The 140,930-nt window shown below is 49.6% G+C and overlaps 6 protein-coding genes across 12 annotated transcripts in view; 3 read left to right on the top strand and 3 right to left on the bottom strand.

Moving 5' to 3' along the window:
- CSNK1G1 (casein kinase 1 gamma 1) overlaps positions 1 to 7,444 on the top strand; it is a 205,392-nt gene extending 197,948 nt beyond the window's left edge. For 4 of the 6 annotated variants that reach the window (XM_029065562.2, XM_029065567.2, XM_029065565.2 and 1 more), the window contains 2 exons: positions 2,714 to 2,737; positions 6,517 to 7,444. In XM_029065562.2, coding sequence (XP_028921395.1) covers positions 2,714 to 2,737; positions 6,517 to 6,571 — 79 coding nt within the window. In that variant the 3' untranslated portion in view covers positions 6,572 to 7,444. The remainder of the gene's footprint in view (positions 1 to 2,713; positions 2,738 to 6,516) is intronic. The other 2 variants (XM_029065566.2, XM_029065568.2) reach the window with 1 other exon arrangement.
- An 8,417-nt stretch (positions 7,445 to 15,861) lies between these two features.
- Positions 15,862 to 24,669, top strand: PPIB (peptidylprolyl isomerase B). The gene is made up of 5 exons (XM_001508925.6): positions 15,862 to 16,052; positions 18,000 to 18,113; positions 21,804 to 21,897; positions 24,082 to 24,266; positions 24,391 to 24,669. Exons 1-5 carry the CDS (start codon positions 15,918 to 15,920, stop codon positions 24,511 to 24,513), a joined length of 651 nt encoding a protein of 216 aa, XP_001508975.1. The 5' UTR covers positions 15,862 to 15,917; the 3' UTR covers positions 24,514 to 24,669.
- LOC100091759 (cyclin dependent kinase 2 interacting protein) lies at positions 24,646 to 32,655 on the bottom strand. Its single transcript, XM_029065569.2, has 5 exons — positions 32,568 to 32,655; positions 31,665 to 31,833; positions 30,758 to 30,884; positions 27,292 to 27,421; positions 24,646 to 26,069 (listed from the first exon to the last, which is right to left on the bottom strand). The coding sequence occupies exons 1-5, from the start codon at positions 32,572 to 32,574 to the stop codon at positions 25,870 to 25,872; spliced, it is 633 nt and encodes a 210-aa protein (XP_028921402.1). The 5' UTR covers positions 32,575 to 32,655; the 3' UTR covers positions 24,646 to 25,869.
- Positions 32,656 to 36,197: 3,542 nt separating this feature from the next.
- On the bottom strand, positions 36,198 to 47,319 carry SNX22 (sorting nexin 22). Of its 2 annotated transcripts, XM_001520507.4 has the most exons (7): positions 47,210 to 47,319; positions 44,644 to 44,727; positions 44,195 to 44,299; positions 43,832 to 43,926; positions 40,830 to 40,862; positions 40,254 to 40,321; positions 36,198 to 37,752 (listed from the first exon to the last, which is right to left on the bottom strand). In XM_001520507.4, exons 1-7 carry the CDS (start codon positions 47,303 to 47,305, stop codon positions 37,580 to 37,582), a joined length of 654 nt encoding a protein of 217 aa, XP_001520557.2. In that variant the 5' UTR covers positions 47,306 to 47,319; the 3' UTR covers positions 36,198 to 37,579. The 2 variants fall into 2 exon arrangements, with proteins under 2 accessions (XP_001520557.2, XP_007660391.2); XM_007662201.3 differs by lacking the exon at positions 44,195 to 44,299.
- Positions 47,320 to 63,933: 16,614 nt separating this feature from the next.
- Positions 63,934 to 109,144, bottom strand: SNX1 (sorting nexin 1). Its single transcript, XM_029065477.2, has 15 exons — positions 108,981 to 109,144; positions 85,737 to 85,845; positions 83,399 to 83,532; positions 82,128 to 82,194; positions 77,870 to 77,913; positions 75,688 to 75,829; positions 74,962 to 75,040; positions 74,119 to 74,194; positions 71,775 to 71,888; positions 71,489 to 71,582; positions 70,537 to 70,742; positions 66,693 to 66,836; positions 65,734 to 65,814; positions 65,100 to 65,171; positions 63,934 to 64,384 (listed from the first exon to the last, which is right to left on the bottom strand). Exons 1-15 carry the CDS (start codon positions 109,128 to 109,130, stop codon positions 64,334 to 64,336), a joined length of 1,563 nt encoding a protein of 520 aa, XP_028921310.1. The 5' UTR covers positions 109,131 to 109,144; the 3' UTR covers positions 63,934 to 64,333.
- A 12,060-nt stretch (positions 109,145 to 121,204) lies between these two features.
- Positions 121,205 to 139,675, top strand: CIAO2A (cytosolic iron-sulfur assembly component 2A). The gene is made up of 5 exons (XM_029066748.2): positions 121,205 to 121,373; positions 127,309 to 127,473; positions 134,737 to 134,786; positions 135,766 to 135,811; positions 139,202 to 139,675. Exons 1-5 carry the CDS (start codon positions 121,247 to 121,249, stop codon positions 139,297 to 139,299), a joined length of 486 nt encoding a protein of 161 aa, XP_028922581.1. The 5' UTR covers positions 121,205 to 121,246; the 3' UTR covers positions 139,300 to 139,675.
- Positions 139,676 to 140,930: the final 1,255 nt, after the last annotated feature.

The following is a 140,930-nucleotide window of genomic DNA, read 5'->3' on the forward strand; positions in this document are numbered from 1 at the left end:
GCACTGAACTTAAGTGCTGGGGTAGATAAAAATATAATCGGGTTCACGTGGGGCTCAAAGTCCAAGTGGGAGGGAGAACACAGCCTACCTGCTGTGTGACCTTGAACAAGTCACTTAACTTCTCTGTGCCTCAGTTACCCTATCAGTAAAATAGGGATTAAGACCGGGAGCCTCATGCCCTGCTAGAGAAGCAGCGTAGCTTAGTGGAAAGAGCCCGGGCTTGGGGGTCAGAGGTCGTGGGTTCTAATCCCGGCTCCGCCACTTGACTGCCGTGTGACCTTGGGCAAGTCACTTAACTTCTCTCTGCCTCAGTTACTTCACCTGTAAAAATGAGAACTAAAAAATATGAGCCCCACATGGGACAATCTGATTACCCTGTATCTACTCCAGCGCTTAGAACAGTGCTTAGCGCATAGTAAGCGCTTAACAAATGCCATAATTATTATTATTATGCCCTACGTGGGATAATCTGATTACCCTGTATCTACCCCAGCGCTCAGAACAGTGCTCAGCACATAGTAAGTGCTTAACAAATACCATTATTATTATCATTATTATTATTATGTGGGATGTGGACCGTGCCTATCCTGAGTAGCTTGTATCTATCCCACTGCTTAGTTCAGTGCCGGGCAGATAAGTGCTTAACAAATACCTTAAAAACAAAAAACCAAAAAGGTATCGGAACCCATTTTGCAGATGAGGGAGCTGAGGCATCGAAAAGTTAAAGTGACTTGCCCCAGCTCACACAGCAGGTACAAGGTGGAGCTGGGATTAGAACCCGGGTCACAGCTGGGCGTTCAAGGCTAGAAGTCCGGGAGTGAGGATAAGCTCACCCCCAAATGTATTAGTCCTCACCTTTTTTTTGGCAAAGTGCTTTCTGTGTGTTAGGCAATGTACTAAGCGCTGGAGTGGATACAAGCAGATCGGTTGGACACAGTCCCTGTCCCACCTGGGGCTCCCAGTCTCAATCCCCATTTTACAGATGAGGTAACTGAGGCCCAGAGAAGTGAAGTGACTTGCCCAAGACTACACAGCTGGCAAGCGGCAGAGCCCATGATCATCTGACTCCCAGGCCCGTGCTCTATCCACTACGCCATGCTGCTTCCCCACTGTGCTGCTTCACCTGATACCTTGAACCCAGGGAGAGAGAGAAATGACTATGCCTCGTCCTCTGATTTAGTGAGGAATCGTTTTTCTCTTTTTCTCTATTCCCAAGCAGATACTGTACTGAGTGTTCTCGTAGTGGGGTTTTGCCTCTCTGGGGGATGACAACACCTGGAAAATACAAGACTTCTGGGGCATATAGAGACTTTACCGTTAGCTGCTGCTGGGGGTTCCTTATTTAAAGGAAATGAGCCAGGAAGGGAGTTGTCTCCTTCCCTGATGACGACCGTTGTCGCGATCCTTCTAAATCACATAAATGTAAACGGGTTCCAAGGAATCCAGCAGTTGTCCAGTAGAAGGATAGATAGAAGTGAGTGCATCCGAAGCCTTTTTGACACCCTTAGTGGACAGAAGAGCGGCTAGCTGACCCGCTGACTTATTCGGGACCCCACTTTTGTTTCTGTGGCAAGGAGAAGAACCAGCTGCCTTGAGATACTCGTCCTTGGCTGCTGACGTCCCCGGCCGAATGAAGGGGGGACTTTCCGTCTTCTTCCCCTTGCTCCCTTCCCCAGCTAGGGCAAGGCAGCCAACCACGGGAGGAAGACAGATTCAAAACGAGGTAGAAGGAAGGATGAGGTGTTGGGCCCTGAGGACCAGATGAGGGTCTTAGAGGGAAGCCAACTAATGGCTTCCCGTGGGCACGATCGGGTCGAAACCTCAGGCGCTTCTCAAGTAGCCAACGCTTACCGTGTGCTACCCTGTGCGTAGCGCCGGAGTAGGTACGGGGCGGTCGGATCAGACACGGTCCCTATCCCACATGGGACTCGCAGAGAGCCACAGAGAGGATAAGCGACTTGCCCCAGGTCGGCGCAGCCGGCCGGGGGCAGAGCTGGAATTAGAGCCCGGGTCTCCCCAGCCTTTCCCGGGTTTGTTTCGTTACAGATCCAGATCGCAACGATCTGGTTTGGGAAAGAGCCCCTTTGGCTCTTGTGACTGGGAGGGCCAGGCTCAACCGCCGCACCCCAGCCATCTGTTGACACAAATCCCCTCCCCATCTTGGCCCCGTCACCCGACCCCAGGACATGTGCCGCCCTCCCTCCCTTTCTCCTTCTCGGCTTCCTCCCTCCCTCCCTCCCTCTCTCTATTTCCAGAGCCCCTGCTTCTGACAAAAGGTTTCAGTTTCAGATTAAGTTGGTCTTGTACTTTAAGGGTAAAGGAAACTCCATCCTTAACTTCCCGGGCATTTTCCTCGCTCCGAGCTACTGACATCTCCGTTGGCCTACTCTGGGCTTCTCAGTTCCCTCTCCTGTATCTGAGCCCTTGGCCGCGCCCCGTCCCGGGCAGCGGGCCGTCCTGGTACTTAGAGCGGTCGGCGGAAGTCGTCCCTCCTTAATTGGCTAGGGCTCCCGAGGCTGAGTCTTCCCCCTCCGCTCCAGAGCGGGTGGGCCGAAGACAGATGTGCCCTGCATGTTTGCATGGCTCGCAGTGACTCGCTTCCATCACACCTCTGTGAACTAATCTTGCTCTCTCTCTCTTTCTCTCTCTCTCTCTTTTTCTCTTTCTCTTTCTCTTCCTTTCTGTGTTTTTTCTCTTTACACCCTCTCTGTAGCTGCCTGAAAATGCTCAACTTGTGGTGAGTCCCTCTCTCCAGTCCACGTGCAAGGGGGAGCGGACCAGACTAGACTGGGATTGGCAAAAACGAACCAAAATATCCTAGGAAACCTGCACCGCTTACAAGCCCAGTGCCATTCCTAGCAAATTGGCGGTTGTCACATCCTCTAGGCGGGGCTGAGGGTGGAGAAGGCAGGCCTCCGGTCAGGAATTGAACTCTCCCTTCGATCCATTTGATGCCAAAAAAGACCCCCTCAAAGCGAGTCCTGAACGAATTCTGTTTGGCTCGGAATGCCCCTTCTCTCTGTCCCCGCCCCACCTCCCCTTCCCCCAAATTAAATTGGCCACATAATGTCAGAAGATGGACCAGGTTGCGGGGGGCACGACTGCTAAGTCTCCCTTGGGAATTATTCCTCACAACAAAGGAATTCCAATAGAGAGGATGGAAACACCTTCCTTCCCTCCCAAACCCAGGATCTCAGCGCTGTGGTTTGGTTTCGGACCCGAGCTTCGGCTTCTTTTAAAATGCAGAATCGAATCGCTCCCCCGGTTGGAGTTGGCAGACTGGGGGTGGGCTCCCTCGGCCGTTGGTGTGCTTGGGGCCCTGAGGCCCGTTGGTTGAGTGAACCCGCACCGCCCATTGAGCCTCTCTTCTCTGCAAGAGGTGCCGGAAGGGGGAGGGAGACTCAGTCCTATCATCCGTCTCCTCTCTGAGGCCACCAGAGCGGGTGGCCGGAGGGCCGCCTCCGGAGGGGTGAGCGGCTCGCCCTCTGTTGCGCCCCGGCCCTCCGGTGCCGGTGAGAATTGCCCAGCAAGGATTCCGGGACGCCCAACTCTATACCAGAGGGGAATCTCCGGTTAGCCACTTTAACACGCTAGAGAATCCGTGCGTGGTGAGGAATGTTCCTGCGAGAAATAGCGCGGCCCCCCGCCTCCCCGCCCCCCCTGCCGCCGGCTCTCTCCCGGGGCACTGCCTGCAGCCCCTCTGGCCTCTCCTGAGCTCGTCTGTCTGTCTTAGTCTGGGATTGTCCTCTTCCACATCGTCTGCATGCCCAGGGTCATATTCTGTACGACGACCGCAGCCTTTTACTGCCTTGTTTCTGCTTGCGTTAAATGAACGGTCTGGGAGTCCTTTCCTGAACCCTGACTGACTGAACCAACTTCAGCTCCGTGTTGGCCAGAGACCGTGGAGCCATTCCCAGGGGAAACGGGCCCGGAGAAGGAGGAAGAGCGGGCTTTCCCCTGTCAGGCCTCTGGAAGATAGGGGAGCGCAGAAGATCGGGGAGGGAAGCCGTCCCCTCGGTTTTCTTTCCCAAGCGGCTGTCCGTGTGTAATCTCACATCGCCATGTTCCATTCCTCCCTCTGTGATGTCACGCACCCCCTGGCTTCCGAGAGGAAAGGCTGTTCCGCGAGGAGCAGCCCAGGGCGCAGCTGGAGAGCTCGGAGGAGCGAGGAGAGCGGGTGATCCAGGGGCCCAGGATCCGAATGCCAAGCATTTGGGGCCCCGGGGATGGGAGGCCGGCCCAGCCCGGGCAGCCCGTCAAGCCTTCCCTCCCCCGGGAGTCAGGGATACCTCTACCAGGTGCCTCGACTGGGGCTCAGTGTAGTGCTCAAAACATAGGCCTTTCTCTCCTGTCCTAACTGGACTCGCTGCTACTGGCCCGTGGGCAGGCCAAGGATTGGAACGGACCGTGGAGCTGGGAGTCCCTTTTGGGAAGGGGAGATCCCGACTGCCTTTCCCCGGGCTGTTTTGAATAACTAGAGGCGATCAGAGTCTCAGATGGAAAACACTCGGCTCTTTCGAACTACAGGTTCCGCTTCCAATCCAATCCACACTTCCCATCTCCTCTGAGTAGGTGAATCCCGCGCCGTGACACACCAGTTACGATATGGGTGTCCTTCGACCGGGATTGGAAAAGCCAGGCCTCTGGCCCTGACTGCTCCCGAAAAATCCCAAGGCGCCGTGAGACTCGGGATCGGCCACCCATCTGAGAAACTGGGCTCTAAGCAGCTCGGCTTTTCCTCCTAGAGACCGGTCCCCTGGAAATTGAACCAGTCTTACGTGAATCTAATCTCATTTCATTCGGTCTAACAACAAAATCATCCCGAACCCGCCCGTTGGAAGAAAAGAATGGGAAACAATTACCTGAAATCGGCATCGGCCTCCAGAGGCCCATTGACGATAGAGCCCTAAGCGGCGGGCAGCAGTGAGGTCCTCCTCTTCTCTCCCCCGTCGGTTGAAAATTATTCCGATTAAAGAACCCCGAGTACCACTTGAAAATCCTTTTTGGAAGTACCTTAGAAACCTCTCGTGTTGGGTTAAATTTCCCTCGTTGGGACATTCGGACCTCTAGGGTCCACTTCCATCGTCCCTACGAAGTTTTCTCCCGTTGGTTTTTCCCGACTCGGGAGGAACTTGATCATTTTCAAGAAACACCTCTCGTACGGGAGTACCGGGAATGAAAACGGGTTCTCTGCTGCTGCCCTCCTTTTGGCCAGAGGAGCGTTAGGACTGGTAAGGCAGGGGTGGGTAGCCTCCCGTGACAAACCCCAAGCGACAGACCCGTGGGGAGCCCGGCCGAATTGTCTTAGGGGGCTTGGGCAGGTGTGGGAGTGACCTCTCCGACAGGCTTTCCAGGCAGCCGTGTGCGGACTTGAACTCTCTGCCCCCACGCCGCCATTTCCATACCCCGTGTGTTCTCTCCCCCGAAGAGGGGTTTTCCGGCACCAGCTTCTCCTCTGCCTGCACCGTCCTGCCCTCGACCTCACATTCGCTGGGCAGGAACGGCCTTACTTGCTCTTAGGGCCAGGGGAGCAAGGGCTCAGGACAGCGGGGTGGGGCTTTAAGTCCCTGATGTTTTGAGCCGGAGCTTTGGTTACCCACCAGTCAGCACGGCAGGGTTCAGTAAAGGAAACTGACCCCAAACTCAGCCCTAGCCCCGAACGGGACCGGTTCTTAAACACTGCCATAAAATCGGGGGTGTCGGTGGGAACGGTGAATTGGGGTTCATCCCGAGCTACCAGAGGCCTGCTTACTGCTAGGACTGTGGCACCATCCCTCTTTGGGAGTCGAAAGGGCAATGTCTGATCGTGGCCGGTCGGTTTCTAGGTGGTTTTTTTTTTGTGGGGGGGTGGGGGTTTAGTTGTTGGGTTTTGGTTTTTCAGTTTGGGGCTGGTAGGCGGCCCCCTAGTTTCTCCTTTGTTCCCAGCCACTGGGCAGTTGAAGATTTGGGCCATCTCCCACCCTCCCAGAAGGGCTGCCAGAGTGGACCTCCTTCTCTTAATCCTCCATTTCCAGCTGCTTTCCACAGGAACTATTCCTTTTCCCAGGGTGGCCGCCAGGCGAGGTGACCGTCGCTGTCTCTCCCAGTTGAGCAGGGCCTCGCGGCAGGTCTGGGAGTCCCGGGCGGAGGGGCTGGGGGGGGCGGGCGGGCCGCCCTCGCGCCGCCGTCCGCGGGGTTGCCAGCGCCGAGTTTAGCCCCGGGAGAAGGCGGCGGCCTGGAATGCCGGACTGAGGCCCGAGTCTTGCCCTTGGCTTTCCAGAAACGAGCCTCCCCACCCCGGCTCCCGCCGTTCAGCGGGGGCGACGGTCCGCGGATTGGAACGACGAAGTTCCTTGAGCTTCCGCTTCCCCGGCGGCCCCGCGGCCCGCTCCCTCCAGCATGCGCACTGTATATGGTGGGCTCGGGCTCCGGCCAGAGACGGGGCGAGACCCCACCACCTACAGCCGTGGAGGGAGTTTGGGGCCCGTCGGCGTGCCCAGCCCGCTGTACTGACTCGCCTTGTCCTTTGTGCCCCAGGTGCTGCTGTTTCTTTAAGAGAAAAAGGAAGAAGACCACCCAGCGCCACAAGTGACCAGTGCCTCCCAGGAGTCCCCCGGGGACTCCGCGATTCTGACTGCACCCGCAGCTCCTGCCATTTCTCATTGGAAGGGACGTCTCTTTGGGAGGAGGGAGGAGGAGGAGGAGGAAGAAGAGGAGGAGGAGGAGGAGGAGGAGAGTGGAGATCAGAAACCAAAAAGAGAAGAGAACAGATGCCCGGAAGGAAGCCGGCACGGGGTCGGCCAGCGCTGAATGGCTTCGATGCTTAATTCCAAGCCCGGGGCCTCTCTCGGGATCCGGAGTCCGAGGGGTTCCCGCGTCCACGGGGCACGGCGGCTTCTTGCACTTGGGGCTGGCTGCCTGGCTGACTCTCCTTCCCATTGTTTACAGTGAAGGTGTCATTCACAAAAACTTACGAACTTCAATCCTCTGTCCTCTCCTCCTCCATTTACTCCCGCCCTCCCACCCCACCCCGGTCCCCGCCTCCTCCCCCTCCAATGAAAAGACTGAGAAGTGAAGGCTTGATTGGCTAACTGTCGAGCGCGAGGCCCTTTTCCAGGCAAGTTATACAGCTGAAAAAGCGGGCGAGAGGTGAGCCCCGAGCCGGAGAAGGACTCCCTCCCCGCCTCCCACTCCCGCCTCTCAACGCAGAGTTCTTTTCCCGTGTCCGTCTCCGCTGCCGTGGCTCCACGGCCCGGCCCCCCCTCGGGCCCGGGCTCTTCCCCACTCCCCCCTCCCTCCTTGTGAAGTTACACTGTAGCACACAAGCTGTGAGAAATTTGCAATCTACTGTTCCCGCCTCTTTGGTGTTCTTGGCTTTCTTGGCAAGCTCTGGTCTCCGAACAGTTAGTTAGTAGGGCAGTGCAGATTGTTTGGGGAAAGGAAAAACAAAACAAAACAAAACTGACCTTGTTGCACTTTTTTTTTTAAAAAAAAAAAAAAACGAAAAAGAAACACGGCAGATGCGTATTGTGTCTGGTTGTTTGGGGGTTTGACTTTTTTCCGTGTGGAGGCAGAAGGGGCCAGGTCAGCCCCTCGGGAAAGAGCCTGGGGTGCAGAAAAGTACAGCTCCAGGGTTGGTTTGAGGCGCCAGGAAAGGAGGAAACCAGGCCCCCCGAACCCCTCCGCTCTGCCCGGCCCGGGGAGGCGAGGTCCGTAGGACCTTACTTGAATTTCCGGGCCGCCTTCTCAGCCGCCGAGGAAGGCTCCTGATGTGACCAGCCGGTAGTTAAAAGGTCTAGCCCGCTCCGAGTGCCCGCGACGAGGTCGGAAGCAGCAGCAGAGGAGCTCCGGCGGCACTGATCGTCTTGGACGGGCCGATGACAGAACCGTCAAAATATCGTTGCTCCCCACACTCTCCGGTCGGCCGTACACGTTCCTCGCGGGGAGACGATTCCCAAGAGAAGCACCCCCTTCTCGCCGTCCGCCTGGGAGAAGGGAAGGGACGGAAAGCAGGGAGAGGACGTAGCGTCGCCTCGGATCCCGGGATGAAATCCAGGTCCCCTGCCAGCCGTTGGACCGAGAACTGATGGGAGCCCACCGGAGCCCCTCCGAACTGCCGCCCGCACCGTGCCCCGCGTGAGGAGCCGAGGCAGCCGACTGGCCGTGGCGGGCCGGGGGTCGAGGGCCGCAGCACGGGGGAACGAGCCCGGGGCGAGTTTCCCGTGTCCCGGACAACGCCGCAGGCCGTGGGGCCGGTGGCTTCGCCCGGTCGTCGAGAAAGGAAAAAAAGAGCTAACGCGAGTGGGGACGGAGAGCCCGGATAAGGTCAGAAACCCGTCTCCCAAGGGTGGCGAGGAAATCACAGCTCAAGGGCCACGTCGCGGCCGCCGACCGGAGGGGAGGGTTCGGTTCTCCTTTTTCTCGCTTGGAAGAGGCATGATCCAGGCATGGTATTCCCGTTGTAGATTCTCATCTTAAGTAGTTCAGTGGATTGTCTGAAGAGTGGCGGAGAAGCGTGACGCTGGCCCGGGGCGGCGAGAGGCCGAGGGAAAGGTCTTGGATTTTAGGCAAGCTGGTAGGGGAGCTATATCTGCTCCCCGTATTGCCATTTAGAGAGAGAGAGTTGTCCTTTTCTGGAGAAACCAGTGCCCCATTGGCCTTTGGATTTGGGAATCTGGAAATTCTGGAGCTCCCAGGCTTGGAGATGATTCTCGGGAGCTCACCATTTTCTGCTACCAGGTCCCTTGGTGCCTTACGTGAATGGAGCGGAAGTAGCACCTGCTAGAAGCCCAGCAGGCATGGTCTTCCCGGGGTCGGGGGGTCGGGGGGAGGGTGGTTGGGTGGGGAGGGGGAACGGGCACGAGGGAGGGGGCAGGGCTGGGAGTTGAGCTGTGCCGGCTGCTCATTTGCTCAGCGTGGGACCGGGCGGGATGGGGCTAATTGTGATTTTTCTTTCGTTTTTATTTTGCAAGAAATTTTCCCATAGAATAGGGAACAATGGTGGAAGGTCCTTGCATTCCTTCCTATCTCCCCCCCACCCCCACATACACCCCCGCCCACCCCTCATCCCGCCCCCCCCAAAAAAGGGAGGATTTTGAATGTTTGGGATTTTGCTTTCTTCGCCAGCACCTGGCAGACGAGTCCCATCAGTGAGCCTCTGGTTGCCCGTAGCTGTCGATCCTGGTTTTAGCGGGTACGATTGGATTCCTGTCCCGTCCCCTCCCCGGTGGGTCCTCAGCTCCACGGGGGCGGTCAAGTCAATAGGCCGCTGGGAGAGATAGACTCGCGGGTCCTGGCCACCGGACGCCCCGCTGTCCTCCCCCCGCCCAACTAAGTGCCTGTCACCGGATGAAGCGAAGGGCGGCCGCAGCCCGCAACCTGGGGCCGCCCGCGGGCGGTTGGGTGGGCAGCAGGCTGGCGTCCTTCCGCCTTTCGGGAAGCGGTGGGTCCTGACAAACCCAGCCGGAGTTTGCCGGCGCTTCCTCCCCGGGGACCTGCTCGGCCCTCCCTGCCTTGCTCTGGAAATCTAGCCTCGGAGGAGGAGGATTTTGTGTAAACAGAGGAGCCAGCCCCGGTAGTACCCGCTAGTGTTTACTCCCCCCGGGCCCTCTGGCATGATGGGCTCGCGGCAGGCTCCCACGTCCAGGGAATTTGCGGCCACGGCCGCCCTCCTCCCCTCGAAAGAGGATCGAGCGCGAGGGTCCCTGCAACGAGCCAACAGACCGGTGAAGTCTCCGCTGACCCAGCAGGTTCCCGGGGCTTCCTTTGGGGCTCCCCGCCCCCCTCCCGGGACCACCCTGCGGGAAGAAGCCAGGACTCAAGGGCCGGGCCTCCGCCACCCCCTGCCATCTGCAGGGCGTTCTCACACTCTGCCACACTGGGCTGGGGAGCGAGCCACCGCTCGACCCACAAGTTGACCCGCGAGTCAGCGGGCCTGCAGTCCGCTCACAACTCTTAGGTTCTCGTAGGCCCCCGCTCAGCCGGCCTCCCGCTCCGGGTAACGGAACGACGGGCTCTCGCTCGCCGGCGTTGTCAGAGCCCTCCGCCCACCGGGCCGAGTGACCCTTCGGCCTCCTTCCCAAACTAGGCTTTTCCCGCGGCTGCTTTGGCGGTTTAGAAGACCGGAGCGGAGCGGGGACTACTCGTGCTCACCGAGAACCCGTCGAGCGGACCCGCGGAGGGTGGGTTAAAGCCTCGTCCCGTCAGGGGTCAGAGCCTTCGCTCCGGGACGTGACTAGGGTCCCAGCGGCAGCCGAAGCACTTGGGGATGATTCTGCTGCGGGCCCCCCCCGGCATCAGCCCCGTCCCGGGCCTTCCCAGAGAGCCGGCGGCGATCGTTTCGAACGCCGTCCGGGCTGGGAGGTTTTGCACTGGGGCCCCTGAGCCCGGCCAGCTCCTCCCCAGACCCGTTAGCGGCACCCGTGACTCTAGGAACCTTCTCCGGCCGCTTTGACGGCGCCGTGGGGAAAGGAAAGAAAAGAGGGGGCGGAGAAGGGAAGATCCGGCCGCGGCCAGGTGTCTCCAAGTTGCAGACGCCGGGCACCCTCCCAGTCCACCCGCTACGACTTCTCTGGGGCCGAGGCGGAGAGCTGGCAGAGGAGCAGGTGAACCGACCCCACCAGTATAGACAGCCGTGTCCCGGAGGTTTCCGGCATGTGAGTAACAATTGCTTATTTATTCTCCGGTCCACTTGAAAATGCATAAAAGCAGCTGCTGCCTTTTTGCCAAAAGAGGTCTCTCCTAAAGCTTCCAGTGTAGTTAGACAGAGAAGTACATATAGCGCTTGTTCAATGTCGGTTCTTAACGTTAGTAACTGCTTTCTATGCCAGAATTACGCAGCGACGGTAAATGACTTCGAAGCGGTCACCGAGGCTCACGGCTTTAAAAAGATAAAAATAAAACCCCCCCAAAAATCCAGAACTCCCTCCCGCGCCCCCCGGCCCCCAAGCCGCCCGTAAGCATGGCATGCGTTTCCCCAAAGCACTGCCGTCGCGGCAATCCTCAGAGCGTTTCGCGAGAAAGACTTGCTTTTTTCCCCTCCGTGCTCCTTCCCCTGGGCTCGCTCGCCGTCCCTCCCTTCCCCGGGGCTCTCCCATTTCGGGATTTAAGGCAGTTTTCCATCCCCCGCTAGCCAGTCAGTACCCAGGGCCCGGAGAGGGAGATTGGCGCCACGTCAGCGGGTCCCAGAGGGTGGGCCGGACCCCGGTCGGGTTCTGCGCCCGCGCCAGCGCGGCCTCCGCCAAGTTGCTGCTGTTTTCTGGGTCTCCCTCTAAGGGAGAATCCTACCCATCCTCCAAGCGAACGGCCTCAGACTCGGGCCCGCGGAGAGCCGGGCCTCTATTTACAGCCGGGCCTCTATTTACTGTCCCGCGGGGCCGAGGGGAGGCTACCCCGCCGGGTACGGGAACGGGGAGGAAGCCCGCGGAAGAGCTCGCCGGCTCCCGCCTCCCCCAGGCCTCGTCCCCGAGGCGCCGTCGGAATCAGAGACTTTTGTGGGGAGGCGGCTGTCCTGTGTGTTATTTTATTTTATTTTTAAGGAGACGAAACCGTGTCCCCCGCTTTGGGGACCTGAAGTTTCGAGCAGTGTTTTAGCCAGAGTGCAACCGAACTGGTTTCTCCAATGTATTCAAAAGAGCAGAGAGACACAAATAGACTCAAAATCCCACCTTGGTAAGGACCCTGGAAAGCCTATTCCTACCCCTCTCCCCGCCCCCCCTCCCCACTGCAAAACCAGGAAATCAGATCCACTCCAGTATTTATGTCGGAAATCAGCCTTTGGAGGAGAAAGCGAACGTTTCCATTCCCTCGATTTCCGTCTAGTTTTGCGTACCGAACTTGACGTAATCAAGACGCCTCGGTTCCGTAAATAGATCCTTCTCCCCCTCACTCCCCGAAGCAAGTTCGCGGTGCCGTCTTCGCCTCTGAGGTGTCACCGAGGGGAGAGTAGATGGGAGTGGAGTCGGGTGACCCACTTTACAGATGCGGGGCGGACGGCGAGGAGCTCCTGACTCCGGGCTGCGCACGAGGCCGTTTTCGGCCTTCCTCCGGGACACGAGCTCCTGCCCGAATCCCCAGGCCGGCCCTCATACGGAAGAACCTGCGAACGGGCCCGGCCAGGGCCGTCGCTCTACTGGGGATGGCTGAGGAAAACCGATCCGTTTCTTTGGGGTGGGAGCCGTGATTCCACCCGCGGTAACTCGCAGCTCGAGCTAGGGAGGGCACCGGGGGTTTCCGAGGATTCTCGGAACGAAACAGACGTCAGGTTCCCTTCCCGGATCAGAACCAGCCAGTGCCCGGGACGGTTCTCATCTTCTCAGACAAAGAGAGCAACAGCAGAAAACATCTAGATGATACCAAATAATATTCTGACCCTTGGTGGAAAATAATATCGTCACAAGTCCCCACTGGATATATTGCAAGCTATAATTTATTACGTTATTTTGTCTGTTTCTTTAACTTTTCTTTGCCCTTTGTACTTTCAAGAGGAGATGTTGGGATATCGATTGCAACTTTTTTTTTTTTACTGTAAAATGTATAAATCAGCTGTGGAAATCATTTTTTTTAATTGATAATGCGTGGATGTGTCTGATTCTTGTTAAATGCCATTTGAGGTTTTTTTTTTTTAATCTTTTATTTTAAAGATGTAATGCGATGTTTTATTCATAAAATCCTGGCACTGGTCTCCAAGCTCAGCTGTGAAAATGAAACTTGTCGTATTTTTTAAACATGAATGTCCATTTAAAATGTATATGAAACGGCTCCACCGGGAGGATGGCCGACGTCCCGTCGGAAAAGACTTCTCTGCCCTTCCTGGGAGAAAATGGGTCCCGATACCATGATCTCTTTCTGAATTGCCCAGTTCCTGGGGCACCATGAGAAACACAAATGTGATCTTTCGATACACCTCTTCCCCGCTTTGGGGGTCAAGGTGGGGGGAGACTCAAGTTTGCACCCTTTTTGTATGTACAATAAAATGTCTTACCTTTCCTGCCGGGTCTGGCTCCGTTTGCATTCTTTTACTCCTGGCCTGGGACTGCAGAGCCCTCGATCTTCCCAGTCGCCTCCGCCGAGAGGGGGGCGAGGAAGTCACGGCCCCGTGGCCGGGAGGTCCGGGAGGGAGAGCCAGGCGATGACGTGCCCGAGCCGGCTCCCCGTCACAGACCGTGAGCTCGTCGGGGGCGGGAATGTACCCGTCCCTCCATCGTGTTCTCCTGAGCGTTTAGCACCCAGTAAGCGCCCGGTCGGTACGATCGAACGAGTGAACGGAAGCCACGTCCAGGATGGGCCCCGTCGAGCCTCTGCCTCCCTCCCGTGAGAGACCGGATCGGTCCGTGTCGCGGGGAGACAGACGCCGAAGTCTCGCCTGCACCCACCCCGGTAGCTCATCGTGGGTGGGGAGCGTGTCCGCCGTCTCAGAGCGTTCTCTCCCAAGCGCTCAGTAGAGCGCTCCGAACACAGTAGGCGCTCAATACGTACGATGGAGCGAGCGGCCGTGGGGCCGAGCAGGGCCTGGGTAAGGGGGAAAGGACCGTGACCGTTGGACGCCCAGCCGTGAGGAAGCCCAAAGACTCCATTTCTCTATCCGCAGCGTTCCGTCCCTCTTGTATATATCGTCGTCATTGTCTAATTTGTTGTTTTTGTGGGTTTATTGTTTAATTCCCCCCCCTTGGGTCTGTCACCCATCTTCTATCCTCTCCCATATCGTCGAGTTAGAGACTCTCTCTAATTTTCACCTCTGTATTTTTTCCCCCCAGTGCTTTATTGCAGTGGTCTGCCCACGTAAGCACTTAACTAAATTCCATTACAACTGCTCCCTGTTTTACTTTGGAAACAGTTTAGCGTGGGCTCTGGTCGTAATGGTATGGATTAAGCACCTCCTGAGTGCAGTGCACTGTGCTAAGTGCTTGGGCAAGGACAACAGCAGCACCGGATATCTTCCCCACCAGCGATGGTAATGACAGCCCGGAGAGGGAAAAGGAGAGGCCCCGGAATCTCTTCCATTAAAAAGCGATCATCGATCGGCGGTCGACATCATCAATGGCATTTATTGAGCAGTTACCGGGCGCAGAGCACTGTACTAAGCACTCGGGAGAGCACGCCGCAACAGATTTGGCAGAAAGGCTCCCTGCTTCTGATGAGCGTAGAGTGTAGAGGGGGAGAGGGATGTGACGGAAAATAACTATGAGACAACTTTCCCTCCTATTAAGACCGTGAGCCCCATGTGGGACCTGACCATCTCGTACCTACCCCAGCGCTCAGTACAGCCCTTGATGCACACCATTTTCCTCATCTGGAAAATGGGGATGAAGACTGAGAGCCCCGCGTGGGACAACCTGCTTACCTCGCATCCCCGCCCAGCGCTTGGAACAGTGCTGGGCACAGGGTAAACGCTTAACATGTACCATTATTAAGAAATACTCTTATTATCACCATTCTTATATCAGGCTGGATCTTGGATTATTATTATAATGACAAAAATGATAATCCCAGATTCAGCCCGAGTAAAGGACAGCGCTTAGAACAGTGCTTGGCACGTAACGCTGAAATACCATCCTTATTATTACTGGAGGGGCAGAAGAGAGGGTTTTGAAGCAGCATGACAAGTGAGCAGTGAGAAGCAGCGTGGCTTAGAGGAACGAGCCCGGGCTTGGGAGTCAGAGGTCACGGGTTCTAATCCCGGCTCCGCCACTGGTCAGCCGTGTGACTTGGGGCAAGTCACTTCACTTCTCTGGGCCTCAGTGACCTCATCTGCAAAATGGGGATGAACACAGCTGACAAGCGGCGGAGCCAGGATTAGAACCCGTGACATCTGAGTCCCAAGCCCGGGCTCTTTCCACTGAGCCACGCTGCTTCTCCAGTCCCAGCTCCGCCACTCGTCTGCTGGGTGACCTCGGTCCAGTCACCTCGGTTTTCTGTGCCTCGGTTCCCTCATCTGTAAAAATGGGGCTGAAGCCTCTGTGGCTCGGTGAAAAGAGCCTGGGCTTGGGACTCCGAGGTCACGGGTTCGAATCCCGGCCCTGCCACTTGTCAGCTGTGTGACCATGGGCAAGTCCCTTCGCTTCTCTGGGTCTCAGTTCCCTCATCTGTCAAATGGGGATGCAGACGGTGAGCCTCACGGGGGACCACCTGATGACCCTGTATCTCCCCCGGCGCTTGGAACAGTGCTCTGCACATAGGAAGCGCTCCATGAATACTATTGAAGGAACATTATTATGATTGGTGCCGATTTGTCCATTCCAAGCGCTTAGTAGAGTGCTCTGCACATAGTAAGCGCTCAATAAATACGAATGAATGAACATTATTATGATTGTTGCCGATTTGTCCATTCCAAGCGCTTAGTAGAGTGCTCTGCACACAGTAAGCGCTCAATAAATACGAATGAATGAATGAATGAATGAATGAATGAATGAAGATTATCCCTGTGTTTAGGACGGGTGCTCGGCACACGTAAGCGCTTAACGAAGACCACCATCCTCCTCACAACCTCTAGGGGCCAAAGGGCAATAAAATCGGGCGGAGGCTGTGGAAATAACCGTGAGGCGGCGGCCCGGCCCTCTCCGTTTCCGGCCCGTCCCCCTCGGCGGACTACAACCCCCGGCGTGCAGTTCGGCCGCGGGGCAGGCCGGGAGGAGCCCTCCCGGGCCCCGATTGGTCCGCGCCGGATCACGTGCCCCCTCCCCAATGAGGCGGCGGGAACGTGGCAGCCCCCGAGGAAGGCTCGGGCTCCGCGCGCATGCGTGGGGTCCGCGGCCTCCCCCTCCCTCCTCCGGCCGGGCGGCGCTTACCAAGTGACGAGGGGGGGGGGGACGGGGCGGCCGCTCCCATGGCGGGCGGCGCTAGGCCGGGCGGGCGGAGGGCCGATCCCCCCTCCGGGCCGGGTTGGGCCGGTCCGCTGCCTCCTGGCGCGGCGCGGCGGGTCGGTCCCGTGGCGGCTTTGGATGCGCGGCCCGTGGGAGCGGAAGATGAAGGTGGCGCTGGCGGCGGTGCTGTTGGCGGGCGCCCTGCTCTTCCTGCTGCTGCCCGGGCCCTCCGCCGCCGACGACAAGAAGAAGGGACCCAAAGTCACCGCCAAGGTGCCGCCCCGACGGGAGGTTGGGGGGGAGGGGAGGCCGCGCCCTCGGGGCCGCCGCTCCTTTACTGTCTCTTTGAGACGGCCGGGCGGGGCGGGGCGGGGGGGGGGGGGGGGGGGTCTCCATAACGGTGGCCTATGATCCATTCCAAGCGCTTAGCACAGTGCTCTGCACCCAGGAAGCGCCCACTAAATCCCCCTGAATGACTCTGGGATCCTAGTTCTCTCTCTGTGGCCCACTTGTCCATTCCAGGCGCTTAGTCCAGTGCTCTGCAAAGAGTAATAGAATTATTAATTATTATTAGAATTACTTGGACGGCATTAATACCTCATTCTTGCTTTTATTTGTCTGTCCCGTCCCCGTCCCCCCCCCCACTCTGAGACTGCGAGCCCGCTGGGGGGCAGGGATAGTCTCCATGAGGTTGGCCTATTGTCCATTCCAAGCGCTTAGCACAGTGCCCTGCACCCAGGAAGCGCCCACTAAATCCCGTTGAATGACTCTATCTAGGATTCTAGTTCTCGATTTGGACGGCATTGATGCCCGACTCCTTGTTTTTGTTTTTCTGACCGTCTCCCCCTTTGAGATTGCGAGCCCGCTGTGGGGCAGGGATGGCGTCTATAATGTTCCTCTATTGCCCATTCCAAGCGCTTAGCGCAGTGCTGTGTACCCAGGAAGCGCCCACTAAATCCCATTGAATGACTAGGATTCTATTTCTCTATTTGGACGGAATGAACGCCCGATTCTTGGTTTTGTTTGACTCTCTCTCCCTTTGAGATTGCAAGCCCGCTCTGGGGCAGGGCTGGCCTCTATAACATTGCCCTATTGTCCATTCCAAGCGCTTAGTGCAGTGCTCTGCACCCAGGAAGCGCTCAATAAGTCCCATTGAATGATTCTATCTATAATTCTATTGCTCTGTTTCGATGGCATTGATGCCTCACTCCGTTTTTTGCCGTCTGTCTCTCCCTTTGAGACCCGGAGCCCGTCGTTGAGCAGGGATGGTCTCTCTCTGTGGCCCAGTTGTCCACTCCAAGCGCTTAGTCCAGTGCTCTGCACTTAGTAAGCGCTCAATAAATCCCATTGAATGAGTGAATAAATACGATCGAGTGAGGGGGGCCGGGACCTGCTCCAAAAAAGCAAGCGAGTCCCTCCCCCTCTCCCCTCCCCCGCTCCCGGCCAGCGTCATCTGACTGGGATCTTCATCCGTGCTATCTGCTGAACGCCTCCTGCCCACGGACCGCCGTACTGAGCGCTCCTAAGCGTCTTGAGGGCAGGGACCGTAGCCGTCCCATCGTCTCAATAATAATGGCGTTTGTTCAGCCCTTATTACGTGCCCAGCGCTGCTCTAAGCGCTGGGGGAGATAGAAGGTCATCGTCGAGCTTTCTCTGGGGTGTAGAGCAGCGTTCAGCACATAGTAAGCGCTTTATAAATTCCACTGGTGACGGTGCTGCGGTCCAGTAACCCCTTTGGAGCTGCATTTCCTATCTGTGGCCAACATTCCTCCTCCTCTTTCCATCCCAGCTTGGGAGCGATACTTGACTCTGGTGCCCCGGCCCCGCCAGGGAGGGTGGAATGGCCTGCTCCCGCCTGCCCACCCCTCGCCTCCGTCTGCGCTCACCCCGGGACGAGGAGCGAAAAGGCAAGCCGAGCGACGCCATGATAACGATGGCGTTGGTTAAGCGCTCACTCTGTGCCCAGTACCGTCCAGAGGGCCGGAGAAGGTACAAGGTCATCGGGTTGTCCCGCGTGGGGCTCAGAGTCGTCATCCCCATTTGACGGACGAGGGAACCGAGGCCCAGAGAAATGAAGTGACTCACCCAAGGCCGTGCGGCTGATAAGTGGCGGAGCAGGGATCGGAACCCAGGCCCGGGCTCTTGCCACCGAGCCGCGCCGCTTCTTTGGGGAAATGGAGTCTGTGAGGGCTGACGGGGTCGGTCTGTCTGTCTTCCCAGGTGTACTTCGACTTGAGGATCGGGGATGAAGACGTGGGCCGTGTGGTCATCGGCCTCTTCGGGAAGACGGTCCCGAAGACGGTGGACAACTTCGTGGCGTTGGCCACCGGAGAGGTGAGGCCGCAGCCGCTGGGGTCGCGCTCCCCGAGGGCGACGGGGCTGCGGAGAACCGGACCGGACCGCTGTGGGTGGAAATCCCGGCCCCGGGACGCCTCCCGCCGCTTCACTCTGCTACCAGTCTTTGGCCCGGCGCTATCACTTCTCCTCCCTCATCCGCCACCAGACCCTTAACTTCCTCCCGAAGCCCCAGGGTTGTGATTATTCATCGTCATGACACATGTGAAGCCCTTACTACATACTAAGCGCCGGGATGGATCCGGTACAAGTAGATTGCACCCAGTCCCTGTCCTCCACGGGGCTCACAATCAAGGGGGGAGGGAGTACGATTTAATCCCCACTTTAGAGATGGGGGAAATGAAACACGGAGTAAATTGGGATTTGCCCGAGGTCACACACCAGCCAAGTGGCAGGGCCTGCCTGGATTAGAACCTTGATCCGTGTCTCTTCTCTTTCCACTAGGCCAGGCTGCTTCCCTTTAGCCCCGGATAGCCCTGCCCGCTTTTCTCACGACTCCGTTGTACCGTTTATGCTGCAGTCTCCCGAGTGCTCAGTACTCTTCTGTGCACACAGCAAGCGCACGATAGAGTCGATCGATCGAAATCATTAGGCACAACCTCAACTCTCAAACTCCCTCCACCCTCCCTCCCTGCGCTTCTGACCCCGACCCCTCTCACCTTCTAAAAACTCTCACCCTTACCCACCTTTTTGTGAGGGGGGAAGGGTGGCATTTAAATGTTTACTACGTGCCATGAGCTGTATTCTGCCCTAGGGTCGATACGAGATTGTCAGGTTGGACAGAGTCCCTGTCCCACGTGGGGCTTCCGGTCTCAATCCCCGTTTTTATAGATAAGGTAACTGAGCCACGGAGAAGTGACTTGTCCAAGGTCACACAGCAGACAAGTGGGGGATCCCAGGATTAGAACCCAGGTCCCTCTGAGCCCCAGGCCCTTGCTCTATCCCCTGTGCCACGCTGCTTCCCTTCCCTAGCCACCGTCTCTGATCACTCGCTCACTGACTGATGGTTCCTGCTCCTCTGCCTTTTGATGTGCTTAAAACCGCCCCCGTTCTAAAAAAGCCTTCTCCAGCTGTCGTCCCATAGTCTTCCTCTCGTTCCTGTCCAGGCAACGTAGAAAGGGCGGGGGGTATCGTCTCCTGCCTCTCCTTCCTTTCTTCCTTCCAACTCCTTCCTCGACCCATTCCAGTCTGGTTTGACCCACCTCTCGCTCGCGCCCTTCCCACCAGATACTCCAGTGACCCCCCCCCGTGGGACAGGCCCTGCTTTTGACCCGATGAAGCTTTATTTACCCCAGTGCTTAGTACAGCGCTTAGCAGATCGTACTCTCCAAGGTCACCGGTGGCTTCGTCCTTGCCAAATCCAGTGAACTCCAGGCTCCTAATCCTCCTCGACCTCTCACGTGGTCTCCGGAGGGAGGGAAAATAGGATGGGGATATGAGAGGTGAGTCAGAGAAGGCGCGGTGATTTCAGAATGGTTTTGAAGATGGGAAGAGCAGTGGTCTGTCGGGGATGAAGGGGAGCTCCCGGCAGTGGGAAGGTTGAAAGACTTCATACTTCCTTGCAACCTCTTCTCTTTCATTCTTTCTGAATTGTCCATTCCAAGCGCTTAGTACAGTGCTCTGCACCTAGTATGCGCTCAATAAATACTATTGAATGAATGAATGAATTCTAGCTCCATTTCTATACATCAGACTGTGAGGATCCCTCGGGGCTCTGTCCTGGGCCCCCTACTTTGTCACTTGAACTCGCTCCCCTGAGGAGCTTGTTTGCGCTCCCCCCTTCAGCTAGCCCCTCTGCCTGCCTTTTGAGAAGCAGCATGGCTCAGTGGAAAGAGCCCAGGCTTGGGAATCAGAGGTCATGGGTTCTAATCCCGGCTCCGCTTGTCAGCTGTGTGACTTTGGGCAAGTCACTTCACTTTTCTGTGCCTCAGTTACCTCATCTATAAAATGGGGATTAAGACTGTGAGCCCCATGTGGAACCACCTGATAACCTGTATCCCCCCCCAGCGCTTTGACTAGTGCTTGGCACATAGTAAGCACATAACAAGTGCTAAAAATGCCATTATCATCAGCCTCTCCTGCCCATCTGCATTCTTCCATTTCCTCTTGCCTTCAGGACATCTCCATTTGAATATCCCACAATCTTGGCGTTATCTTTCCTTTCTTTCAAGCCTCACACTTAGTCTCTTGCTAAATCGTATTGATTTTTTCCATTCCCCAATACTTCCTCCTCCGATCAGCCTCCTCTCTGGCCTCCCTGCCTCCAACCTCTTTCCCTCCGGTCTGTATTTCGCCCTACGGCTCGGCTCGTCTGCCTAAATAAAACGTTCCGCGTACATCTCCCCACTCCTCAAAAACCTCCATAGGTCCCATTCCACCCACCGTGCATCGAGCAGAAAGTCCCGACCGTTGGCTTTGACATCCGTCAGCTTTCTCTGTCTCTTACTTGTCCACTCTTTTCCCCTGCCATACTTAACCTTGCACTCTGCCTTCCTCCCCAAGTCACCCATTCACCATTTCTCCTTCTTCCATCTCCGACCTCTTGCTCCCCGTCTTCGTTTTCCCTTGAACTCCACCCGTAACCCTTTTCAACCGAGTCTCCTCGTCTAGAAAACGCTCCTGCGATCCCGGCCCCCCCGAGACATTTCTTAATTCATTTTTCTTCTTCCCGGGTTCTGTTCTCCCAACTAGCGTCTCCGCACTTTTGCACCCACCTGTCTTTGCGCTTTAGCCTGTATCAGTTGACATTCTCGATATTTGAGCACCCCTTCCCTCTTTTTGTCTGCCTCCTCTGTTAGACTCTTTGGGCGGGATAGGGTCCTCTCCCCTCTATTTAAGGGTCCTAAATAGACACGGTAGGCAGATGGACACTTCTGTTTGAAGTCACCAGCACGCCTCTGTGTGAAGCTGGGACTGAATTCCAACCTCTTGCCTAATCCGGTCTGTCCTCACTGACCTATCCATCAGATTGTAAACTCTCTGAGGACGGGGAACGCGTGACTTACTTGTATGATCCCAGGTGCTTAGTACAGTGCTCTGGGCTCAGGTTCCTGATAAATAGTATTGCGAGGTGAGGTGTGGAAGCAGTTTCCTCTCTCCCCGAGACCCATCTCTTTGTCATCAAGAGGGCACAGTTCCAGCAGCAAGACTAGCCAGAGACCAAGCGGCTGGGGACCGAGGGGGGGAGTCCCTCGATACAACCCTAGTGGGCTGGAAGAGTTCAGGAGGACGAGTTTTTTTTTTTCCTAAGCACCTGCTATGTGCCGGGCACGGGAATAAAATACCAAATGAGATTGGGCACAGTCCCTGTGGGCATGGGGCTCGGAGCCTGATGGGGGGAAAGCCGGTATTTTATTCCCATCTCGTGAGGGAGGAAATCGAGACTCAGAGAATCGACCGGCGGCATTTATTGCGTGCTCACTACGTGCAGAGCACCGTACCAAGCGGTTAACGGACACGCTTGCTGCCCGTAACGAGTTTACAGTCCAGGGGATTTGTGATCTATCCAGGGTCACCCCTAGGTAAGTGGCAAGAGCTGGGATCAGGGTCCCGGTCGGCCGACTGGGTCCCCGGGGTCTCCCCCCTAGGCCACCCTGCCTCCCCTTTGACTTTTTATGTGCACTCTTTGCCTGTGGTGTAACTGGGGCGTCTTCTACATCCCTCTTCCAGAAAGGGTTTGGCTTCAAGGACAGCAAGTTCCACCGAGTGATCAAGGACTTCATGATCCAGGGAGGAGACTTCACAAGGGGTGACGGCACCGGAGGTAATGAGCGGCTTTACTGGACGGCCGGGGGAGATGAAATCTTCCCTTGCTGTCCAACCAGTGATATTTATGGAGCACTTACTGGGTCCATGGCACCGTACTAAGCGGTCGGGAGAGTACGACGCCACAGAGTTGGTGGACCTGTTCCCCGCCCACAACCACCTTACGAGGGGGAGACCGATATTAAAATAAATTACAGATAGGCACAGAAATACTGTGGGGCTGAAGGTGGGGTGAAGAAACAGTAATGTTGGTATTTGTTAAGCGCTTACTATGTGCAGAGCACTGTTCTAAGCCCTGGGGTAGAAACAGGGTAATCAGGTTGTCCCACGTGAGGCTCATAGTCTTAATCCCCATTTTACAGATGAGGTAACTGAGGCCCAGAGAAGTGAAGTGACTTGCCCGCAGTCACCCAGCTGACGAGTGGCAGGGCTTGGGATTCGAACTCGTGACCTCTGACTCCCAAGCCCGGGCTCTTTCCACTGAGAAGAGAGGGGGGTAGGGAAAAGGAGGTTTAAGTCAGGGAAGGCTTCCCGGAGTGGTCATTTGAATAAGGCTTTGGAGGGGGAGAGAGGGACGATCTGTCAGGGATGAAGGAGGAGAGAGTTGCAAGTCAGAGGCGGTACGTGGGCAGAGGGTCTTTGGCGAGATAGACGTAACGCGAGGAGGTTGGCGTTAGAGGAGCCAAGCGTGCGGGCTGTTGTGTAAGGAGGGGGTTGCTCGCTGAATGCTTTAAAATGGAGAGTGAGGAGTTTCTGTTTAATAGAGCAATGAGTCTCACTCCGCACTCCAGCCCCGGTTAGGGAAACTCAGAGGGGAAACCCTCCCCCTACACACACGCTCTTCCCCTCCTTTAATTAGCTTTCCGGAACCTGAGGGGGAGTGTGCTTTGGGGTTCAGGGGCGGGGACCACAGTGGGCCTGCACCCAGCCCCGTGTCCTGGCAGAAAAAGCAGGTTTCGGTTCTTGGTTGTGGTCTGTTGGGGGACCGTATTTATTTCCAAAGGGTAATAACGACGATAATGTGGTATTTAAGTGCTTCCTATGGTAGTACTAAGCAGACCGGATAGAGAGAGTGGACACGGTCTCCGTACCCCGCTGGGGAGGGAGAACCGGTACTCATTTCCCAGTTTAGGGTGGAAGAAACGGGCAGAGCTACGTTAAGCGATTCGCCCGAGGTCACACGGCAGGCAGGTAGGGGGTAGAGCTGGGGTCGGGGCTCCCGTCTCTTGCACTGTGGACCTGGGCTCTTTCCCCGAGGCCGGTGCCCTATGCTCGCGGCGGTAGGGTAGGAAGGCTTTAGCGGTCAGCCTCTGAGCCGGGGACCTGACTTCCTGGATTTTTGGTCTGCAGTGGGGAGGAGGTTGGAAGTAGCAGAGCCCGCAGTTGTAGGAGAAAGGGGAGGGGGGTTTCCGATTGGGAAAAGCCGCTCTGGACTGATGTGGCCGCTCTGCCCACGGTGAATCCTTCGGTTGTATTTATTGAGCTCTTTACTGTGTGTAGAGCACAGTAATAATAATAATGTTGGTATCTGTTAAATGCCTACTATGTGCAGAGCACTCTTCTAAGCGCTGGGGGAGATATAGGGTCTTCAGGTTGTCCCATGTGAGGCTCAGTCTTAATCCCCATTTTACAGATGAGGGAACTGAGGCATAGAGAAAGTGAAGTGACTTGCCCACAGTCACCCAGCTGACAAGTGGCGGAACTGGGATTCGAACCCACGACCTCTGACTCCCAAGCCCGGGCTCTTTCCACTGAGCCACGCTGCTTCTCATAGTACTGAGCGCTTGGGAGAGTACAGGGTAAGGGATCTGGCAGCCTGATCTCCTGCCCACAAGGAGGTTCCGGGTTCAAGGCAGGGGGCCGGTGTGCGACCCGTCGGGGGGGCACCTCGGTATCCCACGGGGCTTCGTGGTCCTTTAGAGAAGCAGCATTGCTCAGTGGAAAGAACCCGGGCTTGGGAGTCAGAGATCACGGGTTCAAATGCCAGCTCCACCACTTGTCAGCTCTGACTTTGGGCAAGTCACTTAACTTCTCGGAGCCTCAGTCACCTCATCTGTAAAACGGGGATGAAGACAGTGAGCCCCACGTGGGTCAACCTGATCACCTTGTATGCCCCCAGCGCTTAGAACAGTGCTCCGCACGTAGTTAGCGCGTAACAAATGCCATCATTTGGTCTTTCCAGGCAAGAGCATCTACGGGGACCGCTTCCCCGATGAGAACTTCAAGCTGAAGCATTACGGGCCCGGCTGGGTGAGTATGGCCAACGCGGGCAAGGACACCAACGGCTCCCAGTTCTTCATCACCACCGTCAAGACGTCCTGGTTGGACGGCAAGCACGTCGTGTTCGGCAAAGTCCTGGAGGGCATGGTGAGTGGCCGGTTCGGGGGCGGGCGTGGCTCGCTGGCAGCGCTGTGTCCGGGCCTTTAGCTCGCGGCGAGGGCGGCCTCCTCTCCCCTCCCCTGAGCTCCCTCGCCGCCTCTTCCCCTCGCAGGATGTGGTGCGGAAGGTAGAGAGCACCAAGACGGACGGGCGGGACAAGCCGCTGAAGGACGTGACCATCACGGACTGTGGCAAGATCGAGGTGGAGAAGCCCTTCGCCATCGCCAAGGAGTGAGGGCCCCGGCCCCCGGGCGCAGCCCCGGGTGCCGGGAGCGTCCGACGGCCCAGCGGACGCTCTCTCCCCCGACGCCCCCTCACATTCCGCCACCCCTCGGGCCCAAATTTTGTAAAGAAACCCACACGCCAATAAAGAGGAAGGTGTTTTTATAAAGTGCGCGTGGTGTGGGTCTGTCTGCTCCTCCACCCCTGGGAGACCCGAGGGAGGGGACTGGTTTTGGAATCGCAGAACTGGGCCTCAAGGCCCCAGGGGATTGACGGATTCTCCAACCTAAAGCCACTACTTGCAGCCAACTTCCTCCCTTCACAAAAGGCAGAGCCGAGTGAGTGGGTGGTTGGGGCTTGACTGTCTGGTGCTCACTAAATCCCATTTATTCACGGAGGTTTGCTCCTAGCACTTCCTCTGGGGAGCCGCTGGGCCTTCAGGGGAGAGGTAACAATGGGCCTCTGCTGGAGGTGTCCCCTCCTCCGTCCCAAGCGGCACCTCTCATCCCTCATTCAGGGTGGGCCTTGCCCACCACGAGTGTCTTCTCATCAGGGTCTAGGGGGACGGTTTGCTCCACGAGATGGGAGCCTCCAGCCTGCTCGGTAGGGCCACCCTGGCCGAGGAGACGGTAACGGCTCGAGTCCTATAAAACTCCATAGCTCTCTGTTTGGGGCTCAATCCCCTTTTCCCAATGGCCTACCTGAAAAGGGGTTGGAGGGACTCACCTGCTCCTACATCAACCCAGTTCAAAGAGCAAAGAGGGTGGGGGGGAACAGGTGCAGGCTTTTGACCTGGAGGCAGCTGACTCTTTCCTAGGACCTGTACTGACTGATTCCGCCAAACCAAGCTTTCCAAAGGGAAAACTGGGGCCTCAGGCTGGAGACAGCGAGGCTCGGGGGTGAACGACAAGCAAGGGAAGGGTTGGCTGAGCCCAGACACCAGCAGCGTGAGGGGTGGGCCGTCAGGGGATAGAGGAAAGCTGCCATTGTGGATGGGATGAGGTAGCACTGGGCTGGCCTCGGGCACGGCTGGGAATGGCAAAGAGCCGGCTCACCTGCAGCAACTTAAAGGAAAGGACCTTGGGCGTGCATACCAAGCCTCAAACTGCCCCTGGACACGTCAGAAAAGTGGCACCGGAACCCATAGGACACGTCGGGCAGCCTGTCCACTTACGGTGCGTAAGAGACGTTTCCCCGGTGAGAGTCACACGGCACAGCCCGTCGATCCTCCGCGGGCCGAGGCCCCCGGCGGGCCAGCTGAAGGGGCCGGCAGAGTGGCCGGAGGTCCACGCCCCACCCGGTCCCTCCTGTGACCATTACCCTTCAACCTTGGCCGGCCCCCGGCTGGCCGGCCCAGCAGCGGGGCTCACTACGGTCGGTGTCCCGTTTCGTAAAGCATGCTTTCCAGATGCGCTTTACTGCTCTCGTCGAGATAGGGCTGGTGCAGCCAGATGGACAAGTACGTCATCATCGGGTCCCGCTCCCGGGTGTGAGCGAGAGCTTCCACGACGGTGCGCTTGAGGCGTAGTTCCTTCTTGTACATTTCGGAAAGCTTTAGTGAAACTTCGTCTGCAATGAACGATGGAGTGGTTAACCCTGCACATCCCTGTCTTGCGATCCTTACCATCTCGGTTCTCTGGTTCATTCACTGATTTATTTTTGGTATCTGTTAAGCGCTTACTATGGGTCAGACAACTGTACAAAGCGCTGGGGCAGGTGCAAGTTAATAAGGTCAGACCCAATCCCTGTCCTGTGAGGGACTCACAGTCGAAGTAGGAGCGAGAACAGGTATTTAATCCTCATTTTACAGTTAAGAACACTAGGGAAACAAGTTAATAATAATAATTTGTTAAGCTCTACGTGCCAAGCACTGTTCTAAGCACTTAGGTGTCCTAAGGGTGTGTTTTCTCCTCAGGTTTTATCTAGCACGCCCTTAGGGTTAGGGACCAATCTTACTGACAACGGGGGTACATGGAGCGCTTAAATACCACGATTATTATTATTATTAAAGGACACCTGAATGTACTGAGATAAACCTTTCTGAACCATGAGAACAGTGGGGAGGCTCCCAAATAAAAATTTCAAGCAGATAGGGATTTGGGGCTTTAAAACTGGCATCCCGTCGTGCCTGCCTCTTGGCCGGCTGGGACGAGAGAACTGCCGGCTCCACGTTCCCTTCCCCTCACTGAATCTCCCGACAGCCAAGACCGCTTCTGAGCCGAATGCCCACGGCTCTATAAAAAGAGTTGGTCTTATATAAGAGTTGCCCCCGGGGTGCTGAGCGGACTCCACCCGGAGAACCGGGGGGCCTTGCCGAGGCCCTACAGACGGCCAAGAAAACCAACGTCGCGGACACCGTGCCCACAGCTCCGAAGGACTCTCTGCTCTTACCTGAGCGCTAAGGTTTGCCGTGTTGAGACGGAACATGGGCGGGGACTTTGAAGGGATTTTGTTCTAGGGAATTCTGCGCTAGAATGAAATTTCAGCTGGCTAGAATAATAAATCAATGGTATTTGTTGAGCACTTCCTGTGTGCAGAGCACCAAACTACGTGCTTCTGCGAGTAAAATAAGAGTTGGTAGACATAGTCCCCGTTCGCAACGGGTTTACAGTCTAGAATAAAAAGAGTCCCCCTTGGGCAGCCCTGATTTTCTTCTCCCTCTCCTCTTTCTTTAGCGTGCTACTTTAAGGGTAGGTATAAACTTTTCAGTGCTCCAGCCTCATAATTTATTTCTTCCTCCCCCCCACCCCGACACAAATCAGCACAATTCCAGTTAGACTATGGTACTTACAAAAATAGGTAGTGGGCCATGTATGGAAGAGGGGTACCGGGCATTTCCCAACTCGGTGATGATAAGTTTCCAAGTCACAAATTCCTTTTGTAGTCGAAGTCAGTTTTTCCATCTTCAACTGTATTTTGACCTGGGGAGGTGAAAATGGGGAACTTAAAGACCGTGACTGAAGGACGTATCCTAGTTTCAAACTCATGAAATGTCAAGAACTAGGATTTGGGACTCAACAAATCTGGAGATCTTTCCTAGTAGTGACATTTTCAATTCTTTCCTACACGTCCTAAATCCAGCTGCCAATAGAGAAGCAGCATGGCTTAGTGTAGAGAATGCGGGCCTGGGAGTTGGAAGGACCTGGGTTCTAATCCCCGCTCCGCCAGTTGTCTGCTGGGTGACCTGGGGCAAGTCCCTGGGGCAAGCAACTGAGCTCCTCATCTTCCCCCGCAAGCCCTGTCCTCTTCCTGACTTCCCTATCACCGTGGTTGGTACCACCATCCTTCCCGTCTCTCAGGCCCGCAACCTCGGTGTCGTCTTTGACTCGTCTCTCTCGTTCACCCCACACATCCGATCCGTCACCGAGACCTGCCGGTCTCACCTTTATAATATCGCTAAGATCCGCCTTTTCCTCTCCACCCAAACGACTATCTTACTGTTACGGGCTCTCGTTATATCCCGGCTGGATTATTGTGTCAGCCTTCTCTCTGATCTCCCTTCCTCCTGTCTCTCCCCACTCCAGTCTATTCTTCACTCCGCTGCCCCCGATCATCCTCCTGCAGAAACGTTCTGGGCTTGTCACTCCCCTTCTTAAAAACCTCCAGTGGTTGCCTATCGACCTCCGCACGAAACAAAAACTTCTCACTCTAGGCTTCAGGGCTCTCCATCCCCTTGCCCCTTCCTACCTCTCCTCCCTTCTCTCTTTCTCCTGCCCACCCCGCACGCTCCCCTCCTCTGCCGCCCACCTCCTCGCCGTCCCCTGCTCTCGCCTATCCCGCCGTCCACCCTTTGGCCACGTCCTCCCGCGGTCCTGGAATGCCCTCCCTCCTCACCAAACTAATTCTCTTTCCCGCTTCAAAACCCTACTTAAAGCTCACGTCCTCCAAGAGGCCTTCCCAGACTGAGCTCCCCCTTTTCCCTCTGCTCCCTCTGCTGGCCCTCTACATCCCCCTTCACCTTCCCTCAGCTAAGCCCTCTTCTCCCCCCTTTCCCTCTGCTCCTCCCCCTCTCCCTTCCCCTCCCCTCAGCACTGTACTCACCCGCTCAACTGTATATACTTTTATTACCCCATTTATTTTGTTAATGAGATGTACATCACCTTGATTCTATTTATTTGCTATTGTTTTAATGAGATGTTCACCCCCTTGACTCTATTTATTGCTATTGTTCTTGTCTGTCCATCTCCCCCGATTAGACCGTAAGCCCGTCAAAGGGCAGGGACTGTCTCTGTTACCGATTTGTACATTCCAAGTGCTTAGTACAGTGCTGTGCACATAGTAATTGCTCAATAAATACTACTGAATGAATGAAGTCACTTCACTTCTCTGGGTCTCAGTTACCTCTTCTGTAAAATGGGGATTAAGAGTGGGAGCCCCATGTGGGCCATGGACTGTGTCCAACCCGATTAACTTGTACCTATCCCAGCGCTTAGAACAGTGATTGGCACATAACAAACGCTTAACTACCATAACAATAATTATTTTTAATAGATATCCATTATTGGAGCCTGCCGTCCAGAGTAGTACGAATGGTAATTTAGCTCCAAATTCCCACCCTGAAGAGGCCTCCTCTTAGAGCTAGAAGATTCTTCCTCTTGAGGAGGAGGAGAAATCTTCCACCTCTCAAAATCTAACTCCTCCAACTATGACCCCATCCCTTGGCACCTTACCAAAACACTTAACTCTCCCCTCCTCTCTCACTGACAACCATCTTCAACCATTCGCTTTCCCATGGCTCCTTCCCCATTGCTAAACAAGTCCTCCCTTGACCCCAAAACTCCCTCCTACCCTTCTTCTCCAAACTCCTTGAGCGAGTTGTCTACACCCATTGCCTCTACTTCCCCTCCTCCAATTCTCTCCTTGACACCTTGCAAACTGTCTTCCGCCCCCTTCACTCCACAAAAATGGTCCTAAGGTCACCAATGACGACCTCGCTCCCAAATCCGCTGCTGTCTACTCCATCCTAATCCTCTTTGATCTCCTAGCTGCTTTTGATACTGTGGACCTCCCCCTCTTCTGGAAATACTGTGGCCCACCCCCTTCTTCTGGAAACACTATCTAACCAACATCCCTGTCTTTTAAGTCCATGAGCTTGGCACTCTCCTCGACTCACCTCTCACATTCAACCCACCTATTCAATCTGTCACCAAACCCTGTCCGTTCTACCTTCAAAGCATCACTTATTGCCGAAGAGGAAAATGGATCCAGCCGGTCTACCCTTAGGTCTGTCCTCGAGCGGTTAGTCAGACTCTTCTTTTCAGTTGGAAAAGTGAGTCCCAGCTCCGCTCACGGGTCCGCGGGGCAGTGGCAACACGGTCTCGGTGGCCGTCACCGCCAAGACGCGGCCTGGACGGGCCACCCCGGCCCAGGGCTTTGGCACGTTCGCTACAGGCACGTCAGCTCAGAACACACACTTCAGCCTCTCGACGGGACCAAAGAGATTGACGGCACGGAAGCGACATTCTGGCCTTGCCCAAATTTGGAAGCTTTGGAGGCGGGAGTAGAGGGAGAAGGGAGCATCCACTTCTCCCTTCTCAAGTAAACAGGCAATTGCTTAAAGGTGATGGTTCGCATGAACGAGAGCTGAGGCCAAACACATAAACGAAGGCTAATTTTCACGTACTTTTTCTTATAAAAGCCCTTTCTTTCCCTTTAGCATTTTAGCTGCTCGATAGCATGTGGCAGAGTCATAGAAAAATACACACGTGAGCTTAAAAAAAAGAGCAGAAGCCCCTAGCCGCCTGGCTTGGGAGGCAAGAAATAAAATACCAAACTGCAGTTGGTCGCTAAATGCTTTCCGGACTTCGCTGCTTTTTTAAAGACACATTGATATATTCCATTCTTTTCAAGAACGACATTTTTGGGCCTGAGGAAAAAGGACATGCTTTGGTTGTCATCTGCAGGAGCCATCGCATGACCGCGAAGGGGGAGTCCATTTGGCTTCCAATTTTGGAAACCACTTCTAGCCACAAGGGCGTGTACTTTGCTAACGATTAGAAATCTGTTTGGGTCACAGTATGTTTCTGAGTCTTCACTAGTATCCTTTGCCTACCCGTCTCCCCAGAAATACCTACCAACGAATGAGAAAATACCAATAAATATCGTTACTTCTACTCCAATGAACAGCCGGTGCCTTGTAGGATTTAGAAAAAAATATAAGCACCAAATTTTAAGTGAGTTTAAACTATGATCTTTCAATACAGACACAACATTTTAGGTACATAAAACACAAGCCATTTTCTGGTCAAGATTCCTACCATGCTTTCCAAGGCACCATGCAATTCCTTACATAAGGAGTCAAGTTCCTTGTTAAATTCTGGAAGAGTTTGGTCAGAGCTGGAAATCTCATGACTGCCTTCTAATTCCATTTTAGGGTCCTTAGTCCTAGCAAAAAGAAAAAGTAAAGGAAAAAACTGAACTTGGAATATTATTTCACTCCAGGAAAGCACAGAACTTCAGCCCTAGCAAAAAGAAAAAAATACAGAAAAAATTGAACTTGGAATATTACTTCATTCAAGTAAAGCACCTAAAACCATTTATGTAATTATCCACACATGGTCCTGGTTTACTTTATTCCACAGTATTTTAAATTTCAGATTTTTTATTTATAACTCTGTCCATCCTGATTTTTTGTATTCATCCCAGCCCTTAGTAATAATAATAATAATGTTGGTATTTGTTAAGCGCTTACTATGTGCCGAGCACTGTTCTAAGCGCTGGGGTAGACATAGGGGAATCAGGTTGTCCCACGTGGGGCTCACAGTCTTCATCCCCATTTTACAGATGAGGGAACTGAGGCACCGAGAAGTTAAGTGACTTGCCCACAGTCACACAGCCGACAAGTGGCAGAGCTGGGATTCGAACTCATGAGCCCTGACTCCAAAGCCCGTGCTCTTTCCACTGAGCCACGCTGCAGTGCTTGGCACACAGTAAGTGCTTAACAAAAACCATTACCATCTTCATTATTGTTACTAACTGATATTTCCCATATGCTGTATTCAGACACGGACACTTTCAATATATTAATAATGTGAATTTTAATTCCCCATTTCTCCATACAATTAGAAATGGTCATTTACCCAAAATCGACTCTGACTACTCAAACGAAAAACATTCCGAGTAAGAGGAACTGATCCACTTACTCTGGACTTTGAATATACTCACAGTGCACCGATTCTCGTGTTTACAATCTTGTTAGCAACAGTAAATCCTGCATCATTGAGGGTCTCCCATTTTTTAATCAAATTGTGCCAATCGGCTGCGTTGTCCTTAATTTTTCTCGCACTGACGGACAGGACAGGTCTTTTGGGAGTAACAATGCCGAGGTTGTTTGCTATAAAAAGAGGAGAAAGCCACGTCGATATCGTTCTAGCCTGTATCAGGTTAGATTCCAAATGCTTTTTCACGGATCTATAGCCAACACGGCCAAGACTAGCCGGTGGAAAATACGGCCCCCCACTGAATCCAAAATGTCTCTATCTTCTTTTGATTTTCACAGCCTCGCCAGATGAAAACTGAACCCCATCCTAGCACCGCTGTTCCCAATCTGGCAAAGGAGGAAAAGTTGGGTTCTAAATAACGTTGGTATTTGTTAAGCGCTTACTAGGTGCAGAGCACTGTTCTAGGCGCCGGGGTAGATACGGGGTCCTCAGGTTGTCCCACGTGAACCTCACAGTCTGCATCCCCATTTTCCAGATGAGGGAACTGAGGCCCAGAGAAGTGAAGTGACTTGCCCACAGTCACACGGCAGACGAGTGGCAGAGCCGGGATTCGAACTCATGACCTCTGACTCCCCAGCCCGGGCTCTTTCCACTGAGCCACGCTGTGCTCCCCGTGGACCCCGGAGCTTACAGCCTGGGGGGGGGGGGGGAAGGGATGGGGATCTGGCCTTAATCTACATGACTTTCGGGCCGGAGAACAAGCTGAGGGAGGGTCGGAATGTGTGTCGGCTTCCCCACGGATGAGGGAAGGCTCCCCGGGGGCCGTGGGGGGAAGCACTGAGGGGCGGGCTGCCTGCCTGCCTGCCTGCCTGCTTGCCTGCCTGCCGGCCGGCCGGTCCACACTCACCCTCCATGGCGGCCTTCTAACCCTCCTTCCTTCCCTCGGGGCCGGGCGGGGCCGCGCCCGGAAGCGGCCCGGCGTCACTTCCGCCGCCTCCGCGCGCGTGCGCCCGACAACCCGGAAGGGGTGGGACAGGCGCCGTTGCCCTGGGAACCGAGCTCTCACCTCGCCTCGCCTTTCTTTCCCGCCCCCGCCCCTTGGCCTACCTGCCTGCCTCTGCCTGCCTGCCTGCCTTCCTCCCCCCTCCCTTCCTCTCATTCATTCATTCAGCTCATTCATTCATTCAATCAAACAACTCATTCATTCATCCGGCTTATTCATTCAATCAACTCATTCATTCATTCGGCTTATTCATTCATTCATTCAATCAACTCATTCAATCAACTCATTCATTCGGCTTATGCATTCATTCATTCAACTCATTCATTCAGCTTATTCATTCATTCATCCAGTCAATCGACTCATTCAATTCATTCATTCAACTCATTCATGCATTCGACTGATTAATTCATCCATTCAATCAACACATTCACTCACTCATTCATTCAACTCATTCATTCATTCATCCATTCAATCAACGCATTCATTCATTCATTCAACTCGTTCATTCATTCAACTCCATTCAACTGTATTTATCCAGCGCTGACTCTGTGCAGAACACTGTACTAAGCGCCTGGAATGTTTAATTCAACTCGTTCATTCATTCAACTCATTCTTCCATTCATTCAATGGTATTTATCAAGCAAGGGCTGACTGAGTGCAGAGCACTGTACTGGTCACTTGGAAAGTACAATTCAACTCATAATGTTGGTATTTGTTAAGTGCTTTCTATATGCAGAACACTGTTCTAAGCGCTGGGGGAGATACAGGGTCATCAGGTTGGCCCACATGAGGCTCACAGTCTTCATCCCCATTTGACAGATGAAGGAACTGAGGCACAGAGAAGTTAAGTGACTTGCCCACAGTCACACAGCTGACAAGTGGCAGAGACGGGATTCGAACTCATGATATCTGACTCCGAAGTCCGTGCTCTTTCCACTGAGCCATGCATTCATTCATTCAACTCATTTATTCATTCATTCGTATTTATCAGTAATAGTAATGTTGGTATTTGTTAAGCGCTTACTATGTGCCGAGCACTGTTCTAAGCGCTGGGGGAGATACAGGGTAATCAGGTTGTCCCACGTGAGGCTCGCAGTTAATCCCCATTTTACAGATGAGGGAACTGAGGCACAGAGAAGTTAAGTGACTTGCCCACAGTCACAGTGTGCTAAGCATTGGGAGATAAAATAGAATCAGATCAAACTCAGACTTAGGTTATCCTACTCTTCAGATGAGGAAACAAACTTACAGGAATGTAGTAAAATATTGGCAAAATGTCTAGACTGTTAAAACATTTTTATAAATTCAATCGTGTTTATTGAGCGCTTACTGTGTGCAGAGCACTGTACTAAACGCTTGGAATGTACAGTTCGGCAACAGATAGAGATAATTCCTGCCCAACAACGAAAACAGTTCTAGAATTACAACCAATTTGCAGTTACCCCAAGCCCCTTTTCTAGTTGCTCACCATTAGTTTTAATTCAGTGTTTTTTTTTTAAATGGTGTTTGTTAAGTGCTTACTATGTACCAGGCACTATACTAAGCACTGGGGTAGATACACATTAATCAGGTTGGACACAGCCCATGTCCCACATGGGACTCACGGTCGAAACCCTCATTTTACAGATGAGGTAGTTGAGGCCCATAGAAGTGCCTTGCCCAAGGTAATGCAGCAGACAAGTGGTGGAACTGAGATTAGAACTCAGGTCCTCGGTCTCCCAGGGTCGTGCTCTATCCATTAGGCCATGCTGGTTCTCTGGATTGTAAAGCCAAGGGCCAAAAAATATGCTATTTGTGTCAGGCAGTCAGTCAATCGCATTAGACTGTGAACCCGTCAAGGGGCAGGGATCGTCACTATCTGTTGACGAATTGTACATTCCAAGCGCTTAGTCCAGTGCTCTGCACATAGTAAGCGCTCAATAAATACGATTGAATGAATTGATTGAGTGCTTACTGTGTGCAGAGTACCGTACTAATGCTTGGCAGATAGTAAGCACCTAAAAAATGCCATAATAATAATTATTATTACTAAGCACATAAGTGCTTAACAAATACCAACATTATTATCATTATATTGTGTCTGCTTATTAAATACCCTAACAAACTACTGACAGGTGAAGTGATTGATTTTCCAACGAAATCAATGTTTACCAAATGAAACTAATAAGGCAAAGTGAAGTTTACACTTTTTCATATCAGCTGTGAAAAGGTAAACCGGCCGGAGTACTGATGACAAATAAATGCAGTTGAATTTATTCCTCGTTCATATTCTTAGCAAGTGGTGGAAAAATGGTAGTGAGGTGAAACATGAGAAGTGAATGATAACTAAAGATTAAAAGTGAACATGGTTGTAGGTTGTATTAAAATAAGACATTTACCTACAGAAAAACAGTAACGTGAATATGCACCATTAATGTAGTCTTTTTTGGGAAAAAGTGCACGTAGTTTTTCCATTTAAATATCTAGGGTCCTTCAATGTATTTATTTCCTCGGAAAATGCAAATCTCTCCACTATTCAATCGATACAATTAAGGAATGGCAGAAATATGAAGGCAAGATAGCTACCCGAATCACAGGATTCTCAGAACAGCTTACAGTAGCCCCAGAGAACCTCTCCAAGCTGTGATAAATTATGTACATTGAGGGTAATCTAATCTTTTGCTGTTTTTGTGGGATTTTGACGTAGAAGCACCAGAGGAAATGCAATGAGTCCAAAAAATAAAGACAAATTGCATCAGAGGAAATGTAATGAGTCTAAAAAATAGAGACAAATTGCAGGAGAATGTAAATCCCAATAATATTTACATTTGTATAGAACAGTAGTCCTCTATTTCTAGAGACTTCAGAGAGATATTCTGTTTACCCTGCCAAGCACTCTTTACTGACTACAGGGAACTTCATTCATCCTTTTGCCTTGTTCCCATCTTCAGGATTGAATGACTATTGTATGCTCAAGAATTGGCTGGTTTGACGCCAGTCCTCCTGCTTATTTATTCTGAAATTAGGCAGAAAGTGCTCATTATTGATGTCAAATCACTAAGTGAGGCTTTTCATTCTGGATGAATAGCAGTCAAAGGGATCTAGGACCTGAAGACGGTGACGGTTGCTTTTCATTTTCCTACAATAGTTTGAGACAAAGGGAGTTTCTGAGTGAGTGGAAAAATAGTGTTAGTGGTGATGCTTGAGACTCAAATTGGATTAATCTGAAGAGCATGCTCGTCATGTTTGCTCCTCCATTAGATTCCTTTAAATGGATGGTGAGTCTTTGTTAATGGACAAGTATAACTTCCTCTGTGTTCATTTTGGGATTACATGGGGGAAAAAAAGAGAAATCAGTCGACACGAGACCCTCGTCGCAAGAGATTTGGCTAAGGACGTTGAAATGGGTGACGCGTCTTTCTCACTTGGTTAAAAATGTTTTTGAATCCTAAAACCCTGTATTCTTACAATATACGTATCTTAAACAACTGTGGCTTCCGTGTTTTCATTTACACTTGAAATTGTATTTTGGAGAGTTATATTAAGTGCACTCTGGTTGTGATTCTCCGAAAATTTTATTTTCCCCAAAATTAAGGAGATAGTAAGATAGAGCCAAGATCTTTCTTACGGTGTTATTAGCAACCCAGTTTTTTTAAAAAACAAGTTTGCTGTCTTTTATTCCAACGATTTAGCTATCGAAGAGATACATGCTGTTGATGGCATCAAAATTCCCCATGTTTACTGACCGTCACCTAACACCACGAAGAGTGAGGGTAGGGCAGTCGGAGAGCAGAGCAGAACAGCAATGCGGGTGGGTCTGAAAATGCACCGACAGGGCTGAAGTAGAGAAACTCTTTCTCGTTGCCAGGAACTTTTGTCCCGGGCCCTTCCATACGGGGATGTTGTAGACCTCTGTGGTAGGTTAAAATTTGGGGCTTCACGCTGAGCACCAAAGAATGGGCTCATACTCAATCCCACCTTGCATTGGGGGGTGCACAGGTGACAGTGGGTGGTTGTGCCCAGGGGACATGTATCAATAGCCCAGGGAGGTCTGAGCATGTACAGCTCATACAAGGTAGACGCCACCCTTGCCTGGCACTATAGACACCCCCCACCACCCACAGAGAGGTCCAAAATGAAGATGGAGGGAGGCGATCCACACTGCCCTGGCTTCACCTGGCGCCAAGCTCTGTTTAACGGACAACAGCAGGGTAGAAGCACAGCCCGTCAGTTGTCCAGGCCTCATATTACAGCACCTTCCTCAATAAGTGTGTAGGGAGGATTGATTCTTTTGCTGTCGGGGAAGGGATATCTGCAGGTAGTCCCAGGAAAGGAGAAATGGCTTTGGTTTCTTAGAAACTTAGGACCCTTACGTTTGGCTCGCCCAGCCGGGCCCTGGAAGGAAGACCGAGGAAGTAGGAGGCGTCGTGTCGGCTCGGTGCCGAAACGCCGTCAGAACGAAAGCCGCTAGCACTGAGGCAGCCCTGCTCCATTTGCTCCTTCCACGTTCCGGTCATAAACGCGGGCCTAGAGAAGCTGAATTTCTAAACGTGGCGGAGAAAGACCAAAACTCCTACCCTCTTTGAACACCTTCCCGGGAGGGCCTCCAATCCCTCTTACAAGTCCCGGGACTTAAAACAGCCTACGTTTCTCTCACTGGCCACCTATTCTAGCAGGAGAGACGGTGACCACCGTCCCACTTACACAGACATAAGGTCACCCACGGGCACCGTCTTCTCTCCCTCCCCTCCTTCTCCCTTCTTCTAGGCAGCCCCCTAGCCCCCTGCTCTGCCCAAACCAGCCCCTTAGCGAGTCTGGGGGCCTTCCTGTGCTCAACCGCCACCGACCGTTAGCATCCTCTGGCTCGGCTCCCAGCCGCAACGGGCAACCGTGGGCTGGCGGAGTCTACATCCGGACTAGCCGCTCCCACTCCCGAGTCAGGCCGGCAGCCGCTCCGACCGGCAACAGGCACAGGTTCCGTGCTCCTCACAGTCCCGGTCGGGACGACGGCCCCGCATGGCAGGGGAGAGTCGCTGGGGCTTGGCGGGGCAGAGACCGAAGCCATAGAGGCCCTGCAGCACGCCATTCACCACTGTGTTGGGAAGTGATTCTGGAAGAGCGAGAAGAGATAGTGTTGGGGGTGGCGGGGAGAGGGGCCCTGAGGAATAGTACACATTCCAACCTTTCACCCCAATATTCATTCATTCAATAGTATTTATTGAGCGCTTACTATGTGCAGAGCACTGGCTCAGAAAGGCCCCCGCCAGCAGGGCAGAGCTGGGCAAAGCCTTGGGCTACCACCTCCCTTGGCAAAGGTTTGTCCTAGCTGTGTTAGAAGGGGTAAGGGCTGGGCACCACACAACCTGAGGTCTCCCGACACAAAAAGAAGCTCCTTGACCTAATGGAAAGGCCACAGGTCTGGGAGGAAGGAGATCTAATCCACAATGGAAACAGCTCGGGCTTGGGAGTCAGAGGACGTGGGTTCTAATCCCGGCTCCGCCGCTTGTCAGCTGTGTGACTTTGAGCCAGTCACTTAACTTCTCTGTGCCTCAGTTAGCTGTAAAATGGGGTTGAAGACTGTGAGCCCCACGTGGGACAACCTGATCACCTTGTATCCCCTCCAGCGCTTAGAACAGTGCTTGGCACATAGTAAGCGCTTAACAAATACCATCATTATTATTATTGGGGAGGCCACAACTTCTCTCTGCCTCGGTTTCCTCATCTGTAAACTGTTCCCTCCCTCCGAGACAGGGATTGTGCTGGATCGGATTGAACCGCGTCTACCTCAGTGTTTAACACGGTGCTTGGCACATAGCGAGCACTAAACGAATACCGCAATTATCTATAAGATGATGATGATGATAGTATTTGTTAAGCGCTTACTATGTGCCAGGCATTGTAAGCACTGGGGTAGATACAAGTGATCAGGTTGCCCTACGTGGGGCTCACAGTCTTCATCCCCATTTTACAGATGACTGAGGCAGAGAGAAGTGAAATGACTTGCCCAAGGTCACAGAGCTGATAAGTGGCGGAGCCGGGATTAGAACCCATGACCTCTGACTCCTAAGCCCAGGCTCTTTCCACTGAGCCACGCCGCTTCTCTATGATTGATAAAAGTTGATTCTACCAGTCTACATGCAGTAGTTAAGTATCCTTACTGAGGCAGGTGAGAAAAGGAGAGAAGGGAAAGCAAAGTATTTTTCACAGAAATCAGAACGGGGCTGGGATCAGGAATCGGAGGAAGCCCCAAATTCAGCAGCCCCGGGAAAGGTGAGGCCTTTTCGGCCACGGCCTTGGATCCAGACGCTAAGAAGAAGGGCCAGCAGAGGGCAGTAGAATCCCCAGATAATAATAATAATAATAACAATAATAATAATAATAATGGCATTTGTTAAGCGCTTACTATGTGCCAAGCACTGTTCTAAGCAGTGGGAGGGATACAAGGTCATCAGGTTGTCCCACATGGGGCTCGCGATCTTAATCCCCATTTTCCAGGTGAGGTAACTGAGGCGCAGTGACTGGCCCCAAGTCACCCAGCTGGCAAGCGGCGGAGCCGGGATTAGAACCCCCGACCTCTGACTCCCAAACCCGGGCTCTTTCCACTGAGCCACGCTGCTATTCAGCGCCTGGTGCTTCACTTCATTCTTTAGCAGTGTGATGATGATGACGATTAATCGTATTTATTGAGCACTCACTGTGTGCAAAGCTCTGTATTAAGCGCTTGGGAGCAGCATGGCTTAGTGGAAAGAGCACAGGCTTGGGAGTCAGAGGATGATGATGATATTTGTTAAGCACTTACTATGTGCCAAGAACTGTTCTAAGCACTGGGGGAGATACAAGGTGATCAGGTTGTCCCAGGTGAGGCTCACAGTCTTAATCTCCATTTTCCAGATGAGGTCACTGAGGCCCAGAGAAGTGAAGTGACTTGCCCAAGGTCACCCAGCTAACAGAACCCACATTAGAGAAGCCGTGTGGCTTAGTGGGAAGAACCCAGGCTTGGGAGTCAGAGGTCATAGGTTCTAATCCCGGCTCCGCCACTTGTCTTCTCTGCGACCTTGGGCCAGTCACTTCACTTCTCTGGGCCTCAGTTCCCTCATCTGTAAAATGGGGATTAAGACTGTGAACTCTGTGAGGGACAACCTTGCTCACCCTGTATCTAATCCAGCGCTTAGAACAGTGATTGGCACATAGCCCTTAACAGATGCCATCATTGCTATTATTACTATTATTCATTCAATCGTATTTATTGAGCGCTTACTGAGTGCACAGCGCTTACTGAGTGCACAGCACTGTACTATGCGCTTAATCACAATATAACATCAGATACATTCCCCGCCCCCAGCGAGCTCACAGCTTAGAGGGTGCAAGAAGGGGGAGTCACCTCTTCTAAAGCCACCCTGTCCCTCCACAGGGTGAGAAACTGAAATGGACCCGAGCTGGCCAAATCTTTTCCCGTCCCTCACTTTCCCCCGGGCTTGCCTCACACGGGCAGCGGAGCAGACGCCGGATCCGGAGCCGTTTCCTCCGAATAGCTTCCGCAGAGCTAAACGGCCAACAATGACCTCAGGGGACCCCTCCCCGTTACCCCACCGTCGCTCTTGCTCTACCCACCTGAAGATGGAGGATCTACATAGGGGTCCTTGTTGAAGTTCAGCACCGGCCGGTGGTGTAGCTGGCAGCTGGAGGAAAGGAGGGGAGGTCAGAGTGGGCGGGCGGTGGGTGGGACGCACTGGAAGTCTAGGGGGAGAATCACCTTGGGGCCCAGGCTGGACTGTGCTCACTAAGCGTGTTGGCCCGTGGTCTTTCCCCACTTTCTCCCTTCAAAATGAGTTCGCCCCAGGCCTGGAGAGATGCCGGAATCCAAGATTAGCCAGCAGGAATTCAGAGAAAGGGCTTTGGTTTCTTAGAGACTTAGAAACCTTAGAGCTTGGCTTGGCCAGCAGGGCCCCGGAAGGAAGACCGAGGAAGTAGGAGGCATTGCGTCGGCTCAGTGGCCGGATGCCGCTAGCAGATACTCCCTCTGCGCTCCGGCTAGAAAGGTGGGCCGAGAGAAGCTGCGTTACCGGGAGGGTCTGGGGTGGGGGTCAAGCAGCTGGGGGCCGGTGACTCCGGTGACGGTGGAAGTCTCCCTTAGCCGCCCAATCTCCGGTTAGAAAAAAAGGCAATGAACTGGAAGCTTTGGTTTACCTGCTGTTGCCGGGCAGGAACTCACCGAGTGAACTGAAAGAGAGGAAAGCCACATTAGCCACCAGGGAGGCCCTTTTGTAAAGAAAGTGTCGGCCCGTGTTCAAGACCAGGGATCGGGTCGTACGGGTCTTCTGGGTGTCCCCTAGGTGCTAACTCAGTGCTCTCAAACAGAAGCAGCCTGGCCTGGGAGTCCAGAGGATCTGGATTCTAATCCCAGCTCTGCTGCGTGACTTGGGGCAAGTCACTTCTCTGGGCCTCAGTTCCCTCATCTGTAAAATAGGGATTAAGACTGTGATCCCCATGTGGGACAACCTCATTACCTTGTATTCATTCATTCAATAGTATTTATTGAGTGCTTACTATGTGCAGAGCACTGTACTAAGCGCTTGGAATGTGCTTGCATCCACACCAGTGCTTAGAACAGTGCTTGGCCCAAAGCGCTTGACAAATACGATCGTTGTTATTATTTCTGCTGTGAGACCTGGGGCAAGTCACTTTGCTTCTCCGTGCCTCAGGTTCCTTCATCTGTAAAATCTGTGAGCCCCATGTGGGACAAGGACTGTCCAACCTGATTAGTTGGTATCTTCCCCAACGCTTTGAACAGGAGTAAGCGTTTAACAAATATCACCATCGTATTATTATTAGGCTCAAGAAATGCTGCTAGCGAGGCACCTGGGGGGAATCTGCTCCTCCTATGGTAGGAACAGACAGGAGGGAATGGGAGGTTTGAAGGAGGAACTTTGGGCAGGAATCCCCGTGGGCCAGGAAGCGGGGAAAACCAGAGAAAATAGAGAGGGCCTGAACCCGACCCGACTGTAAGCTCGCTGTGGGCAGGGAACGTGTCTGTTTATGGTTGTAATCTACACTCCTCAGCGCTTAGTACGGTGCTCTGCACACAGTCAGCGCCCAATAAATACAATTGAGTGAATGAATAAATATGACTGACCGATTGTTGGTGGCTGAGACTATTAAGTGAGGGTTATTCAACCTTTGCTACTTCATTTTTTTATTTAAATGGTATTTGTTTAGCGCTTACTATGTGCCGAGCACTGTAATAAGCACTGGGGCAGGTACAAGTTAATCAGGCTGGCCACAGTCCATGTCGCTCATGGGGCTCACGGTCTTAATCCTCATTTTAAAGATGAGGGAACCGAGGCACAGAGAAATAAGCGACTTGCCCAAGGTCACACAACAGACAAGCAGAGGAGCCGGGATGAGAACCCAGGTCCGAAAGACGCCCAAGATTTTGCTCTATCCACTAGGCAACACTGCTTCTCCTCCACTAATAAAATAATTGTGAGTTGGTGTTTATACTTAATTCTTTGGTTGGCTTGGGTCCATTTCAGTTACTCATCTTGTGGAGGTATAGGGCTGCTTTAAATGTTTTTAAAAAGCATTTGAACAGTTTCAACTTTGGCTAACACTTCGCTAGAGCCTGTAAGTTAAATGGGGATAAGATACCGGCTGTCCCTGCCTTAAACTGTGGACCCCATGTGGGACTGTCCAAGTAGGATTATATTTTATCCATGCCAGCACTTGGCAGGGCTTGGCACAAAAGTTAGCACTTAAATCCCCTGGACTGTGAGCTCGCTGTGGTCAGTGAATGTGTCTGAAGTTATATTGTACTCTACCAAGCGCTTAGTTCAGTGCTTTGCATGCAGTAAATGCTCTATAAATATGATTAATAACATCATGACTACCTAAAAGCTCTGACCGGAATGAGTGATCCATACATAACTCTTCCGGGCATCATACTGCAGATTCGTGGATTGCAGGTCCCTCTTCTGGCCCTTGGTCAGGACCCCAGATTTCTGGCACATATACTCTACTGGACAGTGATCTCGGACATTTACTAATATTATAAATCTTCATTTCACAGGCTTCTCCTCTGACCCCACCATCTACCTATCAAAAGTATTTACTAAACACCTACCATTGGCAGAGCACTGTACTAAGAACTTGGAAGAGTAGAATTAGTAGACAAAAGCTGAATGTTTTCCTCACTGCCGTCCTGGGGCCAGTTCTCTCTTCCTTGGGGGAGTTTTCCTAGGAGGGACCTACTTCTTGGAAAGATCCTCTTGTTCACTGGCTGAGTTTGCACAACCCCAAAATTAGTTGGAAAATTAGAAGAAAAAAATCTCAATCTATATTGTTGAAGGAGTTGTAACAGCTAATGATAAGGGGATTTACTTTTAGTATTTAGCCATACAGGCATGGAGCCAGATGTGTTTTCTGAGACAAGTTGTCTGATGAAAAATATATTTTTTAAACCCAGGTGTCAGGCAAATCTTAGCAAGGACTGCCCCCGTGAAGTCAAGAAGGGGTGTCCAGATAGACCCACCTCCCAGCCCTCCCAGACACCCTGTGTAAGCACATCGGGATGAGGGACAGGTGAAGTTTTGGATTTTGCCAGCCTTCAACTCTACCCTGTTGAGTAAAGTTGACTGGAAGGGTTCACATAGACTGGTAGTGAGGTGAAGTGACACCCTTAGATAGTCGTTTTCATCAGGAGATCCACTCAAGGATGTAATGGCACAGAAAAAAAACACAAAACCCAAAAAACACTGATGACCTTAGACCTTTAAACTTGATGCTTTTCAATCCTTCCCCGCTGAATTGGGCCAGAAAACACTAAAAGTAAATCCCCTTATCATTAGCTAGCTGTTTCAACTCAAACAATTCGGATTGAGATTTTTTTTTCTTCTATTTTTCCAACTAATTTTGGGGTTGTGCAAACTCAGCCAGTGAACAAGAGGATCTTTCCAAGAAGTAGGTCCCTCCCAGGAAAACTCCCCCAAGGAAGAGAGAATCTGGGCCCAGGACGGCAGTAAGGAAAACATCCAGCTTGAGATCTGGCCCTCCAAAATCCACACCTGAATACGACTTCCCTTCTCATTTTCTTCCCTCCTTTCTTCCCGCTCACCCCTCACTTCTCCAATTCCTCTCAGTCACATGCCCGAAGGCCCTGCCAGTCACAGCGTCAGTTCCCCAAAGAGACTCACTCCAAGCTGCTGGCCTTGGTATCCGACGGGAAGTGGCGGAGCTTCAGGAACTCCAGCAGCTCCTTGGGAATCTCCTGGTTGAGGTACAGGACACCCTGCGGGAGACACACACACATGCATGGGATCCATCTCATCCATCCGTCCTTCCCCAAACGGCGCTTAGTACGGTGTCTGGTGTTAGTGAGTGCTTAACAAATACCATTAAAAATGAACAGAAATCCAAGTGGTTCCCCAACCTAGAGGGCTCCCTGTTCCAGACCCCCTTCCCAGGGGGAAGAAGGGAAAACGGGCAGAGAGTGAGCCGGCTCCCAACTCTCTCCCAGGGAAAATGTAAGCCTATCCCAGTCCTGCCCACCTGCTCACCTGGATGTAGGCCTCCAGCCCCTGTCGCCGCTGTTCCAAAACCTTACTTCTCCAGTTGGGCACGCGCTTCACGGGGAAGTCAGGCACTTTACACAGCTTCTTGATCTGCCAGAAACCTCCATCAGCCTGGTAACAGCCCCTCAGCTGAATAGCCCCCAAACCCTAACCAGGGTCATTCTGCCATCCTAACCCTCGCCCCAACCCAGCCAGCCTCCCCCATGAATGCTGACATTCCCCGCTGCTCCCCACTGAATCTCTAGAGACTCCAAAGTACCTCACCCCGCTGCCATCTCTAAGAGCCCATCTCTCCTTCCCTCTTCCCGTGGGGCAGACCAGAGGCCAAGAGCAACGATGGGCTGGTTGGGGCGTCGGGAGCCGGGAGGCCGTGCCTCTGCTCCTTCGCCCCTCTGTGCAGCCAGGATCCTAGAGCCACCCCGCCCTCTTCTCACCCGCTTGTGCAGAGCATGGAACTCGCTGTAGCGCCTCTGGATGGTGTGCCTTCGCCCGTTGTAAAAGATCTCCACCCTGAACACCTGCCAGCGACAAGGAACAGAAAGGAGGTGATACACTAGGCCTGTGGCCATACGTAGATACCATAGTTTGACCAGTGCCCCAACACCCCCCCTTTTTTAAAAAATATATTTGTTAAGCACTTATAATGTGCCAAACACTAAACTAAGCACAAGATAATCGTGTTGGACATAGTCCCTCTCCCATGGGGGCTCACGGTCTAAGTAGGAGGGAGGAGGATTTAACACCCATTTTAAAGATGAGGAAACTGAGGCCCAGAGAAGTTAAGCGACTTGCCCGAGGTCACACGGCAGGCAAGTGCCAGGTCCTCGGACACCCAGGCACGGGCTTGTTCCACTAGGCATTGCTGCTCCTCTCCCTTCCACTCCCCGCATTTCCCCATCCCTTGATTAACATTCAAGTCTAAGAGCTACAAAACTCCGGGGGCGAGGCCCTGCCATTCCCCTGCCGTTTAACATTCTGTAAAAGTCATCTCCCCTCAGAAGGAGGACAGCGAGGCGAGTCCTGGTAAAAAATGGGAGCGGGTCCAACGTAAACCTCAAACTTGAAGCCAAAGAATTTGCAAATAAATCTCAGGTCATCAGCCTCCACCTTCGCTACTCTTTCAAGCACCACACTGGATGGAACATTTAACCCAACAGTGGAGCTCTCAATAAGCCCTTGTTTTTCATTAAGCCAAAGTCTAGACTGTATTCAGGCAATGTTTTTCCCGCAGAGGTCTGTGAGGTCAGACCTCCAGGTGAGCCCGTCGGCAGAGTCACAGCTGCCAGAGTTTTAACCCCATTCCTTCCTCATCTGCCTGGCTTTATCTAAGCATCACCCAAACACTTTCCTGGGGGGGACTCCCATCTCCATTCCTAAACTCTTCCCTCCAGTATTTTGGAGCCCAGCCCTTTCCGTCTCTGGCTTAGATCCTGGAATAGTTCTGGGTGCAGAGCCAAGAAAAGAGAGGGGAACTTCGGGATCCAGAACTGAAGTTCCTCGGCTCCAGGGAACCTGTCTAAAATTCTATCGCACCGTAGTCTCCCAAGCACTGGGTACAGTGTTCCGCACACAGTAGGCGCTCGATAGATACAATCGACCGATTGGCGGAAGGTGTTCAGGATAGTCACATTCATTCATTCATTCAATAGTATTTATTGAGCGCTTACTATGTGCAGAGCACTGTACTAAGCGCTTGGAATGTACAAATCGGCAACAGATAGAGACAGTCCCTGCCCTTTGACGGGCTTACAGTCTAATCGGGGGAGTCACAGAGCCAGACCCCTGAGCAGAGCAGTCTCAGAGCGCTGAATGTTTCGCCAGCCTCACCCTTCCCAGCTGAGCCAACGCTCAAAATGATCCTTCCAGCTCTGGAAACAATGAGGCAAGTCAAAGGGGGCACCCTGCCATAGTCGACGGGAACTTTTGCGACTCCGGAGGGGTTTTCGGGAAGGTCTGGGGGACCGGTGTGGTAGTGGGCAGTAGAACGAACACCCTCTATTCGGTGTGATTTGAGCATTTCTTGTTAGTGATGCAAACGATCCATCTGCCCCTCCTAACTGTACATCTGTGGCATTGGCCTCCTGCCCCTAACATCGCACTAACCTCAGGGTAGGGTCTTTGGGGAAGACCCCGAAGGGGTCTGGAGACCCCCACCAAAACCCAGGCTGCCTTCTCTTGCTCCCTTCTGTTCCTTCCTGCAACTTCCAGGGTAAGAGGAGCAGAGGCGCCGACTCTCTCCATCTCTCCCTCTCCTCGCACCTGCCTCCCATCAGTCCCCGGACCAGCTCCAGACCATCTCCAGGGTGGAATGTGGACCCCGGGGGGTTGGGGGGAGTGTCATCGGCCATCAGCAGCACCCACCCCGGGCCCGGGGAGCGGTGGGCGGCCGGTCTGGCCAGCGGCACGGCCTAGTGGATGGGCCTGGGAGTCAGAGGTCATGGGTTCTAATCCCTCTCCGCCACCTGTCTGCCGTGTGACCTCGGGCAAGTCACTTCGCTTCTCTGGGCCTCAGTTCCCTCATCTGTAAAATGGGGAATAGGACTGTGGGCCCTGTGCGGGACAGGGACTGCGTCCAACCCGGTTTGCTTGTATAGGCACCAGCGCTTAGTTCAGTGCCTGGCACATCGTAGGCGCTTAACAGATACCATAATTATTATTATTATAGAAGAGAAGGGAGGTCTCCCTCTTGGCCCCTCGAGCCCGAACGGGGACAGGGTTGGGGTTGATGGGCAGAGCTCTTCCCTCGCCCCCCGGGAAGCCCCATCCTCCTCCTCCTCCTCCTGCCCAAGGGGGCGGCCACCCCTGACCTCTGATCTCCGTCCCCGTGACCCCTGGGCTCGGGGAGGGTGAGCCCGGGAGCCTGCGGGGCTTCTCCAGCCTCAGTTTCCCCTCGTCCCCGGGCTGGGGAAGGCGGGAGAGGCCGCCAACCCCGGCTAGACCGGGTCGGGGGTCAGGGGTCATGGGGGTCTCCGTCGGTCCCTCCCCGTGTGTCTCACTCACCATGTGTCCTTTCTCCAGGGTCCGGTCGGGCCCCTCGGCCTCCGGCCCCACCGAGGGGATGTGCACCTCCAGCACCGCCACCCCGCCATCCGCCATCCCCGATCCCGATCCCGATCGCGACCGGCCTCGTCCCCTGCCCGCCCGCCCGCCCGCTCGCCCGCTCAGAGGCTCCCCGGCTGGCTCCGCCTCTTCGCTACACGAGAGGAGCCTTTTGGACACACCTCCTCCTTCCCCTCTTCCTCCTCCCTCTTCCCTCCCCCTTCTCCTCCTCCCTCTCCTCTCCTTTCCTCCCACCTCCTCTCCCTTCCCCCTTCTATCCCTCTCCCTCCTCCTTTTCCCATTCCCTCCTCCTCTCACCTCCCCCTCCTCCTCGCCCTCCCATCTTCTGTCCCTCTCCCTCCTTCTTCTCCCATTCCCTCCTCCTCTCACCTCCCTCTCCTCCTCTTCCTCCTCCTCCTCTCCCTCCTTCCACTTCCCTCTCCTCCCCCTCCTCCTCCTTTTCCTCTCACCTCCCTCTCCTTTCACTTCCCTCTCTTCCTCCTCTCACCTCTCTCTCCTTCCACTTCCCTCTCTTCCTCCTCTGCCTCCTCCTCCTTTTCCTCTTTTCACCTCCCTCTCCTCTCCTTCCTCCTATTTCCCTCCCCCTCTTCCACCTCCCTCTCCTCTCCTTCCTCCCATTACCCTCTCCTATCCCTCTCCCTCCTTCCCCTCTTCCCTCTCCCATTCCCTCTTCCCACCACCCACCCCTCTCCCTCCTCCCACTTCCCTCTCCTATCCCTCTCCCATCTTTCATTCAATACTATTTATTGAGCACTCACTATGTGCAGAGCACTGTACTAAGCGCTTGGAATGGACAATTCGGCAACAGATAGAGACCATCGCTGCCCAAAGACGGGCTCACGGTCTAAACGAGGGAGACAGACAGCAAAGCGAAACAGAACAAAACAAAAACAAGACAACATCATCAAGATAAATAGAATCAAGGAGATGTACAGCTCATCTTTCTCCCTCCTCTTCCCCTTTCCCTCTTTGGGGACCCCACCCCCACCCCAATCTTTATCTTGACCCCGGCTCCCCCAGCCACCCAAGAACCCCGGGGAAGTAGAGGATTTATGGGCTCCAGTTCCAGAGGCAGTGGGAAATGAGAAAGGAAACCGGGAGGGAGGACAAGGCAAGGCAGGACCTGGGGCAGATGTCAGGGAGAAATTGGGGGCATCACACCCTGCAGGCGCAGGCTTGGGCGAAGACTTCTGAGGAGTAGAGTCAAAGCCGGGATGGGAAACGGGGCTCCGGTTTCCCCCCTCCCGGATCACGGCGACTGGTCCCATCAGCACAATCCACTCTCACTTCTTCTTTCAGCCACAGGCCGGGTCACCGGGGATGGCCAGACAGTGGAAGTGGGAACTACGCTCCATTGCAGCAGAGACTCCTCAGGGGAGCCCCTCTCTCCTCCCCCAGACCATTTCCCCCTCCTCAGGGGAACCCCATCCCTATCTCTCCTCCTTATCTTGCCGACGCACAACAGAACCCCATTCCTGGGCGTCGGGAGGGCTCGCCTGCCTCCGGCTGAGGGAACAAATCTTCCCCACCTTTGAAGCAGGGATGACAGAGGGATGGCACAGTTCTGAGGAGAACGGCTGATTGGGAAAGCCACCGGGCACGGGATGCGGGGCGTGGATGAGTCAGGGCAGAAGGCAGCAGCTTCTAGAGCTTAGACAGCCGCCCCCACCCCTCGCCTTTCCGGAGCTAAGCCCACAGAGCGGGGAGCATGGGTGGGGGCCGACAGCTGACTGAGCTCAGATGCTCTTTGAGAGCAAGGACCATGTCTTCTCCTTCCTCCGTATTCCCCTTTGGGCCCAAAACGGTTCATAGTGATCTTGGGTAATTCTACCCCTGCCTCAGCCTCCACCCTCTGCCCGATCCCCGTCTCTTTGGCCCTAGCCCCCACTTCCAGCCTTACGACGGCATTGTTTCCCCTCCTCCCATCCTCTGCCTGGTCCATAATAATATTAATAATAATGATGATGGCATTTGTTAAGTGCTTACTATGTGCCAGGCACCGTTCTAAACAGTGGGGTAGATACAGGTAATCAGTTTGGACACAGTCCCTGTCCCACATGGGGCTCACAGTCTTAATCCCTATTTTACAGATAAGGTAACTGAAGCCCAGAGAAGTGATTTGCCCAAGGTCACACAGCAGACAAGTGGTGGAGCAGGAATTAAAACCCATGACCTCCTTTCCCAGCCCCGTGTTTTAGGCCATGGTGCTCCTCAGCCCTGCTCCTGAGGGAACGTAACCAGCACGTTCCCAGAACAGCATCATCCCCAAGGGGCTGCTAGATTAAAAGCATTTCATCTAGTCAGCCAATCAACCAGTGGTATTTAACAAATGCTCACTATGTGCAGAGCACTGTACCAGCACTGTTCACCCCTATCCCATCCCTGTCATCATTCCAGCCCCATAGCGGGGGTTCTTCCCGGCACCACTCTTTGGGAGCATGGAACCTGAGGAACTCGTATTTCCCTTCAGAGGAAGAAGAGATCAGCGGCAGGTCCGGTCACGGCCCATCAGGTGGATTCGAGTCCTGGGCACTGACGCCAGCCTGCTGGCAAACAGCCGGAGCATCTGCCGTCTTTATAACAGGTCGCTCCCCCATTTCCTTCTGCTTCTTTCCCTATCCTCCCATTCCTCCACAAGGAAACATCCCCAGACCTTGGGCCCTGAAGATGTACCCTCTGGAGCTGAAAGGAGATCCTAGTGTCCACTTGAGGTCAGCCGACTCATTCATCGGTTGCATTTACTGAGCCCTTACTGTGTGCAGAGGACTGTACTGAGTGGTTGGGAGACTACAGTGCAACAATAGACACATTCCCTGCCCACAGTGAGCTTAGGGTCTATAGGAAGAGACAGACGTTAATAATAGTTACAGAAATGTACGTATGTGCTGTGGGGCTGAGAGGGGGGGATGAAGAAAGGGAGCAAGTCAGGGTGACACAGAAGGGAGAAGAGGAAAGGAGGGCTTAGTCAGGGAAGGTGTCTTGGAGGAGACGGGCCTTCATTAAGGCTTTTAAGCAGGGATGGGATTGTCTGATGGGATCTTGCTAATGGGAGCCTACGACTACTCTGCAGATCTGCTCATCTTCCAGTGGCAGAGCCTCGGTCTTTTCTGGCTACCCGTCTCTAAGGGTTTCTGAGGGAGTTTTGATAGAGGGGACAGGTGATTCCTGCCCCACTGCTTCTGGTCAAGGGGGAGACTTTGGGGACCAACCGGCTCCTTGCCCCCTTTAAGGTTCGGCCGGACTGGGCCTACAGCTCCAACCCCCTCTACGTCCTGGCCCGGCCAGGCTGCGCGGGGGCTCCGGGCACTGCAGCTGGGCTCCCACTGCCCCTACCCCCCGGGTGGAGGAGGGGAGCAGAGATTGGGCAGTTGATAAATGGCTGAGCTGGGAACAAAGGTCAATTGCAGGGAGCTCTGAGCTGGGAGGGGCCCAGACCAAGAGCAGCCTAAATTTGGGGACAGTTTCCCCTCTGCGAGCAGCTAAATTTGGGGACAGTTTCCCCTCTGCTCAGTCAGACTGAGAGTTGCAGGCACATCCTCCTTTCCCTTCCCCAGAAGCGGTGGGGGCCAGAGCTCCGAGTGGTCTCTGGCTCCTGGAAACCGTCCCGGTACAGAGTTGGCAGGTTTGGATCTCTTGCCCCAGGCCACGGGCCTCCTCTTCCTCCTCGTCCTCCCTTCACACAAAAGTCCTTTTCAGTGAAAAATTTAAAAAAAACACCTCAACCCCCGGCCTCCCAACCTTCCCTGTGCTGGGCCTGCTGCTCCGGGAGGTTTCCTGAACTTCCTTAAGACAACAAGCACGCTCCACAAGACAGCCCACTCCAGCCCCAGGCACAAAGGCCTCATTCTTCTCAGCTGCCCGCTCCAGCTGATCGGGCCTGACGGTGAGTCCACAGTGTCTCACCTGAGCGCACCCTGAACCGAGAGAGGGACCCCGATTAGACTGTAGGCCCGTCAATGGGCAGGGATTGTCTCTATCTGTTGCCGAATTGTCCATTCCAAGCGCTTAGTACAGTGCTCTGCACATAGGAAGTGCTCAATAAATATTATTGGATTAATGAACAAATGGATTAATTAATTATTTTGGCATTTAAGCACCTAATATGTGTCAGAGACTGTTTTAAGCTCTGAGTGCCTGAGCCACCCCTCCCCTTTCCTGTCAAGGACCGTGTCCAACCTAATTACCTTGGGTCTACCCCAGCACCTAGAACAGCGTTTGACACACAGAAACGAACTTCATGAACATCATTAAAAAAGGAGCACTGTACTAAGCACTTGGGAGAGTGCAGTAGGGCTAGTAAACATGATCCCCGCCCTTTAAGAGCTTACATTCTAGCAGAGTGAGACAGAAACCAAAATAATTACAGGCGGAAGGCTCAGGGAAGGCGTACATGAATTAGTGCTTAAGAAGAGCAGTAGCAGAGGAGCAGCGTGGCTCAGTGGAAAGAGCCCGGGCTTGGGAGTCAGAGGTCGTGGGTTTGAATCCCGACTCTGCCGCTCATCAGCTGTGTGACTTTGGGCAAGTCACTTCACTTCTCTGTGCCTCAGTCACCTCATCTGTAAAAGGGGGATTAAAAGGGTGAGCCCCACGAGGGACAACCTGATCACCTTGTATAATAATAATAATAATAATGTTGGTATTTGTTAAGTGCTTACTATGTGCAGAGCACTGTTCTAAGCACTGGGGTAGATACAGGGTAATCAGGTTGTCCCACATGAGGCTCACAGTTAATCCCCATTTTACAGATGAGGTAACTGAGGCACAGAGAAGTTAAGTGACTTGCCCGCAGTCACACAGCTGACAAGTGGCAGAGCCGGGATTTGAACCCCTTACCTCTGACTCCAAAGCCCATGCTCTTTCCACTGAGCCACGCTGCTTCCCCCCCAGTGCTTAGAACAGTGCTTTGCACATAGTAAGCACTTAACAAATACCATCATCATCATTATCATTACCCCCTTGGTGTAGCGCACTGTACTGGAAACTTGGGAAGTAGAGAAGCAGCATGGCTCAGTGGAAAGAGCCCGGGTTTGGGAGTCACAGGTCATGGGTTCTAATCCCGGCTCCGCCACTCATCATCTGTGTGACTTTAGGCAAGTCACTTCACTTCTCTGGGCCTCAGTTACCTCATCTGTAAAATGGGGATGAAGACTGTGAGCCCCATGAGGGACAACCTGATCACCTTGTATCCTTCCAGCACTTGGAACAGTGCTTTGCACATAGTAAGTGCTTAACAAATACCAACATTATTATTAGAGAAAAATAAAGGGACACATTCCCTGCGTACAAGGAGCTTGCACTCCTTAATGGGGGGAGGGTAACATAAAATCTCTAAAAGGATAGGTAAGATTTTGCAATAAGGGCCTTGTTTGGTTGGGACACCCCCTTCACGGATGTCCCGCCAACACCTCCAAGTTAATCTGTCCGAAACAGAATTCCTCATCTTCTCTCAGTAAATACCTTGGAGGATGATGGGATCAGCTGTTGACAAATCTTGGCTTCAGCCACCTGGGAGCCTCCTCTGGCCCTAGGGCTGGCAAAGTGCTGGGAAACAAACAATGTATCATCTGGGTTCCAGCTCGCCAGCTCTCCACTCCACCCTCAGGGATGAGATTGTCTGGATGCCAGGCAGGGTCAACAAAGGGCCAGGCATGGCTGGAGTTCAATTCCAAGCTGGTAACTCCAGGCATCAAATGCTTCAGTTACTTATGGTATTCAATAGTAATAAGAATAATGTTGGTATGTACCAAGCACTGTTCTAAGCCCTGGGGTGGATACAGGGTCATCAGTTTGTCCCACGTGAGGATCACAGTCTTCATCCCCGTTTTACAGATGAGGTCACTGAGGCACCGAGAAGTGAGGGGACTTGCCCAAAGTCACACAGCTGACAGGTGGCGGAGCCGGGATTAGAACCCATGACTTCTGATTCCTAAGCCCGGGCTCTTTCCACTGAGCCATATTGCTTCACATTTACTGAGCACTCACCCCGTATGAACCTTCAGGCTATGCAATGTCCCTTATCTGAAGTTTATTTTCAGGTCTGTTTCTCGAGCAATCAATCAGTGGTATTTATTCAGCACGGAAAAATGTACTAAGCGCTTGGGAGAGTTAGCAGTCACGTTCCCTGCCCGTAATGATCTTACAGTCTAGAGGGGGAGGCGGACTTATAATGTAAATATAAATGAATAATTTAAAGTGTATAATCATTTTATGATATATAATACAGTCAACACAATACAGTTATATAATATATACAATACCTTTAGACTGTAACTTCCTGTGGGCAGGGATTAGAGAAGCAGCGTGGCTCGGTGGAAAGAGCTCGGGCTTAGGAGTCCTAGGTCATGGGTTCGAATTCCGGCTCTGCCACTTGTCAGCTGTGTGACTGTGGGCAAGTCACTTCACTTCTCTATGCCTCCGTGACTTCATCTGTAAAATGGGGATTAACTGTGAGCCTCACGTGGGACAACCTGCTTACCCTGTATCTCCCCCAGCACTTAGAACAGTGCTCTGCACATTGTAAGTGCTTAACAAATACCAACGTTATTATTATCACGCCTACCATCTTCATTACATTGCACTCTTCGAAGTGCTCAGTACAGTACTCTGCACACAGTATGCCTTCAATAAATACCGTTGCTTATCAAATGGTTAAGGGGTACAAGTCCAAGCCCAGAGGTCACACAAAAGGGAGGGCTGAATGGAGGAAATGAGGGCTTGGAGATGTAGGATTTTATTAGGGCATTGAGGTCAGGGATCATGTCTACCAACTCTGGGGTATTGCACTCTCCCAAGCGCTTAGTTCAGTGATCTGCACACCCTAAGCGCTCAACTACCACTGGTTGATTGCTATGTTTACACGGTGTGCTAAGAGCGTTGCAGATTATTATGGTATCTGTGAGAAGCAGCGTGGCTCAGTGGAAAGAGCCCGGGCTTGGGAATCAGAGTTCATGGGTTCAAATCCCGGCTCTGCCACTTGTCAGCTGAGTGACTGTGGGTGTCACTTAACTTCTCTGGGCCTCAGTTCCCTCATCTGTAAAATGGGGATTAAGACTGTGAGCCTCACGTGGGACAACCCGATTACCCTGTATCTACCCCAGCGCTTAGAACAGCGCTCTGCACATAGTAAGCGCTTAACAAATACCAACATTATTATTATTATCTGTTAAGCACTTACTCTGTGTCAAGCACTGTTCTAAGAGCTTAGTGACAAGTTAATCAGGTTGGGCACAGTCCCTGTCCCAAAGGGGGCTCACAAACTCAATGACCAGGTATCTTATACCCACTTGGGAGGTCAATTCATTCATTCAATAGTATTTATTGAGCGCTTACTATGTGCAGAGCACTGTACTAAGCGCTTGGAATGGACAATTCGGCAACAGATAGAGACCATCCCTGCCCACTCATGGGTTTACAGTCTAATCGGGGGAGACGGACAGACAAAAATAATAGCAATAAATAGAAGCAAGGGGATGTACATTGTACAAGGGGATGTACGGGCTCACAGTCTAATCGGGGGAGACGGACGGACAAAAACAAAACAACTTAATCGCAGTAAATAGAATCAAGGGGATGGACACCTCATTAACAAAATAAATAGGGTAATAAAAATATAGACAAATGAACACATCGCTGAGGGGAGGGGAAGGGAGAGGGGGAGGAGCAGAGGGAAAGGGGGGAAAGGGGGCTTGGCTGAGGGGAGGTGAAGGGGGAGCAGAGAGGGAGCAGAGGGAGCGGAGGGAAAAGGAGAAGCTCAGTCTGGAAAGGCCTCTTGGAGGAGGTGAGCTCTCAAGAGGTCAATTAATCAATCAGTGGTATTTGGGTACTTAAGGATGAGGTAACTGAGGCCCAAAGAGATTCAGGTCTCACAGCGAGCCATCAGCAGAGCTGCGACTAGAACCTGTCCCTCCCCACAACCCATATTCTTTCCACCAGGCTTCACTTTATTCATTCATTTATTCATTCAATAGTATTTATTGAGCGCTTACTCTGTGCAGAACACTGTACTAAGCACTTGGAATGTACAAATCGGTAACAGATAGAGACAATCCCTGCCCTTTGATGGGCATACAGTCTAATAGAACCGGGTGGACTGGGGAGAGCCCTTGGGTCTGGACCGGCAGCCGTGCAGGACAAGCCCACGGCCGGTTGGCATTAAGGGAGGGCTTGGCTGGGACCAAGCCGCTCCAGCAGCCTCCCCTTCACTACTGCTTGGATGATTGGACTCGTTAAAAGGTGTGAGAAATACCAAGCGTATGCAGTGACTAAATCCTCAGCCCTGCTTGTGCCTGAACTGGGGCCAGAATTAGTTCGAGAGGACTGACTCTCCCCATCGCCCCTTGGCTAGTGTGAGAATAATAAGAAAAAACACCCCAGCCGACGGAGGAGTCAGGCTATGTCCCAAAGGGCCCTGACAACTGTTTCCAAATGAGTCTCCCCACCCTCACGGCCTTTGCTTCTCTTTTCACTCTGAGTGGCGGCTGCAGAAGCCCACAGAATGGCCTCCTTTTGAGGGCCTGCCAACTGATTTCTTCTCCTTTCTTCCTGCCCACCCTCTTCTACTAGCTTTCTCCTTCTCACTCTCTACTCAGAACCTTCCACCGACTTTCTGTGTCACCCCCCTCCGGCTTCAAGGCTCCCCACCCTGCTTTACAATCAGTCAATCGTATTTATTCATTCTATAGTATTTATTGAACACTTACTGTGTGCAGAGCACTGTACTGAGAGCTTGGAATGGACAATTTGGCAACAGATAGAGACAATCCCTGCCCATCGACGGGCTCACAGTCTAATCGGAGGAGACAGACGGACAAAAACAATAGCAATAAATAGAATCAAGGGGGTGTACATCTCATTAACAAAATAAATAGGGTAATAAAAATATATCCAAATTTATCGAGTGCTTACCTTGTGCAGAGCACTGTACGAAGTGCAGTGGGAGAGTACAACACTAAACAGACATATTTCCCGCCCACAGTGAGCTTATCTGCTCTTTTCACATGATATTTTTATCTCCTGTGGCATTTGCTAAGTGCTTACCATGTGCCAGGCGCTGTACTGAGCACTAGGGTAGATACAAGATGAGATAAGAAGCAGCGTGGCTCAGTGGAAAGAGCCCGGGCTTGGGAGTCAGAGGTCATGGGTTCAAATCCCGGCTCAGCCGCCTGTCAGCTGTGTGACTTTGGGCAAATCACTTCACTTCTCCGTGCTTGTACCCTCTCCAGCATTTAGAACAGTGCTTTGTACATAGTAAGCGTTTTAACAAATGCCATCATTATTATTTGACAAGCTAATCAGGTTGGACTCGGTCTCTGTCCCATGCTGGGCTCACAGTCTTAATCCCCATTTTACAGATGAGGGAACTGAGGCACAGAGAAGTGGAGAGACTTGCCCAAGGTCACACAGCAGACAAGTGGCACAGCTGGGATTAGAACCCAGGTCCTTCTGACTCCCAGGCCCGTGCTCTATCCCCTAGACCACACTGCTTCTCGACGGCCACTATGCTCCAACTCATTCTCTTTATTCCTGCCAAACTAACTGCTCCTCGCCATCAGTTCTCCCACCTCTGTCCCCAACTCCCATATTCCATGCAGTTGCTCCAGATTGAAACACCCAGGCTCCCTCCCTCTATTCACAGACCTCCTAAATCAATAATATTTAGTAAGCCCCTACCATTTGTCGAGCACTTTACTAAATACTTGGGGGAGTACGATATAAAAGATTACATAAACATGTTCCCTGCACCACTTTATCCAAATCTTCCCTGATTAATTCCATCAAGTCACATAATATCCATCAGCCATCTATAGTTATCTATTACTAACCTCAGTATGTGTACATATGTGGTTATTCTGATTATTCCTTTTGCAAGGATGCTTTTATCTCATTCATTCATTTAATTGTATTTATTGAGCACTTATGGTGTGCAGAGCACAGTACTAAGTGCCTGGGAGAGTACAATACAACAATAAACAGACACATTTCTTGCCCATAACAAGTTCCCTTTAGAGTACGCATTCCATGTAGCCAAGAAACATGACAATTCTTTGTTTTGTACTTCCCAACTGCTTAGTAGAGTTACATGTCTCTAATTTTATTTATTCGTATTGATGTCTGCCTCCCCACCCCAGGTTGAAGGCAGGGATTGTCACTGTTTATTATTGTACTGTACTTTAAGTGAGGTGCAAACAGTGCTTAATAAATGATTGAATGAATGAATTGCACCCAGTGGGTGCTCAATAAATGCTATTGCTCTTACCCTTGAATCCCTCTCCCTTGCTCATCTGGCACCATTTGAAAACTGAAATGCAAATGGAAAGCCAAATCATTTCCAATCACCGATTCCTGTATTTCTCACTGTGAAAGCACACTTTGTTTCAGTTGTGCTTCTCTTTTCCAAGGGTCCTGCGTAGGCTCTCAGACTCTAAGCTCAGAGGGGTAAGAAACTTTTTAGTTTCAGTAAATTGTTCTTGAGCAACTCACCCACGGACACCGATGGGGATTGTCTAGCTTTCACTGGCATACTGAGAAGAAGGAAAGCCTCTTTGGCCAAGAGCCCTGCATAGCTGCCGTTTGGTCGGCTTCCACAACGGCATCCTGATCTCTGGAAGCATCTCTCCCTTCCCAGATAATAACAATGATGTTGGTATTTGTTAAGCGCTTACTATGTGCAGAGCACTGTTCTAAGCGCTGGGGGAGATAGAAGGTCATCAGGTTGTCCCACGTGACACTCACAGTCTTCATCCTCATTTTACAGATGAGGGAACTGAGGCCCAGAGAAGTGAAGTGACTTGCCCACAGTCACCCAGCTGACAAGTGGCAGAGGGGGGATTTGAACCCATGACCTCTGACTCCCAAGCGCAGGCTCTTTCCAATGAGCCACGTTGCTCCTCTATCTTGAGGTGAGGAGTGGAGCAGCCCTCAGGACACTTAGTTTGGCCTCCTCTATGGCCTCTGGTCATGTCTGCTATTGCCTTACGGGATAAGTCTGTGTGCCCAGATACTCTACTAGGGTTGAGTCCGAGCAGACACACACCCTTCTCCTCCTCCCCACCCAAGGAAGCAATGTGGCCCAGCGGAAAGAACATGGGCCTGGGAGTCAGAAGACCTGGATCTAATCCTGTCCCCTCCACTGTCTGTGTGACCTTGGGCTTGTCGTTTAACTTTTCTGTGCCCCAGTCTCCTCATCTGTAAAATGGGGATTCAATATCTGTTCTCCCTCCCCGTCAGACTGTGAGCCCCACGTATGCCTGATCTGATCATCTTGTATCTACCCCCAGCACATAGAAAGCAGTTAATAATAATAATCATGTTGGTATATGTTAAGCGCTTACTATGTGCAGAGCACTGTTCTAAGCGCTGGGATAGATACAGGGTCATCAGGTTGTCCCACGTGAGGCTCACAGCCTTCATCCTCATTTTACAGATGAGGTCACTGAGGACCAGAGAATTCATTCAATAGTATTTATTGAGCGCTTACTATTTTGCACAGCACTGTACTAAGCGCTTGGGATGAACAAGTCGGCAACAGATAGAGACAGTCCCTGCCGTTTGATTTGACGGGCTTACAGTCTAATCGGGGGAGATGGACAGACAAGAACAATGGCAATAGAGTCAAGAGGAAGAACATGAGGCAGTGAGAAGTTAAGTGATTTGCCCAGTCACACAGCTGACAAGTGGCAGATTCGGGATTCGAACCCATAAACTCTGACTTCCAAGCCCGTGCTCTTCCCACTGAACCATGCTGCTTCTCTGAATACCACCCTTATTATTAATAGTGATAATAATGGTGGTTTTAAAGTGCGTACTATGTACTGGCTCTGTACTAAGTGCTGGGGTGGATACAAGCAAATTGGGTTGGACACAATCCCTATCCCAGTTGGAGTTCACAGCCTTAATCCTGTTGTACTGTACCCTCCCAAGAGCTCAATAAATACGATTGTATGAATTTTACAAATGACATAACTGAGGCACAGTGAAGTGAAGTGAGCTCCTGTCCCTGGAGAAAGAGGCAAAACATTATATTTCCCTAACGGTCAGCCTGAGCCTGCCCTTCCCCACAGCCAGAGAGCAATCTGTTCCTGCAGGACCAGGGAAAATGTTCAGCTTCCACCTAGCCCACGCTAAGAGAAGCAGCGTGGCTCAGTGGAAAGAGCCCGAGCTTGGGAGTCCGAGGTCATGGGTTCGAATTCCCGGCTCCGCCACTTGTCGTCTGTGTGACTTTAGGAATCACTTCACTTCTCTGGGCCTCAGTGACCTCATCTGCAAAACGGGGATGAAGACTGGGAGCCTCACGTGGGACAACCTGATGACCCTGTATCTCCCCCGGCGCTTCGGACAGTGCTCTGCACATAGTAAGCGCTTAACAAATACCAACATTATTATTATTATTATTATTAAGAGGTGCCCCAGAAATTGCACTACAGCTGGTCTCCAGGGCTGGGGACTGGGGGAAGGGGAGACGGGGCATGCTGGAAAGGGGAGGGGCAGTTGACTAAGCTCAGGTTTCTGCCAGATTTGGGGAGGAGACTGGATCCTGAAAAGTTTAACAACCCCCACATTGATAAACGCCTTTGATGTTTGAGCAGGCAGGCTCTGGCTTCCTCCACTCTCTCCCACCCTCTCCCTGGCTCTTTAACATACAATTGCAAAGAGGTGACAGGGTCACTATCAGACTAAGACCCCTCCCACCCCCAAGGTGGATCCACCCCCAAACTAACCTTGAGATGGACCTTGAGGTTTCAAGACCTTCTGGGTTTGAGCTGTCACGATTTCCCTCAATTGTGATTAAATCCTGGGAACAGGCTGCAGTGCAGGAGGAAATTAAGCAGGGGAGGAAAAATTTGGGGCTTCATAAGAACATAATGGCTAGCCCCCAGGCCATCGCAAATTGTTGGTTTTCTAGTATTTAAGATCTCAGTGTTAGACCCTCCCCCTCTTAATCCCCTTGGAAAAAAGTCAGAATTACCTTTGTCCTTTTCACCTCCAGAAATCTCTGGCATCCTTCAGAGGTTCTCCAACAGCTCCTGTTTTCCAAGAACACATTCCTTAAATGCTGTAATAGTGCTTCTCATTAGGCCCCCGGGTGCATCAACCTTGGTCCGGAGCCATTTTCTTCTTTCAAAGTTTGATTTTTCCCTTCTCTGCCCTCACAAGTAACACTTAGAACAACCGCTTAGTGCGCCGGGTGACGCAAGATGGACAGGCAACGCAATTCTCCTACCAGCTGGCTAGCCTGGGCCCCAAAGGGCCTACAGTGGCTATGGAGATGGTTACCTTGGCTGATGGTTTGGCACAGCATCAGCACCAAGCTGCGCTCAGGTTGGCTGCAAATAAGTTTGGTACACACACTTTTTTTTAAAATGTCATTTGTTAAGCACATATTATGTGTCAAACACAGTGTTCTAAGCACTGGGGTAGGTACAAGTCAATTAGGTTGGACACAGTCCCTGCCCCGGATGGGGCTCAGTCTAAGTAGGAGGGAGAATGGGTATTTAGCCCCGTTTTTCAGTTGAGGAAACTGAGGCGCAGAGAAGTTAAGTGATGAGAAGCAGCATGGCTTAGTGAATAGAGCATGACCTGGGAGTCAGAAGGACCTGGGTTCTAATCCCCGCTCTGCCACGTGTCTGCTGTGTGACCTTGGGCAAATCACTTTACTTCTCTGGGCCTCTGTTCTCTCATCTGTAAAATGGGGATTCAGACCGTGAGCCCATGTGGGACAGGGACTGTGTCCAATCTGATTATCTTGTATCTATGCCAGTGCTTAGAACAGTGCTTGGCATATAGTAGGCCCTTAAAAAGAACCGTAATTATTAAGTGGCAGAGCAGGGATTAGAACCCAGATCTTCTGACTCCCAGGCCCATGCTCTTTCCACTAGGCCACGCTGCTCCTCTAATGCACTTCCCATTTGTGGCACTCACTGACCCAGAGGGAACACAGCTAGTAAGGATAAGAGAGTGGTGCCATGGAAGCTTTGGTCTCAAATAATAAGAATAATAATGGCATTTGTTAAGCGCTTATTATGTGCAAAGCTGTTCTAAGCGCTGGGAGGATACAAGGTGATCACGTTGTCCCACGGGGGCTCACAGTCTTAATTCCCAACTGTCATCAGTGAAGAGGGTCAATCATCACGTCCGAATTACTGCAGGTTATTTTCTCCTGTGTCTGCCCTCCGTAAATTATTTTCACCTCATAGCTCCGGGAAGGAGCACGGCGCAGTGGAAGCAGTGTGGCTCAGCAGAAAGAGCAAGGGCTTGGGAGTCAGAGGTCATGGGTTCGAATCCCAGCTCTGCCTCTTGGCAGCTGTGGGAAAGTCACTTCACTTCTCTGTGCCTCAGTTCCCTCATCTGTTAAATGGGGATTAAGACTGTGAGCCTCACGTGGGGTAATCTGCCACTTACCTGCTGTTTGACCTTAGGCTAGTCCCTTCACTTCAGTGTGCCTCAGTTGTAATATGGAGTTTAAATACCTGTTCTCCCCCCTACTTAGTCTGGGCTCCGGGAACCGGGACTGGGTCCTATTTAATTAACTTGCACCTACCCCAACCCTTAGTATTTGACCAATAGTAAGCACTTAAATGCCATAAAAACCCAATAAAGAACATAGTGTTTAATAAGGACCATAAAAAACAACAAAAAAGCTCCTTTTAGATTGTAAACTCCTCCAGGGCAGAGAATGTGTGACTTGTTGCTGTTGGCCTCTCTCTGCACTCCAATCCAACCATAACTCTGCTGCCAGGATCATTTTTCTACAATAAATATTAATATCTTGCTCCCCCTCTAAACTATGAGCTCACTGAGGATAGGGAGTGCTTCAGTTTATTGTTGCATCGTACTTTCTCAAGTGCTTATTACAGTGCTCTTGCACACAGCAAAGCACTCAATAAATACAACCGATTGACTCTCCTTACAGCTCATGCACCACATTCAATACCGTTAATTGATCTCCTTCTAAATGAACTTTAAGTTCCAAAAAATTAGAGATTTTTAGATCCGGGAGTTTTCAATGCTGGGGGTTTAAGAGGTTCCCTCCAGCTTCTCAGTTCCACCAGCAGGGAGTGGGAGTGGTTGGGTGTGGTTGAAAGGGTTCCCTCCCTTGGGATAGGCTCAAGCTGGTCAGTGATAACAGAATGTGAGGTAGCGTGAAAGAGCCCGGGTTTGGGAGTCAGAGGTCATGGGTTCTAATCCCTGCTCCGCCGCTTTTCAGTTGTGTGACTTTGGGCCAGTCACTTCACTTCTCTGGGCCTCAGTGACCTCATCTGGAAAATGGGGATGAAGACTGAGCCCCACAGGGGACAACCTGATCACCTTGGATCCCACCCCAGCACTTAGAACACTGCTTTGCACATAGTAAGCGCTTAACCAATACTGCATTATTACTATTATTCTCCCTAACACACGGCCTTGGGCCCCCAAGACTAGACCCTAAGCTCCTTGTGGCCTGGGAACAGATCCAACTCATGTATATTGTACTTTCCCAAGTGCTCTGCACACAGTAAGCACTCAGTAAGGTTCATTGATGTACAGCCAAGATGTGGAACAGAAAGCCACAGAAGCATTGTATTTTTGGGGGGGAGGGGGGTGGTGACGGGCGGCCGATAAAGTGCCGCCATTATTTGTCCAACCTGGATGGAGACCTGTGATAATAGGAAATCCACCAGTACAAATTCCCTAGCGGGGAGCCACAAGGCCTGAAAATGACTTTGCTGCCTTGAGACCTCTCTTCCCCACAACATCCTTCCACTTGCTGCTTCGGTACAGAGGTGGAACTCGGCCCAGGTCTTCACCGCAGAGGGACAAAGAAGAGTTATTGGTTGAGAATAAACTCACAGTTGAGGAAGACTTCGTTACTTTCGCAGAATGGGTCATCGTGACCTGATGCTTACAAGCAAGGGTTTGAAGGAGGGCAGAGGAAGTGTTTTAAGTACACCGTGTAACAAAGCTTCAAAGTTGCACCGCCACTGAAAATGAAGTCAGCTGCTGAGGACAGACCAATCATTCATTCATCATATTTATTGAGCGCTTACTGTGTGCAGAGCACTGTACTAAGTGCTTGGAATGGACAATTGGACCAGCAGGGGACACTGCAATCAAGAAAGGAGCGATGCTCCTGGAGCAAAGCTTTTCAAGGCAGGACAAGGGAGTTAAGAGATAAAATGGTGCCGGACTCGGGGAACATCAAACACCATATGGGACTGCCTTTTTCTGTGCACAATATGGCTGGGATTGTTGGCCCTGCATTAGCCATTTTAGTCACATACAAATGAGTTTTTTTCCCCACCATACACCCCCCCTCAAGCTACTTAACTGAGGAGCGAGGACGAATGACAGCTTCTTCGTGCCCCATTTCAACAAGACTCCCAGTAGGCAAGGAGTCTCTTCCAGAGAGAAGGAATAGAGTGACCCACATACTTCTAGACTATGAGCCCGTTGTGAGGCAGGGATTGTCTCTGTCGCTGAATTGTACTTTCCAAGCGCTTAGTACAGTGCTCTGCACACAGTAAGCGCTCAATACGATTACGGCATGTAAATGAACATCAAATTTTTTTTTTAACTGGCTAGTTCTAAGTGACTAAAATGCCAGTGGCCACGCAGCTTCCTTTCCACCCCTCTCAAACCCTTCCGTTGTCCTCCCCTCCAAAGCGAGACAGAAGAGGAATGAGTCCATGTGAGCAGGTTTTTAAATATTTTATTAACAATTTTTTTCATGGCACCAGCAGGAGTAACAGAAAACGTTATTCCCAGTTCCTAAACCACATCCTGAAAAATATACAATTTATTTATACATTTATATTAATAACCCCCACCCCACAATCCCACTCCCTACTGTAGGTCTTTTGCTTAAAGCAGGAAACTATTCTCTTCGATAAGAAAATATATATGGAAGTTAAATGAAAAATTCAATTAGAAGAGTTACTGGCTGGGGAAAACTGGGAAGCGGCTTGGTCCCGGGGGAGGGGTTAAGTCTCTAGGCTCGGCAGGATGTGTAACTGGGATCAGGAAAAGGTGGAGAGGTATAGTGTATAAAAGGCAGCGTAAGTTCAGGTGGGCTCTGGCTTCCTTGGTCCATTAGGAGATGGCCTTGGCCTCAGGGAGGAAGGTTTCCCAATACTTCACCAGCTGCAAAGAAGCCAGGAGGGGAGGAAGAAGAAGAGAGTGAGCAAGCACTGGAGGAAAAGCCGCTGGCAGGAAGGGTGGGTCCATCCAGGCGGAGCAGGGACAGTGTGTGCAGGCCCCAAAGAGCATCCCGGCATCTTACAACACTCAGCCCTGACAGCCAAGGGAAACTGAGGCTCAGCAAGAGGAAGAAACTAGCCCCAGGACGTGGAGTACGGCACAGTATGAGCAGAGTTCTGCTCCCAGCCCCCACTCGAGCTTCCCGTACACCGGACCGCCCAGCTTCAGAGGCCGGCCGTCCTGGTGCTTCGGAGCCAAGGATCCCCTATTGGTGGCTGTTTGAGGGCGAGAGTCCGTCTGGACGAGGTTGATCTAGCAGCCCACTCTGCCTGTGACAGGGAGCCTCGGTCTGGATCTGGGCGATAGGATCCGGAGAGCTCTCACCTTCTCGACAGTGGACTGCCTGCTAATCCTCTGATAAGTAAGACCAGGCTTGGGTCTCCAGTGAGAACTACAGTCTCCTGCTCTGGATGCCTTCGGCACTGGCGACTGGGGTGGCTTTAGTTTCCACACTTGATTTTGGCCCCGCCCCCGGCTTCCCTCCAAAGCCGGTCCCATCCACAATGGCGCCTCAGCTAAACCACAGCCAGCCTCTGGAGACAAGGCAGGGGATGGTTCGGGGGCCCAGGCAGAGTACGCAACACAGACAGGCACTTACCTGCTGCTGGGAGTTCAGGAGGGTCTCAAGGTACTTGATGACGTGATCCTTGAAGTCCCTGGATTTCTCTTTCTGCAGGAAATAGGATCCCTCTCTTAGAGAGCAGCCGGACCCCCCGGCATTCCCGCCTCATCTCAGTCCACAGTTAAAGGCCTCCAGAAGCACAGCCAATAACTGGAGAGGCTACATTTGTACGAGAGAAGCGGCTATCAGGTGGACATGAGCAACCGGGCCCTTTTGGCCTCCTGGGGAAGAAGGCGAGGACGGAGGCTAAGTGATAGTAGCTGCAGGTAGGAGCTGCAGGGCAGTAATACTTCATGGGATATAATACAAAGGGGCTGGGGGGGGGGGGGGTCCTCCAGATGTACCCCCTACCCTATAAGTTTGTTACAGGCAAGGAAAGTGTCCACCAATACTCTTCTCTCCCACTCCCAACGGGTGCTCAATAAACACCAAAGACGTTCACGTCAACAAGGTCAGGGCTCTTGAAACTAAGAGAAGCTCGGACTGGAGTTGGGGGGGAGAGAGGGAGAAGAGGACCTGTGCCACCAAACAGAAGTAGCACACGAGCCCATTAAGTCAAGACGGCCCGGGGCGGGCAGGAACAAGGGGTCTGGAATCCACCGTACCATACCTCAAACCGTATCACTTCTCTGCGGACCACTGTGGAAATCCTTTCGAAGTCCCTCTCGTACTGTGTCACCCGAGACTCCCACTGGACAGAAGAGGGGGGAACGCAGGGTACTGTAGAGTGTATGCCCTGCTGCCCACCCACCCACCCTGCGGAGAGATAAGCTGTTCCGGAGCCTCCCCATTAGAGACAGACCAAATGCTCCAAATCTGACTGGTTGGCCTTCCCGGGGCGGCCGGGAGGACTGGGGAGTTGGAGAATGCCATGCCCTCCTTAGCAGGGTACCAGCCCCGGGAGGCCTTGGGCGTCTATCTTTTCAAGCTAGTCTCCTTCCACTCCAGGGGACGAGAAAAATTGTAGAGAAAACCAGGGAATCGCATAGCCTGCTCCAGTGCCCTGGGTTACAGTGGAAAGGGATTCTTTGGATAGCAAGTGTTCCCCCCTTTGGGAGGGGCCAGGGTGTGACTGGAGCCCAGGGTGCTGACTTTGGTGCCTAGGCCTAGAGGGGGATGGTATAGTTAGATGAACAGCTGCAGGGCGTCAGTGGACAAACGACAGAGATTCTTCACTCTGATAGAATGCTGCAGTTCTTGAAGTGTTATTTCTGCTCTAACCCGTAAGCTCATTATGGGTGGGGGAATGTGTCTGCTAATTTTGTTATATTGTAGTCTCCCTAGTGCTTAGTACAGTGCCCTGCACACAGTAAAGTGACTGATTGATTTGTGGGTGAAATGTTCTTTTCTGATCATTAGAAAAGGAGCCAGTTCCAAGCTGGCCAGATTTTCTCTCTGCGGCTCAGACGGTACTGTTCCTTTTACCAGCTTCAGTGCCCCCTCACCGCTCTGGTAGGGTAAAAACAGCAAAGGAAAGAGAAGGGAGATCAAAGACTGCTCAGTTTCCCCTAGGGCTAGGGACCGTGTGGCTCAACGTGGGGCCGTAGCGGAGGGCTCGTGTGGACTCACCTCGGAGATCTCCTCCTTGGCCTGCTGCAGCTTGTCAGGTTTGTTGGCCCACAGCAGCCTGGCCTCGGTCTCCCGCTTCTTCTGCAGCATGGCCTGGGCATCCTGCCAACGCTGCCAACTTTTCATGCGCTGATCAAAGGCCCCCTGCCAAGAGCAGAGCCAATATGTCCGTGGCTGCTTCCCTCCAGGGACGGTTCACTCATCAAACCAGTCGGTGCGCTGGGGCAGAGGAGCGTGTGTCGATGTGCGTGTGCATATGTAGGGGATGGTGGGGGGGTTTGCAGTCATGTACTGTTGCTGAGGCAGGAGGATTGGCATTCATAACCTCCTCCCAGCACGTCTGCCCTAAGGCAACCTGCCGCTAGTCTCCGGAGGAGCCGGCTGATATGCCGTCAGCGGGTCCCATCATCCGAGACGCACCCAGAACGCTTGACTCGGCAGATGACCGAAGTCTCTTACCCTCAAGGGCTGGGCAGTTTGGCCTCTCTCCCCGCCGCCCCCCGCCCACCCAGCCACGTACACCCCCTGCCTTGGCGGAGGAAAACTCCTTAACAAAAGAAGCCTGTTAATAGCATATCAAGTAATTTGTCCTGTTCTAGTTTCCACACTCCAGGGCTCCCTAAGGCTGGGGTCAGCACCTCAACCAAGCTCCCCCTTTTTTCCCCAGAAGATGCCTCTTTTGAGAACAGGTTTTCCTCCAAAGCCCAGCAGAGACGTTGGCTGCAGAGCCTGCCGAGAAGACCCCGATCCCTCCCCACGGTCTGTCTAGGACGAGAGTGGTTGACTCAGTCTCCAGGCAGCTGTGATGCACTGCCGCTCTCTCGCGCCTCCGCTCCCAGAACAGGAGGGCCGAGTGCCATACCAACAGGCTAAGGGGAAGAAGCGAGTGAGATTCAGTCCCCTGCTTCTTACTGCACTGGCATTAAGTCCAGGCTGATATCTGCTACCCACCAGACTTGGGCGTCACCTCAAAAACTAAAGGCGAGGGTGGCCCTTAGAAGCCCGTATTCAGGCCTAAATCAGGAGCAAGTCAGGAGGGGGCCCTGGGGCAGAGTTCCAGATCGGAGACTTCTTGATTGCGCCACGACCAAATGTGTGGAGTGGGCAGCCTTGTCATCTTAGATTGTGAGCCCCACCGAAGGCCAGGGATCGTATCTAATTCCCACCGGTGTATTCTCTCCCAGTGCTTAGTACAGCATTCTGCACAGGGTAAGCGCTTAGTACTTTTACTATTTAGAGGCCCGGGCCTGGTCTGCCACAGCGCTGCACATGATCTCGTTCGGTTAGCGCCCACTAACTGAAAGTAAAGTCATCCTACCACCTCTACTGTAGCGTATCATCCCCAAGTGCTTATTACAGTGCTCTGCACACAGCACACGCTCAAATACCACTGATTATATATTCCTAATTATTCAGAGGCACGTGATTTCCCCATTACTTCTAATTTGGTATCAGCCGTGTACTCACATGCGATCTAAGTCCCAGAGGTCTCAGGCCTGTTCTCTAGAGAGCTAGCATGGATTCCAGAACGATGCTTGGGGTGTCCAGGGCCCCCGGGCACTAATAGCCCTTCCCCCCGACTACCTTAAAGCCCAATCATCCTGGGGCGGACCTATTCTGGTCTAGGCTAGTTTACTGGCCCGTAGTTACAACTGCTGTCCTCAGTACTTATACTCACAGAAATCCATACATACTGATTTTCATACCTTATAATTAAAGTACTCATCCACTTCAATAGGTTTCCATGCATTTTCCTTCGAAGCTCTTGTCCCTTTGTGTCTAGTCGCCCCACTAAGATTCCCGTGAGAAGGATGAAGTCTTTTAACCCTACTGTCTTTTCCCAAGCCTTTAAGTTCAGTGCTGTTGTACACAACAGGCCTTCAATAAACACAACCGATAGAATGCCTTTGGAGATTCTCTCCCCTTTCTATCAAGGCTCACTGGTGCCGAGTCAGACTTCACTGAGAGTGCTACCCAGGGAACAGGAGGACGCCAGAAAAGATGGCTAATTGCCTGCCAGGGGACACTCATCCTTCTCTGAAGCACGGGACTCCGGTGGTTGCTCTGCAGGGGAATCCACCTTGAAAACCTTCCTATAAATCACCTCTCCAAGAGGCCTTCCCTAAGCCCTTCATTTCCCTTATCTTCCTTACCCTCTGTATTACTCACACACTTGGCAATGTATACCTTAGGCACTTTAATGTGTACCCTAGCCTCATGGCACTTAGGTAAGTATACTTAGGCTAGCTGTAATTTAAGTGTAGGACTCTCCCTGTAGACTGCAAGCTCCTTGTGGGCAACTGCCGCACTTTTCCAAACGTTAGGACAGCGCTCTGCACACAGTGTCTGATCAATACCAATGATTGATGGTTGGATGGTGCAGTGAAATCCAGAGAATGCGTTTTAGGATCGGGAAGATGTACGACTGTTTGAAGGCAGCGGTAAAGGAGGCATCAGAATAAGTAGCTGAAGACAGTAGTCGGGGAGGAAAGAAGAGCGGATACAAATGTTTTTAGTAGCTGAGAAGGGATGGGGCTGGGGGATTTCTGAAAGCCAGCAAGAGCTGCCTTCTTGAGAGGCTGAGGGGGCATGTGGGACAGGGGGAGGGTGGAGGTGAGGGAGACATTTTGGAGATCTCGTACCTAATGTTTCAATTTAGTCAGAGTAGGGACAAGTTCGCTGGAGGAATGGGGAGATTGGGGTCTTCTGGAGGGAATTACAGGCTTGGAATAAGTGGGCACAGAGTCAACGAGGGAGAAGTAATGTCACTGGGTGGAAGAGAAGGCAAAACTGCAGCGAGCAAGGACTGAAGTGGACAAAGCCGGCCTGGTGCCTGGATTTCTGCCAACAACGCTCTGCAACCCAAGCACTCCCTGCTAACTTGAGCTTGACCTTAGCATGAGGCTCGTCCTGGGCAGATCTGGGTATAAATAGATAAGCCTGCTCTGATCAGGCCGTCTCCATTTTATCTAAGAAAAGTCCCGCAGGGATAGCCTGAGATTCCCCTCCTACCGTCCCCCAACAAAGGGCAAGCCCATTTGAAGGCTAAGCCCCATTCTCTTCTTTCCCTGACACGTGGGCCCAGGGTGTTTGTTGTCAGAATATGGAGAAAACAAGGAATGGAGAAGCCTTTTGAGTATTTCTCCATTGATTCAGTCTGTTGGGATGGCCTCCCATAGTCTGTACTAGCGCTGAAGTCGCACTCAAACCTGCCCAAGACAAGCCTCCTTCTAAAGTCAAGCTCAAGTTGGCAGGGAGTGCTTGTCCTGCGGAATGTTGTCGGTAGAAATGGAGACACCAGGCTGGTTTTGTCCACTTCAATCCTTGTCTGCTGGAGTTCTCCCTTCTCTTCCACCCAGCTTTTTGCAGCTGCCCTGATGGATGCTAGGGGACGTCACCTGGAGGGGTCAGCCCAGGATGAAAGAGCATCAAATGGAGAGCTCCTTCGGCTCCGGGACCCGATAAGACTAGATATAATCCATTCTGCCATGGAGTGCCAAGCCGCTCCGGTTTAGTTACCTCGACGCTTACACTAAACACCGACGAGACTTTCTACCGCGGGAAAGGCTGCCGTTCAGATGAAAACTTTTTGGTTTTCAAAAGAGATGGAGGAAGTCTCTGCCCGGGAAGTTGCCCTCACCCTTGCCTGGAGGTTGTCTAAAACCTCATGGCCTGTTTTAAGGAGAGGGTAAGAGGCGGGTCACCCATCAGTCACTGGACCAGACCTTCAGAGAGAGGGATGGCAAGGGGGCTCAAATCAGGAAGGGTTCCGACCATCTCTAAATCCTCAACTCCACTGCTGGGGTGAGCCTCGGGGGGAGAGAGCGGTCTTACAGGTGCTTACCCTGACGATGGCCAAGAGGCGAATGTAGTCGCTCAGGAGCTCGGCCAGCAGGAAGAAGTCATTACTGGCCTGTTCTTGGTGCAGTTGCTCGATCTTCTCTTCCACCTCGGCTAGCTGGGACAAGGCTCGGGAGAGGGCAGTGTTGTCCTCTGAGCTTCCCAACATGGCCAGGCTCTTGGCAAACTGGGCTGTATTCAGTGCTAACTCTGGGTGAAGGAACGCACATACACACTCGTCACAAGACGCTGGGAGAGGGTTATGTTCCTCAAGCCATAAACAAGAGCCAAAGGTCTTTTGCAATTACAGAGAGCAGCTGCTCAGCACCTCTGAAGGAGGAAGAACTGACCCTGTCTCTTCGGTCGGCCAGAATGCAATCGCAGGAGTCAGCCATCGCCGCTGGCCCCAAATCCAGCTAGGACTATTTCATATCTACCTCAGCACCTACAAAAGGGCTTAATACCATAGTAATAGTTAAGGCATCCACTAACGGAGGCCGTTTTGGGTTCTGTTCCTCTGGCCGTAGGGTCGTTTCCCCACCCACGCCCCCGTCCCGACCTCCCAGAAGCTCCTTTTCTCATTTCCTTCTGATCTACGTGCTGATGAGCAGGTAGCAGAGGTGGAAAGGGAAGAGAGAAAGATAAAAAACTGATCTTAGCACTGCTGGCTCCAAGGCCAACTCTGTCAGGGAAAGGGAGTTGAGGGGTGAGTGGATGGTGGGGGGGAAGGTTGGGAATCTTTTACCCCCAACCCCTCAGGGAGAAACGCTGCCTTTCCATTTACGCGACTACTCAGAAGTTGTTCCAAGAACCAGGATACTGATATTGAATCATGCTCCGGGGGGAATCAAAGGACCCAAAACAAACTTCCTGGACCCAAAACAGGCAAGAGGTTCGAGGACAGAATTAGTTTCATCAGCTCATTGGGAAACACCACTTTCCCACTGCTTCCGTACCTTTTCTATGGTTGACTAGAGTTTCTACCACAACATGCAGTTTTCGTAAACGCTGCTCCTCTCCCTCGACCTCCTGTAGCTTCTCCTCAAACCACTGAAAGAGAGAAGCCCAGAATTTCAGTAGGAAGAGTTCAGATCTTTGAAATTCCTTGAGGGAAAATCCACTGAGTGTATGTAACCTCAAGTCATCTTCTCATGGTTTAACCTTCAGTACGCACCCAAGAGCCGGCTTGTGAGTACACACACTTGAGGGGGCAGAGCCTGGGGGAGGTACGGAATTACTTACAATGTCTGATTCATTCATCTTGATAGTCATTTTGCTGACCGCGTCGGTGGCTTTGTTAAACATCTTGAGGAGACCAGCTCCACTCAATGCTTGGGTACCCACTGCTCGGGGCAGCTGCAAGATCAAAACCAAAAACTGTTCACAACCACGCCGAGGAAGTGGCAAATCAGAACTCGCTCCATGGAAATGAGTGTGAAACAGTTGGAAGCCAAAGGGAGACCCCGATTTAAAGGTTTCAGAACTTGCCAGGAAAGTGATGACACAGGACTGGTACTCAATACTAAAGAGGTGGCTAAGAGGGCTTAAAATGGACCAAACTTTGGCAGTCTGCTGAGAAAGGACACGGACTTAGAGCTGGGAACTGAAGCCCGCGGCCACGAGCTGGCAGACAGGTTGATCACACCTCAGAGATTCTCTCAAGAAAGTGTTGACGCTTGCTTTTCCAATCAAATTTGTAAATGCATAGGAAATAACCAGGCATATTGGATCCCACAGTGTACCATCCTTGCCTGAATGGGGCATATCTCTAAGAAAAGAACGTTTTAATTAAAGTATAAAGGAGCATGGCCTAGGGGAAAGACCATGGGGCTGGGAGTCAGAGGCCTTGGGTTCTAATCCCAGCTCTGCCAATTCATTCATTCAATAGTATTTACTGAGTGCTGTGTATGCAGCCTGCTGTGTGACCTTGAGTAAGTCACAACTTCTCTGTGCCTCAGTTTTCTCAACTTCCCCAACTCAGACTGCGAATCCTATGTGGGACATGGACTGTGTCCAACCTGAATAACTTTTATCTACCCTAGTGCTTGACATATAGTAAGCACTTAAATACCATAATAATAATAATAATAAAGTGAAGAGCAGAATTACCTAGCAGAAAGAGCACAGGCTGAGGAATCAGAAGACCCAGGTACCATCCCACTATCTCCCTACTGGGTGACCTTCGGTAAGTCACAACTTTTGTGTCTATTTCATCTGTATAAAAAGGGACAAAATAACCCCAAATAACCTATTCTCCCTCCCCTTTATGTGGGAGAGGGTCTGAGTCTGATATGCATATATTGTATCATTCCAGTGCTTGGCACGTAGTAAGTGCAACAGTACTGAAGTCCTATATTATATACAGATAATTAAGTCATAGAACCAGCCAGTTGAAAGCCAGAGAACACACTCCTGGAGCTAAGACAGCAGGAAATCCAGAACTAGCTGGCAGGAGGCTCATATTAGGCACCATAACAGCAAGTGCTTCAGGGTCCGGGATTGTGGGCAAAGAAACAGAAAAATTCCTCTGGGTATTTAATGATCGACTAACCTCGTACTGCCATCTTTCACTCCACCTAGACATAAAATTGCCTAATACTGAATGTGGCTTCCTTTAAAATCAAAGTTCACTTAGACCAACAGTCTTGCCAAACAGTTCATGAGGGAGAATCAGTCTTACACAAAGATTAGTCTTCAGGAACTTTAGTTATTCTGTATATGGGGTGTGGGATTTGTGGGGGGGGGGGGCGGGGGAGAACAGATAGGAAGTCGGTATTTCTTTATTCCAACCACGGGTTTTTATGCTCAACCAGGGACCAAGGGACAGTGTGCATTTCCTTTTTTCAAGAATGAGGTGGTAAAGGTTAGCCAAGTTTAAAAAAAAATCAGAATGAAGACGAAGCGGGTAAGAATGGACCAGTCCTGGGAGCAGGAAAAGATTCCTGAGGTCGTTTATCATCAAACCTGTGGGCCTCTGGCCTATATCCTTTATTCTAATCTGAGCAATATGATTCTAACCTCTAAATTTTATAGAAGGGAAGATAGAAGGATTCAGAATGACCTTTGGGACTGCAAACACCTTGAGCTACTCTCAAAAGGGTCTGGGTTCTCACCCCTATATTGTGCGGCTCTGAGGGCTAGAATAAGCAAAAAATTTCCCTTTCCCAGAAGCACATCAAAAGGTATTTGGGGAAAGCCCGGCAGGAATAGAGAATGCCTTGGAGGAGGTCCTGATTCAAAACACACTGACCTATCTGGATGGGGAACTGGTTTATAGGACTAGTTCCGCAACTAGATATTGGCAAATTGGCTCCTTTCTGGTTAGCCGAAGGCAATTTTTGCTTCCCAGATGGGCTCAGGGCTCCCAAACAGCCATGTCATGTGCCCACCCACTCAGAAAGGAAAGTTCATTTTAGAACCAACTGCTTCTAATCAGGTAACAGTATTTACTTAGTGTTAACTGCGTGCGGAGCACTGTACTAAGCACTTGGAAGAATACAAACAGAGTTGGTAAGCACGATCCCTGCCTTCAAGTGGCTTACAGCCTAGTGGAGGAGTTTAAATGAGACTGTTGTCTAATACTCACCTCTTCTTTTTCCAAGAACTCTCTGACATCAGGGTCCTGTAACATGGTGGGATGGGTCACCACCCTCCGAAGATACCTGGAGAGAAAGCAAAAAAAAATAAATCACTCATTTCGCCTGTCTGGATACACATGGATGCAGTGTCAGCTAGGGGCCTTAGACAATTTGGGTTCAAGATAGTTTTGTGCCTCACCTCATTCCTCTCTCCCAAACACCTCCTTCCTGACAGCCTCAGCTCACGAAGGATTCTGGATTCTCTGGCTATCAACCAACTGGGTGAACCACGCCAAATAAGGACTAAATGCCAAGGGACGTTGGGCTTCCCTCACAGCTGTTCCCATTTCGGCCAACTGAGGTGGTGGCTAGAAGCAGCGTGGCTCAGTGGAAAGAGTCCGGGCTTGGGAGTCAGAGGTCTTGGGTTCGAATCCCTGCTCTGCCACTTATCTGCTGGGTAACTGGGGGCAAGTCACTTAAATTCTCTGTGCCTCAGTTACCTCATCTGTAAAATGGGGATTAAGATCGTGAGCCTCACACAGGACAACCTGATGATCCTGTAGCTACTCCAACGCTTAGAACAGTGTTCTGCACATAGTAAGCGCTTAACAAATACCAACATTATTATTATGGAGGGAGCAAATTATCTGTCTTTTCCTGGGAGAAGAAGGGCACGGAAGAGTCAGAGGTAGTTTGTGCTTGATATCCCTTAACACACGCTCCACATTACCAATTTCCTGAACTGACAGTCTCTCTCTGCCCAAACCAAGCATCTACTGCCAGGCCTGTATTTATAATGATCCTTCTTGAATGAGAGAGCCTCACCCCACCCCGTTTACAGCATCTCTTACCTTTCTAAAGCGGCCCGTCTCTTTTCTAGGAACTCGGCAGAGGAGGAATCTTCCTTACCAACTTTCACTTTGGTCATTCCTGGGAAAGAGTGTGAAAATCCAATATACCGACATGCAACGGGATTAATAACACTATCCACGGTAGTAATATGTTGGCTTTGGTAGCTTTTCTATTATTGGTATAAAATAATCTTTATTATTTGTACCCATTTGCCAGAGGCAGCCCAAGAAGTCACTTCAATGGCCTCTGCCAAATAGGCAAAAAAAAAAAAATAGCAAAAAGGGAGGAGGAGAGGGGGAAGAGAAGAGGGCAAAGTTGTTCTAGGAATTGAGAAGTGATTGTTACAGAACACAGCTATCAACTCTATGGATGCAAATAATTACAACAGCTAGATTTCTTGATTCAATCTATTTCAGTCCAGCGGAGGGGAGGATGATTATTTTTGCAAGACTCGTAGAAGGCTAGTCAAGTGCCAAAGAGCTTTCAAGCCACCATCATTTGAGACCCAAATCATCTCTTTACAGCCATAGGAGAGGAAAAAAACGGAGAGGAATAATGACAGCATGCCCAGTCTCTTCAAGTGATATAGGGGAGCAGTAAATAACCTCCCTCTTTTGGAGGAATTGTGTGAAACGCTCTTGTTTCAAGTTGATAACATTCTTGTTTCCAGTTGGTAACAAAGATGGAGAAAGCAGAGCTAAAAGGAACATAAATGATGGCCTCACCTATTAAGCTTTTTTCTGGTGGAGGAGGGACAATGAATCCATTCTGGGAATGTTTCTCTGAAAGTTTCTCATAAAGACCCAGAAAGTCACTAAATCTTCTTTTCACAGAAAACTCTTTACTTCTGAACATTGGTAAGCTGGTCTGGAAACAGACAATACACAAAAAGACAGTTGCAACTAGAGAGCAGATGCAGAATTATGCAAGCCGCCTAGCGATTCATCTTGATTAAGGAGATGAATTACCCAGCTCTCCCTGCCAAATAGGAAGCAGCATTCTCTTAGAAAGACAACCCAATTTCAAATTATAGATGGTGGCTGATTTCTAACTCGATATTCGGCCCTACCCCCAAACTGACGGCGAGTGCCACTGACTGTGCCTGAAGCATATGCATACCAGAAAGATTATTAAACGGAGTGCTGCCTCGGGAAAAGACCCTGAAGTACCTCAGGCATCGGTGATCAGAGAATGCAAGTTCATAATTCAAAGCGGAGGGGGGTCTATTAACGAGCAGGCAGAATCGAACATTAGTTAAGGGGCAACCTATGGCAGGATAATCTGGCCTCAGGCTTCAGGACAGAGACTTCTCCTTCCAGGCATCACTAATTGGTGGACAGGGCCTTTAAAATAACCCACTCCTGGTGCAGCATTTTCTAGGGGAGAGCATGCCTGCTAGCTGCTGTGTTAAAGCAAATCCCAGGTGTTCTTGGAGCTGCTCCAGGTCTGAGATTACTCCTAAAAGGCCCACATTTTTTCCCCAAAGAAGGTTGGGGCATCCAGGATCTTTTAGGACCTCAAATGAACCTACTAAGCCCAGTGGCAATCTAACCAGGTGGTCTGGTGGTAGGCCCACCCTTGGGCACAATCCCCAGGGTTTAGACCAGGACTAATAGTAATAATAATGTTGGTATTTGTTAAGTGCTATGTGCACTGCACTGTTCTAAGCGCTGGGGTAGACACAGGGTAATCAGGTTGTCCCACATGAGGCTCACCGTCTTAATCCCCATTTTACAGATGAGGGAACTGAGGCACAGAGAAGTGAAGTGACTTGCCCACTGTCACACAGCTGACAAGTGGCAGAGCAGGGATTCGAACCCATGACCGCTGACTCCCAAGCCCGGGCTCTTTCCACTGAGCCACGGGAACCCATCTAAACAACTGTGTTATACTGTACTTTCTGTAACTTCCCTGTGCCTCAGTTACTTCATCTGCAAAATGGGAATTAAGACTGAGCCCCACATGGGACAACCTGATGACCCTGTATCTACTCCGGCACTTAGAACAGTGCTCTGCACACAGTAAGTGCTCAATAAATACCACTGATTGAAGCTAAGCCTAAAATCTGCACAGGGACGCTAGAACCCTCTTACCCACCCTGCTCTTGAAGCCATTATACTATGTTGTCCCTGTTCATAAAGAATATGCACATTTAAAATTACTTTTGGTTTGACAATTTCCAAACCAACTTGGAGCTTCATAATTATCAGAGGGGGAGGAAGGGAAACCAGTTCCACTCTGCCCTAACCAAACGTCATTTTAACTTTCAAATTCAGTTCCCGGGCCCAGGACAAAACTTGGACAAACTAAATGTGCAGTCGGCGTTTCTAAGTGGAAAACAGCCTCAGAGTGCTCGGGTGGGTCACCAGCGATACAGGATGGAATGAGTCCTATTTGAGCTACGATCCAGGCAGCGAAGAGCTGACCCAGGCACAAACGGGGCTATGCCTATATATTATCTGTTCCACTCCCAGATGGGCTTCCTCAGACACTCACTGAGTCCGTGTGAGGTAAAAAGCCGGTCCCTAGCGAGCACACAACTGCATACGTGGGGTAAAGAGCTGAAGTACAGAAAGTCCCATCAGCACAAATGACTGAGAATGTGCCTCCGCCTCAAGGCAGGTAAGGCCTGGTCAGAAGGAGGCAGGCAGGCAGGCACAAGAAGATAGGCGCAGTGGGCCTCCGCTAGGCCCGGAATTTCAGCCCAGCCTTACACCACTGCCGGTGGGGAGAGTCTAGCTCTAGCGTGTGTCAACTGGGAAAAATTACAAGAGGATAGTGGGGAGAACCTATTAAACTGTCAGACTCATAATCGGCAGAGCCACACCTGGCCACCTACTTCAGAGAGCTCACTCAGACCCGCTGAAAAAGGTGACGTCCCGCGTGTCCAGATTCTTCTTCACTCACCTGTGTTGCAACTTTATAGGCGACGTACGCATTCATGCCTTCGCCTGTGGGAAAATGGAGAGGAAAGCACAGTATAAGTTACTCTTTAACACTATACTAACACCAGTGTTTTACCAAGTGACTGTGAACAAAGTCTGTTACTTCCAACCAGAATTCAAACTCCTCCTGGCCTCCGTCCAGATCAGTTTTGTGTAAGAGTCAGATCCATTTCTCCTCCAAGTTGAACAAAGCCCCGTTGGAAATGCTTCCCATTTTGCTTTAGGCAAGCCAAGTCACATCACAGCGGATGCTGAAGTCGGTCCAGTTTGCTGATAGACAATAGCTTGAGTTCTTTTGGTCCTGAGGCCTGGCCCTATTTATTCTCCCTGAGAGCTGCACCGGGCACTGACAATCCATCTGTTGTTGCCCTGCCAATATTTGGGCTGGCTACCCACATCTGTCCCAAGCCGAACAATTTGCTAGCTGTAAGGAGGAGGAGGAAAGAAGGAAGCAGCTGATGGAGGAGGAAACAAGTGGGATCCCCGCAACCTAGCTTTATGGATAGGTTACTTTTTTGGCTTTCTCCGTTGGGATTTTTTTTGGGGGTGGTGAGGGAGGGCGGCGGAGGGCACGTTACACTGACCTCTCTGATCATCTGTGTTTGCCCAAAGGAAAGGGCCCAACAGGAAGATTCTCCAGCTAATGTCGCTCGTTTCTGGGGGGCTAATTTCTGTGAAAAAGGCTTTGACCACCGGATCGTCTGCAATTCAGGACAGCGGCATTCCCCACGGCACAGTCAATTGGTCCATTTAGGGAAATAAAGATATCATTGACCGTCCAAGCACAAAAAAGCCCATCATACATTACAATGTAGGCAGACAGCTTGAGGTTCAGATTTTTATTTTTCCGTAGACTGAACGGAGTTAGTGATTCAAGTTTCTAGGTGGGGGGAGTGGGGAAGACTCAGACAAGCAGTGTGGCCTAGTGGATAGAGCACTAACGGCGCTCGGGGAGTGAGAAGGATCTGGGTTCTAATCCCCGCCACGCCACTTTGCTGGGTGACCTTAGGCAAGTCACCTCATTTCTCTGGGACTCACCTTTTCTACAAAATGAGGATTAAGACTGAGTCCCAGGGACTGTGTTCAATCTGATTAGTTTGTGTCTATTCCAGAGTTTAGCAGAATGCCTGGCACATATTAGGTGCTTAAATACCATAAACACACACACAAGCATTTTTGACCTTATGTTTAAGAGCAATTATTTATTGAGCCCTTACTGTGTGCAGAGCACTGCACTGAGTATAACAGCTGGAAGACACAAAAGCTTTAACACATGTTTTTTTCTAGAACAGACTGGCTTCTAGAACATCTTGGTAAAGTTTTAGAGATCAACATTAGACAGAAACCGATTCCTGCTAAATTATTTTGGGCTGGAGTCTTTTAGAAACTTCTGTTTTGGGAAGCTTCGATGTGAAGCCAGCATTTCATTCCACTCTGCATGTCTAGGACAAAAATAATACCCATATCTATGTCTATTCACTTCATAAATAGCTCAGGGAACTCCAAATAGATAATCTAATTACAGTTTTCAATTATTGGAAGTATTCAGGCAAAATGGCAGAGACCATAATAAGCACAATGCAAGAGTAAGAGCAACATGGCCTAGTGGAAAGAGGGCGGGCCTGGGAGTCGGGAGGACCTGGGTTCTAATCCCAGCTCCGCCGCCTGTCTCCTGTATAACCTTGGGCAAGTCACTTCACGTCTCTGTGCCTGAGTTACCTCATCTGGAAAATGGGGATTAAGACTGTGAGCCCAATGGGGAACAGGGACTATGTCTAAGATGATTCTCTTGTATGCTTAGTACAGGGCTTGGCATAGAATAAGCGCTTAACAAGTTCCATGATAACTGTAAGTGCTGAGATATCTTCAAAGAGTGTTCGACCTGCCTGACTTCTGGACGGTAACACGGTAACCCTGAAGTGGAAGCAAATGTTGATGTCGACCAGTCAAAATTCTGTCGGCGTTGGTTCCCAAAATATGTTAACAGTTGAGGACCTAGAGGAGATTTTCTGGTTCAGTGGTCAAACTACTGCAGTGTGAAAGGATGAGAAGTACATTTTACCCAGAGTGCTCCAACAAGGTTTAGGCCTTGGACTTTAACATTACCTAGAGCAGAGCCAATAAAGCCCGAAACTAGTGATATAGTGCACATTTTAAGAGTGGAACAAGTCAGATTTGGGGAGTCACTTCCTCTCCAGTTTCAGCAAGCTTCACGCCTCGAGAATTCCACAGCCACCCTCTACTTCCTTCCAAAGACTGCCAAGTATTGGGGAAAACAAGATTTCTTCCCAAGGCTGCAGGGCTGAATGTTCTCCACTGTAGTCTTTCAACCAGCCTTAAAAAAGAAGTCATATCTTCAAGAGAGGCCCTACCTAAGCCCTCATTTCCCCTACTGCCCTTTGCTCTCCATAGCATATGCACCTTAAAGCACTTTGCTCTGGGGCTGGGGTGGGTATCACTTAAGTAGCCTACTACTCTGTTCCCCTTAGGTGTAATTTATTTTGTCTGTCTCCCCCTAATAGACTTTTAGCTCCTTGGGGGCAGGGACTGCATCTATCAATGTTATTGTATTTTCCCAAGAGCTTAGTACAGTGTTCTGCAGAATGTAAGTACTTAAATGCCACTGATTAACTGACTTATTTTAGTGATGTGTTGACTGTTCATTCCAATGTAAATTATACCTGCCACAAATGATGACTCAATACTTAACCTCTTAACCTTGAGAGATGATACAAGTGGCCCATTAGTTTACAGCTGATGTTGGGATTTACATGCTACTAGTGTGTATATCACAGTGCAACCATTTTTGAAAAACAGAAAACAGAATAGGTTAAAGATTTATAAAACCCTTGTTCAGTGCTTACCTTTGTATATTCTGTGACACATTACTTCACTTTTTGTCAGAGGGAGAAATGTAATGTAAACACACAGGCACCTATACTGCTAGAGGCTCTAATGATCCCTTGGATCATAGGAGGCAAGAGAAACTCAATTCTGCAATCCAAGTTCTTGCCCAAGTAAAATCCTTTCAGTTCCCAGTCTAATCCGGCAGTGTAGTCAATCAGTGATATTGAGAGCTTTCTGAGGGCCGAGGACTGGCACTTGAGAGAATAATGCAGTCAGTGGACATGATCCCTGCCCACGAGGAGCTTACAAGTCTATAGCGATGGGATGTGGTCAAAGTAGTGACAGAGTTCATTTTTAGTGAAAAGGGGATGGGCCTGGGAGTCAAGACCTAGGTTCTAGCCCAAGCTCTCCTTCCAGGCCTGCTGGGCAACTTTGGACAAGTCACTGACCCTTCTCTGGGCTTCAGCTTCTGCAGCTGTAAGATCGGGACAGTGACATCTATCTTCTCTCACCGTGGCTTAGGGGAAAGAGCCCGGGCTTGGGAGTCAGAGATTGTGAGTTCGAATCCCAGCTCTGCCACTTGTCAGCTGTGTGACTGTGGGCAAGTCACTTCACTTCTCTGGGCCTCAGTTACCTCATCTGTAAAATGGGGATGAAGACTGGGAGTCCCACGTGGGACAACCTGATTCCCCTGTGTCTACCCCAGCGCTTAGAACAGTGCTCTGCACATAGTAAGCGCTTAACAAATACCAACATTATTATTCTCTCCCACATCTCTCAGATTGTGAGTCTCTGCAAGAGAGACAAGGAGTGTAACTGATCTATTAGGGAACTACCCAGCACATGTCATTAATAATAACCATCATTACTCTTATTATTATTACAAATCTAGGAGCTAGAGCCTTAGGTACAGCCTACCTACCTCAAAAAGAATAAATTAATCATGGGGAGGGAAGTACTTGGGCTCCCTGGAAGAAGGGGTGCTCTAAAAATTCAGGTTATTAAATTAAGGCCTTCGGAAATTCTACCCAGTAACAGAATCAATCTCATTAAACAAACAAAAAAAAACCAAACAGAAAATAAAAAAGACAAATGGTTTGGCCAGGTCTGAAGGGACGCAAAGGGTAAGCCCCTAGAAAAGGGGCTGCAATAGAGCTTGGTCATCTTTGTGAAAGTTACCTCTCCAGTGCCACGTGACAGTGTCAGCCTCCCGCTTTCTGGGTCAACAGTATCTAGCTAACCAGGGATAAATGATCAGAGTTAAAGAAAAACTTCACTTAAGGGAGCAGTGACTGTGTGCTTTTACTTACTTGACAGTTTCCCACTCGGAGCCTGATCAACAGCGGGCGGGGGAGGGGGAGACAAAGACTCACCTACTTTCTCTGGATCTGTTACGGCAACCGTCAGATCAAACTGGTCCTCCTGCTCTTCCTCTTCCAGCTATTTGAAAGGAAAGATGGGAATTAAAAGCATATATATATATATATATATATTAATGCTACAGATGTCCATCATAAGGTGATGACTACTGTAAGTAAATGTATGTCCAGATTGAACAATTCAGCCTGAACTTTTGAGAAGAGCATGGATCTGGCAATATGGAGACTTGGGTCCTAATTTAATCTCTGCCACTTGCCTGTTGTGTGACTGTTGGCAAGTCACTTTGCTTCTTTTTGCCTTTTTTCCTCATCTGTAAAATGGGTATTATGTACCTGTTTTTTCCTTCCTCACACTGGGACTGGAGACTGTGTGTGATCTGCATATATTATATCTACTCAAGAATTTAATACAGGGCTTGGCATATACCCATTTAACAAATACCACAGTTATAATCATTCAAGGGAGGTCTTTGTTAGTTCTACCACGGATTCAGTCTGAACCCACAAACAGTGGGGATCTATAAAATTGCCACAGAGGATCTTGGTAAAGTCTGTAGAAGAACCGCCTGAGAGGGGAAAAACATACCTTCGAAGCCAAGGATTCAGCTGGAGAGACTCCTGAAAGGTAGAAGGCTTTGCAACCGTTACCAAAACTAGTTATTTTGCCGGGAATAGAGCCTAAAACTGAAGCCCGTAATAATAATAATAATAATGTTGGTATTTGTTAAGCGCTATGTGCAGAGCACTGTTCTAAGCGCTGGAGTAGATGCAGGGTAATCAGGTTGTCCCACGTGAGGCTCGCAAGTCTTAATCACCAGTTTACAGATGAGGTAACTAAGGCACAGAGAAGGTAAGTGAATTGCCCACAGTCACACAGCTGACAAGTGGCAGAGTCGGGATTCAAACCCATAACCTCTGACTCCCAAGCCTGGTCTCTTTCCACTGAGCCACGCTGCTTCCCCAAGTCTCTCACTTAAGCACACTGCAGCACGGTTGGAGAATTTGAGAACATTCATCAGATGGTGTGGGTCTACCTGAATGGAACTTGATGCAGTTTTGCGTGCCCAACCCGAGTTTTCCACAGTAAGAGGTTCTTCGGGACTATTTCCTGCATGACAGGAAAACTAAACCACCGGATCTGACTACAGCATGAGAGAACGAACCTCCCTTATTATGCGTGGACAGATCTACATTGAGCTTGGTCTCAGGTTGGCGACAGCACACTCCCATGTCCAACTGCAATGAAATCCAATACGGATTCTTACCTCCTCATAGCTCTTTGGCTGAGGCTTGAATGAGGAGTTGGTGGCTTCCTCTGTCGGAAGGGGAGCAAATACTTTGGCTGGCTCCTTCTTCTGATTGTTCTGGGTACTGTCCAGAGATAGCTCGACAGTGGCATCTACACAAAATGAAGATTTCTCTGGTTAATACAGCAGAGGTTCCCAATTACCGGTCCATAGGGACCCAGAGGTCCACACCAAAAAAGCATGCAGAGATGGCAGTGTCACTAGTCCAACCCCACCCAAGTCTCCCTGGGCTAACAAAATGAAAAACATCGCTTTGATTTAGATGGAGTGCAGGCAAGCTTCTTTAGGACAAGTCAGAACAAGACGTTTTCAGGCAAAAGGGCAAATAACTGATGCTTTTTGGATGAGAAAGATCATATGCCCCAACCGATTCTGGTCATTTACCTTATTAAGGTGTACACTCTAATCTCGGAAAAGGAGGGAGGGATCATTCCTTACACAAATGCTTTTCCCTGGACTCTCAAAAGGGAACTAGGAAGACACTAAAGATGGTCCTATGAAGGATCCTAAAGTCTCAATAGTTAGGATAACAAGATTCTAGACTAGGAATCTCATCATTTTAGATGCATAATGCCCACAAAAAGATAACTACTGCCTTTGGCTTGGAATGCCTGCCCTCCTCAAATCCGACAATTACTCTCCCCGACTTCAAAGCCTTATTGAAGGTACATCTCTCCAAGAGGTCTTCCCAGACTAAGGCCTGGGTAGGGAATGTCACTGTTTATTGCTGTACTGTAATTTCCCAAGTACTTAGTACAGCACTCTACATACAGTAAGTGCTCAATAAATACAGTTGAATGAATGAAGAGTGTTTATGTCAGAAACCAAATCTAATAGCCATCAGGGGAGGAAGTAGAAAGGAATAGGAGAAGAGTTGTGGGATTCTCTACCTGTGGAAGGAATTACTGCTTGAAGCAAGTTCAGGATGGGCTACATCGTACAGGTCACAAGAACAAACACCATTTCTAGTCAGACCACTGGACACAAGAACAAATACCACTTCTAATCAGACCGCTGGTCTCTCTAGGCCAGGGTTCTGTTTGACAGCAACAACAGGTCCTTTGGAGGAACAGTGGGCTGGTTGTCTTCCTTAATATTTATTCTGAAAGCTTATAGATAGGAGAAGCAGTATGGTCCAGTGGAAAAAGCACAGACCTGGGAATCAGAGGATCTGGGCTCTAATTTCAGGTCTGCCACTTTGGACAAGTCACTTAACTTCCCTGTGTCTCAGTTAAACTCATCTGTAAAAAGGGGATTAAGACTGTGAGCCCTAAGTGATAATCTTGTATCTATCCCGCACTTAGTATATTGCCTCGCACATAGTAAGCACTTATATATTTAAAAATAAATAAAATAAACCCACCAAATCCCTCTCTAACAATCCATAATTCACCTATGTATTTATCTAAATCTATCTAATTTTGATATTTCCTTGTAAGAATTTCATTAGTGAAATGATGTTTCCTTTAGTTTAATTTGAAGCTTCCATCTTCAAATTTCAATGGGCCGGGAGGGAGAAGAAGCATCTCAGTCGTGTTTCACGTTCCCTTTCAACCTTCATCTTTCCAAACTTTACAATCTTTTTTTTTTTAGTCTATCCCCTTCAAAAGCTGCTACAGCCTCCAGATTACTTGGGTTGTCCTTCTTTATCTCTATTTTGTTTTCCATAAGATGTGGGAGCTGGAACAACCCACTATATTCCAGGTGAGAACATGCCATGAAGGCACAGTTACCAAGCTATGCTTTTTGTTTTCTACTCCATTTTCAATGATGCACAGCTCACCTCAGGCTATGGCATCCAGATATGTGCAAGGCACACAGGAGTTTAAGTTTGGATGTGACAACTGATCACTTTTGCTCCTCTGTCACTAGAGCCCAGGCTATTCAGAAGCTGCATTTCTCATCATACCATCCATTTTTAAAAGCCTGAGAATGCTAGCATGCTAGTTCCTTAACAGCAAAGTTTATATTCTGTATTAATTACCAAGAGGATGATGAAACAGCCTCGGGGTTCTTCCAACTTTTCTCATAAACCTCAGCTTTTATGTATGGCCAAAGCCCAAACTAAACCTACACAGTGTGTGAGGGCTTTGGATGACAATAAATCAAGGGAGGGACCCCATGCTGCTGCTTCTTTCCCCACGACCCCCACAGCCAGTGTTCCTGTGTGTGATGGAAAAGGGCTTTCGGGACCGCTTGGGACGAAGAAGCGCCCTCCTTTATCCATTCAGCTGGTTAAGACAAGATTGGAAAGGCTCCTACAGCAATCCAGACAGGTCGTGGAGTTTGTACTTGCCTGCAAAGAGATCCTGCTGCTCTTGGTCCTGCTCTGTCTGGATGCCATTCTCTTTGGACTTGTTGCTGGCTGGTGGAGGGGACCCCCTTCTTGGTGCCAGGGACTTATTCTGAAAGCAAAGCGGCAGTCTGAGCAGAACATTCAATAGACATTTCTTTACCTGTCCAAGAGGCCGGACATCAGAGCTCACTATAACACACCTACGCATGATTCCACCTTCCCTTCGGGGGAGATAAGTGAAGGCCCCATTCAGTAACAGTCTTCACACCTACCTTTCTTGCTTCCAGATGAAGAAGCGGAGATAAATATTTAAGCATTGTGAAACTTGGCTCAAAAGGCAATGGGGCTGTCAGGTTTTGAGGCTTAACTACAAAAATACACAAGATACATAAAAGTCCCTCCTCTTCAAGAACAATAGTGATACCACCAAAGAACGCACGCCAGAAGTGAAACCCTGCTTGCGTCTCTCTAAATGGATCTTTTAGAATAATGTGCAGGGCACTTCTCCTGTCTCTTGGCAAGGCCCAGTAAATGAAACTGAAGTCCAGAATTCAACTTCTGACTTGTCTGAGGCCATGCAGTACACAGAGATGAACTACAGCAGTCCCATGAGATAATACCGATCCAATCTCAGAAAGGCAAAGCCTTCTGGAATGTCTGATCTCAGACACTGGCAAAAGCCCCCTTACTCCAAACCAGGTCATCCAAGTCAACGAGGCAGGAGAGATTGTTAGTACAAGGATCGGCTTCACTGACACTGTCCAAACATGTCCAAAACAGAACTCCTTCTCTTCCCTCCCAAACCCTGTCCCTTCACTGACTTTCCCATCACTGTAGATGGCACTAACATCCTTCGCATCTCAAGCCCGTAACAGTGACATCATCCCTGACTCCTCTCTCTCATTCAACCCATCACCAAATCCTTTTGATTTGACCTTCACAAAAAAAAAATAAATCAATAAAATCTGCCCTTTCCTCTCCAAACTGCTACCTCATCAATCCAAGCATTTGTCCTATCCCATCTTGATTAATCAGCCCTCTTGCTGACCTCCTTGCCTCCTGTCCCTCCCCACTCCAATCCATACTTCACTCTGCTGCTCGGATCATTTTCCTATAAAACGTTCATGCCATGTTTCCTCACTCCTCCAAGAACCTCCGGTGGTCGCCCATCCACTGCTCCTACTTCACTTCTCTACTCTCCTACTACAACCCAGCCTGCACACTTTGCTCCGCAAATGCCAACCTTTTCACTCTATCTTGATCTTCTCTCTCACCCATGTCCTGCCTCTGGCCTGGACCGCCCTCCCTCTTCACATCTGACAGAGGATTACTCGCCCTCGCCCTTCAAAGCCTTCTTGAAGGCCTGTCTCCTCCAAGAAGCCTTCCCTGATTAAGCCCTTCTTTCCTCTTCTCCCATTCCCTTCTGTATCACTGACTTGCTCCTTTTATTCTTCTCCCCTCCCAGCCTCACAGCACTTGTGTACATGTCTGTAATTTTATTTATATTAATGTCTGTCTCCCCTTCTAGACTATAAACTCACTGTGGACAGGAAATGTGTTACCCTTTTATGCTGTACTCTCTCAAGCGGTAAGTGCAGTGTTCTGCACATAATAAGCGCTCAATACGGTCGACTACACAGGCTTTTAACAGTAAAACAGTTCTTAGCTACACATGGGAGTGGGTGTGTCCCTAGAAAGGTTCCAAAGAGAACAAAGCTGTTCTGTGCAAAACGGGAGCAGACTGCTGGGAACTTTGCTTCAAAAGCTAGTGGTGCCGGGTTGCTGGCCTTTGAAGTTACCCACAAGATAATCCTTCACACAGCACTCTGTTCGCAAATCAGAGTGAATTTATTATCTAGGGAGGAGACTTTTGATCTATTAACAAAGTCAACTAAAAAACAGATAAGTGAAGGACTATAAGAAGTCCCTGGGATGTTCTGTATTAAGGAATGAATTCAAGACAGAATTATGATCAGTGTTAAGACACCCCCTTCTCTCTCCAGAGTTGTAGGCAAAAATGAAACCCCCCTGCTCAGAATATATTCATGGACTTTGCAAATCAGTGGTACTTACTGAATGCTTACTATGTGCAGAGCACTAAGTGCTCGGAAGAGTCCGAGCCAATACAAAAGGCTTATCGACTAAAGGGAGAACAGACAACAATAATAATTTGTTGAGCACTTACTATGTACCAAGCAGACAAACAGGTGGATACATACATAAGTGCTCAAACTCCATACCATTGGCTTTAAAGCACTTAATCAGCTTACCTCATCCTACCTCACTTCAGTAATCTCCTACTCCAGCCCAGCCCGCACGCTCTGCTCCCCTAGCACCAGCTTACTTCCTGTGCTCAGATCGCATCTGTGTCACCGCCGACCCCTTTCCCATGTCCTCCCCTTGGCCTGGAACTTCCTCCCCCTCTACATATGCCAAAAACAAACTGACTCTCTTCCCCTCTTCAAAGCCCTACTGAGAGCTCACCTCCTTCAAGAGGCCTTCCCAGACTGAGCTCCCCGCTTTTCCCTCTGCTCCTCCTCCTTCCCCCTTCACTTCCCCTCAGCTTAGCCTCCTTTCCCTCTGCTCCCCTTCCTCTCCCCTCCCCACCCTCTGCTCCTCCTCTCCTCCCTGCCCCTCCCCTCAGCACTGTGCTCATTTATATACATTTATTACCCTATTTACTTTGTTAATGAGGTGTACGCTCTTTGCTTCTATTTATCGTGATAAGGTTGTCTTGTTTTTGTTTTGTTCCGCTTTGCTCTGCCATCTGTCTTCCCCATTAGACTGTGAGCCTGTCATTGGGCAGGGACTCTTTCTATCTGTTGCCCAATTGTACATTCCAAGTGCTTAGTACAGTGCTCTGCACATAGTAAGCGTTTAATAAATACTACTGAATGAATGAATATGCCAGACCACCACTCTCCACCTTTAAAGAATTATTAAGATCACATCTCCTCCAAGAGTCCATCCCCAATTAAGGCATATTTTTCCTGACTCGCTCTCCCTTCTGCATCCACTGACTATGCACTCGGATCTGTGACCTTCAGTCATTTGTTATTCACTCCAACCCCACAACACGTACGTACGTATCGTTACAGAATATATCATAAATTACTTATATTAACGGCCGCCTTCCCATCTAGGCTGAAAGCTTGTTGTGGGCCGGGGACACGTCCACTAACACTGCTGCATCGGATGCTCCCAAGTGCTTAGTATAGTGCTCTGCACACAGTAAGTGCTCCAATACCACTGATTGAAGTGCTTTGGGTTAAACCAAAAAAAATCAAGGTGCACAAGGGGTGCAGAAGGGAGAATGACTAGGGGAAATGAGGATTAGTTGGGGAAGACCTCTTTGGCTATGTCATTTTAGTGGGACTTGGAAGGAGGGGAAGCGTTGGTTTGTCAGATGTGAAGTGGGAGGAAGTTTTAGGCCAGACGGAGGAAGTGGGCTAGGGGATAAGGTGAGATAGGAGAACAGTGAGTAGGAAGGCATTAGAGGAGCAGGTGTGCAGGATGGGTTGTATTAGGAGATCAGTGAAGTAAGATAGGAGGGGAGAGGAGTGGGGGAAGAGCTGACTGAATGCTTTAAAGCCGATGGTAAGGAGTTTCTGTTTGAAGTGGAGGTGAATGGACCCTCACTGGATGTTCTTCAGTGGGGAGACATGGACCAAACTGTCCTTCAAGAAAAATCATCCAGGCAGCAGAGGGAAGAGAGCAGGAGGCAGGGAGGTTAGTGAGGAGGTTGATGCAGTAGTCAAAGCATAAGTGTTTGGACCAAGGTGGCAGCAGTTTGAATAGAGCGGGCGGGGTGGATTCTAGAGATGATGTGAAATAGAACCAACAGGATCTGTTGACACGCTGAATTGAAACCTCCTAAGATTAAGGATTTTGAAAATAATTACAGGCAGCATTAGAACCCAAAGTTGTTTCAATATAAAGCTAACTCTAAATAAGCAAGTCTCCTTCACAATCCTACGTTTTAGTCAGCAGGACACTGGATGAGGTTTCTACTTTAAAGGTGGTAACAGAGAATTTTTCTAAAGTAATCACTTCGCAACATGGAGGTGGTAAAGTCTTGAACAGTCTGGCAATAAAAAATTTAAATTATGGTGTTAAGTGTTTACTGTGAGACAGGCACTATACTAAAGCCTACTAAAGAAGCAGCATGGCTCAGTGGAAAGAGCCCGGGGTTGGGAGTCAGAGGTCATGGGTTCGAATCCCAGCTCAGTCACTTGTCAGTTGTGTGACTCTGCGCAAGTCACTTAACTTATCTGTGCCTCAGTTACCTCATCTGTAAACTGGGGATTAAGACTATGAGCCTCACGTGGGACAACCTGATTACCCTGTATCTACCCCAGCGCACCGAACAGTGCTTTGCACATAGTAAGTGCTTAACAAATACCAACATTATTAAAGTACCGGTGTAGTTACAGGATAAACAGGTCAGACAGTCCCTTGTTCCCTACGATTTTCAAGAACAGGCACTGAATCCCCATTTTACAGATGGGGAAACAGGCTCATAGAAGTAAAGTTACCTGGCCAAGATCACGCAGCAGGCAGGTGGCAAAGCCAGGATTAACATTCAGTTCCATCCCGCCTTCACGGGAAGCAGTGTGGCTCAGTGGAAAGAACCTGGGCTTGGGAGTCAGAGGTCATGGGTTCTAATCCCAGCTCTGCCACTTGTCAGCTGTGTGACGGTGGGCAAGTCACTTAACCTCTCTGTGCCTTAGTTTCCTCATTTGGAAAATGGGGATTAAGACTGGGAGCCCCATGTGGGACAACCTGATCACTTTGTATCCCCCCAGTGCTTAGAACAGTGCTTTGCACATAGTAAGCGCTTAAATGCCATCGTTATTTTTATTCACAATCGCTAAAAATTCGCCCTTTCCTCTCCAAACCACTACCACGTTAGTACAGTCACTCAGCCTATCCCACCTGGATTACTGCATCAGCCTCCTTGCTGACTTCTCAGTCTCCTGTCTCTCCCCACTCCAGTCCATACTTCACTCTGCACTCCAGTCCACACTTCACTCTGCCGTCCGGATCATTTTTCTACAAAAAAATCTTCAGGACATATCACCCTCCTCCTCAAAAAACTCCAGGGGTTGCCCACCCACCTCCATATCGAAAAAAACTCCTCACCATTGGCTTTAAAGCACTGCATCCCTTTGCCCCCTCCTACCTCATCTCGCTCTCTCCTTCTACAACCCAGCCCGCACACTCCGCTCCTCTAGGGCCAGCATTCTCACCGTGTCTCACCCCCGACTCCTAGTCCACATCCTTTCTCCTGCGTGGAATGAACTCCCTCCTCAAATCTGACAATCCCTTCCCGCTCCTTCAAAACTTTATTGAAGGTACATCTCCTCCAAGAGGCCTTCCCAGACTAAGCCCCACTTTTCCTCATCTCCCACTCCCTTCTGTGTCATCCTGACTTGCTCCCTTGCTTCCTCCCAGCCCCAAAGCACTTATATACCTATCTGTAATTTTATTTATCCCTTTACTCTTCTCCCCTCCCAGCCCCAAAGCACTTATATACCTATCTGTAATTTTATTTATCCCTTTACTCTTCTCCCCTCCCAGCCCCAAAGCACTTATGTACATACCTGTAATTTCATTTATTTGTATTGATGTCTGTCTCCCCTATTCTAGACTGTGGGCTCGTTGTGGCCAGGGAATGTCACTTTATTGTTGCATTGTACTAAGTGCTTAGTACAGGGCTCTGCACACAGTAAGCGCTTAATACAAACTGAATGCATGAATAACCCCCAGTGCTGTTTGCACCAGGACACCCTTGGTCTCAAATATGTGATGCACCATGCTGGTGTAGCTGCTGCTAGGCTGTTCTGGGGTCACAGTCCAAGAAGACCCGAACCAGGGAAGAAGGAACCATCTGGGCCACGCTCGCCTGTCCACCATTTAAACAGGCCCAGGCCTTGGTGGGATTCTAGCATCATCTAGTGGAAAGAGCACAGGATTGGGAGTCAGGAGAACCTAGTTCTAATTCCAGTTCTGTCAGGGGCCTCCTGGGTGACCCTTGGGCAAGTCACCAGCTTTCTCGGCCTCAGTTTCCTCATTAGTATAGTGGGAATGGGAATACTTACCAGAGTGCTAGATGGAACCAAGGCCTTTTAAAGCTTCACAACCAACACTAGTTGGCTCTTGACTATGGTGGAAACCAAAACGGGCCACTAGGTCAAAAGTCACATCCCCAGTAGCAATACCAGACTTAATAACGATGGTATTTGTTAAACGCTTACTATGTGCAAAGCACTGTTCTAAGCGCTGGGGGGATACAAAGTGATCAGGTTGTCCCAAGTGGGGCTCACAGTCTTCATTCCCATTTTACAGATGAGGTAACAGACTCAGAGGAGTTAAGTGACTTGCCCAAAGTCACACAGCTGATGAGTGGTGAGGCCGGGATTAGAACCCATGACCTCTGACTCCCAAGCCCGGGCTCTTTCCACTCAGTCACGCTGCTTCTCTACTGCTTCTGCTTAGAGAAGCAGCATGGCCTAGTGGGCAGACCACGGGTTAGGGAGTCACAAGGACCTGGGTTCTAATCCCAACTCTGCCACTTCTCTGCTGTGTGACCATGGCAAGTCACTTCTTCATTTCTCTGGGCCTCAGTTACCTCGTACGTAAAATGGGAATTAAGACCGTGCGTCTTATGTGGGACAGGGACTTTGCCCAACCTGATTATCTTGTATCCACCCCGCTTAGTACAGTGCCTAGCAGATACCACAATTTTTATTATTATTAGTGGGTTTTAGGCTACCACCCTAATATTTCCCTTGAATCACAGCCATTTGCCCCTCTCCACTTCTCTCGGTCTGACCAGCTACCTCTTTCTGCCCCGAAGTTGGCCTGCTGCAAGGAATCTCATCTGATGAGTTTTCGGCAAGCTTCAGTTGGCACCAGTCTCCTCTGGGTTGGAAGACACTTTAAATGGGTCTGTAGCTCCACCATCAATGTACCTGGGAGAAGCAGGGGGTCACTCTCCCAGTGTTTCCAGCTATCTGTGGGTCTCTCTCACCCAAAGTCTCCAAAAGACTTTGAGAACTGGGCAGGTTGGAGCGAGTCGGAGTTTCCAAATAATAAGCGCTTACTATGTGCCGGGCACTATACTGAGCACTGGTGGGAATACACGCAAACCGGGTCAGACATAGTCCCTGTCCCACATGGGGCTCACAGTCTTAATCCCCATTTTACACAGGAGGTAACTGGGGCATAGAGAAGTGAAGCAACTTGCCCCACATCAAACAGCTGCAATGTGGCAGAGCAGGGATTAGAACCCAGCTCCTTCTGCTTCCCAGGCCTGTGCTCTATCCGCTAGGCCCTTCTGCTTCCCCGACCTATTAGTTCTTTAAAGCCGGTCTGTCCAGTCCAGCCGCTTGCCCTTCCCCTTTATCCCCCCTTTGTTTTGTCTCTAACCTCACAATGAAGAGCTGGCAACCATGGAGGGGAGTTACTGGAAAGGACCAGGTAGACCTGAAGAGCCACACACTCTGATACATTTCAAAAACCAATAAACTTCCCTATGATTGATTTACTGTCCAAACAGGAGCAAAGCTTAAAGAATGTCTCCCCCAGGGGCATTCCCTGAAGGACGACATGTAACTGGTGTGTAGAAAACGCTTCATAATTAGAATTTAAATAATAGAGGAGGTCGGATGGAGTACAGGAACAGCCAGACACTAGGTGTCCCTAGCTTCTCGCTTGTCAGGAATCACGCTGCTTAACATGGATCACACCCCTTTAATTGGCTGATTTAGAGGACCTGGACTTCCTCTGGCCCAGTGACCTGTTTGAGCAGTAAAGCCAGTCAGCAAAGATAAGGTATTTGGTGCCAACAGGGCCTAGAGAAAACAGGCTGAGCACATTCAGTTGTGCCCCAACACACCATTTTCCCTGAAGGTTGTTTGGGAACTCAGGAACGTTCATTGATGACGCGAGCCTGTCTGGATATGTGCGCTATGGCAGTGGAAGGTCAAGCTACTGGGGAAGAGCATTCTCATTCAATAGTATTTATTTAGCGCTTACTATGTGCAGAGCACTGTACTAAGCGCTTAAGAGGATGGTGCTATCTGATCACTACCTAGGTGTGCACGCAAGCCTGACAAACCTGTGGCCATTTTCCCTATTGTATCACCATCCACAAATACCATCCTTCCCTTGGCAGCTGCTGAACCCACCTTGCAGTGTCTAATGCTATTTTCAACTCAGCCTCCTTGATTGACTCGTGGTCTGCCTACCGCTTTCAGGCAAGGGAACACCATTTCATTCCTCACTGTTGCACACCATGTCAGTCTGTTTACTGTCACTTGTATTTATTGAGCGCTTACAGTGTGCAAAGCACCGTACTACGCACTTAGGAGAGTACAACCACATAACGGACATTCCCTGCCCACAATGAGCTTACGGTCTAGAGGGGGAGACAGGCATTAATATAAATAAATTTCCTCTCAGTAATCCACATCCACATTGTGTTGTCTGAGGACAAGAAGGGAGTAAATGTATACTTGACTTGAGAGGGTACAAAGCCACTATCCTAAATTATTTACACTGGGATCACATGCTTCCACGCCACCCTCTTAAGCAGAGTCTAAAATCTCTTCTTGTGCCACAATTTAGGTATGAGGAGAGGAAATTTCATAAAGGAACAAAATGGGGGTTATGTGAGACAAAAGATTAAGTGATTCTTAAGAGTTTGATGTCAAAGGGTGGCGGGCTGAATTCTGAGGGAAGGATCCTGATTTTGTATATTCACGGCCCTGAGAGGAAGGGAGGGAAACAGGGAGTGATGTAGGGGACAGAACTTTCTACAACTGTCCTGCCTTTCCGCATCCTAAAGCCCTGACTAGTGAAGAACAGGGGGTGTTTCATCCCAGCTAGGTCAAATCTCTTTATCGGGACACCCTTACATGGAAGGACAAGTTTTAGAGAACATACTCTTTGCTCCCCCGACTTTTAATCTACCTCCCCCTTTCTTCATAGAGACTTAATCCAGTAGGAGTGACCTCTGTCCTTCAGTTTGGAAGCTCATCTTGGCTGTTAACTCTAGCAGGCAGTTCTGCTGATAAGACTGTATGAAAAGGGTCCTAGTGTCTAGTGAACCAAAGAGAGCCCAATTCCAAACCACAAGCTAGGATCAGTTGCGAGTGGAACAATGTAATCTTACCTCAAGCCCAACCGGTACGCTCCCCCACCGAAAGGGCCCAGAACACGCCATCGGTCAATGACGGGACAAGGTCTCTTTGCAGTCCTAGCCCCTGACCACTTCTTCACCCCTCCCCAAACAGCGGGACATCGTAGTCACTCGGGATTAAGTCTGATATACTCCATCTCAGACGGCTCTCAGGTAGTCCTAATGGTTCACAGCCTGACCTGTTGCTATGGATTCTCGTGGAATCACGCATTTGGAAACCCTGTCATTTGACTAGGGGGTAATTTTGCTTCAAAGGGCGGCAGTTTGAAACCTTCCTAAAACATGTTTGTGGGTCAGAGGGGTAATATTTTCCTCCAGGGATCAAAAAAAACTTGCTACTGTGATTTATTCTCACCCTACTTGTCTTGACTTCTGCTCATGCTATAACTTATTTATTCACACTGTCAGCCTCCCCCTCTAGACAAAGCTCATTATAGGCAGGGAACGTGTCTGCCAACTCTGTTGTATTGTACTCTCCCAAGAACTTAATACTTAGTGCTCTGCACACAGTAAGCATTCAAATACCATTGATGATGATTTTTAAAAAATCAAAATAGGGTTCAGAAGGCAAGGGCACCTTTCACCAGACTGGCTTCCAGTGCTGGGAACTGAGTTTAGAACAGGACTTGTCCCACAGTAAGTACTTAGACAATGTGGGTTTTAAGCCCAGCTCCATCATTTGTCTGCTGTGTGACCTTGGGCAAGTCACAACTTCCCTGGGCCTCAGTTACCTCATCAGTAAAATTGGGATTAAGACTGTGAGCCCTATGTGGGACATGGACTATGTCCAATCTGATGAGCTTCTATCAATCCCAGAGCTTAGTAGAGTGTCTGGCACATAGACAGTGCTTAAATACCACAAGAAAGACATTAAATGAGTGGGAGAGAAAAAAAACACCCAGTTCTGCATCAACCCCAGCACACAGGACCTGAGATTATGAGGCCAGATCAGCGGATCAAACCTATTCCCTTTTTGGTTTGAGCAGTTCCCCTTTGAATCAAATTAATTATTCTTTCAAGCCACACAGGGAGGACTGAGAATTTTACAGACTACTTCCAACTAGGGTGAAGAAAGATAAGCACTTTAGTACTGTAAAAAAAAAAAAAAAAAAGAGAGAGAGAAACGTGACTATTTACCTCCTAGTGTGATCTAGATGCTCTATTTAATTTCTCTAGCCTCCACGCTGTAGCTGAGGCAGCTCTAGCTGAACTACTTAAAAAAAAAGAGCTGCATCCCCAGGAGTTAACTATGCTGTGCCTCACCATTTCGGTAAAGGAGTGGAAGTGGTCTGCAACCTGAATTTTCCCCGATCTATTAGGCTGATGGCAAGTGGGGCCCTGAAAATCCCATCCCCAAATAAGAAGCCATTTTAGACTGAAAAATGTTTCCCAAAACAAAAAAATCAGTCGATGTAGATATGTTCCCCCGTCAATGGTATTTAGTGAGGGCTTACGGCGTGCAGAGCACAACAGAGTTATTACGCACAGTCCCCGCCTATGTTACATTCTGTGGGGGAGATGGATCTTAAAAATAAGTTACAGGGCGGGGAAGTTCTATTCTTATCAGTATCCTATTCTTTGCAGTATAAAACCATTGAGCCGCAGGGCTTGCTGCGCGGACATGCGGTTGGGGGTAGACTTATTGTCATCAACGCCTGATGGCTGAATGACCAAATGCCCTTTTCAGAATCTGGGGCTGGATAAGATGAAACGGCCCTCCCTCAAAATACTTGCCTACTCTTAAAAACAAAACCACAAGTTTTCTCTCTGCTCTTTTCTCAATTCTGAGATCACCGACCTCCCCGTCTAGACCGTAAGCTTGTTGTGGGCAGGGAATGTGGTCTACCAACTGTTGTACTGGAGTCTTCCATGTGGTTAGTACAGTGCTTTGTGGACAGTGAGTGTTCAATATACGACTGAATGATCTTTGGGCAGCTGAATACCAACCTTCATAACCTCCACTGATCAGAAAGGAGCAGAGAATCAAGTCAAGGAGCCTCTCTAGGACAGTACTGAGCTGGGGCCAATGGTTGAGAGGGTTCAAAGAGGGGAATTACTCGCTCAATTGCTTTCCCCCATTCTTAACTAGAACCACTGGTCCAAGTGCCGATTTGGTTTCATTTCAAACGGGTCTGTTGCTTACTAGAAGGCCTAGAGGGACTGGGCCAATCTTCTGATTCGAGATAATCCTGCATGTAGGCAAGCGAGAAACCTAAACCTGGAAGGGGACTTTACCTTGCCTAAGTTAATAATAATGTTGGTATTTGTTAAGCACTTCCTATGTGCCAGGCACTGTTCTAAGTGCTGGGGTGGATTCAAGCAAATCGAGTTGGACGCAGTCCCCGTCCCACACGGGGCTCTTAGTCTCAATCCTCATTTTACAGACGAGGTAACTGAGGCCCAGAGAAGTGATGTGACTTGCCCGAGGTCACACAACAGACAAGTGGCAGAGCCTGGATTAGAACTCACGACCTTGTGACTCCCAGGCCCACGTTCTAACCACAAGGCCATAATGCTTCTAGGTTGGAATCAGAAGGAACAGCTGAAATGGTTTTTACTGTACCCTCCCGATATTCTCTTGGGATGCCTTGTCTTGTGGGTGGGGTCACTGGATATTTTTATTACCCTATTTATTTTGTTAATGAGGTGTACATCCCCTTGATTCTATTTATCGTGATGTTGTCTTGTTTTTGTCCATCTGTCTCCCCCGATTAGACTGTGAGCCCATCACTGGGCAGGGATCGTCTCTACCTGTTGCCGAATTGTACATTCCAAGCGCTTAGTGCAGTGCTCTGCACATAGTAAGCACTCAAATACTATTGAATGAATGTTCCTCTCCTGAAGATACTACTAACTTCCTGGCCCACCCCAAAGCTCTCTCACTCTCTTCTTTGAGTGCTTCCTCTTTTAAAGAAATGCTTTAACTCCTTCCTTTCTTCCCAAGCCACTTAGTTTAAGGAAGTGGGGAGAGGGGGGCGGCGCAAATGATTAAGCCCTGAAGAAAAGATGCAGAGTAAGACACACATAGGCAACGTAAGACCTCTACAAGTGTTGGAGTTTTCTAAAGAATTCTGCTGAGAAGCCCCATCCCAAGTGAAGTTTGATTAGGACCATTAGGGTCTCTTACTGGAGTTTCCCTATGGCGATGACAGAAGCTGGCATCTCCTTAGGAAGCGACCCCTAGAAGTTCCAGAAGGAACAAGGGTGGTTTGTAATTATACGATTTGCTCTAACACAGGAGCCAATCTCATTAGATTTAAGCTCATGTGAATGCTAGCAGTTCGCTGAGAAGCTGCCAGAAGAATAGAAATAGTATTTATTAAGGGCTTGCTGAGTACAGAGCGCTCTATTAAGTGCGATGAAAGACTACACAGGTGGGAATTAGATACAGATCCTGCCCCTTGAGGGGTTCCACAATCTATCAGTGTGAGCAACAGTCACTTTCCAGATAACTGGGGGAACTGAGGAAGTTATGGCAGCTTGCTTCGGTAATTCATTCATTCAATAGTATTTATTCAGCACTTACTATGTGCAAAGCACTGTACTAAGCGCTTGGAATGTACAGTCTGGCAACAGATAGAGACAATCCCTGCCCACTGATCAATTATACTTACACTTTCACTCCAAGTGTTACATAGGAGTGGTGAGGTGTTTGAATTAGGGAAAGGAAGCATGCAAGGCCACCAGAAGTAGTGTGGCCATGTGGAAAAAGCTGGGGCCTGGGAGTCAGAGGACCTGGGTTCTAATCCCCGCTCTGCCACCTGCCTGCTGTGTGACCTGGGGCAAGTCACTTAGCTTCTCTGTGCCTCAGTTCCCTCATCTGAAAAAAAGGACTAAGAATTTGTGCCATGGATATCCAACCCCATTAGCTTGTGTCTATCCCAGTGCTAAATACAGTACCTGGAGCTTAGTAGCCACTTAAATACAAAAAAAAAAAGTCCCATCCCATGTCTTCCACAAATTCCAGGAAGAACAGACCACCTGGCTGAGCAAGCAGACAAAATACAGAAAACCCTTACCTCATCTGGAAGGATCAAGCAAGCAGAATTACCTATTCTCCTAGAAGACAACGTGGATCCTGAGGAGCTGGGCTGTCAGAAAAAGACCAAAGGGGGAGAACTCCAACACCCCAGGAACCATTTTTTTGCAGGGTAGGTTTTTATTAGTTGTGACTCAAAAGCACAGAGGTAAATTATTGTATCTTCCATTTCCATAGCAAGAAGAGGGGCAATTATTTATTTGCATTGATGTCCGTCTCCCGCTTCCAGAATGTGAGCTCTTTGTGGGCAGGGAATATCACTGCTTATTGCTGTACTGTACTTTCCCAAGTGCTTAGTACAGTGCTCCGCACGCAGTAAGCGCCTAATAAATACGATTGAGTGAATTTGCTCAAGAGATGCAAGTTGGTAAAAGAGCCGTGATCAGGACTCATTGCGCCAAGAGGACATTCCTGAATAACCTCTGCTCCTTATGGACAGGGGAAAAAGTCTACTGCCTCTTCCAAGCGCTTAGTACAGTGCTCTGCACAAAGTAAGTACTCAAATACCACTGACTGAGGAAAATCGCAGGCCTGGAAAATGCCCAAAGCCAAAGCGTCAGTAGCAACAGAAGAAGCAAAGGGAGAAGAGCACGTTTATCCTCACAGTGACACCCAATAAGAAAAATCAGAGAGGTCCCTTTTGGTCCAGCCTTGAAAAACAGAGGTTCGAATGCTAGCCAAGTCAACGACGCCCCAGAGTCCTCCCCTCGCCCACGGGCTTCGATCCAGTGCTCATGTTGGTTCCCCGGGGTGCAGTCCTATGCTACTGGGTTGGCCACCCACCTCAGAGATTGTGGTTTCATTCATTCATTCAATAGTATTTATTGAGCCCTTACTATGTGCAAAGCACTGTACGAAGCGCTTGGAATGGACAATTGGGCAACAGATAGAGACAGTCCCCGCCCACGACGGGCTCACAGTTTAAACGGGGGAGACAGACGGCAGAGAAACAGAACAAAAACAAGACATCATCAAGATAAATAGAATCAAGGGGATGTACACCTCATTAACAAAATTAATAGGGTAAAAATAATATATAGTCAGCTGAGGCACAGTAGTCAACATATACCTGAATTCTCATGTAAAAACTAGGAAAATATAATAGAAATGGCAGTGACGTTTCAGGAAGCTAAGAGGTGAAGAGGCTAAGGGAACCTGCATTTGGAGTACTGTTACTACATCGGGATCAGAGACGAGTTACTGGAAAGCAACACTGCATTAGTTATAGCTGACTTAAGCCTGAACTGTAATAATAGCAATAATGTTGGTATTTGTTAAGCGCTTACTATGTGCAGAGCACTGTTCTAAGCGCTGGGGTAGATACAGGGTAATCAGGTTGTCCCACGTGAGGCTCACAGTTTATCTCCATTTTACAGATGAGGTAACAGGCACAGAGAAGTTAAGTGATGCCCAGTCACACAGCTGACAAGTGGCAGAGCCGGGAGTCGAACCCATGACCTCTGACTCCGAAGCCCAGGCTCTTTCCACTGAGCCACGCTGCTTCTCTGGGGGGAGGCTGCTCAGACATCTTTCCCTACAACCGAATCCACCTGGTCACAACAAACGGACCCCTATGACTGCCCAGTGAGGCACAGGACTGGCTAGCCGAAGATTTAAAGAACCTGCCACATGAAGGCAGACAAGCAAATGGGAAGCAGTGGGGCCTAGTGGAAAAGCCACAGGCCAAGGACACAGAGGACCTGGGTTCTAATCCTCGTTCCACTACTTGCCTGCTGTGCGACTTTGGCTAAGCCACTTCACTTCTCTGTGCCTCAGTTACTTCACCTGTAAACTGGAGATAAAGAGTGTGAGCCCTAGGTGGAACAGGACTGTGTCTGACCTATCTTCATGTTCACTCATTCATTCAATAGTATTTATTGAGCGCTTACTATGTGCAGAGCACTGTGCTAAGCTCTTGGAATGAACAAGTCGGCAACAGATAGAGACGGTTCCTGCCGTTTGACGGGCTTACAGTCTAATCGGGGGAGACGGACAGACAAGAACGATGGCAATAGAGTCAGGGGGAAGAACATCTCATAAAAACAATGGCAACTAAATAGAATCGAGGCGATGTACATCTCATTAACAAAATAAATAGGGTAATGAAAATATATACAGTTGAGCAGACGAGTACAGTGCTGAGGGGATGGCAAGGGAGAGGGGGAGGAGCAGAGGGAAATGGGGGAAAAGAGGGTTAAGCTGCGGAGAGGTGAAGGGGGGGGTGGTAGAGGGATTAGAGGGAGAAGAGGAGCTCAGTCTGGGAAGGCCTCTTGGAGGAGGTGAGTTTTAAGTAGGGTTTTGAAGAGGGGAAGAGAATCAGTTTGGCGGAGGTGAGGAGGGAGGGCGTTCCGGGACCGCGGGAGGACGTGGCCCGGGGGGTCGACGGCGGGACAGACGAGACCGAGGGACGGTGAGGAGGTGGGCGGCGGAGGAGCGGAGCGTGCGGGGTGGGCGGTAGAAAGAGAGAAGGGAGGAGAGGTAGGAAGGGGCAAGGTGACGGAGAGCCTCAAAGCCTAGAGTGAGGAGTTTCTGTTTGGAGCGGAGGTCGATAGGCAACCACTGGAGTTGTTTAAGAAGGGGAGTGACAGGCCCAGATCGTTTCTGCAGGAAGGTGAGCCGGGCAGCGGAGTGAAGAATAGACTGGAGCGGGGGCGAGAGGAGGAAGGGAAGTCAGAGGGAAGGCTGACACAGTAGTCTAGCCGGGATATAACGAGAGCCCGTAGCAGTAAGGTTTCATGTCTATCCCATTGCTCAGTACTCTGTCTGGCCCCCAGTAGTGCTTGACGAATACCACAAAGCAAGTTATATTTTGATACAGGGAAGCAAACTAGAAAGAATGTCGAACTGAAACAAGAAAATCCAAGCCCGATGAAATGTAACCTCAAGTTTTACTACGTCACTACGGGGCAAAATCCAAAGCAAGTCTTTCTTGTGCCCCTTCAACCTACTGAATTGGCCAAGGTCAAGTTTTAGCTAAGGTGTTCTACGACCCAATAATATCAAAGGAAGAGTGAATTTAATAATGATAATTTTGGCATTTAAGCGCTTACTATGTGCAGAGCACTGTTCTAAGCGCTGGGATAGATACAGGGTAATCAGGTTGTCCCACGTGAGGCTCACAGTCTTCATCCCCATTTTCCAGATGAGGGAACTGAGACCCAGAGAAGTGAAGCGACTTGACCACAGTCACACAGCTGACGGGGCAGAGCTGGGATTCAAACCCATGACCTCGGACTCCCAAGCCCATGCTCTTTCCACTGAGCCACGTTGCTTCTCTACATTTACACCAGCAAGTCAATTCTCAAGTCTTCGAGAGATTAAAAACAGATTATTCAGCTCCTTGCTTTCCTCTCTAGCCCCTTCTTCCCCTCTTTTCCGTGTCCCACGGCTCCTTGTTTTCCTCTCTAGCCCCCGCTTCCCCTCTTTTCCGTGTCCCGGTGACCTCTACCAGAGAAACAACAAGGCAGTGGGATGGGCCACTGCTGGTCAAAGCTTAAAACTAGTAACAGTGCTGCTCGTTGGTAAATGAGATGCTTACAAAGGGCAAAGTTATTGGTTACAATGAGGATTTTGGGCTCTGAATTTCACTTCTCCCTGCTATTTCTATCCTTTAACAGTATCATCAAGAGTTGGCTGGCTGTACAGTAGAGAAGACTTCCATTTTTAAATGGCTGAACAATTTCTAGTCAAGGGCTTTTCAGCTCATCCAGGGTGCCTGGGTCTCCTCAAGGAGCACATCTCAGCACGAGCTATGCCGTGAACTCTGGAGGCATCTCTTAACAAGGAAACTCACCTCACAGAACGAGGGCTTGCTATGATGAGAAACAAAGAATACAAATTCTAAAGACAGGGAAACAATCTATGTTCAGATGACTGCAAATGAAGCCAGTGAAGTGAACTGAGGCTTAAAAAAAGACAAGCGTGCAACCATACAAAAAGAAAACTACACCTCTTTTTAAAAGAAGGGCATGTCAGGGACTTACTATGTGCCAAGCACTGTCTCTAAGCGTTGGGGTAAATACAAGGTAATGAGGCTGGACACAGTCCATGTCCCACATGGGGCTCACAGTCTTGATCTCCATTTTCCAGATGAGGTAACTGAGGCAGAGAGAAGTTAAGTGACTTGCCCAAGGTCACACAGCACCCAAGTACTGGAGCTGGGACTAGAACCCAGGTCCCATTTCCCAAGCCTGTACTCTAACCACTAGGCCAAACTGTTTCCCACTGCCTTACCTCTAGTTGGCATGAAAGTTTTTGCTCTCCGTCCAGGAACAAAGCTCTAGGTTAGCCTTTCATGTGAAAACCTCTCTGAAGAGGGGGGAAAAAAAGCACCCAAAAAACAAAAACAAAGCCTAAATTTACCTGATCGCTGAGATTTTTTAAAACAAACTGGGTATCTGGATTCAGATAAAGCACAAGTTTTTATTTAGGCTTCATGTACTTCCGTGATTCTACAGAATTTCATGGGTTTACTTCTTGACATCCACTTTGGTCTCAGACAGTTTAAAATGCAAATAATAATAATGTTGGTATCTGTAAAGCACTTACTAAGTGCAGAGCGCTGTTCTAAGCGCTGGGGTAAAGGGTAATCAGGTTGTCCTACGTGAGGCTAACAGTCTTTGTCTCCATTTTACAGATGAGGGAACTGAGGCACAGAGAAGTGAAGTGACTTTCCCAAAGTCACACAGCTCACAGGTGGCGGAGCGGCGATTAGAACCCATGACCTCTGATTCCTAAGGCCGGGCTCTTCCCACTGACCCGAAGCTGCTTAGTAACCTATCACCTGGAACCAATTACCTCTAGCCTATTCAAATGCAAAAATATACAAAGCTGCAAGATCCCGAAAGCAAAACTTGATACTTTTACCTTTAAAAACTGTGAGCCCCACGTGGGACAACCTACCTTGTATCCACCCCGGCGCTTAGAATTGTGCTCGGCACATAGTAGGCGCTTAATAAATACCATAGTTATTATTAAACATACTGATTTTGATCACTGTTATACTTCCTCCTATTTCTCCCCTTATGGTCTACCTTCTTCATCCTTCCCATCTTTGCCAGCAGTGTCTTCCCTGGGGATCCACCCCCTCCACCTGCACATCTGATCCCGTCCCTTCATGCTTTACCAGGGCACTTGCCATCTCCCTTCTTCCCTCCCTGGGCACCAACTTCAACTGTTGGCTCTCCGGTGGCTTTTGCCTCCACTTCCTTCAGACATGCTCATGTCTCTCCTGCTCTGAAGGGGGTCGTCCCCCCCCCCCCCCCAACCCTAGTAAATACGTGCAATAAATCCAATCAGTTGATTGATAGCGGATAGATCACGGGTCTGGGAGTCAGAAGGATCTGGGTTCTAATCTCAGCTGGGTCGCTTCGTCTGTCGTGTGACCCTGGGCAAGTCGCTTTACTTCTCTGTGCCTCCATTAATGCAACAGTACAATGGGGATTAAGACTGTGAGCCCCATGTGGGACCCTGACTGTGCCCAACCTGATTACTGACTGTGCCCAACCTGATTAGTTTGTATCTACCCTAGCGCTCAGTACAGTGTCTGGCATATAGTAAGCGCTAAATGCCATAACAAAGTGTTTGGATGAACTATTTTACTCAGGCATCCAGTGGTAGGGCTCAGTGGAAAAAGCCTGGGCTGGGGAGTCAGGTCATGGGTTCTAATCCCAACTCCACCACCTGTCAGATGTGTGACTTTGGGCTAGTCACTTCACTTCTCGTTGCCTCAGTCACCTCACCTGTAAAATGGGGATTAAGACTGTGAGCCTCATGTGGGACAACCTGATGACCCTGTATTTACCCCAGCGCTTAGAACAGTGCTCAGCACATAGTAAGCGCTTAACAACCAACATTATTATTACTACTCCAATTCCAAATGATATTGCCACTTCCCAAAGACTTAGCTCACAGGAACTGTATGACAATTAATTATACGACCTAATTACCGCTTAACATCTTTGGGCCACCAAGTGATTGGTCTGGAGGCCACCCCACCTCACTTGCTTTGAACATCAGTTCTCCACAGGGTTTTTATTTCCCCACACACCTAAATCAATTGACTGGTTAATTAAACATGATGGATTTCAAGAAGACTGCCAAGCCATGGAACTATGAAGTCTACAAAAGTAGTTTACAGACCATCCCCAGAGACACTAACACAGCTCAGGTTTTTCTACGCCAAAAAAAATGTCATCAGGGTGAGAGGAGACATCTGAGACACTAACCAAGAAAAATGCTTTCATTTGACTTGCTAACCATTAAAATGGTTACAGGAATCAAAGCCTTATTTGCAGCCTGTAAAAACAAATGATAATCACAGTCCCTGCAGTTAGAATTATTTGTCACTAGCCTCATATAAATTAAGATGAGGGCAGGGAGCTCTGAAAATGGCTTGCAGGTTGCATTTTAGTCCCCCTGGCAACTCCTTCCTCTGAGCTCAAGGCTCTAAATTTAACTATGCTTTCAGAGCCAGATAAGGCCCTTCCAAAAAAACACCCAATTTTAGTTTGATAGGAGACAAAGGATTTTTACTGCTTGCCAAATGGCACCCTCACACCCTTGCCGAGAGTGATGTGATATCAAGTAATGGTCCATTTCATTAATTCAATCATATTTAATCTCTTTTGTTCCTGGAAAGTGATTTTCCCCCCAGAAGTGAGTTATTTCCACTGTCATACAGTCTGTGTCAAAATTACCCCAATTCTTCAGATAATGTCCAATTTCTACACCTAGGAAAACTGTTATTAAATAGTTACCCCTGCCTGGCTCTGGGAAATTTGGGAAATGAAGAGATTTTTTTTTTCCTAATGGGATGTAACTCAATATAAGTTTTTGAAGTCTGACAGGAGAGTTACTCCAGGAAGTCTGAACAAGATTTAGTCCCTGGATGCCGGGGAGTTATCGAATATCGGGGAAGTTGTAAACAGCAGCATTGAGGACATCTAATAAGAGTAGAGTAGAACAGATGGTCTGACCCAGAGAGTTTCAAGTGTTATGGTCCTGCTCACTATCTCTGCTCTGTATCTAACTCAGTGGATTATTTCGATGTACGTTCTAGCGATACCTTCACATAACCCAGCTCGGTACTTTTTTTCCCCTGCTTCCTCCACCTTTAATTTCAGATTTTGAGTTTCGCCGAACTTTGGCCACCAAAGAGGAAGAGGATCCTTTAAAACCGAAAGAGAGATCCCACCTCAACAAGGAGTACTGTGGTTACTTGAGCTAAGAATGGGGAGAGGGAGAATAAGGCAAAAGCAGCAAAAAAAGGGAAGATATTTCAGAGAGAAAATGGCCTTCCTTTGTCTTCCCCCAAGGCAGGATCTTCCTAGGAAAAAGCTTGCACACTGCCAGCTGTCTAATTTGGAGTCCCTCCCTCGGTTTACAGTCTTCTCAAATCAGTTGCTTTATGAGCAATGAGGCACTGAAAACGAGGACTTCTACACTGTGAGCCCGTTGTTGGGCAGGGATGGTTTCTATCTGTTGCTCAATTGTACATTCCAAGCGCTTAGTACAGTGCTCAGCATAGTAAGCGCTCAATAAATGCAACCAAATGACTGAGTCTTTATTGTTCCTGCCTAATCCCGGCCACGCCTCTAGGTCCGCGGCAAGAACCGGTCAAGAAACTAGAACCCGAGAAGCAGCTTGGCTTAACGGAGAACACCTGGGTTTGGGAGCCAGAGGTCGTGGGTTCTAATCCCAGGCTCCGCCACTTTTCAGCTGTGTGAATTTGAGCCAGTTGCTTCACTTCACTGGGCCTCAGTTCCCTCCTCTGTAAAACGGGGGGTTAAGTCTTTGAGCCCCCACGTGGGACAACCAGATGACCTTGTATCTCTCCCGGCGCTCAGAACAGTGCTTGGCACACAGTAAGCGCTTAACACCCCTATAAGGTGTTTTCTCATGCTGTGCTTTGGGCAGGGGCTCCTCGTTGTCCCCCCCCACGGCCAGAAGAGATGGAGTCCAAACATGGGGAGGGGCTCGGCCTGGGCTGAGGGCAGAGACTATTTATTTTAATGGTATTGATGCCTGACTCCTTGTTCTGCTGTCTGCCTCCCCCTTTTAGACTCTGAGCCCATTGTTGGGCAGGGATGGTCTCTATCTGTTGCCCAATCGGACATTCCAGGTGCTGAATACGGTGCTCTGCACACAGTAAGCGCTCAATAAATACGATTGAAAGAATGAGAACTCACCTCCTCCAGGAGGCCTTCCCAGATTGAGCCCTCCCTTTCCCTCCTTCCCTCCCCCCCTTCCTTCCCTCTGCTCTTCCCCCTTCCCCTCCCCACAGCACTTGGGTATATTTGTATATACTATTTATTACCCTATTTTATCAGTGATGTGCACATATCTCTGATTCTATTTATCTAGTTTGATTCGTTCATTCATACCATTTATTACTCTATTTTATTAACGATGTGCATATCTCTCTGATTCTATTTATCTAGGTTGATTCGTTCATTCATAATACTATTACTCTATTTTATTAACTCTATTTTATTATTATCTAGTTTGATTCGCTCATTCATTCAGCCCTATTTATTGAACGCTTACTATGTACAGAGCACTGTACTAAGCATTTGGAATGGACAACTGGGTAACAGATGGAGACCATCTCTGCCCCACAGCGGACTCATGGTCTAGAAGGGGGAGACTGACAGCAAAGCAAAACAAGTAGTCAGCCATCAATGCTATCGAAATAGATAAGAATCATAGATATATTCATTCAACCGTATTTACTGAGCGCTTACTGTGTGCAGAGCACTGTACTGAGCGCTTGGAATGGACAATTTGGCAACAGATAGAGACAACCCCTGCCCAACAAGGGACTCACGGTCTCCAAGGGGGAGGCAGACAACAAAACAAGGAGTCAGGCATCAATGCTATCGAAACAGATATAGAATCAGATATATTCATTCATATTTATTGAGCACTTACTGATTGCAGAGCACTGTACTAAGCGCTTGGAATGGACAGTTGGGCCTCAGAGAGAGACCATCCCTGCCCAACAAGGGGCTCACGGTCTCAAAGGGGGAGGCAGACACAAAACAAAGAGTCAGGCATCAATGCTATCGAAACAGATATACAATCAGATATATTCATTCATATTTATTGAGCACTTACTGTGTGCAGAGCACTGTACTAAGCACTTGGAATGGAGAGTTGGGCCTCAGAGAGAGGCCATCCCTGCCCCACAGCGGGCTCACAGTCTAGAAGGGGGAGATTGACAGCTGAGCAAAACAAGTAGTCAGCCATCAATGCTATCCAAATAAAGAATCATAGATATAGTCATTAATTCATATTTACTGAGCTCACAGTTAATCCCCATTTTACAGGAGTCAGACATCAATGCCAGCAAAATTAAATAGAATCATAGATTCATTCATTCAGTTGTATTTATTGTGGGAGTGACTTGCCCACAGTCACACAGCTGACAACTTCCCTGCCCAACAAGGGGCTCACGGTCTCAAAGGGGGAGGCAGACAGCAAAACAAGGAGCGAGGCATCAATGCCATCAAGAAAGATAGATAGAATTATAGATAGATTCATTCAGTCGTATTTATTGAGCGCCTCCTGTGTGCAGAGCACTGCACTAAGCGCTTGGAGGGTCCAATTGGGCAACAGAGAGAGACCATCCCTGCCCAACCAGGGGCTCGCAGTCTCAAAGGGGGAGGCAGGCAGCAAAACAAGGAGTCAGGCATCAGTGCCATCAAAATAAATCGAATCGTGGACCTAAACATTCATTCCATCGTATTTATTGAGCGCCTATGTGCAGAGCACTGTAGTAAGCGCTCGGAATGGAGCCTTGGGCCACAGAGAGAGAGACCAGCCCCTGCCCAACAAGGGGCTCGCGGTCTAAACGGAGGAGAAGCAAAGGAAAGCAAGTCGACAGAGCCCACATCGCCCGCACAGAGTGAGCGCCCCATCGGCAGGACCGGATGAATGAATGACGGAATGGCTGAATGAAGAAAAGGGCTCCCCCGCCCCCCGCCGGGCCCGCACTCACGGCGTCGTGGACGAAGATGTCCTCCCCTTCGGCGTCGCTGTCCCCGGCCTCCGGCTCCGACCCGCCGGAGGGCGGCTGGAGGTCGGGGAGAGGAGGAGGAGAGAGCCGCTCCGGAGCGCTGCAGCCCCCGCCGCCAACGTCCGACGCCATCTTCCCCCACCCCCGCCGCCACCGGAAGTCGCAACAACAACTTTATAGAGCGCGGACAACGGCCGCCCGCCGCCGCCATCTTCCTCCCCGCCGCCGCCGGAAGTCGCAACAACAACTTTATAGAGCGAAAAGCGCCGCGAACAACGGCCAGGGCGCCCTGGCCTAGTCCTTCTGAGGAGAATTTGTCCCTCCTTGGCCCTACGTTAGTCGCTCTCTGGCTCAGTGGAAAGAGCCCGGGCTGGGGAGGCCGAGGTCATGGGTTCAAATCCCCACTCTGCCACTTGGCAGCTGGGTGACTGTGGGCAGGTCACTTCTCTGGGCCTCAGTGAGCTCCTCTGTCAAATGGGGATTAACTGTGAGCCTCACGGGGGACAACCTGATGACCCTGTCTCTCCCCCAGCGCTTAGAACAGTGCTCTGCACATAGGAAGCGCTTAACAAATACCACCATCATTATTATTATGTTTATCTCGATGGCATTGATGCCTGACTCCTTGTTTTGTTGTCTGCCTCCCCGTTTTAGACTGTGAGCCCCTTGTTGGGCAGGGATGGTCTCTCTCTGTTGCCCAGTTGTCCACTCCAAGCTCTCAGTGCAGTGCTCTGCACACAGGAAGCGCTCAATAAATACAATTAAATGAATCTGTCTATGATTCTATTTATTTATTTTGATGGTATTAAAGCCTGACTCCTTGTTTTGCTTTGCTGTGTCCCCCTTTTAGACTGTGAGCCCCTTGTTGGGCAAGGATGGTCTCTATCTGTTGCCCAATTGTCCATTCCAAGTGCTCAGTCCAGTGCTCTGCACATAGGAAGTGCTCAATAAATACAACTGAATGAATGAATCTATGATTCTATTTAATTTTGCTGGCACTGATGTCTGACTCCTGTAAAATGGGGATTAACTGTGAGCCTTACGTGGGACAACCTGATGACCCTGTATCTACCCCAGCGCTTAGAACAGTGCTGTGCACATAGTAAGCGCTTAACAAATACCAACATTATTATTGTTTTGCTTTGCTGTCTCCCCCTTTTAGACTGTGAGCCCGCTGTGGGGCAGGGATGGTCTCTCTCTGTGGCCCAACTGTCCATTCCAAGCACTTAGTCCAGTGCTCTGCACTTAGGAAGCGCTCAATAAATACAATTAAATGAATCTATCTGTGATTCTATTTATTTATTTTGATGGTACTAAAGCCCGACTCCTTGTTTTGTTGTCTGCCTCCCCGTTTTAGACTGTGAGCCCCTTGTTGGGCAGGGATGGTCTCTCTCTGTTGCTGAATTGTCCATTCCAAGCGCTTAGTGCAGTGCTCTGCACACAGTAAGCGCTCAATAAATACAATTAAATGAAGCTATCTATGATTCTATTTATTTATTTTGATGGTATTAAAGCCTGACTCCTTGTTTTGCTCTGCTGTCTGCCTCCCCCGTTTAGACTGTGAGCCCGTTGTTGGGCAGGGATGGTCTCTCTCTGTTGCCGAATTGTCCATTTCAAGCACTAAGTACAGTGCTCTGCACATAGTAAGTGTTCAATAAATCCAATTGAATGAATCTATGATTCTATTTATCTATTTTGATGATACTGATGCCTGACTCCTTGTTTTGTTGTCTCCCCCATTCAGACTGTGCGCCCGCTGTTGGGCAGGGATGGTCTCTCTCTGTTGTCCGTCTTGTGGCTCAGGGTAAAGATACCAGGCTTGGGAGTCAGAGGTCATCGTTTCTAACCTCGGCTCTGCCTCTGATCAGCTGTGTGACTTCATTCATCCATTCAATTGTATTTATTGTGCGCTTACTCTGCGCAGAACGCCGTACTATGCGCTTGGAAAGTATAATTCGGCAACAGATAGAGACCATCCCTGCCCAATAACGGGCTTGCAGTCTAAAAGGAGGAGGCAGAAAACAAAACAAAACAAGTAGGCATCAATAGCATCAAAATAGATAAATAGAATTATTCATTCATTCAATAGTATTTATTGAGTGCTTACTATGTGCAGAGCACTGTACTAAGCGCTTGGAATGAACAAGTCGGCAACAGATAGAGACAGTCCCTGCCGTTTGACGGGCTTACGGTCTAATCGGGGGAGACGGACAGACGAGAACAATGGCAATAAATAAAGTCAAGGGGAAGAACATCTCGTAAAAACAATGGCAACTAAATAGAATCAAGGCAATGTACAATTCATTAACAAATTAAATAGGGTAATGGAAATATATGCAGTTGAGCGGACGAGTACAGTGCTGTGGGGATGGGGAGAGGTGGAGGAGCAGAGGGAATGGGGGAAAAGAGGGTTTAGCTGCGGAGAGGTGAAGGGGGGGTGGTAGAGGGAGTAGAGGGAGAAGAGGAGATCAGTCTGGGAAGGCCTCTTGGAGGAGGTGAGTTTTAAGTAGGGTTTTGAAGAGGGGAAAAGAATCAGTTTGGCGGAGGTGAGGAGGGAGGGCGTTCCGGGACCGCAGGAGGACGTGGCCCGGGGGTCGACGGTGGGATAGGCGAGACCGAGGGACGGTGAGGAGGTGGGCGACGGAGGAGCGGAGCGTGCGGGGTGGGCGGCAGAAAGAGAGAAGGGAGGAGAGGTAGGAAGGGGCAAGGTGATGGAGAGCCTCGAAGCCTAGAGTGAGGAGTTTTTGTTTGGAGCGGAGGTCGATAGGCAACCACTGGAGTTGTTTAAGAAGGGGAATGACATGCCCAGATCGTTTCTGCAGGAAGATGAGCCGGGCAGTGGAGTGAAGAATAGACCGGAGCGGGGCGAGAGAGGAGGAAGGGAGGTCAGAGAGAAGGCTGATGCAGTAGTCTAGCCGGGATATAACGAGAGTCCGTAGCAGTAAGGTAGCCGTTTGGGTGGAGAGGAAAGGGCGGATCTTGGCGATATTGTAAAGGTGAAACCGGCAGGTCTCGGTAACGGATAGGATGTGTGGGGCGAACGAGAGAGACGAGTCAAGGATGACACCGAGATTGCAGGCCCGAGAGACGGGAAGGACGGTCGTGCCATCCACGGTGATAGAGAAGTCTGGGAGAGGACCGGGTTTGGGAGGGAAGATGAGGAGCTCAGTCTTGCTCATGTTGAGTTTTAGGTGGCGGGCCGACATCCAGGTGGAGACGTCCCGGAGGCGGGAGGAGATGCGAGCCCGAAGGGAGGGGGAGAGGACGGGGCAGAGATGTAGATCTGCGTGTCATCTGCGTAGAGATGGTAGTCAAAGCCGTGAGAGCGAATGAGTTCACCGAGGGAGTGAGTGTAAATAGATATATCAACCTCATTAATAAAATTAATGGAATAATAAATATGGACAAATATACACAAGTAGTAGAGATAATGTTTATTAAGAACTTGCTGTGTGCAGAAAACCTTCTCAGCATTGGGAAAGCACATATAGGTGAGAATTAGACATGGTCCCTGGTCCAACCTAAGGCTAATAATGAAAATAGAATATGAAAATCACATAACTTCTCTGGGCCTCAGTTATCTCCTCTGTAAAATGGGGATTAAGTCTGGGAGCCCCACGTGGGACAACCTGATTAATTTGTATCTCCCCCAGAAGCTTAGAACAGTGCTCGGCATGTAGTAAGTGCTTAACAAATGCCATCATCATTATTATTATTACAATTCGGCCGCAGAGACAATCCCTGCACAATCTCTGCACATAGTAAACGCTTAACAATTACCAACATTATTATTATTATTATTACAATTCGGCAACAGAGACAATCCCTGAACAATCTCTGTACATAGTAAGCACTTAACAAATACCAACATTATTATTATTATCATTATTATTATTGTTATTACCCAATAACGGGCTCACAGTCTAAAAGACAGTATAGCAGCTAAAATCCTAGTGTGGGCCCGGGGGGATCGAACATCATAAAAAGGGGAAGAGAGAGCCAGAAAATGATCAATCTGTTTTCTTTTGTCTTCGATGGAATCTGTTAAGCTCTTACTGTGTGCCGAACACTGTACTAAGCTCTGGGGCCGAGAAAGGCTCATCAGGTTGGACACGGTCCATGTCCCACATGGAGCTCGCCGCCTTAATCTCCGTTTTCCAGGTGAGGTGACTAAGGCACAAAGGTGGGGTTTGAAGATGGGGCTTGGGGCCTGCGAGCTGAACCAGACCTCTGATGACAAGTCTAGGCTGGGTAAATCAGTCCGTTAATAATAATGTTGGTATTTAAATCTAGTCTCTACTAAGTGCTTGGAAGAGTACAGTAGAATCAGTATACGTGATCCCTGTACTCAAGGAGTTTATACCTAGTGAAGACAGACAATTAACTAACCTTTCATTTCCCCAACCTATTCACCTTCCCCTCTGCATCACCTAAACTCTTGAGTCTCTACACCTTAAGCACTTCGATATTTTTGATACCCACCCCACCCCTTTGGCATTCCCGTCCATATCCTTATCCTCTGCTGCTTCCCCCATCTGTAATTTATTCTAATGCCTGTCTCACACTGTATAATAATAATAATGATAATAATGATGTTGGTATTTGTTAAGCGCTTACTATGTGCAGAACACTGTTCCAAACGCTGGGGTAGCTACCGGGTAATCAGGTTGTCCCACATGAGACTCACAGTCTTCATCCCCATTTTACAGATGAGGGAACTGAGGCACAGAGAAGTGAAGTGACTTGCCCACAGTCACACAGCTGATGCCACAAGCTCCTTGTGAGCAGGCATTATCTCTATCAACTCTATTATGCTTTCCCAAGTGCTTAGTACAATGCTCTGCACACATTATGTCTGTCAACTCTATTATGCTATCCCAAGTGCTTAGAACAATGCTCTGCACACATTATGTCTATCAACTCTATCATACTATGCTATCCCAAGTGCTTAGAACAATGCTCTGCACACGTTATGTCTATCAACTCTATTATATTATGCTATCCCAAGCGCTTAGTACAATGCTCTGCACACATTATGTCTATCAACTCTATTATATTATGCTATCCCAAGCACTTAGTACAATGCTCTGCACACATATATCTATCAACTCTATTATATTACGCTATCCCAAGTGCTTAGAACAATGCTCTGTACACATTATGTCTATCAACTCTATCATACTATGCTATCCCAAGTGCTTAGAACAATGCTCTGCACACGTTATGTCTATCAACTCTATCATATTATGCTATCCCAAGTGCTTAGAACAGTGCTCTGCCCACATTAGGTGCTCAATAAATACCACAGATGGACTGATACTCTCCTAAGCATTTAGTTCAGGGCGCTGAACTTTAATATAAATGAATAAATACTCCTGATTGACTGATAAATTGCACCCAGCAGGAATTAATAGAGTATATACTAATAACGATGGTATTTGTTAAGCAGTTACTATGTGCGAAGCACTGTTCTAAGCACTGGGAGGGGATACAAGGTGATCAGGTTGTCCCACTTGGGGTTCACAGTCTTCATCCTCATTTTACAGATGAGGGAACTGAGTCACGGAGAAGTGAAGTGACTTGCCCAAAGTCACACAGCTGCCAAGTGGCGGAGTCAGGATTAGAACCCATGACCTCTGACTCCCAAGCCCGGTTTCTTTCCACTGAGCCACGCTGCTTCTCTATAGGGGTATTCACAATTGTATACATCATCATCAAAGGCACTCAAACAAAACCTTTGATGATGATATATACAATTGCTAGCCGAGGGGTTGTGAATACCCCTATAGAGAAGCAGCGTGGCTCAGTGGAAAGAGCCCGGGCTTGGGAGTCAGAGGTAAAGAGTTCGAATCCCTGCAACACTTGTCAGCTGTGTGACTGTGGGCAAGTCACTGAACTTTTCTGTGCCTCAGTGACCTCCTCTGTCAAATGGGGATGAAGACTGGGAGCCTCACATGGGACAACCTGATTACCCTGTATCTACCCCAGCGCTTAGAACAGTGCTCTGCACATAGTAAGCGCTTAACAAATACCAACCTTATTATTATTATCAATACTCTAAGTGTTTAGATGGTGCAGATGTACTGAAGTGGTAATTTGCAAAGCATAACATGGGGAGACTAGAATTTAAGTGGAAAAGGCTTCTGGTGATGTGATTTCAGAAGGGAACGTGTCTTCCAACTCTGTTATACTGTATTCTCCCACGCCCTTAGCTTGGTGTTCTGCCCGTAGTAAGCGCTCAGCAAATGTGATTGATTGGTTGATTGATAGGAGAGGTGCGTCTTGTCAGATATGAAGAGGGAGAGAGTTCCAGGATGGTGAGTGGGCCTGAACGAGAGATGGGCAATGCTTAATTAGACCATGAGAGCAATGAAGAGTGTGAGCTGGCGTGGAGTGCAAGAGAGTGGGTAGGTAGGAGGGAGAGAGCTGAGGGAGGGCCTTAAAAGCCATTTGAGAAGCAGTACGGCTTAGTGGTTAGAGCACAGGCCTGGGAGTCAGGACTGGTCTGCTGTGTGACCTTGAGCAAGTCGCTTAACTTCTCTGTGCCTCAGTTACCTCATCTGTAAAATGGGAATTAAGACGGTGAGCCCCGTGTGGGACATGGACTGTGTCCAACGTCATTACTTCATATCTACCCCAGCCCTCAGTACAGTGCCTTGCACCCGGTAAATGCTTAACAATTAATTTTTTTTTAAAAAAAGGAACGTCTATTTGATGCTGAGGGGAACCGGCAACCCCTGGAGGTTTTCATCCAGGACCCATCTGCCCAGGGCTGTGAGAAGTCCAAGGACTGAACAACAGTGTTACACTCTTGCCGTTACAAGTGTCTAACTGTCCTATTTTATCTGTTTTTCACTCTCCTGACTCATTTCATTCTCGGACCTTTCCCTGTTGGTCTTATCACCCCCACACCCATTTTAAACTGTGAGCCTTAACGGGGTCAAGGACTATGTCCGAACCAAAGTCCACGCATTTTTCTCTACAAAGTAAACATTTGAAGGATACAGTTAGGCAAAGCTTCTGAAATTGCTGCTTCTCAGATGAAAACTGGGGGTCAGTGACCACAGAGAGACCTGCAGGCCTCACTACAATCTCTCATTTAAGCAGATATGTCCTAAGGCTCTTGAGCAGGGGGTCATTTATCTGGTTTACAACTGGTCTGGCAAGCATATGGTACTAGATGTCTTTATAGTTGGAATTCTGATTTCAGAATTCCCAGCCTCCCTCTGTCTCCCACTGCAGAGTTACCAATCAATCATTTATTGAGCGCTTACTGTGTGCAGAGCACTGCACTCCGCCCATGAGAGAGTACGATATAACCGAGATAGTAGACACATTCCCTTCCCACAAATGGGCTTGCAGCCTGGAGGGGGTACAGATATGAATATAAATGAATAAATCACAGATATATGAAGCATGCTGTGGGGCTGAGGGATGGGAGAATAAGGGTGCAGATCCATTTCCTAGGGCAACACAGAAGGGAGTGGGAGAATGTGGGCTTAGTTCCACAGCTTGGAAGCAGCACCTGTGTTAACAAGGACCTAGAAGGGGAGCAAGTGGGAGCTGGCTAGACCTCCTCTGGAGAAAAGTTCTTCATTTGGGTGGGCTTCTGCAAAACGTTGCACATGATGCCATCCTGAGTCATTATGTCACACTGTTTGCCTGTCCTAACAGACATCAAGGGTGTCGGAGTAGTCCTTAATAATAATTGGGCTTGTCGTTTAACTTTTCTGTGCCCCTGTCTCCTTATCTGTAAAATGGGGATTCAATATCTGTTCTCCCTCCCACTTAGACTGTGAGCCCCACGTGTGCCTGATTTAATAATAATAATAATAATAATGTTGGTATTTGTTAAGCGCTTACTATGTGCCGAGCACTGTACTAAGCGCTGGGGTAGACATAGGGGAATCAGGTTGTCCCACGTGGGGCTCACAGGGCTCATTGATTTGATCACCTTGTATCTACCCCCAGTGTTTAGGAAAGTGCACATAGAAAGCACTTAATGATAATAATAATAATACTCTTGTTGGTATAAGTTAAGTGCTTACTATGTGCAGAGCACTGTTCTAAGCGCTGGGGTAGATACAGGGTAATCAGATTGTCCCACATGAGGCTCACAGTCTTCATCCCCATTTTACAGATGAGGGAACTGAGGCCCAGAGAAGCGAAGTGACTTGCCCACAGTCACCCAGCTGATAAGTGGCAGAGCGGGGATTCAAACCCATGACCTCTGACTCTCAAGACCGGGCTCTTTCTACTGAGCCACACTGCTTCCCAAGGTGTGGGTACCTTAACCACCACATAAGAAGGTAAAAATGAAAATGACCTCAGGTGCTGCAAACAACAAATGCCTCAGCACAACAAAAGGCAGGTTTTGCGTGTGCTCATGATTTCGGAACTGTGGGGCCTGAATTAGCCTTTTAAGTCACAGATGCTGCCCCTAGGAGAATTTCACCATTTAGGGCATCTTCAGGCAAGAGGAAAACTGTATGTTTTCTTTTCCTCCCTAGGGCCTAAGCAATACTATGCTTATTTAAAACATTAGTCAATGCTTTTGCTGTTTGTCAGACATAGCATGTTGTGGGGAGGCAAACATGATTTTTGTCAGGGGAAATCACGCCTCGTTACTCGGTTGGAATTCTTGGTATGGGTCCCAAAGCATGTAGTGATGGGGAAACTACTGGCCATAAAAATATTTAGATTTTTCAAGAGATTTCTGACAAGGTTCCAACCCGGGGACTGTTAAACAATTGGCAATTGGCAATTGTATTCATATGGCTGAAGGTACGGGCCAGCTCCAGAAAGCTTGTTTCGATGGTGGGGGCTCACCTCCTCCAAGAGGCCTTCCCAGACTGAGCTTCCCCTTTTCCCTCTTTTCCCTCTGCTGCCTCTCTGTCCCCCCTTCACCTCCCCTCAGCTAAGCCCCCTTTTCCGCCTTTCCCTCTGCTCCTCCCCCTCTCCCTTCCCCTCCCCTCAGTGCTCATTTGCTCATTTGTATATATTTTTATTACCCTATTTATTTTGTCAATGACATGTATATCCACTTGATTCTATTTATTGCTATTGTTTTTGTCCGTCTGTCTCCCCCCATTAGACTGTGAGCCCGTCAGTGGGCAGGGATTGTCTCTATCTGTTGCTGAATCGTCCATTCCAAGCACTCAGTACAGTGCTCTGCAAATAGTAAGCGCTCAATAAATACTACTGAATGAATGATTAGGGGGTTTCCCGGAAAGAAATCAGCTCAGAGGAGGGAACTTGCCAGTTTGGAAGAAGGAGCTTGACTTTCTGCAGTAGTTGTGGACAGAGTCTCAGAGCTGATGGTTTTGATTCATTCAATAGTATTTATTGAGCACTTACTATGTGCAGAGCACTGTACTAAGCGCTTGGAATGTACAAATCAGCAACAATGATGCGGAGGATGGTCCTCGGCCTAGAGGACATCTATCTCTAGAGGGTCGGTTTCCATGGTAACCACTATGAGCATCCTTACCCGGTAGTGAGAAAGATTCATAATAATAATAATGTTGGTATTTGTTAAGTGCTTACTATGTGCAGGACACTGTTCTGTGTATTGGGGGAGATACAGGGTCATCAGGTTGTCCCACGAGAGGCTCACAGTTAATCCCCATTTTACAGATGAGGGAACTGAGGCCCAGAGAAGTGACTCTTGCCCACAGTCACACAGCTGCCAAGTGGCAGAGCAGGGACCTGAACTCATGACCTCTGACTCCCAAGCCCGGGCTCTTTGCACTGAGTTTAGACTGTGAGCCTGCTGTGGGGCAGGAATGGTCTCTATCCGTTACCCAATTGGACATTCCAAAGGCAGAGTCCAGTGCTCTGCACAAAGTAAGCGCTCAAATCCCACTGAATGAATCTATGATTCTATTTTTCTATTTTGGTGGCAGGTCCCACCTTGTTTTACTTTGCTGTCTCCCCCTTTTAGATTGCGAGCCCGCTGTGGGGCAGGGAGGGTCTCTATCAGTGGCCCAACTGGACATTTTAAGCACAGAGTCCAGTGCTCTGCCCACAGTGAGCGCTCAATAAATCCCATTGAATGAATCTATGATTCTATTTCTCTATTTTCATGGCACTGATGCCTCACTCCTTGTTTTGCTTTGCTGCCTGCCTCCCCCGTTTAGACCGTGAGCCCGCTGTGAGGCAGGGATGGGCCTCTCTCTGTGGCCCAACTGGGCATTCCAAAGGCACAGTACGGTGCTCTGCACACAGTGAGAGCTCACTAAATACAATTGAATGAATCTATTTATGATTCTATTTCTCTATTTTGACGGCATTGGGGCCTGCCTCCTTGTTTCGCTTTGCTGTCCTTCTCCCCCTTTGCGACCGTGAGCAGGGATGGCCTCTCTCTGTGTCCCAACCGGGCATTCCAAGCGCCGAGTCAATAGTATTTATTGAGTGCTTACTCTGTGCAGGGCACTGGACTAAGCGCTTGGAAATTCGGAGTCCAGCGCTCTGCCCACACTAAATCGCCCTGCTCTTGTCTGTCCGTCTCCCCCGGTTAGACTGTGACCCCGTCAAAGGGGAAGCAGTGTGGCTCAGTGGAAAGAGCCCGGGCTTTGGAGTCAGGGGTCATGAGTTCGACTCCCGGCTCTGCCACTTGTCAGCTGTGTGACTGCGGGCAAGTCACTTTACTTCTGTCCCTCAGTGACCTCATCTGTCAAATGGGGATTAACTGTAAGCCTCACGTGGGACAACCTGATGACCCTGTATCTACCTCAGCGCTTAGAACAGTGCTTGGCACATAGTAAGCAGCGTGAAGCAACGAGAAGCAGCATGGCTCAGTGGAAAGAGCCCGGGCTTTGGAGTCAGAGGTCATGAGTTCGACTCCTGGCTCTGCCACTTGTCAGCTGTGTGTCTGCGGGTGAGTCACTTCACTTCTGTGTCTCAGTTCCCTCATCTGGAAAATGGGGATGAAGACTGGTAGCCTCACTTGGGACAACCTGATGACCCTGTATCTACCTCAGCGCTTAGAACAGTGCTCAGCACACAGTAAGCACTTAACAAATTCATTCAATAGTATTTACTGAGCACTTCCTATGTGCAGAGCACTGGACTAAGCGCTGGGAATGGACAAGTCGGCAACAGACAGAGACCATCCCTGCTGTTTGATGGGCCTACAGTCTAATTGGGGGAGACAGGCAGACAAGAACGATGGCAAATACCAACATTATTAAAGGGCAGGGACTGCCTCTATCTGTTATGTATATTCCAAGTGCTTAGTCCAGGGCTCTGCACCTAGGAAGTGCTCAATAAATACTATTGACTGAATGACTGACTGAATGACTGACTGAATGAATGAATGACTGCATGGATGACTGACTGACTGACTGACTGAATGAATAACTGAATGACTGACTGACTGAATGAATGACTGACTGAATGACCGACTGACTGACTGAATGACTGAATGACTGAATGAATGACTGACTGAATGACTGACTGAATGAATGGCTGAATGAATGACTGAATGACTGAATGACTGACTGACTGAATGAATGACTGACTGACTGACTGAATGACTGACTGAATGACTGAATGAATAACTGAATGACTGAATGGCTGAATGGCTGAATGACTGAATGAATGACTGAATGACTGACTGAATGACTGACTGAATGACTGACTGAATAACTGAATGACTGAATGGCTGACTGAATGGCTGAATGACTGAATGAATGACTGACTGAATGACTGACTGATTGACTGACTGACTGACTGACTGAATGACTGACTGACTAAATGAATGACTGAATGGCTGAATGAATGACTGAATGACTGACTGACTGACTGACTGAATGACTGAATGACTGACTGACTGACTGAATGACTGAATGAATAACTGAATGACTGAATGGCTGACTGAATGACTGAATGACTGACTGAATGACTGACTGACTGAATAACTGAATGACTGAATGGCTGAATGAATGACTGAATGACTGACTGACTGAATGAATGACTGACTGACTGACTGAATGAATGAATGACTGACTGACTGAATGACTGACTGACTGACTGACTGACTGACTGACTGACTGACTGAATGAATCTCCCGGCTCCCATCGACCCGGTGTCCGCGCCTGCCTCTCTGGCGCCCCCTGCCGGCCGCGGCGCCTCATGGCCCGTCGAGGGGGGGCGGGGGACGACGACGGCGAGCCGGAAGTGTGTGCGGCTGGAGGGAGGGACGGTGGCCGGGCCGGGCCAGGCGGCGGAGATGGCGGAGCGGGAGGATGGCGCGCCTGCCCGGCCTGCTGGTGCGCACGCTGAGCGCAACGCTGCGCCCGCGGGGCTGGTCTGAGCGGGACGCCGCCGCCCGGACGCCCCGGATCATGGAAGACAAAGCGCTGGAGGTTTACGGTAACCGAGTCCCGGGGAAGGGGGAAGGGGCGGCACCCCTATCATTGCACCAGCCTGGGCCTCAGTTTCCCCCCTTCCAAGAGGACGGTTGAGACCCTGGGCCCCACGTGGGACAACCTCATCGCCTGCGCTAATAATAACCATCATCCTAATGTTGGTATTTAAGGGCTTACTATGGGCAGAGCACTGCTCTGAGCGCTGCAGAGGAATAATAATGTTGGTATTTCAGGGCTTACTATGGGCAGAGCACTGCGCTAAGCGCTGCAGGGTAATAATAATAATAATGTTGGTATTTAAGGGCTTACTATGGGCAGAGCACTGCTCTGAGCGCTGCAGAGGAATAATAATGTTGGTATTTAAGTGCTTACTATGGGCAGAGTACTGTTCTAAGCGCTGCAGGGTAATAATAATAATAATGTTGGTATTTAAGGGCTTACTATGGGCAGAGCACTGCTCTGAGTGCTGCAGAGTAATAATAATGTTGGTATTTAAGGGCTTACTATGTGCAGAACACTGTTCTAAGCGCTGCAGGGTAGTAATAATAATAATAATGTTGGTATTTAAGGGCTTACTATGTGCAGAGCACTGTTCTAAGTGCTGCAGGGTAATAATAATAATAATGTTGGTATTTAAGGGCTTACTATGTGCAGAGCACTGTTCCAAGTGCTGCAGGGTAATAATAATAATGTTGGTATTTGTTAAGCGCTTACTATGTGCAGAGCACTGTTCTAACTGCTGGGGGAGAGACAGTAATAATAATAATAATAATAATAAGGTTGGTATTTGTTAAACGCTTACTATGTGCAGAGCGCTGTTCTAAGTGCTGTAGAGTAATAATAATAATGTTGGTATTTGTTAAGCGCTTACTAGGTGCAGAGCACTGTTCTAAGCGCTGGGGGAGATGCAGGGTAAAAGTCATAATAATAATGATGTTGGTATTTAAGCGCTTGCTATATGCAGAGCACTGTTTTAAGAGATACAGGGTAATAATAATGTTGGTATTTGTTAAGCGCTTACTATGTGCAGAGCACTGTTTTAAGCGCTGGGGGAGATACAGGGTAATAATCATAATAATAATGTTGGTATTTAAGTGCTTACTATGTGCACAGCACTGCTGTAAGCGCTGAGGGAGATACAGGGTAATAATGATAATGTTGGTATTTGTTAAGTGCTTACTATGTGCAGAGCACTGTTCTAAGCGCTGGGGGAGATACAGGGTCATCAGGTGGTCCCACGTGAGGCTCCCAGTCTTCATTCCCATTTTACAGGTGAGGGAACTGAGGTCCAGAGAAGTGAAGTGACTTGCCCACAGTCACCCAGCTGACAAGTGGCAGAGGCGGGATTCAAACCCATGACCTCTGACTCCCAAGCCCAGGCTCTTTCCACTGAGCCACGCTGCTTCTCGATACCCTGGGCCAAGTCATTGCACCGCCCTGGGCCTCAGTTTCCCCCTTTCTAAGAGGATGACTGAGACCGTGAGCCTCACGTGGGACAACCTCATCACCTGCTCTGATAATAATTATAATAACGATGATGGCATCTGTTAAGCGCTTACTGGAGAAGCAGCGTGGCTCAGTGGAAAGAGCCCAGGCTTGGGAGTCCGAGGTCATGGGTCTAATCCCGGCTCCGTCACTCGCCAGCTGTGTGACCTTGGGCCAGTCACTTTACTTCTCTGGGCCTCAGTTCCCTCATCTGGAAAATGGGGATTAAAACTGTGAGCCCCACGTGGGACAACCTCATTACCTCCTGTAATAATAATGATGATGATGATGATGGCATCTGTTAAGCGCTTACTATGAGCCAAGCACTGTACCAAGCGTGGCTCAGCCCAGGCTCGGGAGTCAGAGGTCATGGGTCTAATCCTGGCTCTGCCACTTATTGACTGTGTGACCTTGGGCGAGTCACTTCTCTGGACCCCGGCCACCTCATCTGTAAAAGGGGGATGGAGACTGGGGGCCCCAGGTGGGACAACCTCATGACCTTGTACCTCCCCCAGCGCTTAGAACAGTGCTCGGCACATAGTAAGCCCTTAACAAATATCATCATTATTATTCTCTGGGCCTCAGTGACCTCATCTGTCAAATGGGGATGAAGACGGAGGGCCCCACGTGGGACCACCTCACGACCTCGTATCTCCCCCAGCGCTTAGAACAGTGCTCGGCACACAGTAAGCGCTTAACAAATACCAACATTATTATTATTATACAAGGTGATCAGGTTGTCCCACGTGGGGCTCACAGTCTTCATCCCCATCTTACAGATGAGGCAACTGAGGCACAGAGAAGTGAAGTGACTTGCCCAAAGTCACACAGCTGACAAGTGGCGGAGCTGGGATTAGAACCCATCACCTCTGACTCCCAAGCCTGGGCTCTTTCCACTGAGCCATGCTGCTTCCCTACCCTAGCGCTTAGAACAGCGTTTGGCACATAGTAAGTGCTTAACAAATACCTGCATTATTATTATTATTGTCGGCCTGGGGACTGAATAGGACAGCTCAGACACCTTCTGTCTTTCCCCCAAAATAGCCACCAAAGGAAGTCCCCGGAGACCAACACCCTCCCATTCCTCTAAATAATATTGATAATAATAATAATAATAATAATAATAATAACATTTGTTAAGCAGTGAAGCGGAGCAGATAGAGCCCGGCCCTGGGAGTCAGAGATCATGGGTTCTAATCCTGGCTCCGCCATTAGTCTGCTCGGTGACCTTGGGGAAGTCACTGCGCTTCTCCGTGCCTCAGTTACCTCATCTGTTAAATGGGAATTCATTCAATCCTATTTATTGAGCGCTTACTGTGTGCTGTGTGGATTGAGATTGTGGTGGGACAGGAATTGGGTCCAACTTGATCAACTTCGATCTACCCTCGCGCCGAGAACAGTGCTTGACCCAGACTAAGAGTTTAACGAGTACCATTCATTATTATTAGTATTATTCTTAAGCGCTTCCTGTGTGCCAGGCACTCTGCTAAGCCCTGGGGTGGATACAAGCAAATAGTTGGCTCTATTATTTATGATTATTATAACTGTAACTATCTATAATGAAGAGCTAACTAAATAAGTAACCCCGCACGAGTGAAATGTGTCTCGGAGTTGCCGAATGGATGAAACTTCTCACCCTTAGCAACACTCCTGCCGACCCTCGGAGATTGGAAGTCTGTTGATTGTTGTATCGTGCTTTCCCAAGTGCTTAGTACAGGGCTCCGCACATGGTAAGAGCTTAATAAATAGGATTAAATAAGTGAATGGGGGATGGCGGTCAGAGTCGGGGGCCTGAGCCCGGCAAGGTCACCTCAAGGGGCCGTGCCTTAAGCTGTTCTCCCGGCCCCGTGTTCGAGTTAGGGGTCAAGCATAGCCGATATGCAGAGTCGTTTCCTCAGATCATTACCCGTTCGTCTGTAGGTTGCCGTCGACCCCTGGGCCGCATCCTCCCGCTGTCCCGGAATGCCCTCCCTCCTCACCTCCGCCAAACTAACTCTCTTCCCCTCTTCAAAGCCGTACTGAGAGCTCACCTCCTCCAGGAGGCCTTCCCACACTGAGTTTCCCCTTTTCCCTCTGCTCCCTCTGCTCCCTCTCTGCCCCCCTTCACCTCCCCTCAGCTAAGCCCCCTTTCCCCCCCATTTCTCTCTGCTCCTCCCCCTCTCCCTTCCCTTCCCCTCAGCACTGTGCTCATTTGCTCATTGGTATATATTTTTATTACCCTATTAATTTTGTTAATGAGGCGTACATCCCTTTGTTTCTATTTATTGCTATTGTTTTTGTCTGTCTCCCCCCATTAGACTGTAAGCCCGTCAGTGGGCAGGGATTGTCTCTATCTGTTGCCGAATTGTCCATTCCAAGCGCTCAGTACAGTGCTCTGCACATAATAAGCACTCCATAAATACTACTGAATGAATGAATAAGCTCGTTGTGGTCGGGGAACACGTCCGCTAATTCTGTTGTACCCTCCCAAGCTCCTAATAATAATAATAATGGTATTTGTTAAGCTCTTATTATATGCCAAGTACTGTTCTAAGCCCTGGGATAGATACAAGGTTATCAGGTGGTCCCACTCGGGGCTCACAGTCTTAATCCCCATTTTACAGATGAGGTCACTGAGGCCCAGAGACGCGCAGCGACCTGCCCAAGGTCACCCAGCTGACAAGTGGCAGAGTCGGGGATTAGAACCCACGACCTCTGACTCCCAAGCGGGGCTCTTTTCCCTGAGCCACGCAATCTCTACCGTCAAAAAATTAGCGGCTCTCTTGGAGCCAAAGCTTTATAAGGAGTAAGACACAAGGAGGAAAGTACAGTGCTCTGCACGTAGTCGGCGCTCAGTCAATGCCACTGATTATTGGATCAGGAGAAAATCAGGGGTGTAGAATGCTAATAACAGCAGTGCTTTGCCCCAGCACATGTAATGATTAAAGAAAAACCGCCCCACCAGTTAGAGGAGCAGCCGCTTCGAGTGAAAAGGTGGGGCTTTATTTGAAGGCTCAGCAATATGCCATATAATAGAATTAGAGTGAAGGCAGGCTGGTTTCTTCCTTCTCTTCCACCTGTGGTCCCCTTCCCACCAACAGAGCCTTGAGGAGGAGATGCACCCCCAAATCCCTACTTCTTTCACTTCTTTTCCCTTCGGAAAGTCTGAGCCACGGCAGGGGAGAAGGTTAGTTTTTCCTGGCAGAGCAACTCAAAAAAGCCACCAGGCAAAACTCAAGTCCTTAGTCCAGAAATCCCTTTTTTCATCCAACTGGCGCTCCCAGATCTTGCCCTGCCAATTTAAGCCAATTGCCCGCCCTTCCCTGAGTAAACACTACATGCTCCCTGGGCGCCTTTTGGCCTACCCTGTTCCTCTTCTGTTCCTACCCTGGGGATGGAGATCAGGGGCTGTTTTGAAATGTCGGATCAGAAAACGGGACACAGGCTGAAAATCAAAGAAACTAAAATTCAAAGCCTCCGGAAAAGACTTTATTGTCCCTTGGTGGAGCTTTTAAGGAGGAGAGAAGAAGCAGCGTGGCCTAATGGTAAGAGCACGGGCCTGGGAGTCAGAGGACCTGGGTTCTAATTCTGGTTGTTACTTGTCTGCTGCCTGACCTTGGCCCAGTCACTTAACTTCAGCTGGAAAATGGGGATTAAAACCGTGAGCCCCACGTAGGACAACCTGATTAACTTGTATCTACCCCAGCGCTTAGAACAGTGCTTGGCTCATAGTAAGCGCTTAACAAATACCATAAATATTATTATTAACTTCTTTGTGCCTCAGTTACCTCATCTGTAAAGTGGGGTTTAAGACTGTGAACTCTTCTCTAGATCGTAAGTTCATCATGGCCGGGGAACATGTCCACCAAATCTGTTGAATTGTACTCTCCCATGCACGTAGTACAGTGCTCTGCACACAGTAAACACTCAATTAATACGATCGATGATGATGCGGGGTAGCGACTGGGTCCAACCTGATGATCTTGTATCTACCCCAGCGCTTAGTACAGTGTCTGGCACATAGTAAGTTCTTAACAAGTACCATGAAAAAAAATAACCGCTGGAATTCATTCATTCATTCAGTAGTGTTTATTGAGCGCTTCCTATGTGCAGAGCACTGTACTAAGCGCTTGGAATGGACAATTCGGCAACAGATAGAGACAATCCCTGCCCAGTGACAGGCTCACAGTCTAATCGGGGGAGACAGACGGCAGAGCAAAACAGACCGAAATAAAAACAAGACGATATTATCACGATAAATAGAATCAAGGGGATGTACACCTCATTGACAAAATAAATAGGATAATATATACAAATTAGCACAGTGCTGGGGGGGAGCAGAGGGAAAGGGGGCTCAGCTGAGGGGAGGTGAAGGGGGAAGGGGGAGGAAATTCAAACCTAATGCTTTATTTACAGTAATACCAGAATTCTTGAAGATTGTAACCTGACCTGTGGCCTCTGGTGAACTTTTTCAGATCTAATTCGAACGATCCGGGACCCGGAGAAACCCAATACTTTGGAAGAACTGGAAGTGGTCACGGAAAGCTGTGTGAAAGTGAAAGAGGTTGATGAAGATGACTATTTGGTTATTATCAGGTTCACGCCCACAGTACCTCACTGCTCTTTGGCTACGCTCATCGGTAAGCTCAAGTTGTTCACAATACAGACCCGTAGATTCACGTGCCGCAAGGCTCTTTCGTGTCTTATAAACCCCTTTGGTACGAATGAGCGTCTTTTGCCGCCCCTGGCTCTGGGTGAGTAACGGGAATAGACTCGCCCAGTTATGATTTCAGCTCTGTGCGTTCCCTCCTCTGCCCATTTCCAAAAGCCCATCCTCCTGCCTGGGCCTCCCCAGTGTTTCCCCCGCTTTGCGCCCTTGTATTTGAGGAGAGGCCGCAAGCTAAACCGACTTCCTCCCACAGCATATCTGGCCAGAAAGCTTTTGGGTATGTATAAATGGATCCCTTTTTCTACTGTTCATGTGTTTTTTTTTAATTTGCAAGGCATCTCTATCTGGGTGTCCTGCCAAAACCTCAAACTTAGTCCGTCCAAAGCAGACCTCCTCGCCTTCCCCACCCAAAATCTCTCTTGCAAAGATTCTGTTAGACTACCGTTGAGATCTCTTTAGAATGAGCTCCGTGGGGCTGCCCAAATCACTTCAATAAAAAGGATTTTCAGGGTAAGGGGACCAAGGCACTACATTCTGCAGGCCCTGCTTCACCTTTAACCCGTCCTTCCCTGCTGTGGTCTCTCTTTTTTATGGTATTTAAGTGTTTACTGTGTGCCAGATTCTGTACTAAGCGCTGGGGTAGATACAAGCTAATCAGCTTGGACATAGTCCATGTCCCACCCAGGGTTCTTCGCCTTAATCCCCATTTTTACGGACGCAGCTTGGACATAGTCCATGTCCCACCCAGGGTTCATCGCCTTAATCCCCATTTTTACGGACGAGGTCACGGAGGCACAGAGAAGTGAAGCGACCTGCCCAGGGTCACGTAGCGGACAGGTGGCGGAGCTGGCATTAGAACCCCGGTCCTTCTGACTCCCAGGCCCGTGCTCGAGCCTCTCGACTACGCTGCTTCTCTCCTGGACATTCTCCCACCACGGAGATCACAATTTAGCTTAGAGCTGGAGTTCCCGAGGGGGGAAGAAGATGGGGCTGCTTGCCTGGAAGGGCAGTTCTACATAGAGAAGCAGTGTGGCTCAGTGGAAAGAGCCCAGGTTTGGGAGTCAGAGGTTGTGGTTCTAATCCCAGCTCTGCCACTTGCCAGCTGTGTGACCTTAGGCAAGCCACTTAACTTCTCTGGGCCTCAGTTACCTCATCTGTAAAATGGGGATTAAGACTGTGAGCCCCACCTGGGGCAAACTGATTACCTTGTATCTTCCCCCAGTGCTTAGAACAGTGCTTGGCACATAGTAAGCGCTTAACAAATGCCAACATTTAAACTTCAGGGCCATGAGGCTGTCTGGAGGGGATCATGGAGTCGAGGACTCAGTTGCCCTGAGAGAAGCCAGACCCTCATTAGGTGGAGGCCATTTCCAGGCAGCTGGAGTCTATCACTGAATGCACAGAACCATCATTCACAAGAAGAAGACAGTCCCTGTCTGACCAGACAGGCGCCCGATAATCACCGCCAGCAGAACTGGCTTTGGAGGAGTTTTTCTTATGATGAATTTGAAGATTCATCATTAAGGGCTTGAAATTTCATTTGGTTAAGAGTCAGTTTATTCAGTGGTATTTATTGAGCGCTTACTGTGTGCAGAGCACTGTCCTCAGCGCTTGGGAGACTGCAATACAACTAATAATAATAATAATGTTGGTATTTGTTAACCGCTTACTATGTGCAGAGCACTGTTCTAAGCACTGGGAGAGATACAGGGTAATGAGGTTGTCCCACGTGAGGCTCACAGTCTTTAATCCCCATTTTCCAGATGAGGGAACTGAGGCACAGAGAAATGAAGTGACTTGCCCACAGTCACTCAGCTGACAAGTGGCAGAGCCTGGATTTGAACCCATTACCTCTGACTCCCAAGCCCGGGCTCGTTCCACCCATCCACACTGCTTCTTAATAATAATGATGATGGTATTTGTTAAGCGCTTACTCTGTGCAAAGCACTGTTCTAAGCACTGGGGGGATACAAGGTGATCAGGTTGTCCCATGTGGAGCTCACGCTTTTAATCCCCCTTCTAAAGATGAGGTAACTGAGGCACAGAGAAATGAAGTGACTTGCCCTAAGTCACACAGCTGACGAGTGGCGGAGTCAGGATTAGAACCCACGACCTCTGACTCCCAAGGCCAGGCTCTTTCCGCTGAGCCATGCTGCTCCTCTAACTATAAACAGACACCTTCCCTGCCTGCAAGGAGCTTACAGTCTAGAGGACGGGCTTACCGTCTAGAATAATAATGTTGCTATTTGTTAAGCGCTTACTAGGTGCAGAGCATGGTTCTCAGCGCTGGGATAGATACAGGGTAATCAGGTTGTCCCACATGAGGCTCACAGTTAATCCCCATTTTACAGATGAGGTAACTGAGGCACAGAGAAGTTAAGTGACTTGCCCACAGTCACACAGCTGACAAGTGGCAGAGCTGGGATTCGAACTCATGACCTCTGACTCCCAAGCCCTTGCTCTTTCCATTGAGCCACGCTGCTGCTTCTAGAATAGTTGGCCCAGCCTCTGAAAAAGTCACTGTAGTAAAGCTTTCGGTATAACGGCATTAATTTGGATTCTCCCTCGATGTTTCAAGGCTTTCGGCCATGTAGTTTGTCTTGGTATTTGTCTGTCTGTCATTCCCTGAACTGATTAATCCCTATCACAGTGAAAGTATTCCTTAAATACTTAATTTGGACTCTCCCTGATGTTTAGGGAGACTTTTGGCCATGTAGTTAATCTTCGTATTTGGTGGGTATCCTGTGAACCGATTAATCCCTCTCGCAGTGTAAGTGTTCAATAAATAATCCACCCAGGCTGTTTTTTTCCACTGCTTTCTTTGAAGGTAGTTGTTTATATCATTGCTTAGGACCCACAGGAGCAAACTAATTCAGTTGGAAGTGTGTCAAGAAAAGTCCTGTAATTTCAGTTCTAGAAGGCATTTAAAGACAAGTTTTCTGGGATTTTTCAGGTGCCCTAGGAGGATTTATATAGACCGGAGGCCGGGGGAGAAAAGGAACCTTAGAGCTGTTTACATGCTGGCGACTTGTCAATGCATCCCTTGTTGCCTGTGAGTCGTTAAAGGGCACAATTAAATACTGTGGCCACCAGTTTGGAAAAAAAGGGAAGAGATGAGAAGAAAGTCATGCTCTTTAAATGAGTAGAAGGCACTGAAATCCCCGAAACCACGAGTCCGAAGTCCGCCGTGACTTGAAGATGAAATTGGAAGGCAGTGGACAGAAGAGTAGGGTATTATTGGACTGCCTCTGTTATCCGGGTGCATGCACTCAGTTTAAAAATACCATGCCTGAGGAGAAGTCAGGGGAAAAACCCTCTGGATCACGACCTTGGTTATTCTTTTGAGAATACCATGCTGAGACATTGTGTCAATGATCCAAGGGCTCTATGGGGCTGGTTTGGAGCTGTGTCATTTTTAGCTGTGCGTTCATGGAGGTAAATATGGAATAAACGTCTGCGTGACATGGGAGTTGCTGTAAAACAGTGGTCTTCTAAGGTTCCCGAGGTCAAGGTTCCCATTTTACAATAGTCAGGAAGGGAGCACGGTGATTAGAATTTGCTCTGGCCACATCCTCAGGCAGTTTTCAGGTTGAAAGTTTGTTCCCACGGCCCCAGTGTTCTGATTTCTGTCCTTTTCGTTTTCTCTTCTCATTTGTCCCTTCTGGTTGACCTGGGTCCTGAAACCAGAAGTGTGCAATAGAAAAGGGAAGGATGAGTCTGGGAAAGGGGGTGCAGATTACAAAGAGGGCCTCTGGTAACTTTAGATTATGCTTCCTCTGCCTATGTGCTTGTGCCTTGGAGTGCTGCTGGCTGAAGTCTGGACACCAGGCCTACTTTGCCATCTCAAATTTATCCTCCCTTGCTATAACTCTGCCCTCTCATCTGTCCAGCAACAAACCTTCTCCTCCATTATTGACTCCCATGCTCATTGACCATGTCAACTGTTTCAGAATTTTAACTCCCTCCTTAAACCCCCAGCCTCCCTGCCTCCCCATCTCACGCCCCTCAATGAACTTTATCGGTAAAATGGAAACCGGTAGACGTGATATCCCTAAAATCACCCTTGGGCCTCTCCGGTCCCATCTTCCTTCTGCTCCCTTTTCAACTCTCCCAACCAGTTGCATCTCAAGAGATCTCCTGCCTTCTTAAAATCTACCTCCTCCACCTGCACTTCCGACCCCGTCCCTTCGCGGCTTATTAAAACATCTGCCTCCTCCTTTCTTCCCTCCCTGACCCCGTCTTCGACTGCTCACTGTCCAGTGCCTCCGTCCCCATCGCTTTCAAACGTGCCCATGTATCTCCTCTCCTAAATACTCTCCCTCGGCCCCACTGCACCTTCCAGCTATTTCCCCATCTCCCTCATACTCTTTCCAAATTGAGAGAGTTGTACACCCATCCGTTGCTTCCACTTCCTCTCCTCCGGTTTTCTCTTTGACTCTTGCAGTCTGGTTTCTGCCCTCTCCATGCCACCTGACTGCCCTCTCTAGGGTCACCGATGACTTCCTTCTTACTAAATTCAACGGCCTCTACTCCATTCTAATCCTCCTCGACTTCTCGGCCGGCTTTGACACTGTGGACTGCCCCCTTCTTTCTGAAAACACTATCTAACTTTGGCTTCCTTGAGCCTGTCCTCTCTTTGATCTCCTTTCTCTGGGCCGCTCCTCCTCTGCCTCCCACCTCCTAACCGTGAGAGTCCCACACTGCTCAGGTCTGGGTCCCCTTCTAGTTTCCATCAAACCCGCTCCCTTAGAAAACTCATTCACTCCATGGCTTTAACTCTCATCTCTATGCAGATGATTCCCAAATCTACCTCTTCAGTCCAAACATCTCTCCATCTCTGCAGTCTCGCATTTCCTCCTGCCTTTAGGACACCTCTTTTTGGATGTCCTGCCAATACCACGAACTTAATATGTTCAAACAGAACTCCTCGTCTTCCCACCCAAACCATCTCTTTCCTCGACATTCCCGTCGCTGTAAACAACACCTCCATCCTCCCTGTTTCACAAGTCCGAAACCTTGGAGTTACCTTCAGCTCATCGCTCTCATTCAACCTGCGTATTCAGTCTGTCATCAGATCCTGTTGGTTTTACTTTCACAAAATTCTAGAGTCTGCTCTTTCCCCCACCCAAACTGCTACCCTGCCGATCCAAACACTCATCACATCCCACCTGCTATATTATATCTACTCTAGCACTTAATATTAGACTGTGAGTCCGTCACTGGGCAGGGACTGTCTCTATCTGTTGCCGAATTGTACATTCCAAGCGCTTAGTACAGTGCTCTGCACATAGTAAGCGCTCCATAAATACTATTGAATGAATGAATGAATATGGTGCTTGGCACATAGTAAGCATTTAGCAAATGCTTTTAAAATAATATTATTTATTATTACTATGTAGTAGTAATAATATTCTGAAGTCACATCTCTAGGGGGCCTTCACCAATTGATTTTTAATATCTGCAATTTAGATCCCTCCACTTTAAAGCGCCACTTTAGCACTTCTCTTCCATCTACACATTTAAGAGCTCACACTGCCTTCTAATAATAATAATTCTGGTATTTGTTAAGCGCTTACTATGTGCCAAGCACCCCTGGGGTAAATACAAGGTAATCAGGTTGTCCCACATGGGGCTCACAGTCTTAATCTCCATTTTTACAGATGAGGTCACTGAGGCCGAGAGAAGTGAAGTGACTTGCCCAAGGTCACACAGCAGACAAGTCGGGATTAGAACCCATGTCCTCTGACTCTTAAGCCCATGCTCTCACCACTAGGCCACGCTGTTTCTTGGGTAGCATTTCGGTGGTTTGTCTTACAGACTTGATCATTTCCTGCTAGTTGTAATTTATTATAGATGGCCTGCCCCTTGAGGGCAGGGATTCGGTCTGCTAATTCTGTTGGACTCTCCAAATGCTTAGTACAATTATCTACACTCAGTAAACTCTTTTGGTTGCTTGATCGATTGATTCGTCCATTAAACGAGGGTCCAGAATTCAGTAATGGGAACAATATATAAACCAGTAAGCTGAACAATCTCAAGTTCATTACGTTTCATTAAGTTAGAGAACGTCACCCTCTCTAACCAGTTCTGCGAAGCCTCAGAGGCCCTACACCAGCTTACACCAGTAGGTCATTCCACCCTCACCCCTAGCTGAATGTTGAGAGTTAACTCCTATAATGTGAAACGGTCGAAAAATCGACATATAAAATGTGTCACCCTGTGGGTTTTGAGGTGTTTCCATTACTCGTCACAGACCGATCCATTTTGATGCTCCAGACTCATTTGATCACGAAAGAAGAGTATCTGACTATCACTCAGCTGTCTGCTGTGAGAAGCGTGGCTCAGTGGAAAAGAACCTGGGCTTCGGAGTCAGAGGTAATAAGTTCGACTCCCGGCTCTGCCACTTTTTTTTTTTTTTTGTATTTGTTAAGCGCTTACTATGTGCCGAGCACTGTTCTAAGCGCTGGGGTAGACATAGGGGAATCAGGTTGTCCCACGTGGGGCTCACAGTCTTAATCCCCATTTTACAGATGAGGGAACTGAGGCACAGAGAAGTTAAGTGACTTGCCCACAGTCACACAGACAAGTGGCAGAGCTGGGATTCGAACTCATGAGCCCTGACTCCAAAGCCCATGCTCTTTCCACTGAGCCACGTTGCTTCTCGTCAGCTGTGTGACTGTGGGCGAGTCACTTCACTTCTCTGGGCCTCAGTTCCCTCATCTGTAAAATGGGGATTAACTGTGAGCCTCACGTGGGACAACCTGATTACCCTGTATTTCCCCCAGCGCTTAGAACAGTGCTCTGCACATAGTAAGCACTTAACAAATACCAACATTATTAGAACCAAAAAATACATGGTGTCTGCTAGTTTTTTTACATTAATAGTAAGTTTTCTTAAGACCAGCTCAAATCTCAGATTAGGGAATACTGGAGTTCCATTTTGTTTTGGAAGGTCCTTGTCTTGAGTTGTGTCATGACGCATCTGTTTTTTGAATAGCTTTTTTTATCAGATTGACTGCGCTGGAGTACCGTTTGAAATTCATTTTCATTTCATCCGCTTCCCTCAACCATCCTGGGGGCAGGCCCACACGTCACAAAGAATCACAAAAGCCACTAAACTGATCCATTCAGTCCTGCTCCGGCCTTGTCTGGAAGTGGTACGGGAACTTGCCAAGAGTAGTAACCGAAGCTCTCTCTCTCCCTTTCTTTCTTTTTTCCTTTCTTTCTTTCTCAGGACTCTGCTTGCGAGTGAAACTTCAGAGGTGTTTACCTTTTAAACATAAGGTAAGGAGAACAGTTTTGACCCACCTTTACAGTGGTTTTCTGGGGATTTGATTTAATGGTTACCAGTCTGTAACAAGAGACAATACTAACTCCACGTGGACCCTCTTAGAGAAGCCGCCTTGTGTCACTCCCTCCATCCTGCTCTCCCATTGACTGATGTCAACCAAGCTTCCGGAGTTTCTGTGTTCCTGGGACTCTAGGGCTCTTAAGCTCTGGGAATCTTGAGCTCCTGGGTCTCTGGGGCTCCGAAGAATGCTCCCAAGGGGAGTTTCTGAAGCTTCAAGAGCTCGTTTCCAGCCCCAGTCCTGGAAGTGTGGCTTCCTCCAGGGTGGCACCGGATCCCGTTCTCTGCGGCAGAGGCCCAGCTGCGGGCCTCTGGATTGCAGACGGGCCCTGTGTTCAGAAGAATGGTAATGTGCGTCACCCTCTCTAACCGGCTCTTCGAAGCCCCGGAGGCCCTACGCCAGCTTACAACAGTAGGTCGTTCCACCCTCGCCTCTAGCTGAGTGTTGAGAGTTGACTCCTATAATGCGAAACGGTCGAAAATCGACATATATAAAATGTGTCACCCTGTGGATTTTGAGTTGTTTCCATTACTCGTCACAGACCGATCCATTTCGATGCTGGAGCTTCTTTTGATCATGAAAGGAGTATGGCCCCTGTTGGTAAAGGAATTCCGATTTGTTTTTCTCGGTCAGGAAATAGGTCGTATATTTCTAAGATTTTTGGAGATTAGAAATGCACATTTTACATTTGGGTAGCCCTTGATGGCTGCTGAGGGATTTATAATCATTGTATTAATTGTTCATTTCAGCATTGAGAAGCTAGCTAGAACTGTTGGCTCTGTTTCGTAGAACAAGAAAGGGTCAAAGTTCAGAATTTCACACAGTTTAGCAGAAATTCTCAGAATCTCACTCCATTGCTTAACCATTCCTGTTCCCTTGATACATTTCATATTGGCATTTTTTTTTTTTCCTAGTTGGAAATCTACATTTCCGAGGGAACGCATTCTACTGAGGAAGACAGTAAGTGGATCCTAAAACTGTATAAGAGAGACTTTAGTAAAGTGCATTGCTATGAATATTGGGGTTTCTTAGCCCATCAACAGATATTTGGACACCACTCTGTGAGTGAGTGGCTCTGAGCAGACATCTTGAGTGTCATTAACTCTTTTCTGTTCCACCAGTTGGAGAAACTGAGGCTTTGCAAAACTGATTTCTCCCTGGGCATTCAATCTGTGGCAGAGCTCATTTTGTGCACTCTCTCCACTGAGCCTAGCATGAATGGTTGCTTTTGGTGGCGTTTTATTTGTGAGAAGTTTCCACACTGAGCTCTCGGGAGAGCCTAGCTGGGCTTCTCTTGCTGGAGGAGAAAGTGACATTGAACTAGTGTTCCGGCCCCAAGTTGCAGTGTGGGAATTAAAAAAATATTCTGATAGGAATGCTCACGACATCACATGTGATGCCAGGAGGCTAATGTGATGATGTCACGGCCTGAGCCAGGCTGGGTGTCCCAGCACTCACTCCATTATCCCCCCTGCACTTTATCTGTTGAGTGGAGATGGAACCCTCCAGAGAGGGGCCGTTATTCTCCCTTTCCCCTCCTCCCTATCCCCCTTAGAACCCAGAGGGGGTCTTCCCCACATTCCAGGGGAAGCCTGGGCCGCTGTTTCTGTCGTAGAAGGGGCCCTTCCCCTCCCACCCGGACCCGAGCTCTCTTTCCTTCTCCCTGAATCGCTCCTCCCTGGCTCTGATCCGGGTGATGGCGTTAACAGGGTGAGCATAGAGGGGAGGGAGAAGGGAGTGAGCGAGCAGGCCACAGTTGCTCTTTGGCCTAGAAACCAAGCTATCATGATTTGTGGGGGCGGAAGGGTTTCCCAGAAATCGGGTTCCAGGTCGGTTGCTGGTGACTGAGACGCAGGGCCAGAGGCTGCTGCTCCCTGCTATTGGGAAGGGTCACTGACACGGCAAAACCATTTTTATAACCAGAATGGCCACTCAGAGATTTTTCCGTACTCCACAACCAAGTTCCGGCCCATTCCAGCTTATTTCCAGCACTTCTGAGATGCTGCTTTGGTCAAGGATGCTCCTGAATGTGGAGTATTTTTCAGGATGAGGTATTGCCAAGGACTCTAATGTTCCACTTCCCATTCAAGAAACCTTCAGTTTTTTAAGAGCTTCAGATTTGGTCACTAACATAAACCAGCTCTGTGGCTTAATAAAATGAGATTTCCACTTTTTAAATCGCTCCCGGATGCAGAACTTTGAACTCTGGGGGAAGGAAAAGGAAATCAAAAGAGTGGTCGGTACCTTTTGTCATTTTCTCCGCGGGGAATCGATCACTCAGTACTATTTATTGCTCCTCTGCTGTGTTCAGAGCATTGTGCTAAATGCTTGGGAGAGTACGGTAGACTTGGGAATGTAATGGGTTTTCAGGCAATGTCAAACGGGATCGGCTCCTCCTAAATCCTTTTACTAGGGCCATGTGGGCACCAAAAGAATTGAGGGACCAATAAAATTAACATTTGTCTCCATGGTCCTCAGTAGTTCATGGATTCTCTGCTGCCGAATTGTACATTTCAAGCGCTTAGTACAGTGCTCTGCACATAGTAAGTGCTCAGTAAATACTATTGAGTGAATTAACCAGGCAGTGTTAGGGCCTGCTCGGCTTGATGGCAATCAAAAGGTTCCCAGTAGGCAGAGAATGTGTCTGTTTATGTTGTTGTATTTTACTCCCCCAAGTGGTTAGTACATTGCTTTTTATCCAGTAAGCACCCAATAAATGCTACTGAATGAATGAATGACTAGGTGGGGCTGGTGCGGAAAGAGAAGCAGCGTGGCTCAGTGGAAAGAGCCCGGGCTTTGGAGTCAGAGGTCATGGGTTCGAATCCTAGCTCGGCCACTTGTCAGCTGTGTGACTTTGGGCAAGTCACTTAACTTCTCTGTGCCTCAGTTCCCTCATCTGTAAAATGGGGATTAAGACTGTGAACCCCACGTGGGACAACCTGATTCCCCTGTGTCTACCCCAGCGCTTAGAACAGTGCTCTGCACATAGTAAGCGCTTAACAAATACCAACATTATTATTTTGTGCAGAGATTGTTATTTGGTTTTAGTTCTTTGTCAGGGCTTGCTATGTGCCAAGCACTGTATTAAGCACTGGGGTAGATACAAGATAATGAGGTTGGGCACAGCCCCTGTCCCACATGAGGCTCACAGTCCAAGTAGGAGGGCCTAGGATTTAGTCATCATTTTACGGATGAGGAAACTGAGGCACAGAGAAGTCAAATGACTTGCGCGGGGTCACCCAGCAGACAAGTGGCAGAGCTGGGATTAAAAACAAGGTCCTATTACTCTCAGAGTTGTGCTCTATCCACTTGGCCACGCTGTGCACGTTTGCGTGCTCTTACTGGCTGAGTCCACCTCATAGCTCACTGTTGAGCAAGGATGCTGGAAACTTTGAGTCACCTCTTGGCCTCTGTGGCCTGCTTGATCTCCAGTGATTGGCCCCCCAGACGGGAAAAATAAAAAATGCAGATGTTATCATAAGCTTTCTGAGAGTGACTCTGAAGGAGCGCTAAATGACACCAAAGAAATTGGTTCTTTTGGTTTGGAGTGCTCCTCTAGGCTACCAGGGTCGGCTAGGCTACTAAATTAGATTTGCCCTGGGCAAATTGAGTAGGGAAGCCACGTGGCATAGTGGGCAGAGCAGAGGCCTGGAAGTCAGAAGGAGCGGAGTTCCAGTTCTGGTACTGCCATTTGTCTGCTCTGTGGCCTTGTGCAAGTCTCTTAACTTGCCCGCAGAGGCAACGTGGCTCAGTGGAAAGAGCACGGACTTAGGAGTCAGAGGTCGTGGGTTCTAATACCGGCTCTGCCACTTATCAGTTGTGTGACTTTGGGCAAGTTACTTAATGTCTGTGTGCCTTAGTGACCTCATCTGTAAAGTGGGGATTAAGACCCTGAACCCCACGTGGGACTACCTGATTACCTTGTATCTCCCCCAGTGCTTGGTACATAGTAAGCACTTATTTTTATTATTAACTTCTCTGGGCCTCAGTTAACTCATCTGTAAAATGGGGATTGAGACTGTGAGCCCCATGTGGGACAGGGACTGTGTCCAACCCAATTTGCTTGTATCCACCCCAGTGCTAGTACCATGCCTGGCACATAGAAAGTGCCTAACAAATACTATTATTATTATTATTATTATGTCCAAAAGGGAATTTTCTATTGAAACATTCAGCTGCTCCTAGACCCCCCTCAGAACCTCAAGTCCTGGCCAGGACAGTTTTTTGTTGGAGTGTCAAGAGAGTCACAGTCAAACCTAAAGTGTTAAATGCGTTTTCTGATTTATTGAAACTCTTCTGTGTAGCCTTCCCGTGGTGTCCTCCGTTAACTTACTTTTTTGTATATTGCAGTCAACAAGCAAATCAATGACAAAGAGAGAGTAGCAGCCGCGATGGAGAATCCCAATCTACGGGAAATCGTAGAACAATGCGTCTTAGAACCCGATTAACCGCTGATGCCAGCTGCTGGACTGTAATCATTTGATACTTTTGTTTAAACTCTTTGTAAAATGTAAAAACCTCATGTTTAATACTTGGATAATTTGTACCTCGAAGCATGTTTTTAAAAGATCATTTCTCAAATGAGAGGGAATTAAAAGGCAGTACGTATTATATGTGTATAACATTCTCAGGATTTGTAACATTTGATCAGAGGAATATTTTCTAGGTATGATGAATAAGCTGCAGCACTATTTTTCTGAAGTCCTAAATTATGATATGACAGCAATTCTCCAGGCCAAATTTCCACTGTGCCCAAGGATTTGGTTTCAATCACCACTCTGTAAAATATGAATAAAATAGAGATGACGCTTGTAATTAAAATGACTTTCGTATGTTTAAACCTCTTTAAGAACGTGAATCATGGGTTGTAAGATGATGCCAAAACTCTGCTGTTAAAAGTACTTGTGATGATTCAAAAATTGAAGCCAACAGAGGAGTCTACTGGGGAAGACATTTGTTAGTTATAAAGCAAATTTGCCATCTATGATCTGAGCCTGTTTGCATTTTAGAGGTATAGGTGGGTTTCTTTTTTTTGTTATGAACACACACATCCCTAAAATCATTTTAACATCAATTGTTAAAGCTGTTTTCCCCACATTGTGTCCCAGCTCAATTTTGGCAAGCTTTTCCTCGTCTTTCCTGCCTCTTGACTAGAGCCTAGTTCACAGTGGTTTGGCCAGATCAATCAGCCAGTCACTCAGTGGCATTTATTGAGCGCTTACTGTATGCAGAGTACTGTGCTGAGCACTTGGGAGAGTTTAATACAACAGAGTTTGTAGACTCTCCGAGGAGCTTATAGTCTAGAGGGTGAAGTAACCTGCAGCCAAATTATTCTTCCATTTAATCCTCTCGTCCTTCCCCTATCCTTTAAAAGTGCTTCTTGGCAGGACAAGTTTAAAGTATATCTTGGCCTACACCAAACCGCATTCTTTCACCATCTCTTTCCTTCCCATTCATCTCTCTGCTCCAACCAAGCCTGTTCACATTGGTCTCTTGAAAAACTCCTCTGTACTCCCGAAACAGCCTCCCAACCGCTGTCTGACTTCATCACAATCTGTTGGACTTCCATTTCTGAGAAGTCAGCTTCGACCTCCCTTAGGAGGAATTTTTCCAATTCCCATCGGCACGTTAGCTCCGACTTGGGTATGTTCCTAGTCTTTTCACTTGCATTTGGGTCATGTTTAATTAAAATTATAAAGCCCCTGGGCAAAAGTCCTAGTGAATGGAATTTGTGGAAAACGTACCCCTGAGCCTACCTACTTAGACACGTGGTTGGCAGTGGCAGAGCCCAGCTCTGGCTAAGGGTGAGGGGCAGCTTTGCCCATCAACCTCTGCATCAAACAGACACTCAATTGGCTTTAAAGCACTCAGTCACCTTGCCCCCTCCTACCTCACCTCACTATTCTCCCATTCCAACCCAGCCCCCACACTTTGCTCCACTAATGCTAACCTTCTCACTGTACGTCGATCTCATCTATCTCGCCCCCGATCTCTTGCCCGTATCCTGCCTCTGGCCTGGAACGCCCTCCCTCCTCATATCTGACAGATGATTACTCTCCCCACCCTTCAAAGCCTTACT

The sequence above is a fragment of the Ornithorhynchus anatinus genome, chromosome 5 (assembly GCF_004115215.2).
Source record: "Ornithorhynchus anatinus isolate Pmale09 chromosome 5, mOrnAna1.pri.v4, whole genome shotgun sequence".
NCBI classification, from domain to species: domain Eukaryota; kingdom Metazoa; phylum Chordata; class Mammalia; order Monotremata; family Ornithorhynchidae; genus Ornithorhynchus; species Ornithorhynchus anatinus.

Excerpts from the sequence above, each read along its gene's own strand:
- PPIB (XM_001508925.6), top strand. The coding sequence starts at position 15,918 with ATGCGCGGCCCGTGGGAGCGGAAGATGAAGGTGGCGCTGGCGGCGGTG. Across the intron at positions 18,114-21,803 it reads TGGCGTTGGCCACCGGAGAG|AAAGGGTTTGGCTTCAAGGA; the intron begins GTGAGGCCGCAG and ends TCCCTCTTCCAG. Across the intron at positions 21,898-24,081 it reads AAGGGGTGACGGCACCGGAG|GCAAGAGCATCTACGGGGAC; the intron begins GTAATGAGCGGC and ends TGGTCTTTCCAG.
- LOC100091759 (XM_029065569.2), bottom strand. Across the intron at positions 30,885-31,664 it reads AACACGAGAATCGGTGCACT|GACTAAGGACCCTAAAATGG; the intron begins GTGAGTATATTC and ends TCTTTTTGCTAG. Across the intron at positions 26,070-27,291 it reads ATGGCCCACTACCTATTTTT|ACGAAGTTTCACTAAAGCTT; the intron begins GTAAGTACCATA and ends CGTTCATTGCAG.
- SNX22 (XM_001520507.4), bottom strand. The coding sequence starts at position 47,305 with ATGGCGGATGGCGGGGTGGCGGTGCTGGAGGTGCACATCCCCTCGGTG. Across the intron at positions 44,728-47,209 it reads CCCTGGAGAAAGGACACATG|GTGTTCAGGGTGGAGATCTT; the intron begins GTGAGTGAGACA and ends TGTCGCTGGCAG. Across the intron at positions 43,927-44,194 it reads GGCTGGAGGCCTACATCCAG|GGTGTCCTGTACCTCAACCA; the intron begins GTGAGCAGGTGG and ends TGTCTCCCGCAG.
- SNX1 (XM_029065477.2), bottom strand. The coding sequence starts at position 109,130 with ATGGCGTCGGACGTTGGCGGCGGGGGCTGCAGCGCTCCGGAGCGGCTC. Across the intron at positions 75,041-75,687 it reads ACCAGAAAAAAGCTTAATAG|GAATGACCAAAGTGAAAGTT; the intron begins GTGAGGCCATCA and ends ACTCTTTCCCAG. Across the intron at positions 64,385-65,099 it reads TCCTGAACTCCCAGCAGCAG|CTGGTGAAGTATTGGGAAAC; the intron begins GTAAGTGCCTGT and ends GCTTCTTTGCAG.
- CIAO2A (XM_029066748.2), top strand. The coding sequence starts at position 121,247 with ATGGCGCGCCTGCCCGGCCTGCTGGTGCGCACGCTGAGCGCAACGCTG. Across the intron at positions 127,474-134,736 it reads CTCTTTGGCTACGCTCATCG|GACTCTGCTTGCGAGTGAAA; the intron begins GTAAGCTCAAGT and ends TTTCTTTCTCAG. Across the intron at positions 135,812-139,201 it reads GCATTCTACTGAGGAAGACA|TCAACAAGCAAATCAATGAC; the intron begins GTAAGTGGATCC and ends TGTATATTGCAG.